Source organism: Cydia pomonella, chromosome 4 (assembly GCF_033807575.1).
Source record: "Cydia pomonella isolate Wapato2018A chromosome 4, ilCydPomo1, whole genome shotgun sequence".
Lineage (NCBI taxonomy): Eukaryota > Metazoa > Arthropoda > Insecta > Lepidoptera > Tortricidae > Cydia > Cydia pomonella.
Window position 1 is genome coordinate 28661210 of NC_084706.1, and position 108550 is coordinate 28769759.

The following is a 108550-nucleotide window of genomic DNA, read 5'->3' on the forward strand; positions in this document are numbered from 1 at the left end:
TAAGTTGCTTAACTTGCTGATTACTTATGTTGCGTAGAGCTATCCCCTAATTTAAAGGTTGGAGGGAAGTTTAAAGAATCCTGAATCATGTATTTTATTCTTTATGACAAGGAGTCCCTTTGTCAATTTTCAAACCTCTAGCATCAAAATTTGCGGATATCTCATATGAACTTCTATTTCCTAGTTTAATCAGACAAGGGCCTGACCGGGCAAGCTATGCTGGCGCCATCTCTAAAATACTACGCCCCGCCAACCCCGCTAGGATTTTACTGTAAGTTCAGTCACCCGTGTTGCTGGCGCTTGTACGTTTTAATTAGGTACTTACTATATGCATCTTCCTTTCATGAAACTAGTAGTAGAATTTGTAAACAAACAGCCTGCATACGAGGATGATAATATTTTAATAAGATACATATGTGTAAACGAGCTAGGCAGCAGGTACGCTTAGTGTTTAGGAATTCGAGTCCGAATTGGAGGAATTCGACTCGTTTTTTACGAGACCCGGCGCTTAAAAAACTGCTGAGTCTTTTCAGTCCCGAGTCATTTATTGAGTCTTTTTTTAAGAGTAATTTAAAAGGACTCGAGCCTCCAAATAAAGACTCCGTCAATAATTTTATAGGTTTTACCTAAATTGCAGTTATTAAATCAAGCGTTATTATGGATACCTAATCCACGAATATACCTTTCGAAATTGTTTGCAAAAAATTGAGAGTTCTCTGAAAAGGGCTCAAGTCTCTACAAAAGACTCGGGTCTTAACTAGATGAAAAGAACTCGAGTTTAAACTTAATTATATTCAAAATCCATAGATGTATTTTCCAAGTAGGCCTCAAGGGCTTTTTTACAAGTAAATAAATTATTTTTGTGTGCCTTTCCGTATTCCAATCCAGTATCTCGTGAACATAATATTAGGGTGTCCGAATTAAACCCCACGCTGTATAAAATAAACTTTTTTAATGTCACATTGTATGATCAATTCGGCAGAGTGAACTGAATCGAATTTCAAAGCCGAGGACTCAAAGGACTCTTTATACTCTTAACCAACACTAGGTATTATGGTGAGTTTGCTATTCTGTACTTCACCATACAGAATACCATCCTTACCGCACCTGAAACAACCAGTCTCCTACATGACAATACTAGCTATAGCAATACTAGCTTTTACCCGCGACTTCATCTTATTTGAGAGATAACTATATAACGCCTTAATAAAGTGTAAAGGCAATCATTCAATTTGAGCGTAATGCTTACAACTATTATCAGGCGATGCATCAATTATCTCACTTTCGGAGTAGAGTGAGATAATTTTCAACCTCTTAAGGAATTATTTCCGGGATAAAAACTATTCTATATCCGTCCGGGGGACTCACGCTATCTTTACACCAAATTTCAACTAAATCCGTTCAGCGATTTAAGCGTGAAGAGGTAACAGATAAACAGACACATTTATAATATGAGATGGATTTATTTCTAAATAATACGAATACGTGTAAATTATCTATGCAGCGGGTATGGTACTCATGTAGCAGGTGCGGTAGGCATGGTATTCTGTACTACTGAGAGGGAGGAGGGTTCTGTCCACAGAGCACTAATGCTAAAGGCATAAGCATAGTCGGGTGACCCCGGATCCCTTTGTTTGACATAATTATTGTAAGTCTTATGACTTACATTATTGTAATGATAGTCAGAATATCATTAGTCATAACTCTGAAACCGTTAACTTTTCAGCAATTTCCTTGGGTTATCTTATAGATATAGGTTAGGTTAGGTTTGTTTTATGGCAATCCTGAAAAGTTGCGCGTTTCTGAGAAAAACCAAATTATGACTAACGAAAACAACAATACATTATGACTTAAAACTTTATGGGAAACAATAGAGACCCCGGGTGACCCCTCTGCCACGCATACGGTACTTTTCCTCGCTCAACGCGTCTCCCGCACCTCTGTATTTTTGGCAGCATCGGTTTCATGAAATAATTGCTCAATGCTATGCTTTAGGATATACAGGGTGGAATTTCTTAATGGGTTAGTGGTGGCAGTTGGCGTTTACAGATTTTGGAAAAAACATACAGGGTGCGAGAAAAACTTTTTTTCTGTCCATAGTAAATGTATGGAAAAAGTTTTATTTAATGTGTGGCTTTTTATTGGATATTACCTTAAGTTGACCCCTAGGAAGCTATTGATACTGGATAGGAATAGAATCGATTGGCATAAAAATAGAATGTTGAAATAAGTTTTCATTTTCATACAAATTGTATAGGACAGTTTTCCTAGATTTGTGGCTTTTCTAACCGTTTATTTTTTTGGTCTCATGCAAGCTTTTGATCCTGGATAGGAATGGGATCGATTGGCATAAAACAAGTTTGTCAAAAATAACCCTTTTCTCGCACCCTGTATGTTTTCTCCAAAATCTGTAAACGCCAATCTTCATTGATTTGAAATCGAGGGAAGGTCTTCTAAGATCGTTTTCGCGTAGCAGCACGGGATCTGATAGCTGCCCTCACTGACCCATTAAGAAATTCCACCCTGTATCGTCCGCGGTTCTGTCCTACAGTATTAAGTAAAACAACCAGTCGACTATACGATAATATTTAATTCAGAATAATACGAGTACATGTAATAATCTACGCGGCGGGTATGGAGGGCGCGGCGGGGGCGGCCTTCTGCGGCGGCGTCTTGTGCATCTGGTTGATCTTGTCGCCGAGGCTGAGCGCCATGCCCTGCCACAAGAGGTTGTTGTGTGTACTGATGGGGACTGACCACGGGTAGGCCTTGTGTCTTTGTGATAAGGTATACGGATGGTCAGTACAAATAGCAACACAAGTTGTTTAAGTTAAGATTGCAAAAACGAAAAAAGGCATATAACAGGCGGTTTTGTCGAAAATCCAAAGGATCAGTGGAGATATACAAGGTGAGCATTGCGAGACATTTTAACTAAGCATTCCTGGTAATATTTAGAAACTAAAATGTCATATAAAATTTTCTGGATTAGGCCTAGTTTCAGAGATAATTAAATGTTTTTCGAAGTCATTCTTTCGCCATAAGTCGGTACAAAACACATTTTTGACTGCGGTATTGCCACGTTGAGGTCTAGTCTGGACATACCTATTGATTGACATCGAAAATTTTAAAAAATGTATTAGAGAGGCTACCCTCAAATAAAAAAAAACTTTTTAGTTAATTTTAGGTTATGTGTTTATCAATAAAAATTACGTTTTATATACAGGAGTGTTCAAAAAAAGGGATTTTTTTTTCTTGTCGGAAAGTCACAAAAAGTCATATAACATTTTTTGCTTCTGTTGCCATCAGGAATGCACCGTTAAAATCTCACGCAATGCTCACGGGCACCTTGTATAGCACTATATGTTGTAAGACGGTGCACGGTGGGCTCACAAGAGGTCACAAGAGCTGACATGAACGGATAAATGAGTTAATGAAACTATCAATGTGTGTATCACATTAACCAAAAAATGATACAATGAAAGTTTCGTTCATTCCATTCGTACCAGCTGTCTTGAATCGACCTGTAAAATCGTAAATTACTAAAGAAGTATTTAACTACGCAGAATCTAAACAACATTATAATTTTATGTGTATCATACTTGCCGTCAGTCAAACGTTTTTTCAATGTTTAAATATTGCAAACGTAACAATAATCTTACTTAATTAGGCTTTTCGTAATTTATTTTTGAGTTTAAGTATTTTATTTTCACATCCATAGTTATTATCAGTATTCCAAATACAAGAATAAAATAGATCTGTTGCCATAGATTTGTCGAAATAATTGACTTGCTTTATGTACGCGTTTCATTACATCGGCACTAAATTTAGTACTTTTTAATTTAATAGTACATTTGTGATACAAGTGTGCTACGTTGGTACACATGAGGCGAAATTGTGCGTAATAAGTAAGCCGATATGTGTAATGAGCAATGCACACGCGTTTCATACGACGTTTTTCAACATACTTGCGAGGAAAATGGATGCGCACGTGGCCCGCCACGGGTCCTTGTCGGTTGAGTGGTTGCTCGACACTCAGGTTGTATGTCACTACACTACACTACACTGACCTGGCTCTTGGCTCGGATGCGCACGTGGCCCGCCACGGGTCCTTGTCGGTTGAGTGGTTGCTCGACACTCAGGTTGTATGTCACTACACTACACTACACTGACCTGGCTCTTGGCTCGGATGCGCACGTGGCCCGCCACGGGTCCTTGTCGGTTGAGTGGTTGCTCGACACTCAGGTTGTATGTCACTACACTACACTACACTACACTGACCTGGCTCTTGGCTCGGATGCGCACGTGGCCCGCCACGGGTCCTTGTCGGTTGAGTGGTTGCTCGACACTCAGGTTGTATGTCACTACACTACACTACACTACACTGACCTGGCTCTTGGCTCGGATGCGCACGTGGCCCGCCACGGGTCCTTGTCGGTTGAGTGGTTGCTCGACACTCAGGTTGTATGTCACTACACTACACTACACTGACCTGGCTCTTGGCTCGGATGCGCACGTGGCCCGCCACGGGTCCTTGTCGGTTGAGTGGTTGCTCGACACTCAGGTTGTATGTCACTACACTACACTACACTGACCTGGCTCTTGGCTCGGATGCACACGTGGCCCGCCACGGGTCCTTGTCGGTTGAGTGGTTGCTCGACACTCAGGTTGTATGTCACTACACTACACTACACTGACCTGGCTCTTGGCTCGGATGCGCACGTGGCCCGCCACGGGTCCTTGTCGGTTGAGTGGTTGCTCGACACTCAGGTTGTATGTCACTACACTACACTACACTACACTGACCTGGCTCTTGGCTCGGATGCGCACGTGGCCCGCCACGGGTCCTTGTCGGTTGAGTGGTTGCTCGACACTCCGGTTGTATGTCACTACACTACACTACACTACACTGACCTGGCTCTTGGCTCGGATGCGCACGTGGCCCGCCACGGGTCCTTGTCGGTTGAGTGGTTGCTCGACACTCAGGTTGTATGTCACTACACTACACTACACTACACTGACCTGGCTCTTGGCTCAGATGCGCACGTGGCCCGCCACGGGTCCTTGTCGGTTGAGTGGTTGCTCGACACTCAGGTTGTATGTCACTACACTACACTACACTGACCTGGCTCTTGGCTCGGATGCGCACGTGGCCCGCCACGGGTCCTTGTCGGTTGAGTGGTTGCTCGACACTCAGGTTGTATGTCACTACACTACACTACACTACACTGACCTGGCTCTTGGCTCGGATGCGCACGTGGCCCGCCACGGGTCCTTGTCGGTTGAGTGGTTGCTCGACACTCAGGTTGTATATCACTACACTACACTACACTGACCTGGCTCTTGGCTCGGATGCGCACGTGGCCCGCCACGGGTCCTTGTCGGTTGAGTGGTTGCTCGACACTCAGGTTGTATGTCACTACACTACACTACACTACACTGACCTGGCTCTTGGCTCGGATGCGCACGTGGCCCGCCACGGGTCCTTGTCGGTTGAGTGGTTGCTCGACACTCAGGTTGTATGTCACTACACTACACTACACTACACTGACCTGGCTCATGGCTCGGATGCGCACGTGGCCCGCCACGGGTCCTTGTCGGTTGAGTGGTTGCTCGACACTCAGGTTGTATGTCACTACACTACACTACACTACACTGACCTGGCTCTTGGCTCAGATGCGCACGTGGCCCGCCACGGGTCCTTGTCGGTTGAGTGGTTGCTCGACACTCAGGTTGTATGTCACTACACTACACTACACTGACCTGGCTCTTGGCTCGGATGCGCACGTGGCCCGCCACGGGTCCTTGTCGGTTGAGTGGTTGCTCGACACTCAGGTTGTATGTCACTACACTACACTACACTACACTGACCTGGCTCTTGGCTCGGATGCGCACGTGGCCCGCCACGGGTCCTTGTCGGTTGAGTGGTTGCTCGACACTCAGGTTGTATATCACTACACTACACTACACTGACCTGGCTCTTGGCTCGGATGCGCACGTGGCCCGCCACGGGTCCTTGTCGGTTGAGTGGTTGCTCGACACTCAGGTTGTATGTCACTACACTACACTACACTACACTGACCTGGCTCTTGGCTCGGATGCGCACGTGGCCCGCCACGGGTCCTTGTCGGTTGAGTGGTTGCTCGACACTCAGGTTGTATGTCACTACACTACACTACACTACACTGACCTGGCTCTTGGCTCGGATGCGCACGTGGCCCGCCACGGGTCCTTGTCGGTTGAGTGGTTGCTCGACACTCAGGTTGGCGAGCGCGTCTTCACCGAAGATGGAGCGCGCGTACATGTTGGCCGCCATGAAGCCGCACTGCCCTGATAGTGCCTGTGACAAAAAAAAATACATAAATAAATAAATAAAACTACTATACGTTTAATAATGTCCTAGTGCTCGACACGCTAATGGCCAATAGATGCCACCTCTATACACATAAGAACGCAAATTTAAACATGACTCTGTACTGGAATAAGAAACGTAAACACCAAAGTAACTAAATTGCTACAGTTGATTAATATATTGTTAGTGCAAAGTCCGTCGTAAAGGTTACTCGGCAAATAGACCGAAAATTGGTTACATAAATTACTTTTCTGTTCTCCGTGCGGAAAGCATCAACATTCAGCCCGCTGCAGTAAACGAAATTGCCGCTTTCCGGCTCCGTCGAACAGAAATAGTACATTACTATAGAGGACGGGAAAGTCGGAAAACGAAGGGTTGCAGGCCAAGTAGATATAGACGGCCGAGCGTAGCGAGGTCGGATAGGGATACGCGGCCGGAAACCCCATTTCTCGCCGAGATTTGTACAGTGCTTTTCTCAAACTTGCAATGAAATAATAATAATAATAAATAGGATGATCATGATGATTGTTTCATGTTCTAATGTGTCAGGTTATTCAGTGCGTGGGGTATTGTAAGGGAAAAAATGTGATTATTTTAGCGCTACGACGCACGCCATTACGCTTTTTCCCTTTTTTTTCCTATTTGTTTTTTTATTAATAGTTTGGGGTTGTTAAAGGGGGAACGAAAATTTTATTATTTTTGCGCTACGATGCACGGTTTAGGAGATACTGCCCTATAAATATTTCTGCATGACTGAAAAAAAAAAACTTAAAATAGTTTTCTGCTCTGCGGGCGGAAAGCGTCAACTTTGCTCCCGCTGCGCTAAACGAAGTGGCCGCTTTCCGCCTCCGTCGAGCAGAAAAATAGTATGCGCACCACGGGAGGAATCGTAGCACATCCCATCCCGCGTGTTTGCCACCCTCCAAATAATAACAACCAAATTATGACCAACGAAAATGCGATTGTCCGCAATCCTCAATATCATTTTTGAAGACCTATCCATGGGTAACGTATGGGTTTGATGAAAAAAAATTTTTTATTTATTTTATGACGTATTAAAAAAAACTACTTACTAGATCTCGTTCAAACCAATTTTCGGTGCAAGTTTGCATGGTATTGTATACCATATATTTTTTTAGTTTTATCATTCTGTTATTTTAGAAGGTACAGGGGGGGGGGGACACATTTAACCACTTTGGAAGTGTCTGTCGCGCAAACTATTCAGTTTAGGAAAAAATGATATTAGAAACCTCAATATCATTTTTGAAGACCTATCCATAGATACCCCACACGTATGGATTTGATAAAAAAAAATTTTTTGAGTTTCAGTTCTAAGTATGGGGAACCCCCAAAATTTATTGTTTTTTTTTTAATTTTGGGTAAAAGTCTTAATGCGGTTCATAGAATACATCTACTTACCAAGTTTGAACAGTATAGTTCTTATAGTTTCGGAAAAAAGTGGCTGTGACATAAACGGACAGACAGACGGACATGACGAATCTATAAGGGTTCCGTTTTTTGCTACGGACGGTTTTTTTGCAATTTGGCTACGGAACCCTAAAAACATAAAATAGTTTAATTTCCCACCCCATTTCAACCCTATATCAATGAAATTGTATGAAGATATTCAGTACCCCTAGTCTAAATAAATTCGATTTTGAAACGTGACGTACGCGTTTGCGTTAAGTCTCATTTTGTATGGGTTTTTGAACAGCGCGCCAAGCGGGACGTTTTGGAAAGTCAAAAATCTCATACAAAATGACACTTAACGCAAACGCGTACGTCACGTTTCGCTGTCGAAAATATTTACACTAGAGGCACAGGATTTACAGTGCAGCGTTGACAGAGTGTTACGTGCGTGTGGCTGCGTCGCGCATACTGACGCGTGCTGCTCGTACAGTCGTCATCATATATATCGGAGAGGCCGAGATGCTCAAAAATATCTGAACAACCCCTTGACAATAGAGCCGTGTTCAGATATTTGTGAGGGCCTCGGCCGCTCCGATATATATGATGGCGCCCGTACATGGTCGTTAGTGTGACGCTGGTCGGAGCGACTATCGAGTACTGTTTCCCTCGTTTCATTATGACCTGGTCAGCGCGTATGGTACGCGCCGCCCTTCGGTCGAGCAAATAAATATACAATACAATACAATACAAATCCTCTTTATTGCAAAACCTCTGAAAAAAAAAAGTACATGGAAACACATAAAAAACATGAAGATAGAGGTAAACAACAGGCGGCCTTATCGCTACAGAGCGATCTCTTCCAGACAACCTTTAGGTAGTGGAGAAATGAAACTTAAATTAACTAATTAGGAGGTGCAAAAAAACTAAATAGCAAACTAAATTAAAACTAAAATACCCTTAAAATTTAAGTCTACAACAGTAAGACAATACATACATACATACATACTACTTACATAATTATACTACTACGTATAATACTAAATATAATATATTAAGCAAAGTGGGTTTTTAACATGAAAGTGTAAATGTAGATAATGTAGTAGATGTGGCGCACCTTGTCGGGCGTGAGGCACTTCATGTTGGTGGAGGCCAGCAGGTGCTGCAGGTACTCGCGCAGGTCCGTGATGTTGGTGTTCACCGACACCTGCAACAGGCGGGCTCTCAGCTGGTACACGTCCACAACTCGCTGCAGCGGTCAACAGTCGGCGCTCGGTATACTCAGGTCAAGACAATTATGCGAAGATCAGTACGCGGCGCCGCCCGGCGTGAGGCGTCGCTCTGCCGGGCGCGTTGCAGGCGCCGCGCACCCCGAGCGGCGCGGGAGGCGCCCCCGCGCCGCTCGCCGCCCGCGCCCCCCGCGCCCCGCCCCCCGGCCCCCGCCCCCCGGCCCCCGGCCACCGCGCCCCGCGCGCCGCCTGCTCCCCCGCGCAGCGTCGGAGACGGCGCTCCCTCACGCCCGCACACATATACATTAACTCCCCTATTCATAAACGTGTACTAAACTTACGATGCCGCTAATAATCCTTTGTCCCTTTCCGACGTATCGGTATGATGGATAGGGACAAACGATTATCAGCGGCATCGTAAGTTTAGTACACGTTTATCAATAAGGGAGTAAGAATATGACTCGTAAGCGAAATGTTTTATTTCACCCTACCTCCTACATACGGCCTGGCCGATACCCTCCGGCGGACCGTTAATCGGTGGGCTCCTTTAGATCGTCCTCGTGTATTTATTTATTGTTATACTGATTTAATTTGTGACCTTCCGTATCCATGATAAGCCCTCGTTATTGTTTATTTCATTAGGGCCTAAATACCTTGTTCTCCCACTCGAACTCGGCCCACATCTGCCTGAAGTCGGCGTCGCAGCAGGCGGCGGGCTGGATGTAGTCCACGATGTCGATGTGGATGTCGTTGAGCACCACCACGCCGCGGTCCATGGACGCGCCCGTCACCTCGTACACTGCGGGAATAATATACTACATCGATGCTGACTCCTTCGCGTGTAATATTTAGTCAATTACCATCGTTGCTGAATATTCATATATTCGCGATCGAAACTACTTGGAATCTAGCACAAGTAGTCGGTAACCCTGTGACGTGATGGCTACGTCGCAACACGACGGCAGCCGCCCCGCAGCGAGCGGCGCCCGCCAGCAACGTCCGTTGCTGCAAGTAATCGCGCCGCACCACGCGAGACCCCCGGGTAGACGATCACGGGCGTTGTCCCGCGAACCGGCCCCCCGCTCCCCACCGGCCCCCAATCCGGACCCACAGAGCCACAGATAGGCCACCGCACCCATCTGTGGATATGAAGAGAGGAGAAAATACGCCCGGAAGGCACTATGCATCCCCGTCCTTAACAGGGACGTTAAATAAATAATAGCCCGGCAAGTTGTAGCTCGCCGCGACGAACGATCAGCCTAAAAAGTCATAGACTTGACGAGGCCACTCCTCACTCGCCGGGCTATTATTTATTTAGAGAGAGAGAGAAAAGACAACGAGAGCGACAGCCAGTCGATGTGTCGAGCCCGCGCTGGAAACATCGGCTGCTCAGCCCGATCGTCCGCCCCGGGCTTCCCGTAGGGAACGGTGTTCTCGCGTAGATAGCCGCAGGACTTCCTTTCCCCCCGTAGTATAGCTTTCCCTGGCCGCGCGTGTCCTCGCGTGGCTATTCCCAGTGCCCCGGGCCCGCTAAACCTATCCCGGCCGCGCGTGTTCCCGTGGACAGCCGGAGGTTTATTCCGGACCCCGTTCCCCGGGGAACGCTCCGCTCTCCCGCCGTAACCGGGGCCCGTTGGCCGACCCCGTGATACCGGGTTCTATTGAATGATCGTTGTGTATATATAGCTTCCTAGTTAAGTGTGAACTTCTTGGTAATAATAAAGGGCACGAAAGACTCCGTTTAGATAAGTTAACTTGTGTTTTCTGTCAGCTCATCCTCCATAGCCTCAGGTAGCCTGGAAACGTTCCCCGAGCCCCTCGGGCTGAAGGATATGTATGGTTCGCCCTCAGCGACAACCATCACAACCCTTTAACGAACGTGAAGCTATAAAAAATTACGCAAAATGAAACCCTATCACTTTGAAATAAAGCCCAAATTTATTTTGCGAAATATGTTCCCCCTGCCTTATAAAGTTGGTTACCTATATTGCCGAATATGATGCCGTTTTCCGTCGAAGCCACTTTGACGTGTGCCTTGATGGTGGCGAAGTCGCGCGGCGCTAGCACGACTGCCGCGGGTCGCTCCACGAGGCGCAGGTCGCCGAGGGTTGCCAGCTCTACGGTGCAGTTCTGGAGGGTGTCGTCTGGGGAAGGAGTTTGTAGTCGTGTAGCAATTGAAAAAAAAAGCGGCCAAGTGCGAGTCGGACTCGCCCATGAAGGGTTCTATACCATTTATGACGTATTAACAAAAACTACGTACTAGATCTCATTCAAACCAATTTTCGGTGGAAGTTTACATGGTAATGTATATTATTTATTTTTTTAGATTTTTCATTCTGTTATTTTAGAAGTTACGGGGGGGGGGGGGGGGACACATTTTACCACTTTGGAAGTGTCTCTCGCGCAAACTAGTACAAGCGCAAAGTAGTAAACAGTATAGCTCTTATAGTTTCGGAAAAAAATGGCTGTGACATAAACGGACAGACAGACGGACATGAGGAATCTATAAGGGTTCCGTTTTTTGCCATTTGGCTACGGAACCCTAATAACCCAAAATTTGGAATTTCAATGCACGTGTGTGTAATAACTAATAAGTAGTGTAGTATAATTTGGCATACCCACCGGTCTGGTTGACCACGAGCACGTCGAGCACGATGTCGTACTGGTTGACGGCCACGAGGCACTCGGCGTACACCGGGTCCGAGAACCCGGTCAGCTGCGTCACCTTCGACAGCCTGCCCTTCTCCTCGTGCGCTGTCGTGCGACCTTCAACAAAAATACTCTACATTACTAAAAAGGACTTACAAATAATTTACTATCAAAACATTTTTTTGCTATGCAATTACTCCAAATTTCAACTGAATTAGATACCAGGAAGTAGCACACATTTAAGTTGCAAATATAGGTATTGATGCTAAATAAAAGTGTGTAAAAACAAAAGTTAGAAAACCAGTAGTGCCGGTCAGTCTTAACAGAGCGCAGTAAGATTTTTCACGCACGGTACAAAGACCTCTAGCGGGAATTCGGTAATGTGACGTGCCTACTGCCAGTGGACCTGTGTGGAGTGTGGACCTCACTGCGGAGACACGAGGAGCACATACCGTCCACGGCCCTGGACAGCGACAGCTCGAACATGTCGTGGCGCGCCCAGCGGGGGCGACGAGTGTGGACCTCACTGCGGAGACACGAGGAGCACATACCGTCCACGGCCCTGGACAGCGACAGCTCGAACATGTCGTGGCGCGCCCAGCGGGGGCGACGAGTGTGGACCTCACTGCGGAGACACGAGGAGCACATACCGTCCACGGCCCTGGACAGCGACAGCTCGAACATGTCGTGGCGCGCCCAGCGGGGGCGACGAGTGTGGACCTCACTGCGGAGACACGAGGAGCACATACCGTCCACGGCCCTGGACAGCGACAGCTCGAACATGTCGTGGCGCGCCCAGCGGGGGCGACGAGTGTGGACCTCACTGCGGAGACACGAGGAGCACATACCGTCCACGGCCCTGGACAGCGACAGCTCGAACATGTCGTGGCGCGCCCAGCGGGGGCGACGAGTGTGGACCTCACTGCGGAGACACGAGGAGCACATACCGTCCACGGCCCTGGACAGCGACAGCTCGAACATGTCGTGGCGCGCCCAGCGGGGGCGACGAGTGTGGACCTCACTGCGGAGACACGAGGAGCACATACCGTCCACGGCCCTGGACAGCGACAGCTCGAACATGTCGTGGCGCGCCCAGCGGGGGCGACGAGTGTGGACCTCACTGCGGAGACACGAGGAGCACATACCGTCCACGGCCCTGGACAGCGACAGCTCGAACATGTCGTGGCGCGCCCAGCGGGGGCGACGAGTGTGGACCTCACTGCGGAGACACGAGGAGCACATACCGTCCACGGCCCTGGACAGCGACAGCTCGAACATGTCGTGGCGCGCCCAGCGGGGGCGACGAGTGTGGACCTCACTGCGGAGACACGAGGAGCACATACCGTCCACGGCCCTGGACAGCGACAGCTCGAACATGTCGTGGCGCGCCCAGCGGGGGCGACGAGTGTGGACCTCACTGCGGAGACACGAGGAGCACATACCGTCCACGGCCCTGGACAGCGACAGCTCGAACATGTCGTGGCGCGCCCAGCGGGGGCGACGAGTGTGGACCTCACTGCGGAGACACGAGGAGCACATACCGTCCACGGCCCTGGACAGCGACAGCTCGAACATGTCGTGGCGCGCCCAGCGGGGGCGACGAGTGTGGACCTCACTGCGGAGACACGAGGAGCACATACCGTCCACGGCCCTGGACAGCGACAGCTCGAACATGTCGTGGCGCGCCCAGCGGGGGCGACGAGTGTGGACCTCACTGCGGAGACACGAGGAGCACATACCGTCCACGGCCCTGGACAGCGACAGCTCGAACATGTCGTGGCGCGCCCAGCGGGGGCGACGAGTGTGGACCTCACTGCGGAGACACGAGGAGCACATACCGTCCACGGCCCTGGACAGCGACAGCTCGAACATGTCGTGGCGCGCCCAGCGGGGGCGACGAGTGTGGACCTCACTGCGGAGACACGAGGAGCACATACCGTCCACGGCCCTGGACAGCGACAGCTCGAACATGTCGTGGCGCGCCCAGCGGGGGCGACGAGTGTGGACCTCACTGCGGAGACACGAGGAGCACATACCGTCCACGGCCCTGGACAGCGACAGCTCGAACATGTCGTGGCGCGCCCAGCGGGGGCGACGAGTGTGGACCTCACTGCGGAGACACGAGGAGCACATACCGTCCACGGCCCTGGACAGCGACAGCTCGAACATGTCGTGGCGCGCCCAGCGGGGGCGACGAGTGTGGACCTCACTGCGGAGACACGAGGAGCACATACCGTCCACGGCCCTGGACAGCGACAGCTCGAACATGTCGTGGCGCGCCCAGCGGGGGCGACGAGTGTGGACCTCACTGCGGAGACACGAGGAGCACATACCGTCCACGGCCCTGGACAGCGACAGCTCGAACATGTCGTGGCGCGCCCAGCGGGGGCGACGAGTGTGGACCTCACTGCGGAGACACGAGGAGCACATACCGTCCACGGCCCTGGACAGCGACAGCTCGAACATGTCGTGGCGCGCCCAGCGGGGGCGACGAGTGTGGACCTCACTGCGGAGACACGAGGAGCACATACCGTCCACGGCCCTGGACAGCGACAGCTCGAACATGTCGTGGCGCGCCCAGCGGGGGCGACGAGTGTGGACCTCACTGCGGAGACACGAGGAGCACATACCGTCCACGGCCCTGGACAGCGACAGCTCGAACATGTCGTGGCGCGCCCAGCGGGGGCGACGAGTGTGGACCTCACTGCGGAGACACGAGGAGCACATACCGTCCACGGCCCTGGACAGCGACAGCTCGAACATGTCGTGGCGCGCCCAGCGGGGGCGACGAGTGTGGACCTCACTGCGGAGACACGAGGAGCACATACCGTCCACGGCCCTGGACAGCGACAGCTCGAACATGTCGTGGCGCGCCCAGCGGGGGCGACGAGTGTGGACCTCACTGCGGAGACACGAGGAGCACATACCGTCCACGGCCCTGGACAGCGACAGCTCGAACATGTCGTGGCGCGCCCAGCGGGGGCGACGAGTGTGGACCTCACTGCGGAGACACGAGGAGCACATACCGTCCACGGCCCTGGACAGCGACAGCTCGAACATGTCGTGGCGCGCCCAGCGGGGGCGACGAGTGTGGACCTCACTGCGGAGACACGAGGAGCACATACCGTCCACGGCCCTGGACAGCGACAGCTCGAACATGTCGTGGCGCGCCCAGCGGGGGCGACGAGTGTGGACCTCACTGCGGAGACACGAGGAGCACATACCGTCCACGGCCCTGGACAGCGACAGCTCGAACATGTCGTGGCGCGCCCAGCGGGGGCGACGAGTGTGGACCTCACTGCGGAGACACGAGGAGCACATACCGTCCACGGCCCTGGACAGCGACAGCTCGAACATGTCGTGGCGCGCCCAGCGGGGGCGACGAGTGTGGACCTCACTGCGGAGACACGAGGAGCACATACCGTCCACGGCCCTGGACAGCGACAGCTCGAACATGTCGTGGCGCGCCCAGCGGGGGCGACGAGTGTGGACCTCACTGCGGAGACACGAGGAGCACATACCGTCCACGGCCCTGGACAGCGACAGCTCGAACATGTCGTGGCGCGCCCAGCGGGGGCGACGAGTGTGGACCTCACTGCGGAGACACGAGGAGCACATACCGTCCACGGCCCTGGACAGCGACAGCTCGAACATGTCGTGGCGCGCCCAGCGGGGGCGACGAGTGTGGACCTCACTGCGGAGACACGAGGAGCACATACCGTCCACGGCCCTGGACAGCGACAGCTCGAACATGTCGTGGCGCGCCCAGCGGGGGCGACGAGTGTGGACCTCACTGCGGAGACACGAGGAGCACATACCGTCCACGGCCCTGGACAGCGACAGCTCGAACATGTCGTGGCGCGCCCAGCGGGGGCGACGAGTGTGGACCTCACTGCGGAGACACGAGGAGCACATACCGTCCACGGCCCTGGACAGCGACAGCTCGAACATGTCGTGGCGCGCCCAGCGGGGGCGACGAGTGTGGACCTCACTGCGGAGACACGAGGAGCACATACCGTCCACGGCCCTGGACAGCGACAGCTCGAACATGTCGTGGCGCGCCCAGCGGGGGCGACGAGTGTGGACCTCACTGCGGAGACACGAGGAGCACATACCGTCCACGGCCCTGGACAGCGACAGCTCGAACATGTCGTGGCGCGCCCAGCGGGGGCGACGAGTGTGGACCTCACTGCGGAGACACGAGGAGCACATACCGTCCACGGCCCTGGACAGCGACAGCTCGAACATGTCGTGGCGCGCCCAGCGGGGGCGACGAGTGTGGACCTCACTGCGGAGACACGAGGAGCACATACCGTCCACGGCCCTGGACAGCGACAGCTCGAACATGTCGTGGCGCGCCCAGCGGGGGCGACGAGTGTGGACCTCACTGCGGAGACACGAGGAGCACATACCGTCCACGGCCCTGGACAGCGACAGCTCGAACATGTCGTGGCGCGCCCAGCGGGGGCGACGAGTGTGGACCTCACTGCGGAGACACGAGGAGCACATACCGTCCACGGCCCTGGACAGCGACAGCTCGAACATGTCGTGGCGCGCCCAGCGGGGGCGACGAGTGTGGACCTCACTGCGGAGACACGAGGAGCACATACCGTCCACGGCCCTGGACAGCGACAGCTCGAACATGTCGTGGCGCGCCCAGCGGGGGCGACGAGTGTGGACCTCACTGCGGAGACACGAGGAGCACATACCGTCCACGGCCCTGGACAGCGACAGCTCGAACATGTCGTGGCGCGCCCAGCGGGGGCGACGAGTGTGGACCTCACTGCGGAGACACGAGGAGCACATACCGTCCACGGCCCTGGACAGCGACAGCTCGAACATGTCGTGGCGCGCCCAGCGGGGGCGACGAGTGTGGACCTCACTGCGGAGACACGAGGAGCACATACCGTCCACGGCCCTGGACAGCGACAGCTCGAACATGTCGTGGCGCGCCCAGCGGGGGCGACGAGTGTGGACCTCACTGCGGAGACACGAGGAGCACATACCGTCCACGGCCCTGGACAGCGACAGCTCGAACATGTCGTGGCGCGCCCAGCGGGGGCGACGAGTGTGGACCTCACTGCGGAGACACGAGGAGCACATACCGTCCACGGCCCTGGACAGCGACAGCTCGAACATGTCGTGGCGCGCCCAGCGGGGGCGACGAGTGTGGACCTCACTGCGGAGACACGAGGAGCACATACCGTCCACGGCCCTGGACAGCGACAGCTCGAACATGTCGTGGCGCGCCCAGCGGGGGCGACGAGTGTGGACCTCACTGCGGAGACACGAGGAGCACATACCGTCCACGGCCCTGGACAGCGACAGCTCGAACATGTCGTGGCGCGCCCAGCGGGGGCGACGAGTGTGGACCTCACTGCGGAGACACGAGGAGCACATACCGTCCACGGCCCTGGACAGCGACAGCTCGAACATGTCGTGGCGCGCCCAGCGGGGGCGACGAGTGTGGACCTCACTGCGGAGACACGAGGAGCACATACCGTCCACGGCCCTGGACAGCGACAGCTCGCACATGTCGTGGCGCGCCCAGCGGGGGCGACGAGTGTGGACCTCACTGCGGAGACACGAGGAGCACATACCGTCCACGGCCCTGGACAGCGACAGCTCGAACATGTCGTGGCGCGCCCAGCGGGGGCGACGAGTGTGGACCTCACTGCGGAGACACGAGGAGCACATACCGTCCACGGCCCTGGACAGCGACAGCTCGAACATGTCGTGGCGCGCCCAGCGGGGGCGACGAGTGTGGACCTCACTGCGGAGACACGAGGAGCACATACCGTCCACGGCCCTGGACAGCGACAGCTCGAACATGTCGTGGCGCGCCCAGCGGGGGCGACGAGTGTGGACCTCACTGCGGAGACACGAGGAGCACATACCGTCCACGGCCCTGGACAGCGACAGCTCGAACATGTCGTGGCGCGCCCAGCGGGGGCGACGAGTGTGGACCTCACTGCGGAGACACGAGGAGCACATACCGTCCACGGCCCTGGACAGCGACAGCTCGAACATGTCGTGGCGCGCCCAGCGGGGGCGACGAGTGTGGACCTCACTGCGGAGACACGAGGAGCACATACCGTCCACGGCCCTGGACAGCGACAGCTCGAACATGTCGTGGCGCGCCCAGCGGGGGCGACGAGTGTGGACCTCACTGCGGAGACACGAGGAGCACATACCGTCCACGGCCCTGGACAGCGACAGCTCGAACATGTCGTGGCGCGCCCAGCGGGGGCGACGAGTGTGGACCTCACTGCGGAGACACGAGGAGCACATACCGTCCACGGCCCTGGACAGCGACAGCTCGAACATGTCGTGGCGCGCCGCGGCGGCGCCGGCGCCGGCCAGCGCCGCGAACGTGATGCCGGCCTCCACCGGCACCGTCTGCGGCTCCGTGCTCTCCTCCTCCTGGAAATTAACAAATATTCATTTTAAATGGAATATACTAGGCAGAATAGATTAAGATACAGGTACCCATTGCAAAAATTCCAATTTATATGAATAAATAGGAATTTTTGCAATGGGTTTGTGGGCTACTTTCCCACTTAAACTTACATTATACATACACTTACACTTACTTACACTAAGCTTAATTAATTACATATTTACACTTATATAAAACCTAATATTAATATATACACTTATATTTATTTATATACATATCTTTACATTTACTTATATCACTATATAAACGAATACAATATTATATTACATTTACACAATAACAATATGCAAGTTATGTTTACATATCATCCGTCAATTCTTGACGGTGCCAACAAGTCGGGTGCAATGCAAACGCGCACAGCGATAGCAGTCCTTTGTTCAGAGCACCCGGTTTTGAGATGCGCTCCGTGTCGGCCGGCTATCGCCGCGCCCCACCTCAGTCGATGCACGATACTGACGCGAAACGCATGTCGCTCATGACCGCTAGACGCATAACGTTCGCTGTTGCTTTCGCTTTAATTTATAGTTTATTTTCTGTTTCTATCGTTCTTCCGTACTGTTACCTTCTGTGTTTCTATCTTCCGAACTTTGGATATTCCTTCTGTGTTGTATATAATTGACATTATAATATTTATTGGAGAAATTGGTGTGTTTGGATTTCTGTGGCTGAGATACGCCACGTACCTATCCGCATTCCCCATAGGTTCCTCGAGGTTTCAAGGTAAACATTTCAAGAATTCTATGAAAAAAATTAATATATGGTCTGGTTGTAGCTAGGGACAGCCTAATCGCCGTGTACTTTCCTGCAGTAACGCGTTGAGAGCGTGTTCCTGGCCTGGTTGGAGAGCGCCTCCTGCACGACGGTGAGTCTAGCCTATGGCATCGACGGTTAGGCCACTGATTACGTACCTCCTTGTGGTCTCTCAAGCTAGCTCGCTCCTGCAGTAGCGCGTTGAGAGCGTTCCTGGCCTGGTTGCAGAGGGCCTCCTGCACGACGGTGGGTCTGGCCGCGGCCGCTCGCAGGCAGACTGCGGCGTGTTCCAAGTCGTCGGCGGTGAGGCCGGTGGTTGATGACGCTGAAAATGTAACTCCATGTAAATACACTAGCGAGAGATTTACGATTGAGTTTGTCGTACGAGAACAACGGGACAAATTATTATTTTACATACAATACATATTCAATTACTATCGGGGTTTATTCCTCGTATTATGTAACTTTCGCTTACAACATTAAATCACTAGGCGCTTAAGAGGCTGTCAATACCTAAAGCGCGCACACTGTCTATTTGTATCGGAGTAAATGAGATAGCACTGTCGCATGTTACTGGGCCTGGGCAAGGGAATAATAAGAAAAATATTTAAATAAAAAAAAGTGGATTATTAATGTAATATTTTACTCAACCACGGTTTAGATATAAATGTTTTGAAATTGTGATTTTAATTGCAGACCCATAAGTCAAAACAATAAAAATATAAAACCGTTTAATTCTGATTTTAAGACCAATCTTTGCAATTATTTTCTATCGAGCCGATTTCGTTCAATCGTGTATCGAGTACAACCACGGTCTTTGAAATATAATTAATATGAACATATATTTTTCTTACTTGACTAAAACAAATAGTCTTTCTTAAAAAACTGTTTAAGTAATATCAATTTCAAGGACATTGGGTGTTGACAGCCTCTTAAATAGTAGTTCCGGTTAAGATAAATAAACACAAATAAAAAATATTTCAATAAACTGTACTGTAGCACGATATTTTTTAAACAAGAAACATATTGTTTCCTCCTCCAATGTGTTCCCCAGAACAGGACGCGTTAGACACTTCGCCTAAAGAACTAGTCGTAATATTATAAGCATTTACTATCGTTAGATATGTCTTTAGAAAGAAACCGTTTTCTTTTGGTAGGTTAATAGAATCGAAGTGAGACACTACTAGCATCTAACTTAAGAGCGATTTCGCTCTCCCCAGAGTATAAAGCGTTAGACAATTCGCCTATAGAAGTAGTCATAATACGTACCGGTCTTCTTATGCTGAGCCAACAGGGCAGCAGTGAGATGCAGGGCCCTCGTGGCGCTGGCGGCGTCGAGCTTGAGCGCGACCTTGGCGAGCGCGGAGCAGGCGCAGGCCGCCGTGAAGCCGTCGGCGCCCGCCAGCAGCGCGTGCGCCAGCCCGCCGCCGCCGGCCGCCGGCGAGGGCTCCGCGCTACAATCAATCATTCTAACACTGAGTTTCGATGGCGTTGGATTTGGACTAAAATCCAAGAGGAACTACTGGACGTGTAAAGTTTGGAATCTCCTCGAATACTTAACAAGGAATTATTGAAGACTGTAATTTATGACATTTTGTCTGACTTTTTTTAAGTTCTTTAGCAACATATTTTTCTTCTGTAGTAGTAGTAGTGCTCTCCTCCTGCGGGTATAATATAACGTGGACTCACTGGGGCAGGCTGAAGGCGAACTGCGAGGCGTAGGTGCCGTCGCTCTCCTCCTGCGGGTATAAAATAACGTGGACTCACTGGGGCAGGCTGAAGGCGGACTGCGAGGCGTAGGTGCCGTCGCTCTCCTCCTGCGGGTATAATATAACGTGGACTCACTGGGGCAGGCTGAAGGCGAACTGCGAGGCGTAGGTGCCGTCGCTCTCCTCCTGCGGGTATAAAATAACGTGGACTCACTGGGGCAGGCTGAAGGCGGACTGCGAGGCGTAGGTGCCGTCGCTCTCCTCCTGCGGGTATAAAATAACGTGGACTCACTGGGGCAGGCTGAAGGCGGACTGCGAGGCGTAGGTGCCGTCGCTCTCCTCCTGCGGGTATAATATAACGTGGACTCACTGGGGCAGGCTGAAGGCGGACTGCGAGGCGTAGGTGCCGTCGCTCTCCTCCTGCGGGTATAATATAACGTGGACTCACTGGGGCAGGCTGAAGGCGGACTGCGAGGCGTAGGTGCCGTCGCTCTCCTCCTGCGGGAATAATATAACGTGGACTCACTGGGGCAGGCTGAAGGCGGACTGCGAGGCGTAGGTGCCGTCGCTCTCCTCCTGCGGGTATAATATAACGTGGACTCACTGGGGCAGGCTGAAGGCGGACTGCGAGGCGTAGGTGCCGTCGCTCTCCTCCTGCGGGTATAATATAACGTGGACTCACTGGGGCAGGCTGAAGGCGGACTGCGAGGCGTAGGTGCCGTCGCTGGTGACGAGCTGCCGCGGCGCCGACGCGTCCGCTCGGGGCGCCGCGCGCTCGCTCTCCTCCTGCGGGTATAATATCATATGTCTTGTCTCTTTCACGCAACTTTCCAAATATTGTACAACAACACCCTTTATAATCTGATTGTATTTAAAATCAACTGTTTTATAATAAATATTTTCAAATAATAAACGTAACATTTAAAAAACCTTTTTTAAAATCACTTCTCTGATCAAGATTCGAACTTGGGACCTTTTGGAACTGATCCAATCGCTATTCACCAACTGAGCTGCCGAAGTTTACCAGAAGAGTGCGCATTGTGCCGTTCCTTACTTTTTTAACCGACTTCAAGATTTCAAAAGAGGTTAGGTATCAATTCGGTTGTATGTTTTTTTTTTTAATGTTTGTTACTCCATAACTCCGTCATTTCTGAACCGATTTTGAAAATTATTATTTTGTTTGAATTTATATATATACAGATTGGTCCCGTTTTTGTCAAAACTCAGTTCTGACGATGGGATCCATGAGTACTCGCGAGGGAACTCTTCAAATGTTGGAGTTGCAGGCGTCCATAGGCTACGGTGACTGCTTACCATCAGGCGAGCCGTATGCTTGTTTGCCACCAATGTAAAAGGCATAAGATATAGTGATTTTTGTATTTTCTGTAACAAATCAAGCATTTACATTTAAAAAAGTGACATTTGATGAAGTGGAACTGCTGATGATGATGATCAGAATGGAACTTCTGTTCATTTTTAAGTAAATTAAATTTTCAAAACAAATTTTTGTCAAGTTCGAGTTCTGACCATGGGGTCCATGAGGAATCGAGGGAACTCTTCAAATATGAAAGGAATACATAAAGTGATTTTTGTATTTACTTTGACAAATCAAGCATTTACATACATAAAAGTGACATTTGATGAATTTGAACTGCTGATGATGATCAGAATGGAACTCTTCAACGACGCATAGTACACGTTTGGCGATTTCTCCTCTTCGCTGTATTTGCTAGTAAATTAGATTTTCAAGACAAATTTTTGTCAGGTTCGAGTTCTGACGATGGGGTCCATGAGGAATCGAGGGAACTCTTCAAATATGAAAGGCATACATAAAGTGATTTTTGTATTTTCTTTGACATATAAAGCATTTACATTTAAAAAAGTAACATTTGATGAAGTGGAACTGCTGATGATGATCAGAATGGAACTCCTTAACGACGCATAGTACACGTTTGGCGATTTCTCCTCTTCGCTGCGATTCTTAAGTAAATTAAATTTTCAAAACAAATGTTTGTCAAGTTCGAGTTCTGACGATGGGATCCATGAGGAATCGAGGGAACTCTTCAAATATGAAAGGAATACATAAAGTGATTTTTGTATTTTCTTTGACAAATCAAGCATTTACATTTAAAAAAGTGACATTTGATGAATTTGAACTGCTGATGATCAGAATGGAACTCTTCAACGACGCATACTACACGTTTGGCGATTTCTCCTCTTCGCTGTATTTGTTAAGTAAATTAGATTTTCAAGACAAATTTTTGTCAGGTTCGAGTTCTGACGATGGGGTCCATGAAGAATCGAGGGAACTCTTCAAATATGAAAGGCATACATAAAGTGATTTTTGTATTTTCTTTGACATATCAAGCATTTACATTTAAAAAAGTAACATTTGATGAAGTGGAACTGCTGATGATGATCAGAATGGAACTCTTCAACGACGCATACTACACGTTTGGCGATTTCTCCTCTTCGCTGTATTTGTTAAGTAAATTAGATTTTCAAGACAAATTTTTGTCAGGTTCGAGTTCTGACGATGGGATCCATGAAGAATCGAATGAACTCTTCAAATATGAAAGGCATACATATAGTGATTTTTGTATTTTATTTAACAAATCAAGCATTTACATTTTAAAAAGTGTCATTTGATGAAGTGGAACTGCTGATGATGATCATAATGGTACTCTTCAACGACACATAGTAAACGTTTGGCGATTTGTCCTCTTCGCTGTGTTTGTTAAGCAAATTAGATTTTCAAGAATTTTTTTTGTCAAGTTCGTGTTCTGACGATGGTTTCCATGAGGAATCGAGGGAACTCCTCAAATGTTAAAGGCATATATATAGTGATCTTAGTAATTTCATAAACAAATCAAGTATTTACATTTGTAGAAGTGACATTTGATGAAGTGGAACTGCTGATGATGAACAGAACGGAACTCTTCAATGATGCATAGTTCACGTTTGGCAATTTGTTCTCTTTGCCAAGCAGTTAGTTTTTTAAGGCACATTTTTATATTTCTATCCTATTTCGTTTGAAATGTGTCAAGGTGGGTGCAGTGACAAAAAAAAAACATGTTACCTCCTTTTCTACATAATTTAGGCTCGTTTCTTGGTGTCAGCGAACTCGGCGAGCAGCCATAGTGCGGAGCGCATCTTGCCCACTTTGATTTGTTATGGTTCATTACCTTGTCCTCTTCACCGGTGGTAGGTAGTGGTATGGCGGCAGCCAACACGTCTAAGGTCGCCTCGGCTCGTTCCTTGGTGTCAGCGAACTCGGCGAGCAGCCATAGTGCGGAGCGCATCTTGCCCACTTTGATTTGTTATGGTTCATTACCTTGTCCTCTTCACCGGTGGTAGGTAGTGGTATGGCGGCAGCCAACACGTCTAATGTCGCCTCGGCTCGTTCCTTGGTGTCAGCGAACTCGGCGAGCAGCCATAGTGCGGAGCGCATCTTGCCCACTTTGATTTGTTATGGTTCATTACCTTGTCCTCTTCACCGGTGGTAGGTAGTGGTATGGCGGCAGCCAACACGTCTAATGTCGCCTCGGCTCGTTTCTTGGTGTCAGCGAACTCGGCGAGCAGCCATAGTGCGGAGCGCATCTTGCCCACTTTGATTTGTTATGGTTCATTACCTTGTCCTCTTCACCGGTGGTAGGTAGTGGTATGGCGGCAGCCAACACGTCTAATGTCGCCTCGGCTCGTTCCTTGGTGTCAGCGAACTCGGCGAGCAGCCATAGTGCGGAGCGCATCTTGCCCACTTTGATTTGTTATGGTTCATTACCTTGTCCTCTTCACCGGTGGTAGGTAGTGGTATGGCGGCAGCCAACACGTCTAATGTCGCCTCGGCTCGTTCCTTGGTGTCAGCGAACTCGGCGAGCAGCCATAGTGCGGAGCGCATCTTGCCCACTTTGATTTGTTATGGTTCATTACCTTGTCCTCTTCACCGGTGGTAGGTAGTGGTATGGCGGCAGCCAACACGTCTAATGTCGCCTCGGCTCGTTCCTTGGTGTCAGCGAACTCGGCGAGCAGCCATAGTGCGGAGCGCGCGATCTTGCCCACTTTAATCTGCGGCACCGCTTCAAGAAGTTTCTAAAATCAAAATAACGGTGTTGATGTAAAATCACTATCTTTAAAAAAAAAATATTTAAGAAATATAAATGATTTATTTAATGTGAACACAATTTAAATACAAACCGGTATGGTTGTCACTCCGCATTTAGGAATATTTACGACGCGTCATCGCGAACCTGGCCGCAATACGTCGGTTGGCGTCGTGATCAAAAATTAAATATATTTAGTTGTTAACTATTGGAAACCAAAATGATTGGTACCTGATACAGAGTGGGTCTCAAGTCGGGGAAGGCCGCGAGCGCTTCCCGTACAAACGCCATGACGTCAGCTGCGGCCGCCTCGGCGCCTTCTCCGACCATCTCCAGTAACGCCGGTGCCACGCTGCCCGCCACTTCCGGAAACTATTATAATGAGTATTATAGTTCAGTTAGCCGTTGCATAATGAATATTATAGTTGTGTAAATCGTTGTATAATAAATTTAAATTAATTATAAGGCTCATTGAGTATGCAACATTTATAAGTATATATCTTAATTACGATTTATTAAAGTAGACCAGTAGAAAAAAGTTTCAATTTGAACCTAAATTTACATCGAGAAGGTTATATAAATATGAAAGTAATAAATAAAACAAGTTAAATTTTGGTGGTTCGTTTCAAGACAGGTCACTTTTTGTGGACTTCATTTACTTGCATCTTAAATTTGAGTGTTAAAGCTGCAAATCCTTTTCATGTGTGATGGATAAGTTGGTGTATTCCCATTGGTCCCCACCGGGCACAGGAGGGAATAGATGCATTCATATGAATGGGGATACATCGATGGTGCTGTGTAAACACAGGTATAACATCAGCGGACCTTGAGAGCCGCCTGGTGCATGGCGCGCACCAGCAGCTGCCGGTACTTGGCCGCGTCGTCGTGGTCCGCGCTGCCGGCGCGCGCGGCCTCCTTGCGGAGCACCTGCACGAGCTCCTCGGCGTGCCTGGAGCTCACGAGGTCCAACGCTGTGAGTATAAAATACGGTTACAAATTCGTACACGCCGTGTACACTACAACGATGTTAACAGAAAAGTTCAAAAATACAGAAAGTTGTCGTTTTCTAGGTTTTCGGGAACAGCCTAGCTAGAGGGCATTGTCAAATCGTGCTTCCTAAAATCCAAGTAACGGAAAACAATTATGAATATGTTGTTATCGTGAATAAGATTTACCCAAAGTCAGCGTGTGTCTCCGAACGTCCAAGTCGGAGGAGGCGAGCACGCGCAGCACGTCCATGGCCAGGCCGGGCAGCGCGCGCGCGGCCGCCTCGCCGCCCTCGCGCCGCAAGGCCGCCAGCCGCGCCAGCACGATCAGCTTCACGTTGTTGTCGCTCTCCTTCACGATCAGCTCGATGTAGCACGCCGCCGCGGCCTATACGATAAAAGGGCTCGTCTAATGGACAATTCACTTCGACTATTTAACGAAGTTTTGTGTCATTAAGTACTCGTAAGTGTAAATGGCTACCTACTTTTCTTCCCACGGGCACCCGATACTCATCAACGCAATTCAAAATTCAAAAATTTTGTAGGCCCGAACGGCTCTTTTTCTTCTTTTACTATTAACACCAAACACAATTAGGTTGCGTTGTTTTATCGCATAGTTCCTATGGCCACCTGCTGTCTCTATCATCAGGTCAGCTCGATGGTAACATAATATTGCATTGTCACCCGACTTACATATGTATGGAAATTTTCAACTTCATTAGAAACCGGCATGTGGGTCACATTTAACTTGCAAGATTTGATTACAGACAGACAGGCAAAGATTTGATTACAGACAGACAGAGACAGGTGAAACTACATAAAAGTTTATAAAAAGAGATGAACACCGATTTAAACTTGTTATTCGCAACTAACAGAACGATCACGTCTTAAATGAAATGACATTTGAATGTGAATGTACAGGCGCGTACCGTCGATCCATTTACATTTGCAAGGAAAAGTCGTGCATCAAGTTAGACAGCCGAAAGGAAAAGTTGAAGATCTTCTAAGAGCAATTTCGCGGGACAAGTAGGCATTCTGTACTTACAGTGACAGCAGCAGGGGCGGCGGACAGGGTGACGAGTGTTCCCGCGGCCTCGTAGCGCACGGCGGCGCTCGGCGCGTTGAGCAGGCCGTAGACGGTGCGGGTGGAGCCTGTCTGCAGGGACACCACTTACAGTGACAGCAGCAGGGGCGGCGGACAGGGTGACGAGTGTTCCCGCGGCCTCGTAGCGCACGGCGGCGCTCGGCGCGTTGAGCAGGCCGTAGACGGTGCGGGTGGAGCCTGTCTGCAGGGACACCACTTACAGTGACAGCAGCAGGGGCGGCGGACAGGGTGACGAGTGTTCCCGCGGCCTCGTAGCGCACGGCGGCGCTCGGCGCGTTGAGCAGGCCGTAGACGGTGCGGGTGGAGCCTGTCTGCAGGGACACCACTTACAGTGACAGCAGCAGGGGCGGCGGACAGGGTGACGAGTGTTCCCGCGGCCTCGTAGCGCACGGCGGCGCTCGGCGCGTTGAGCAGGCCGTAGACGGTGCGGATGAAGCGCGCGCGCTCCGATGGGTTCGCGTGGCACACCTGAGCACACATGGAAAAATTCACTGTCGTGGGTGGTTCTTGAGCCCATGACTACTGGATCGCTAGCCCAGTGCTCCGCCATCTGAACTACCAAGACCTTACCTAAAACGCGAAAAAAGCGACATCTACCGTAAAAGTAATACTTCTTAACACATTCACTGCCAGACAAAAACGGCGCACTACCCCAGAAACCGGTGGTCTACAGCTGCGTACAAAACAACCCGTCCGGCATCTGAACAAAGTTCACGAGCGCCCACCAGGTGGGTTCCCGGCAGTGAATGTGTTAAGCGACTTGTCTTCTTGTTTCTAAGCTTAATAGCATCGTTCGCAGACGTTTCTGCTTGATACAAAATTAATTTGGTAATATGGCATAGATCGGACCTGGGGAACCCTCCCCCCCCTCTTTTTTTTTCGGGGGTAGGCACGGTACGATCTCGTGGCTTCCGGGCCACATCAGCTTTGTTTGACCTTAGGAACACTCGTGCCAAGCGACATCGCCTGAGACAAAAGTGCATACTCATTGCAGTGAGCTTTTAAGTTCAAAAATTATAAACTTTGAACTTTGAAACTTTATCTCGGAAACTATTAACTCTACAGAGACAATTCTAGTTTCGTATTGTAGCAAAATTAGTCTACTTTAAAAACGCCCTGAGAAGGTACTATCAAAAACTAGTCCTTTAGGGTTATAATCGCCCAAATCTAAAAAAAAAAAAGCGGCCAAGTGCGAGTCGGACTCGCGCATGAAGGGTTCCGTACCATTTGAGACGTATTAAAAAAAATCTACTTGCTAGATCTTGTTCAACATTTTACCACTTTGGACACACATTTTATTTATTTATTTTATTTTATTCGTAAACCAACAGCTTAAGTAAACTAAAACTAGGTTAACATAAATATGTATCAGGGAAGCCAATTACAGGTTTCCACAGACAGGATACAAAGGTAGTCATATTACAGGTTAGCACAAAATTAAAGACTTTACAAACGCCAAAACATGCTATGAGAAAAGAAAGAAGTAATTTGTTTCTTATTTAAATCCATAAATTAAAATTAAACCTATGCTAATCTTCTGCAGGCAGGGGAGCAAAGAAACTAGATGCCATGAGGTTTTTAATTATAGCAGGTTTCATTAGATGTAAATCCAGTTGATCGTTGCTATGACACAGTTCATTCATTGACCTCGGAGCTCGGACAAAGTATGAATTTTGACGATAGTTGGTTTTGGTCGGTGGAAGTGACAAAGGTCGGTAGTGTCTAGAAGAAGCTCTAGGGATACGAAAACTAATATTCATAACCAGTTCCGGGCTATCAACAGATCCGTTTAAGATTTTAGTTAAGTAGACTAAGTCAGTGATTTTTCTTCTCAAATCTAGGGGAAGAAAATGGTGTCTTACGCACCTATCACGATAACACAAGTCTGTAGTTTTAGTTTTGGATTGGAGGAATTTTAAAAACTTTCTTTGAATGGACTCAATTCGTTTAATGTAGATGTCGTAACAAGGATTCCACACAACGGATACATATTCGAGGATAGATCGCACAAACGAGCAGTATAATACTTTTATAGGCTTTACTTTTTTAAATTTTGATGTTGATCTCATGATAAAGCCTAGAGACCTGGAGGCTTTCTGTACTATTTTGTTTATATGGTTATCAAATAGAAGCTTGGGGTCTTGATAAAGACCTAAATCTCTGGTTGAATGTGAATTGGCGATACTAGTCGAGTAGTGTGTAGTTGAACAAGATTGGGTTGGGTTTGCGAGTAAACGACATGGTATGACACTTTGCAACATTAAGGTCTAATCTGTTTTCGATACAGTATTTAGAAAATCTATTTAGGTCATCCTGTAATAACAAGCAGTCGTTAACATTCTTAGCAGCTCTATATATTTTAGTGTCATCAGCATAAAGAAGAAAATGAGAGTGTTTAAAAATACAGTGGATATCGTTGATGAAAATGACAAATAGTAAAGGACCTAACAAAGATCCTTGCGGCACACCGGAAGGAATGCCAACCCAGGATGAAGTAAAACCGTTTATTGCAACCGATTGAGATCTATTTTGCACATAAGAAGTGAACCATCTAAAAAGATTTCCGTGGATGCCGCAATTTAATAGCTTCTGAATTAGTATATGATGGTCTATTCTGTCGAACGCTTTACTGAAATCAGTATATATGGTGTCTACTTGGCCACCAGACTCCATGTTACGTGAAGTATAATCACAAAATATTAACAAATTGGACTCTGTAGACTTATTTTTAACAAACCCATGTTGTTCGGTGATAAAAGATATTTTAAGAGATGAATAAACTTGGCTATGGACTATTTTTTCTAGTATTTTAGCACTTTGGAAGTGACTCTCGCGCAAACTATTCAGTTTAGAAAAAAATGATATTAGGAACCTAAATATCATTTTTGAAGACCTATCCATAGATACCCCACACGTATGGGTTTGATGAAATATTTTTTTTTTTAATTTTATGACGTATTAAAAAAAAAACTACTCATTAGATCTCGTTCAAACCAATCATCGTGGTGGAAGTTTGCATGGTAATGTATATCATATATTTTTTTTAGATTTTTCATTCTGTTATTTTAGAAGTTACAGGGGGGGGGGACACATTTTTTCACTTTAGAAGTGTCTCTCGCGCAAACTATTCAGTTAAGAAAAAAATGATATTAGGAACCTAAATATCATTTTTGAAGACCTATCTATAGAGACCCCACACGTATAAGTTTGATGAAAATTTTTTTTTTTTAATTTTATGACGTATTAAAAAAAAACTACTTACTAGATCTCGTTCAAACCAATTTTCGGTGGAAGTTTGCATGACAATGTATATCATATATTTTTTTTAGTTTTTCATTCTGTTATTTTAGAAGTTACGGGGGGGGGGGGGGACAGACATTTTACCACTTTGGAAGTGTCTCTCGCGCAAACTATTCACTTTAGAAAAAATTGATATTAGAAACCTCAATATCATTTTTGAAGACCTATCCATAGATACCCCACACGTATGGGTTTGATGAAAAAAGATTTTTTGAGTTTCAGTTCTAAGTATTGGGAACCCCCGAAATTTATTGTTTTTTTTTCTATTTTTGTGTAAACATCTTAATGCGGTTCATAGAATACATCCACTTACTAAGTTTGAACAGTATAGCTCGTATAGTTTCGGAAAAAAGTGGCTGTGACAGAATCGGACAGACAGGCGGACTTGACGAATCTATAAGGGTTCCGTTTTTTGCCATTTGGCTACGGAACCCTAACAACCGAAACTTTCGTGGTTTTTTCGTTTTTTGACAAAGTTGCGTTCAGCGCTCGAGGTTACACACTTGGATTATTCTTTAAGCCAACATCATAAACAGGTCAGCAAAAGATCAGAACTACCGGATTTGACGCAAACGAACCCCGTTACAAAAGGCGACCAAGTTACTGGATGGTCAACAGTGGTTTTGTTGCCTTTGATATAAGATTGAGATCCAATGTATTCATGCTCACAATTTATGAATCTAACAATGATTTTGGAAGATTTGCTCTACTTTTTCAAGTCTTTATTTCCATTTTACATAAAAAAAAAAACAAAATATATGATATAAAATACGCTAAAATCATAAAAAAACTAGAGCACATTCAATACTATTATAAATATATTCGTAAACTGTGCACTTGAAAATATAGAAATTCGCAGAGATACCCAGTGCAACAAAAAAAAAAGATTTTTGTAGAGCTGTTATTAGTCCCACAGTCGGAATCATTCTCGAAATTATCTTCTCCTCTTATACAAAAATCTTGTTGATTTATTGATTTCCAGGATGATTCTTCTTTATTAACAATTTTTGTCATAAAATACGTTGTCTTTACGCAACAATTCGAAAAAGATGTGCCTGCCTGGTGCGCAGGATGAGCCAGCACCAACAGTATCCTGAAGATGATCTCGAGCAGACTGGCCTGTCCGTACATGAAGCGGTGCTGTGCAGTCTCAAGTGGAAGTGCTCAGCGGTGATCCATGAACGGGCCAATTTAATATACAATTTAATTTGATTTATAATTACAAAATACTAACAGGACACTACAATGTACTCACATTCTACATACTGAGAGGACATTCTCTGAAGCTGACACGGACGCACAGTAGTAGCAACCCTAGACGACACTTCCTGTCTAACCGCGTAGTGAAAGTGTGGAACAGTTTGCCCGAATCCGTAATCAGTACACCCTCAGTGAACTCTTTTAAAAACAGACTCGATGAACATCTTATAAATGGACAAAACACAAGTGCATTGTTACATTGATGTGCAACAAAACTTAACAATATGTGGCTCCTAGATATCTAAATAAAGAACTTTTATTATAATAACTTACCTTATAAATCAGTTCCACGAGTACCAAATGCAGGATTTCGCCGAACCCATGCACTGAATCGAGCCTCGCAGCCAGCTAGGCTGCTCAGCATGGAGCAGCATCAAGAACGCGTTACTCTTACAGAACACGGCCTGCTCGCATCAGGATGTTGCTGGACATACCTTATAGATCAGTTCCACGATGACCAGTTGCAGGATATCTCCGAACCCATGGACGGAGTCAAGTCTAGCAGCTAAGTAAGCCAGGGCCCGTTCCTGCTCAGCATGCAGCAGCATCAGGAAGGCATTCCTCTTGCAGGACATGTCCTGCTCGCTGTCCAGGAAGTTGGCGATCAGCTCGGGCGCGTCGGGGATAAGGAAGTCGAAGTTTCTGCAGGAAGGACGGGATATTATAAAGTGCTCGCCCTTTACAGTTGGACAGAGACGTCTAGCCTTTCAATCAATGCATATATACTTTGAGAATTTGGGACGGGTGCCGCCGTGGCTGGGGCTCTACTGTTCAGGACATTAGCCGCATAAACTGAAGACGTCCATTCGATTCTGGCCTCAGCTACCGGAGGGCTTGCTCACTTTTTCTCTAGTATAAGATATCCAATCCTATTTATTATCAGTTAGTCTAATTAATCACATCTTTCGCAAAAAAACTACAAGTTTTGGTGAATTTCGTCATGGTTCACATTTTCGAGGTTTTCTGTAGTGCAGAATTCAAACATCTCCCGCAGATAAGCTGACCGGAGCGGCAGCTGACCTGTATATAGTGAAGATGGCCAGCACGGCGTTGCGGCGCACGTAGGAGTGGCGATGTTCCAGGCAGGCCCGGATGGCTGGCAGCAGGGGCTCCAAAAGTTCGGGCTCCTTCAGCTTGCAGAGGAAACGGAGGGTGGAGCCGCGGATGAACTCGTTCGGGTGCTGCAGATCCTGAGGGTTCAAAGTATGGACGATATCAGTCCACGAGTTAGCCTATAAATATTTTAAATTAACCTGCATTCTTTCTGACGAACGGTACAATCACTCTACGTCATTCGCCGCATGTTAACAACAAATTAAAGTTAGCCAGTTACAATTTATTGACTAAGTCTAACATCAGCAACCTGCTGATCTTTCCGAAGAGTACCAACCTTCCTGTAGGCGTCGCACACCAGTATCATCTCCTGCAGCAGCTTGCCGTCAGGGCTGGTCTTGGGCACGATCTCCCAGAAGATAAGCAGCAGCTTCTTAATCATGTGGTCTTGTAACGGCAGCACGAAGCGGATGATCACCATCAGCAGGCCCGGGATCTTCTCCCCGGAGAGGATGATGCCGATCACTTTCTTTAGTGCTTCTATTTTCTTCTTTGTGTCACCTTTCTCTGTAGAAATAATTACTTGGTCAAATAGTGATATTTTATTTAATTTTATATCAAGTTTTTATAGTTATTATTACTGAAATACTAAGGTATTCCTTATGAATTTTTGTGGCTTTTAAGCAAATAAACATTGCTTCAAATATTTATGATATAGCAAACAAAAAACATTTTTGGGATAGTAATAAATACAAAATCTGTAACATAAGTATCATCATCTCTCGCTGCCAGTGGCAGGAGGGCTACAAAACTTGATTCTCTCAAGCTATATACAGGCCTTAACCTTTTCGCCGCTATTGACTTGATATATAGTCAGTACAACTCGTGCCTCACACGGCACGACTTGATATCAAGTCGTGGTTTTGTTCAGGTATGTATATGTGCAATTTAAGACGTGCCGTTGATGACACTTTATTACTTCATTGATGTGGCAGCGAAAATCTTAAATAAATTTAAATCATAATCTATAACCAATCTACTGCATAACTATTTTGTTCTCTTTCTGTCTCTTGGCTATGTTCCCATATCACTTGGGGTCAGCCCTCCTCGTACGTTTTCGCCACAACAATCTATTTTGTATTCTCACTGCATCTACATTATTAGTAGGTATTTTATTTACTTTTATTTCCATATACCCCGGGATTTTCAACTTCAACATTTATTCAGCAAATAGGCCACAAGGGCACTTTTACACGTCAACATGGAATTTACATACAAACAAACAAAGCACATCAACAATTATAAATACAAACTAGAGTATTATTATTTCTTAGAGAGGTATAAAGTTTCATAATGTACAGTCAGCGTCAAATACTTTGTAGCAACCAAAGTAGCCAAATAGTTCGGTACACCATATATTTAGTATGGTGTACCGAACTATTTGGCCACTTTGACTGCTACAAAGTATTTGCCGCTGACTGTACAATTAGAAAAAAAAAATTATATAAAAAAACACAAACAGATAAAACAAAAATATATTATTAAATATTTAGAGGTGTAAATGTCTCTATGTGTAAGAAATAAAAGATTATATAGTCTATCACTCTAAATCCTTTCAAACTCTCTTTCCTGTTTGTAGACTCAAACTGTCCCCATTTAAACAAAAAAAAAATGGGCAGCTGGCTCATTTCTGTCTATTGGGTTATGTAGGCCCCCACCCTTTTTTGTATTTATTAATAACGTATTTAATTTTTCCTTTCTTGATCCCAATATAAAAGTTTAGATTCTCTCAACTTCTGCATCCTGCAACCTTGACCTTGATGCTGACGAGTTGTCCGATGGACAGATGCCATAACATCTAAAAATTGATTGATTGAACTCTTATCATAACAGTAACTATTTCAACATTCCTTTCCTAAGCACATTTGGACCTTACTACTACTTATTTTTGATTCATAGTTTTGTATTTTACAATAAAGTTATAACAAAATCATTCCCATAGACCCATACCCAAAACACCAGGGTATGTTTTTTACAATGTTTTACATGTTACACACAGCCCACACAGGTCATGTTACAAATATTCAACCACTCCAAGCTGTTCTCTCTACACTCAGACAATATCTACTTTCTTCATCAAGGACTCATGAAATAGAACAGAAGTTACCAAGGTCCAGTTTGAGCTGCATCTCATTGTAGGGCTCCGAGTCCGTGGGGAAGTTGATGAGGGTGTAGCAGGGCTGTTCCACTCCCGCCATGCTGCTGCAACCAACACATATTGGTACTTACTATTAATAGACTTTTTTATATACCTGATACTAAAATAACAGTTTAATAGCTTAAATTAGTGAATGACAGATCATTTCAAAATGGTTCAGAAAATGTATCCCGGGTTATTATAATTGCCTGGAAAATGAGTAATTGCTTGAATTATTTGACCATGTCACACTGCAATCCAGCACCGAACATAATAATATCTTGACTGCGAATCTTTTGTAATAGTTTTCTTCCCAATTGATTTATATATTTCAAATAAAAAATTACAATGATACACTCTTGGCCATCCGTGGCCGTTGTCAAACTCAATAATGGTATTCTGCCTCTTTCGCATTCATAGGTTGTTTATATACGTGCTGGCTTTCGCACACTTCAGCTGTCTTTAAACGTTAGCGTTTGATAGGTCTGTGGTTTCATCAAAATCGACAAATTTTACTCATAGTTTGTAAGGTTAGAGATTCAGTTAGATTTGAAACGCAGGGCAGCTTGTAACAAGCTGTTGAGGAGTAGCGACCCCACGTACCAGAGTGCTCCCGGTGTTGTGTATAACTGTGTGGTATATAACTCACAATTACTATGGCATTTCCTTATAATATTCATTACTTTTACAACATTAATACGGTTAAACACATATGGGTGTATCCGTAAATGCAATAAAAAATACCAAACACACAAGACAGCGGGCAATTTGCAGCACCGAAACATGGGGGGGCCACATTTACCTGTAAAAATCCTGTATTTACTTAAAAGTTCAAATATAGCCTTATTGTCGCACTTCAAACACACACACAGCCTAATACACTACTTTAGGAACACAATTTATACAAAAAACAGAGAGAACTTGAATATTACAAATTGTTTGGTGACATGGACCCGATACGTGTCCATCAATGAGTTTTTGACGTTTCAACTTTCATGCATGACACAATAAGTGTTGCCATCAGAAGTTGAAATGGAGCCCAGAATCCTTATTAGGTTTTGGCAAACTATATGCGCTCATCACACAAATAAATGCCCTTACCGGGATTCGAACCGAGTACCATCGGCTTTATACTCATAGGCAGGATTACTACTCACTAGGCCAGGGGGCCTACCGCGAAAATCGAAATTAGCAAATTGCGGGGATCTTTCTCTTTTACTCTCACTAAGACGTAATTAGAATGACAGAGAAAAATGCCCGCAATTGACAAACTTCGATTTTCGCGGTTATAGCCTTTTTTCTTGTGGGTGCCGAGTGCTAGTATTACAGTATGTAGCGTGTGACAGAGACGGCACGCCTACGCGTTCGTTGGAAGTTGTTGGCACTCCAACTTTGCGCCTTCCCAATAGAACTAATCGAGGTCGACCTCCGGCTCGGTTCCTGACAGATTAAGCCGCAGGTCAATTTGTGCTGGTCGCTTGCGCGAAGACATGTTTTAGTATTGCGCTGACGCCAACAGCGCTGCACGCAGTTAGTCTGGTAGCAAGTGCCGATGGGGATAAACGTGTGCGCGTACTCGACCCCACGACCGATCGATTTGTAATAACTTTTTGTGTTTTTATAGTACGGTGTTCATTAATTAAAATAAACTGTTTTTTTTTCTAACTTCAGTGCCGTTCTTTGTTATTCCTACACCCACTATAAGTATGATTCTCTTCATTCTCTCTATGTTTGAAATGACACTGTCCTGGACCAAACTTTATTTTAAAAGCCCACCTTACTTAGTTAAGTCATAAGTTCTTTCACAAAGATTTTCACTAATAAAAAAGTTATACGTAATTAAGTCAGAGGGCCTACCGTGAACCACGTTCGACGTGTTGCCTCCCTGTCACACTTACGTACGAATTTACAAGTGCGACAGAGAGGCAACACGTCGAACGTGGTTCGCGGTAGGCCCTCAGGTGCTCCAATTATGTACGTGCTAGTTATTTACTTGTAATTTCCTTGCAACTGTTTCAGCATACCATAGGTAATAATGTATTTAAATCTAAAGCATGCTTTATACTTTTTTCTGTTGATAAATAAAGCTTATCCTTACCATCATTTTGGGAAATGTTATAAATATAAACTGGCAACATGAAGAACAACGAACTATTTCAGTTATTGATTAAACTGCTGAAGTAATACGAACATTCGATTGCCCATTAGAAGCATCAGCTGCTTCTGTCACTGTCATTATTTTGACATTGACATTCAGAGTACTCCAAAATACTTTAGAAATGCGTTGTATTCCTCGTTTTTACAAAGCAAAGTTACTTTTTAAAATTAAATAAGTTGATATTATTTAATATTTACCAATGATTTAATATTTTAATTATAACAATGGACGTGCTTATGACTTTAGTCTACCTTCTCTTCTCAATATGCGTAGTATACCCTCCTACCGAGTTCGTCACAGCTGGCTTCACGATAGCCCAGCTCTACCAGAGCTATCTCGGCTCCGAGAATGTAAACTTCGTAGGCTACCACATGAAGAGGATAACTATAACTGCTCTGATACACTCGGCGTTACCTATGGGGTATATTTTGTGTTTGTATTTCGGTGGTGAGCGGAGTGCGTGGTTATTGGCGGGGTTCGCGAGCACAGCGATACTGCCGCTGCTGATGGTGTACAAGATAGTGTGTTGGTGGGAGTGCAAGACAAAGCACCCGGCTGTGGCGCCGTTGCTCCCGTATGTGGTGGAAGGCAGCGATTGGAGGGTAGTTGCTGCCCAGGTGAATACAGAGTTCAGAGGGTAAATAAACACTGTGATATTTAAACAATAAATACAGACACTGTATAATGAAGTTGTAGCTCCCTTTTCCTATTAATACAGTGAAGTAAGATCAACTGAAGTTTAACATGTATGTAGGGCATTTATTTGTGTGATGAGATGAGATATTTGTTCCTGAGACATGAGTGTTTTCTATGTATTTAAGTTTTATATATTATATATATTGTTGTCTGAGTACCCACAACACAAGCCTTCTTGAGCTTACCGTGGGACTTAGTCAATTTGTGTAAGAATGTGTAATTTTAATATTTTTTATTGGCTAATTAACAACATCTATTTTCATTTAGATAGTAAGAGAGTTGAAATGATCAAATACATATATGTATTAATTTTTAATGAATAACAAAAGCTCTCTGATAAATCAAAGACATAAAATATTAACTGGGCATAGTCTCATTAGGATGTCTGCTCATATAATAACAGACACTGATGTTCTGTTATTCTGATGCATCTCCTTTGGTTAAAGATCAACTTTAAACTGCACTCTATAAAGATAGTATGAATTTCTAAAATGATAATAGATAAAAGTGGTACACAAAAATATGTTTTATGTGAACAATTTGTATTACAGCGTGGATAAGGTGTCTCTCCCACTGACAGCGACCAGTAAGCTGGTGGCGACAGAGACATGGCTTATTAAAGTGACCTCCTACAACTTGTTCATCATCAAACAGAGTGACTGCGGTCTTGTCGCTACTGATGTAAGTTACTGTTACATTGTTTCAGATATACTTTTTTTTAAGTATACATGGTAGATATAAAAATAATAAATTTATTCTATTGTATTCTAATTTTAAGTAGATAACCTATACTCTCTTCTGCATGGGATATCTTTACCTTGACTTAAGATCTCATTGAAAATTCATATAATCTCAGGACTTGGAAAGTATTAAATTCTGTGATGAATGGTATAAAGTTAAACTAGCAACTGCAAGGTTTTGTAATTTATAGCTATAAAGGTATTTAAATCATATTGATATGTTCAAATTGGTTTCTAAATAAAAAATTAAATAAAGCGGCCAAGTGCGAGTCGGACTCGCGCATGAAGGGTTCCGTACAATTTAAGACGTATTAAAAAAAATCTTCTTATTAGATCTTGTTCAACATTTTCCCACTTTGGACACACATTTTACCACTTTGGAAGTGTCTCTCGCGCAAACTATTCAAGTATTCAGTTTAGAAAAAAATGATATTATGAACCTAAATATCATTTTTGAAGACCTATACATAGATACCCCACACGTATATGTTTAATGAAAAAAATTTTTTTTTAAATTTTATGACGTATTAAAAAAAAACTACTTACTAGATCTCGTTCAAACCAATTTTCGGTGGAAGTTTGCATGGTAATGTATATTATATATTTTTTTTTTAGATTTTTCATTCTGTTATTTTAGAAGTTACAGGGGGGGGACACACTTTTTTTCACTTTGGAAGGTTCTCTCGCGCAAACTATTCAGTTTAGAAAAAAATGATATTAGAAACCTTAATATCATTTTTGAAGACCTATCCATAGATACACCACACGTATTGGTGTGATGAAATAATTTTTTTTTTTAAATTTCATGACGTATTAAACAAACTACTTACTAGATCTCGTTCAAACCAATTTTCGGTGGAAGTTTACATGGCAATGTATATCATATATTTTTTTTAGATTTTTCATTCTGTTATTTTAGAAGTTACAGGGGGGGGGGACACACTTTTTTTCACTTTGGAAGGTTCTCTCGCGCAAACTATTTAGTTTAGAAAAAAATGATATTAGGAACCTTAATATCATTTTTGAAGACCTATCCATAGATACCCCACACGTATGGGTATGATGAAAAAAAATTTTTTATTTTTATTTCATGACGTATTAAAAAAAAACTACTTACTAGATCTCGTTCAAACCAATTTTCGGTGGAAGTTTACATGGCAATGTATATCATATATTTTTTTTAGATTTTTCATTCTGTTATTTTAGAAGTTACGGGGGGGGGGACACACATTTTACCACTTTGGAAGTGTCTCTCGCGCAAACTATTCATTTTAGAAAAAAATGATATTAGAAACCTCAATATCATTTTTGAAGACCTATCCATAGATACCCCACACGTATGGGTTTGATGAAAAAAGATTTTTTGAGTTTCAGTTCTAAGTATGGGGAACCCCCAAAATTTATTGTTTTTTTTTCTATTTTTGTGTGAAAATCTTAATGCGGTTCGTAGAATACATCCAATTACTAAGTTTAAACAGTACAGCTCTTATAGTTTCGGAAAAAAGTGGCTGTGACAGAATCGGACAGACAGACGGACATGACGAATCTATAAGGGTTCCGTTTTTTGCCATTTGGCTACGGAACCCTAAAAATCACTGGTCTAATTTTTTTTTATCTAATGTGTTATATGTCTCAGACTAATGGCATTTTTATCTAAAACCATATAAAAACAGACAAATATAATTTTAAAAAGAAATCACCACTCAATTAATTGTTAAAAGTTAATGCAATATGACACACACACACACACACACACGCACACACACACGCACGCACGCACGCATTCACGCACGCACGCACGCACGCACGAATGCACGCACGCACGCACGCACAGTCCTATCCTAAACATTAAAAATATATATGTAATAAATATATATTAAATACCTAAAAAAAAAGATTTTTTGTAATTATTTTGTTTTGTAATTTTGTAATATAATGTACCTATAAGTAATTACGGTTGTGGAAGAGCGGGACGTCTCAACCTCAACACAGGCCTTGTACGCCTAAAGAGAGGCCCCAGCAAATGTTTACCATGTCTGTAAAATAGATAATAAAGAAATTTTTTTTTTTTTTTTTTTAATTTAGGGACAATTCGTGAATTTTATTATTTCATTAATTACAATGTTTGACACACAGACAGACATCCCGGACCTCACAGCTTCAATTGAAGAAGAGACACAGTATGTGAACATACAAGTAGTGCCATCTCGAGATGACGTAGCTGCTTTCAAGTTCAGGATCACCACTCAAGCCCTGCGGGATTTGCAGCCCAGGTTGGTTGTATTGTATTGTATTGTATTGTATTGTATTGTAGTTCAGGCGATTTTCCGCAACTCGACGACTGGCGCCTATTTTGCGTGACAAGGGGGGGTGGAGGGTTGGCTACTCTTGCCAGCCCAACTCCTCGAGGAATCCTATCAAACCTTTGATGTTGAGTAGGACCTCAGGGAGGTCTCTCGGGGATCCGAGATGTTTTGCCCTGTATGGGGCCACTCCGCTGCATTCCAGCACCACGTGAGAGGCTGTTTCTTCTGTCTCCATGCATCCTCGGCATAAGGGACTGTCTGTGACACCTGTTATGAAAAGATGTTTGTTAAATAGTCCATGACCTGTTATGACACTGGTTACCATACTCAGTCGGACCTTCCCTAGTTGAAGGAGCGCCCTTGTGAGCTTTCCGTTGATGTCAGGCATGGCTTCTTTTGCCTGTCTGCATCCAGTCTGATTCAGCCAGTGTTCTGTGTGTAGTTTCCCTGTACGTGCCAGCAGCATTGAGCGTACCTTGCTAAACGGTATCGGAAGAATCGGTTCCGGACCAATCGCCCTCGCACCCGATCCTTGCCTGGCAAGCTCGTCCGCAGCATCGTTACCCCGGGATCCACTGTGTCCCTTGATCCATTGTAAAGTGATCTTATTATTATTATGACATACCTCCATTAGTCGTTCGTGGCATTCGTGTATAAGTTTGGATGTAATTATATGGCTATTTAGAGCCATTAAGACTGCTCTACTGTCGGAGAGTATGCGGATGGAGGATCCTACTACCTTCCTTGCAATGATGGCAGCCGCCGCGTTTAAGATGCCCATGCACTCAGCTTGGAATACCGAGTTATGGGCTCCTAGCGGTGTGGTGATTGACATGTTCAGGTCTTCTGAGATGGTTCCGGAGCCCGACCCGCTGTCTGTTTTGGACCCATCAGTGAAGATTCTCAGCTCCCGGAGATTGAGTCCTTCGTGGTTGTCGTCCTCATATAACTGTATTTTGTACCTTTTGTCAAAGATAGCTTGTTTGTGAATCCGATCCGTGCCCGACCTAAGCACTGGAAATTCGTCATATACCTTTTCCAGGCATGTTGTGTGGAGAGCTCCTATGCTGTTAGACCATATATTAAGGGTTCGCAACCTTACCGCTGAGAGACTGGCCTCTTGCTGTATGTGTAGGTGCAGCGGTGGAAGGTTTAACATGACCTCCATGGCTGCAGTTGGAGTGGACCTCGTGCAGCCAGTGGTGGCCGCGCATGCGAGCCTTTGGAGTCTTTGTAGCTTGTCTCGTACGTTGCCTATGTTTGTTCTTGGCCACCAAACCAGGGCACTGTAACAGAGTAGGGGGCGGATTATCGTCTTATAGAGCCAAAGGGTGATTTTCGGGTTCAGTCCCCACCTCTTACCAATCATCCTTCTGCACTGCCAAAAGACAACTCCCGCCTTGTCTATACGTTTGTTGATGTGATTGTTCCAATTGAGTTTACTGTCGATAGTTAGTCCTAAGTACTTAACTTCATCGGTCAGCTGCAGCTCGGTTTGGAAAAGTGTTGGTCTGGTAAAGTTGCCAAGCGCCCTTTTATTGGTGAACATTACCATTTCTGTTTTGGTGGGGTTAACTGATAGGTCAAATTCTCTGCACCAGCGTTCTACGATCCGGAGAGCTGACTGGGTGAGGTCGCATACTGTACTGCCCAGGTTGGTTATTACTTCATTCAGAAAACGGTGCTCACATGATGCCCTTAAAGACTTATCCTTGTGTCTATGGTAACAAAGGAGTGTTCGGATATATTATTTGGCCACTCTGGCTGTCCATTTGATGCAGATTTTGCAGCTGACTAATTTGTTTGTGCAGATTATCGCAGACGGTGCGCGTGCCGTCTCACATCTCCCTCCTGCCTTCACTGGTGGAGCGTTTCGTGGCCGTCTTCAACCAACACGTCGACCAGAACCCCGTCTACTATGTCGACGAGGTAACTAATAAAAAAATCGTGCCTGGTTTAATAGACCTTCTTCGCATTTCAACAGGGCGTAACGTTAGTATGAAACATTCAAAAGTTATATGTGTAAAAATAAGTGTAAATACGGCAATTATGGTAATAAAAAAAAATAATAAAATAAAAAGCATTTTATTCAAGTAAATATTGTGTTAGTAACACAACAATCCTCAACTTCAAATACGTGAGTGGCCCATTAGTATAGTTAACATTTAGCGTTTTTGGTGTATGACAGGAGCTGGAAGTGTGCATCGGCTGCATGCAGGCCCCGGCGGACGTGAAGCTGCGCCGGCGCTGCCGCTCGCCGCCCGCGCACCTCGTGGGCGGCCCGCCCGAGTGCCAACAATGCAACTGCAGGTGGGGCTGATACTTTACTTTTACCAACTACGCGATTAACCCCTGGAGTCCTAGGAGCTAGTACTCTAAATCTTTCCGGTGCATGCGACACTAAACTCAAAATACACCAATCCTCAATTACTACCAATATTATAACAAACTATTCTCATAACGAATGAAACTCAAATGAACTTGTTACCAAAATGAGCCGTTCTCGATTTGCACTTTCCTCAATATGGACCAATTCCAAATGGACTGAAGCTCATAAAAACCGATACACAGAAGGCTCTTTTCCCAAAATACTCTAAATTTCAATCACAGAACACCCGTTTCCCATAATGATTGATTCACAAAACGGCCTTTTCCCAAAATACACTAAATTCTTGATTGTCATATTTTAGGAAAAGAATCGATGTCATTGATATATATGAATAAATGAAACACACACGTCCGGTCACTTACATATTTATTGCGAGACTAATTGGCCTGCAGAGGGCGCACGCGAATGCACCGCGATGTGACAACTACTATTAGGTAAGTAAGTACATACATTACATCACTCTCTTCTTAAAACATTATTTGAAGTTATAATTTTATACCCTTAAATACTGCTTCCTGAACACAATACCTTCTCCTTTCCTAGTACATGGTAAGTTTACTAACTAACAAGAAAAAAAAAAGTTCAACAACGCTATTGTTATTATTCCTCAGAACACAAAACAACAGTATCTTTAGGTGCCTCCTAATTGTAAGGTAAATACCTATAGGTATAAGCAATATAAGGAGCATGCGTATTACAGAAAAACTTGACTACTATTATATAAAGCAGAGTTTGAAAACATCATCATTCATAAATGTTCCTTTATATTATTATTTAGTTACAATGGCGTTATTATAACTGGTTTATCTTATCGACTACTTATAATATTGTTTATCTGAAATAAGTTCATTAGAAATAGATAATACGCCTTTAAACTAATAGAGGTAATTCTTTTTGTTTTACAGGGATCAGGGAGTTATTCGGATGGTCAAGCATACAGATGTATTAAGAAAATTAATAGTCTTATAGTTTAGACAATGTTTACACAATTAATAGATGTACATAACTACATATGTATGTCTGGCAATTAATTTGTGTTTTTATTTATTGTGGAAAACAATATATTACCTACTAATGCATAACATAACTTATACTGGTAAAAAAAAAAACAATAAAAAGAGGAACTGGCTTACACCAGATTTCTAAAATAATATCACAACGGCACACCTCTTATCACCTAGTCTTTCACGAGCAATGCTTATATATATGTACATTTATTTTTAACAGTTTAATTAGTTAGCACAATTGATACTCAACCCTATACTAACGTTACATGGCACAATTTCCATTGTCTAAGTTAGTTAAAATTTGTATTTTGGTGGGTTCGTAAGTCTACATTGTCTGACTTGACGAGGTAACTGGGGCGGTTTAGATGGTGGGGTTGAAATTGCTGTTGGCGACAAAAAGAGGTCTTCATTGCCATCTGACTTTGGTGAGGCCTGCGGTATTCCGGACCGCGCGTCTGCCGGTCGACTCAGCCCCGGACTCGCGCCGCTCGCAGTGGACGGCCGGCCTTGGTGACTGCGCTGCGGCGTGCTTATGGCCATCGGCGTCTCAGCACGGCCAAAGATGGCATCATCAGTATGTTCCACTGGTTCGGGCTGAGGTACCTGCAAAGCTGATGAGTCACCCGGGCAGGTTAATATACTTGATCGCCGCCTTAACTGATCAACGTGCCTATGTACCTCCCTATTTAAGTTATCGCGCACGGTATAGTCCGTAGTACCCGTTTTCTGAGTAATACGACCAGGAACCCATTTTGTATCTCCCTGATATTGCCTTATCCATACGTTATCTCCTGATTGGAGAACACGGTTAGGACCCAATCGAGTGTTCGCTTGTTTCCTCTGTGCTTTACGGACCTTATCTTCACAATCTGGACGCAGTACATCTAATTGAGTACGAACCTGTCTGCCAATCATAAGCATAGCTGGACTTTCGCCTGTCGTGCAGTGTGGCGTATTACGATAGTGTAATAAAAAATTACTGATAGCTAGATTAACATTATGCTTTTGTCGCACGGCTTTCTTTATAACCCGTTTAATTATTCTAACCGCATTTTCCGCAGCCCCATTCGAAGCAGGATGATATGGAGCTGAGTGTACATGTTCAATACGGTTTTTTGTCAAAAAGGTCGCGAATTGTGTACTCGTAAACGGAGGGCCGTTATCCGAAACTATTTGTCTAGGGAAACCCCATCGAGCGTTAACTTCACACAGTTTTTCGATGGTGTTACTAGCCGAGGTGCTATTTACCGGGAATACCTCCAGCCACTTTGTTCGAGCGTCAATCATCACCAAATATGTTACTCCATAAAGTGGTCCTAAAAAGTCTAAATGAACCCGCGTCCACTGGCGCGCGGGCCAGCTCCACGGGCACGGCGCGTGGCGCGCGGGCGCCTCCGCTTCGGCGGCGCACACGCTGCACTCGCGACACGTGCGCTCCACCGCCTCGTCTATGCCCGGCCACCACACGTAGCTCCGGGCAAACGCTTTCGTCTTTACGATTCCCATATGACTCTCATGTAACACGCTTAAAACCCTATCTCGGCAACCATCCGGTATTACCACCCGATGACCCCACATGACGCATCCTAACTCTTCGTACAATTCTAGTCTACGGTTAAAGTACGGTTGTAAATTACGGATTTCTACGTCAGTCGGCCAACTGGATCGTATATACCCTAAAACTCTGCTCAAGATCGGGTCGCGCTGTGTTTCTTTTTTAACATCATGATAATCTAATAACAATTCGTTGTGTGCGAAATGTAAATACGTTTGCTCGGGCGGCGGGCCGTCTAGCGAGTCAGCATTTTTTATCGGCACGGGCAAGCGCGACAAGCCATCTGCGCCATTAGCATCGGTGCGTATGTATTCTATATTATAAGTATATGCGGATAGTTTAATCGCCCACCGTTGCAATCGGCTAGCCACCATCGCGGGAATACCCTGCTTGGATCCAAAAATACTAACTAGCGGCTTGTGATCCGTTCGTAATGTAAAATGTCTGCCATAAAGGAATTGATGTAATTTTTGTAGGCTAAACACGATTGCTAACGCCTCTTTGTCTATTTGAGAGTAATTACGTTCGGCATCATTTAAAGAACGCGAGACATAAGCCACTGGCCGTTCGCGCGCGCCGCCGGCGTCCGAGCGGTCCCCTGGTTGTGTCAGCACGCCGGAGATGCCGCGGCTGCTCGCGTCAGTGGTCAGCGTCAGCTGTTTGTTAGGATCGTAATGACTTAACACTTCCGCGCTCACTAACAGTTTCTTAATACTTTTAAATGATTTCTCGCAACGTTCATTCCAATTCCATATGGCACCTTTCCTAAGTAAATCATACAAAGGGGATAAAATCGTACTCAAATGCGGTACAAACCTAGCATAAAAATTTACTACCCCTAAAAATGACCTTAAATCTGTCACATTAAGAGGTCGAGGTATCTTAAGGATACCTTCTATCTTAGTGGGATCTACTTTAATTCCGTCTTTTGAAATTACATATCCCAAATACTGTACTTCTTCTAATAAGAAAGAACATTTACTTTTTTTTAATTTCATTCCATGACTGTGAAGTCGTTTCAAAACTTTTTCTAATGTCACTAAATGAGAATTTATGTCCGCGGAACCAATAATTATATCATCCAGAAATACTTCGACTTGAGGTAGATCTTTCAACAAGTTGGACATAATTCGCTGGAATATACCAGGGCTGGAAGACAATCCGTAAACTAGTCTATTATATCTGAATAATCCCTTATGTGTGTTGATGACAGTATACTTTTTCGATTCGTCTAACTCCACCTGATTATACGCCTGTGTCTGGTCAATTTTTGAAAATACGCGGGCACCATTTAATCTCACTAAAAGGTCATCTATCTTAGGGAGCGGGTACCTATCGATCAGTAAGGCGGGGTTCAAGGTTGCTTTGTAATCTGCACAGATTCGCAAGCCCCCATCAGCTTTACGTACCGGTACCAGCGGCGTGGCCCACTCCGACGTGTCGACCGGCTCGATGACGCCGCAGCGCAGCATCTCGTCCAGCTCCGCCTCGACGCGGTCGCGGAGCGCGTACGGCAGCGGCCGTGCGCGGCAGAACACCGGCGTAGCCCCTTCACGCACTCGGAGTGTCGCTTTTCCACCACTAAACCGCCCAAGTCCTCCACTAAATAACTCCTTATATCTGTCAAGCAAAGTACATAAATCATTGTTAAGGGACTCGTTAAAGTTAAATAAATACTCTTTATAAAACTTAGGAACCCGAATCTGTAACTCTGCTAACCATTGTCTGCCTAATAGTGGAGTAGTGCCATCCTCAATAACAAAAAGTTCTAACTTTTTCAACCGGTTTTGAAATCTAACAACTGGCCTTATGACCCCTAGGGGTCTAACACGGCGTCCATCATAAACCTTTAACACCAAAGGAAACTGTTCCAACGGTCTGTATTTAAAGTACTTATTATAAGTATCACTACCTATACACGACACAGCGCTCCCTGTGTCAATCTCCATAGAAATGACTTCATCATCTACACATAACGATAGGCTTACCGATTTATAATCGTTTAGGCAGAGATGATACAGGTCTTCTTCGACGTCAGACCCCGACGTACCCTCTTCGTCATAGTGAGTCTCGTCATCCTCTGCCTGGACATGGTGTATGGCGCGACTGGGGCGCCGCGCGCCCCTGCGGCCGCCGGAGCCCAGGCGCCGGGTGCCGCTGCCGCTGCTGCCGCTCGACCCACGAGGGCCGCCACCCGAACTACGGGCGCTGCTGCCAGTACCACCTGCCATCCTTGCCGGACACACGCGTTTTAAGTGACCTACGTTACCACATTTGTTACACTGAAAATCTTTGTAAGGACATTGGACGTCACGGTGACCTAACCTCCCGCATACTGCACAAATTACTTTGTTAACGCCATTACCGCCACGCGGCTGCCACGATGTGAGCGCATGTACCGTCTCGCCTCTCTCTGGCGCATCGCCTTTCTCGCTCACACTCGGGCGTTCTACCATTGCTGCGTCCTTCTCGGCGGCTTCCAACGAAAGTGCTAGCTGTACGGCCCTAGTATAGGTTAACTTAGTCTCAGCGAAAAGGCGTTGTCTAATTGTGTCATTCTTCAAACCACACACAAATTGATCCCGCAGATTTTCCTCTAATGTTGTGGAGAATTCGCAATGCTTGGCCAACTTTTTAAGATCTGTTAGATACTGAGCAACCGTCTCCTTATCTCCCTGTCGCCTTTGGCGCAACCGGTACCGTTCCGCCATGAAAGATGGTTTTGGTTCGATGTGTTCAGACATTATCTTAATTACGTCCTCATAACTCATGTCTCCTGGTTTCTTGGGACTTGTCAAGTTGCTGAGGAGTTCATATGCTTCTTCTCCCATAACGGCAATCAAGGTCGGCAACTGCAACTCCTCCTTGATGTTGTTGGCTTTGAAATACATATTCACGCGCTCCACGTATGTACTCCAATTGCCCGCCGAAACCTCGAACGCTTTTATTTTCCCCACGGACATGTTTATACCACACTATTCTCGATTCTGGGTACTTAAAAGCCAATCCTCGTACGCCACTGATATATATGAATAAATGAAACACACACGTCCGGTCACTTACATATTTATTGCGAGACTAATTGGCCTGCAGAGGGCGCACGCGAATGCACCGCGATGTGACAACTACTATTAGGTAAGTAAGTACATACATTACAGTCATCATTTATTGTTTCTTGAGATTCGCCATGGCCAAGAGGAGTTCCAGCACCGAAATTATTTTTATTGAGAACTAAAACGGGCGCCCGCTCTCCTTTATGACGGGCACAGGTATAATTTTAGTCACGAGAACAAAAATTCTAATAATTGGAAATGTGCGAATCGCACTACAGGTTTGGATTGAAGCGAGAAAAAATGTAATACCCACTTAACGTGTATGTGAACGAAGATATTAATTTGTATATCTATGTCAACTTTTAGCTTAATAGCACTAACCATCACGGAGCAAAGCTGCGGACGGACAGACAGAAAGACAGACAGACGGAAATGGCGAAATTATAAGGGCTCCTAGTTGACTACGGAACCCTAAAAATAGTAAGGATAGGGAGGTTACAAAGAAAGTTTTTTGATTCAGTGTATATGTTTGGAGGAAATCGCCTTCTTCTAAAAATGTTGAGCAGTAGTAGTCGTTCGCATTGCCCTATATAGTTCCATAAGGCAATACTGACATCTTAGAAAAATACTACTATACTTACTAAAAATATGAAAAATCAAGGGAATAGTGCATTACAAGTACTTTCAACAAAAATAGTTTTTGCTGAAAATCTCTCTTCCCTAAACATAAGTGCCGTGAATTTGATACGAATTAAAGAGCCCGGAAGCTTTTTTTTATATTTCACTCAATTTATCGATACTATTTTGCAGCAAATTGTAATAAATGTATTAGTATGTATACATATTTCATATGGAACCCTAAAAAGCAACGTACCCGTATAAAGTATGACAATTTGGTGTATTTTGGGAACATGACGTTTTGTGAATCAATCATTATGAAAATCGGGTGTTCTGATACTTTCCCGTATTTCAAATTTAGGGTATTTTGGGAAAAGAGCCTTTTGTGTACCGGTTTTTATGAGCTTCAGTCCATTTGGAATTGGCCCATATTGAAGAAAGTGCAAATCGAGAACGGTTCATTTCGGTAACAAGTTCATTTGAGTTTCATTCGTTATGAGAATGGTTTGTTATAATATTGGTAGTAATTGAGGAGTGGTGTATTTTGAGTTTAGTGTCGCATGCACCGGAAAGCGTGGCGTCTGTACTCAATAAGTAGTAAAACAGCTTTTGAAATCACGAATATTCATCACTTACAAACTTCATTTAACATTTGAAATATCGTCGCTTGAAAGAAATAGAAATACATTTATTGTAAAAACCTTCTACATACAGCGCCACACATATGGGTTTGATGAAAAAAATTTTTTTTTTTAATTTTTTATGACGTATTAAAAAAAACTACTTACTAGATCTCGTTCAAACCAATTTTCGGTGGAAGTTTGCATGGGAATGTATATCATATATTTTTTTTAGATTTTTCATTCTGTTATTTTAAGAGTTACAGGGGGGGGGGACACATTTTTTCACTTTGGAAGTGTCTCTCGCGCAAACTATTCAGTTTAGAAAAAAAATGATATTAGAAACCTAAATATCATTTTTGAAGACCTATCCAATACCCCACACGTATGGGTTTGATGAAAAAAGATTTTTTGTAAGTATGGGGAACCCCCAAAATTTATTGTTTTTTTTTTCTATTTTTGTGTAAACATCTTAATGCGGTTCATAGAATACATCTACTTACCAAGTTTGAACAGTATAGCTCTTATAGTTTCGGAAAAAAGTGGCAATGACATAATCGGACAGACAGACGGACATGACGAATCTATAAGGGTTCCGTTTTTTGCCATTTGGCTACGGAACCCTAAAAATGGTAATTTGTTAATTTCTTCGAAACCGCTACACCGGTTGTTATGATACTTTGTACACTGGTTCTAAATACCCTAAAGCATATGTATATTTCGGCTTTGTCCAATGGCTAGGGACACACTGTATACAAAGGTCGTGCATAAATATCGATAGGAGGTGTAAAATATTTATATTTATATAAGCAGGTAAGTATATGTCTTGTATGCATTTTTCTTATTTTTAGAAACTTGATGCTATTATAAAAGTTTACAGCTACACATACGATAGTTACAGTGCTAAAAATATTAAAATTAAAACTACACCTATTTATTAGCCGATGAAGAGGAGGAGGCCACGCCAAAAACATGTGTAATGTCCTTCTCCGATTTAATAAGAAAAAATAAAAAATAAGAACAGCTTTACTTTGGACGTTGTCCGATCTCCTGGCATAGATACGTCCATCCCTTGTCCAGACGTACTTCCAATGTGCAGCATTTGCAGCCTGGCGATTCTGCCAGAAGATGCTCTGGTTCATTTTTGTAAGTCGCTCGTTAATGTATAGTTTAGTAGGTCTATGATCAGGTGGACCGACGTTCCGGGAGTCCAGCCCGCGCCGCGTAGCCGGCATTTCTTAGTAGTTCGTCTCTGAGCACCCAACGAGTAAGTCGCACGACGAGCGGCCGCGGGCGCGGACTCGTGCTACTGTTGTTAATTAGGTCATGATTTGCACTGGCTGACGCGCCCTCACTATTTGACGCCCTGTTATCCTGGCGGGATCTTCCACCCTCAGTGTTGTTCGCTCGAGTCTGGCCAACGCGGTTGGCATTAACTATGTCTCACCCGTCAATGTTCAGTCCTAGTTTAAGTGCAATAGTTTGTACTATATGTATAGTGGACTCAGATTTATGTTCCTTGTTCCTATTTCTACATCATTGAGGAGTAATGCTTGGTCCCTCTCGTTGATCTCTAACTTCATTTGGACAACAATCTCGTGAAGTTCTGAGGTTGCTGGTATATTATTTTTGCAATTTTTTAGGGCAAGCAGTTCAGTGTTTAAGCGCGAAATTTCCGACGACAGTTCGTGCACCTTTTTATCCAATGATGAGAGGTTTGCCTTAAAGCACGATATTTGTTTATCCAAAAAATCCGTGGTGGCTGTAAATTCTTGTTTTATTTTGTCGATAGCTATGTTGAAAGTTGTGCCTCTTGGCTATATTTCCCTAGGAATTTGACATTTACGGTGACCCTACTGCACTCTGTAACTTAAAAGTGTGCAGAGAAGTTCTGGACGGATTGTTACGTGTTATTGTATCCCCAGAGTCCTGTGGTGCAGCTCGTGCATGGCGCGCTGGTGGGCGGCCCGCGCCTCCGCCGCCGGCGCGCCGCCCGACACCTGGCTCTCCTCTAGAGGGAGCTGCCCCGTCTGCCGGTCCACCTGCTGTCTCCTGGACGTGTGCCCTGCACGCAGGTACGCCAGTGCACGCGCCGCACTTATTTCCTCAATCTGCGTTACAATCTAAGTAAACTCTTGTACAAAAATACATATTAAAAGTAACAGACAATTAGGAAAAGCAAAGAAAAGAAGTACCAAGGTGAACTCATCCCTTTGAGGGATCTCTTCCAGTTAAACTTTCGAGTAGATGAGAATACATACATTTAAATCTCACGAGAAGTCACATCGATTGACGTCTTCTTAAAAATTTCGTAGCTAATAGCCGAGGCACGTCTACACTGGCCGTTTTGTGCGCGAAGAAATTGCCTCGCGTGTATGCTCGCTCTGTGTGGACAGGCCTAATTATTACGCAACCTGTGACGTTATAAATACAAATTTGTTGGATCTCGTATGTCAGTTTTGATACTTTTATTTAATTTCATAACTGCTATGAAACAATGCATTTTTCTATAGAAAATTTGCCTAAATCTTTCTTTAGAAAAATAAACTTTCATACGTTTTTTTTTACTTGAAGTTATTGTATTATAGTGTAAATATTCACTTACACATTGTTTGCAGCAGGGCGGAGAGCTAAGCCGAGTGAATTTGTGACGACATGAAACATGACAGTCAACTTAACTAAGTTATGCAATGTAAATTAAAAACACATTATTTTAATGCACAAATATAATCAACTTATATAACAATATTTTTACAATTATATATTTAATTAATTTTATAATTCCTCAGTCATATATTTTTTGGACATTCTTGTAAAACGGTAGTGTTAAAATCTACTGTACATTATTAAATGAAACGTTGACAACAAAATGACGACTGCTAAATCATTTGTCATTTGCATCGCTGTCGCTTTGCGGATTATAAAAGCTCCATATTGTATCTAAGCAAATTGTACACGTACAGTCACCAACTGAAACCTAAATTTTTTACAAACTTATTTAATTTGCAATGTTGTGCAGTCAAGTCAAGTGACAAAAATATGTGTACATGCCCTTATTGCCTATATATTAAGTAAGTGTATACATATTTCTGGCACTTAGTCCGCATCCATATTTTTAGACGTGACTGTACATTCAGGTCGGAACTTGCAAGCTAAATTAGACCCATTTCCCATTACTCAGTATTGGGGGTTACAGTATTATGGTACCATCGAGCTGATCTGATGATGGAGACAGGAGGTGGCCATAGGAACTCTGTGATAAAACAACGCAACCTAATGTGTTTGGGGTTTTTAGAATTGTCTTGATGAGCATTAGTTGGTTAGTTGCTTGTCAGCGATAGAAGCTTGTAATTGTGTAATCTTGAAATTTTTGACGAAAGATTATTTTTATTTCTAATGACTCGTAATTATTGTGCTCAATTGTACTTGTAAGATTTTTACGTATATATTTGTACGGGGCATAGGAGCAATTTATTTAAAAATGACCGTTTGTAATAGATTTGTTAGAATGGTAATCTCAATATGAACTGTCAATAAATTGAATGTATTAGTTTTTTTAAATTGTATATGCAGATGTGAATCACAATCACCGAGCCGGCTCAACACAGCCACGTGTTGTGTGGTCGGGAGGTCAGTCATGCGCTGACGCATGTCCATAAGGTTGGTTAACGTTGTAACGTGCAGATGTGCAATGATGCGGGTTCGAGTCCCACGTCGGCCAGAGTTAATCATCATTGATTTTTTCATTGCGATTGACATCTGCATATACAATTTATAGATTTATTAAAAATGGAAAAATATTAACATTTATTCGTTTTTTATATAATTTTATGCGTAATTTTATTACTCTAACAGAGATGTAGATTTCTTAAAAATAGTCCAAATTACTGAAGTAATTTGGGATAGATGAATTTATAAAAATATATAGTATAGTATTTTTTTACAGCTGACTAATGATAGTATTTGTATAATTGATATGATTACAGAGTGAAGTGTATGTAACTGTATGCCTTCTACATATGTATAGTTTGTCAATGTATACTAAGATTGTCGGTAAAGTAGTGAATGATCCTTTCCCATCGTATTTTCTCGGGGTCGGTCGTATTTGTCATGCTACTTCAGTCAACCTCGGTACATTTTGTACTGAGACTGACTGAAATAGCATAACACGTTCGTACGTTTCCGTAAAAAAGCGATAGGGAAAAAATATTCACTACATCTGTACTTTAACTGATGTTTAATAGCTAATAGTTAAAATATATGTAAATGCGTGGTGATAGGATGAAAGGAAACTGAACTGTGAACATTATTTAATTATATGTAATTGTAATAAAAGTCTCTTCCCTTTAGAAAATTGTGTACTGTCGTGTACCTACGTAACCCGCGTACCGGTGGTAATTATTTACTTGTTTACAATCAGTGTTGGCCGAACGTTAATTAGAATTGAAAGATAACCATTACAAATTGAACTATAAACCGTAACGGACGGTTACAGTATACGGTTCAATTTGTAATGGTTCATTTTCAATATTTTCAATTCTAATTAACGTTGGGCCAACACGTTTACGTATACGAGCAGACTAATCCAATTTCGGATTTTATTTATGACTTTATGAATAATTCTCTGTATTATTGTGTACTATTTTACAAATCATTATTTTAAAATATATTTTATGTAAGAAATCGTTTTACCTCGACGACTTTTTTTGCGTAATGAGTTTTCTATTGTAAGTATTTGAGTGATCGCACCGGAATAATATGATGATGATGAATGTTCTTAAAATGCCTGAAATTGTAAATACATTAATATGTTAATAAAATGCATTGTCTTTTTGGTCCACCCATACAGCAACCACATTTAATTGCCCGTTAGTACATTTTTCACTGCAATGAGGTGAAATAATGCGCTACTTGGCCAGTTTCCTCACCATATGACAGTCTTTCCATTCCATACGTGATCATTCAATATAAATTACATCAATATTGTAAAGGTTGTGTAAACCATATCATGCCCCCGTGTGGGTGCAGGCGGTGCAGCCCGCCCAGCACAGGAGTGGCGCGACAGTATCGCGCCCGCGTTTACACTAGCCAAAATATGTAAAAACTGTAGGTAATAACAGAAACGATTTTACCATTTGTAAACACGTTTGGAGCTTACTGCCTATTTTTAATGCATAAAGTTTGGTAACTACAGGTATTTTACCATATTAACATTTACAAATATACGAAATCATTCCCACATGCAATACCAAGGTAAAGCCTGACCAGTAATATATGATCACGCGCCATATTGCGGAATTTCGTTGAAACTAAATTATTCATACTAAACTGAACGGTCATGCACCCTATACCAAGATCTAAAGATTGATCTCTATGGACCAAGGTCTGAAATAAATGTTTTTTTTTTTTATATACATGAGAATAACAGCGCCCTCTTGACAATGATCATATATTTCTGGTCGGGCTTTACTTATACTATAATAACGTAAACTGGTCCCATAAACTTTTATTTTGCGCATAGGGCCCAATAAAATCATTGGTACAAGTCGGGTTTTCAACTCGCGACCCATACCGCTAGGCCAACAACGCTTCTATGTCTTCGACTGTACCACCATTAACCCGCCAGCATTGACCGTCCGTCAGGGTCAATCCAGCCCCCGGCAGACATCGATTAACAACCAGATCTCTATCACCACCATAGACGACCGCCGTTAGAGCCCGTTTTGTGAAGACGCTCTGTATAGCAGCTATTGCGAGTGCTGTCACTTGCATAGCGATGATTAGATTAGATTAGATTTATTTATTTTTTAAAGAAAAAGTCACAGTATTTTACACAAAAGGATAAAACAAAGGCTTTCATTAAAAGATCGTCAACTTAACATTAAAACAAAAAATTAAATTAATAAATAAAAATTAAAAAATGAATATTATGTACAGAAGAAATAGGACAGGCGGTAGTACAGATCTTTGGGGTACCGGTAGCGGTGGTGGTGGGTGGGCCGGCCTTTACGGACTTATAGTGCGAGCATATTTCGACAGTGATGGCTGAGATGCTTTGCTCAAATAGGAAGCTCGCGACCTATGTGCACAACCTCCCAGGAAACCCACTCGAGGGAAGTTTTGAAAGCAGTGCTTTGGGCTAAACTATCGAAAACCTATGCGACATCCAGGTTAAGTCTGTGTCTGTGCGGAAAGAGTAGTAGAATCATAGAATGTATTGGATCCCATACATTTCACGACTCTTTCCGCACAGGCTCTAAATTCCAGTTCTTCTCCCCGCGGTGACCCATCGGTGAGTGAGGTAATCAAGGCCTCCAGCGCTTCGACCACGGCGGAACCCGTATTCCTGGTCGCTAATGAGCGGGATGGTCTTCGAGGTATACTAATGGAGCAGGGAAATGATCGTAATCGGCCTGTGGTTTGAAGGGTCAATCAACTTTTTAGTGTCACTCGTTGCCATCGTTACGTTTCCCTGGACAACTCTTAAAACCTTGATTGTATTGTACCTATAAATTTAATATTTACCATGGTTAAAAATAAGTCATTTCTATAATGGGCTATCTAAGCATGTTAGTAGAAAGTGATACAACATTTGTTAATATAACAAAATAAAGTTGATCCACTGCTATGCGTCATCTAGTCACCGATCTGCGATGACGCCCACGGCCCGCTGCCCGACCGCCGACCGCGAGCTGCAGACAGGAGCGCGCCGCGTTTAAAATACAATTACTGCGATACTCGACACCTGCCCGTCAACCCTAACCTACAATTATACTTGACCTTGAGCAAATTGGCGGATTTGTTTGAACATGTAATCGAAATGTAACTACATTTCAATGGTTTGAGTGAGTTTGACGTGATTTTTTGAAGAGTACGGCGCTCTCTTATGAGGTAGACAAACTGTTTCAAAAATTGCACATATTAAAATAATTTATTAAGAAGATACTTACATGTACCTAATCTAGTTTACCATTCGCTTCAGTAAAAGTGCAGATAAACGTCATTTGACGTGAACTTGCCTTAGTTTTGTGTATATCAAGTATCAATCATGACAAAATCGGGACTGGGTCACGCTACGAGGCAGTTCTTCATGACGACGACCCTGCACGGCTTCAAGTATCTCTGTTCGGGATTCCATTCAGATCGGTGAGTTTCCAAGTGCTGTGCCCTACCACACAAAGCGAGATGTTGATTCACAGTGCCCATAGGTACCTCTCTTAGCAGTGATAGATGTATGTTTATACATTTTGAAATTTTTAAAAATATTTTTATATTTACGTTTTTACGGTTCCGTAGCCAAATGGCAAAAAACGGAACCCTTATAGATTCGTCATATCCGTCTGTCTGTCCGATTATGTCACAGCCACTTTTTTCCGAAACTATAAGAGCTATACTGTTCAAAATTGGTAAGTAGATGTATTCTATGCACCGCATTAAGATTTTAATACAAAAATAGAAAAAATAACAATAAATTTTGGGGGTTCCCCATACTTAGAACTGAATAAAAAACGGCCAAGTGCGAGTCGGCCTCGCCCATGAAGGGTTCCGTACCATTTATGACGTATTAAAAAAAACTACTTACTAGATCTCGTTCAAACCAATTTTCGGTGGAAGTTTGCATGGTAATGTACGAGTACCTATATCATATATTTTTTTTTATTTTTCACTCTGTTATTTTAGAAGTTACATCTAATGTCGATTCGGTGTAGGTGCATATCGAAATTGCCTCGATCTCAGGTATTAATAGCAACTAACTGACCGTCGCCGTTGGTGGACCTTCCGTCTTCTGCAATAAGGTTTATGTGTTGTCAGTTAAGGCTGCTGCGTTTCCATTAGATATGTGCGAGGTTCCTTAGCGAGGGTGTGTTTGTTAAGAACCAATAGAATCACTTCACTAACACACACTAAATCTATTCTTATCTATTTGCTACTGTACTACTTACACAATAAATTCTAGAATATTGAATTTTTGCAATACCAATTCTGATGACCGTTGCAGTGTATGCTGGGTGAGCTGGTGCGTGGCGAGCGCGTGCTGCGCGGGGACCCTCTGCGCCGTGCTGTGGGCGCGCTTCCTGGAGGTACCCGCGTTGCTGACGGTCCGCTCGGCCACGTCGGCCCCCGCCCCTCTTCCCGCTGTAGCGGTGTGTTTACCGCCGGCGAGCGCGGCCTTCCTCCTTGTCGGACACTTGTAAGTAACAACACACTGAGTGCAGCAGCAGCACCTCCAGCACCGGCGTGTCTGCGTCGCAGACTGCAAGTCTTCCTCCTTGTGGGAATCAGTTCACCACACTGGCTGAGTGGTGGCACCAAAGAAGCTTATAAGTAACTCCTTTATGTCTCTGAATTCCGAACCAAAAAGTTGATAGTCTGCCTCTTTTTGTCGTATCTATAGGGAGAGTAGGATAGTACATTTCCTTGCTAAAAATAAGTGATTAAAACTTGCCGAAAACCGTTTAATTGAGAACTGTGTAATACAAGGTTAACTTAGGTGTCAGAGAATTTAAATGACAATCTTCTTTTTCAGTCGGTGCTCTAATATAAGTATCCACTTTTCTATACAGGTGGCGCCATGGGTAGGTACTTCAGTTGGGGCACTTACTGTACAATGCTCAAGCAACCTTCCTTCCAGGTCGGCAGACGATGCAGTCATCCGCCGCCTAACCAGCACCTTCTCCAACATCCTCCAAAACAAAGAGACCAAGCCCGAGAACCTGATGCTCCTGGATACTCTCCTCAAGTCTCATAACGTGACGATCTTGGACGCTCTGTACCGCAACATGCCGCCCTGCAGGGAGTTCGCGAAGAAGTGCCGTTGGCAGAAGAAGGAAATACCGTGTGGGAAGCTGTTCCACAGGGAACTCACCATGTATGGAGTATGTTGCGTAATAAAGTCTAGCAAGTAAGTGGTTGTGACTATTTTGGACGCTCTGTACCGCAATATTACGCCCTGCAGGGAGTTTGCGACGAAGTGCCGGTGGCAGAAGAAGGAGATACCGTGTGGGAGGCTGTTCCGCAGGGAACTCACCATCTATGGAGTGTGTTGCGTCATGAAGTCTACCAAGTAAGTGGTTGTGACTACCTTGGACGCTCTGTACCGCAACATGCCACCCTGCAGGGAGTTCGCGAAGAAGTGCCGGTGGTAGAAGAAATACCGTGTGGGAGGCTGTGCCAAAGGGAACTTACCTTGTATGGAGTGTGTTGCGACATGAAGTCTAACAAGTAAGTGGTTGTGACTATCTCGGAGGCTATGTACCGCAATATGCCGCCCTGCAGGGAGTTCACGAAGAAGTGCCGGTAGCAGAAGAGCAAAGCGAGCGAATTTTTTTGTATGTTTTTTAAAAATGTTTGTTACATCAGAACTCATATCGTTTCTCATCCGATTTATACATTTTTTTTAAGTACATATTGGTCCTATTTTTGTCTATCTGATGATGGGATCCATGAGGAATCCAGGGAAGTTTTATAGGCACACGTATACTCGTAAAATGATTTCTATATTTTCTTCAACAAATGAAGCATTTACATTCCAAGAAGTAATATTTAATAAAAATAAAAACCGGCCAAGAGCATATCGGGCCATGCTCAGAGTAGGGTTCCGTAGTTACTCTTCTGTCACAATGAGCTAAACTATGGAGCTTAAAGTATGGTAGATTGTTAACCAAGGGATGAACTGTGGGTGTACGTCTTTTTACTATGAAGGGGAAACTTTTTGCGATAACTCAAAAACAGCTAAACTGATCATATCCGCTATAGTTTTCATTTAATATCTTTCTTAAGGCCCCTATTAGTTTTGAAAGACCTTTCCAACGATATCCCATACTGTAGGGTTGAAGCAAAAAAAATGTTCACCCCCACTTTACGTGTAGGGGAGGCACCCTAAAAAAAAAAAATTTTTAGTTTTTATTGTACGACTTTGTCGGCTTTATTGATTTATATATCCATGCCAAATTTCAGCTTTCTAGCACTAACGACCACGGAGCAAAGCCTCGGACAGACAGACAGACAGACAGACAGACGGACATGGCGAAACTATAAGGGTTCCTAGTTGACTACGGAACCCTAAAAAGTAACAGACTAGAATCGCACTCTCTAGGACAAATGATTTTTTTAAGTCGTGAAGCTTCAAGCAATTAGCCAACTGTAATTGTTATGAGATGCACTACAGTAACTTCTTGCCAATCACCTCAGTTAAACGATAGACCTATATATTGTTGAAGGTTGAAGCGGCCGAAGTCGCCGATGGCGACGCTGGACAGCAACAAGACGTTCCGCATGGTGCTGCGGTGCTCCAAGCCTAAAGTTTTTTTCGGCTGTGAGGTGAGCAATGTATATGAATAACCTACCTATATATTTGTCACTGTACGGCACTGTATTTTCAATATTATATGTAATATTTTCTAATGTAACTCTTCTGTAATGACGGTTTGTGCCAAAATAAAGTGAAAAAAAAATACGATTGTGACTGTACATCACAATAATAAGCTGGAAGCTGGGCTGTACACCCCCTCCGCACTTAGGGCGCGGATCACACGCGGAGCCGAAAATCACGAATTGAGAACCAATGAGGAACTGGAGATAATACATAGGCTCTGAATAACCGCTTACTTGCTCACGGTGACTCAAGTGGTGAACGAGATTTGTTACTTCCAGTTTTTCATCATGTACGAAGGCGAAGAGACAGTGAACACAGTGACCCTCGTCCCGGGCTCCGAGTACACCGCGCAGCTGACCTTCACGTCCGTCCAGGACTCAGACTCCGAGAAGCTGGTCACCGGCTCCTGCGTCTCCAGCGACTCCTACTCCCGCAAGATGTGCATGGTACTTACTTACCCACTAAGCGTGATGACGTAAATGAGTCTTGGCCTACAATACAAGAATACGCCATTTTTCCCGGTCCTGCTCAGACTCTGACCAAACTCTGACCAAACTCTGCTCAGACTCTGACCAAACTCTGACCAAACTCTGCTCAGACTCTGACCAAAACCTTAAGTACTTAGTTAGTTTAAAGTTGTCACAGTTGTGTGTAATTTTAGTATAAAATTGCTATCATATAGCAAAATTTTAAACAAGTATAATTTCAGTTATGCGCCGTTTTTTCTTGGCTTTACACGCCTTCTTGTCATGTTGTAGGACACGTGTATGGAGCGACATTGTGGCTGTTCCAACCCTCTACGGACTATATTTGACGATGAATACAACGTCCCTCCGCCCTGCAAGCTGTGGCAACTCGGCTGTCTGCAAAGAACAGGTACTTAAGGGGCGTCCACAAATTACGTAACGCAAAATTCCAAATTTTTTGACCCCCCCTCCCCTCATGTAACAGGACCGTCACGCTTATCTGGGACCCCCCCCCCTCCCCCTTCAATTCCGTTACGTAACAAGTGCTTTGTAAAAATCTTTCTTTAGGTTAATATTCAGAAAAGAAAGACAGGTGGTAGTATATATACTTTTTAATCAAAAATCTGTCTGTTTTAATAAATCATTAAACTGTGGTTTCAAGGAATCAAGAAATTTAATCATCTATGAACGGGTTTTGGTTCCATTTCTTAATACATTCTATTAAAGGTAAATCAGAATCGCTTTCACAATCGGTATCGGTTTCGGCGGCGATCCCATCTTCTGTGGCTAATATTTTATAATAATACATAAAAAAAACAAAAAAAATTTTTTTTATGTATTATTATAAAATCGTGCGTGACGTAACGCAAACCTTGACTCCCCCCCTCCCCAACGTAACAGGACCGTAACGCTTGGCCTGACCCCCTCCCTCCCTTCAATTTGCGTTACGTAATTTGTGGACGCCCCCTTAGTGCTCATTTAATATTTTTAAAATTATAATCGAATTTTCATCTCAGACAAAAATTCTACTCTTTCACATTTTTGGGGACGAATACCCTAACCTAACCTAACCTAACAAAAGGAATTGAACGCCATAGCTGCCGCCGCTTCAGTCAGTCAAAGAGTTGTGTGAAAATGTGCAGTTTTTGAAACAATATGTATAGAGCAGTAACTGTTATTGGTGTGGATATATAAAATTAAAAAGTAGGTATTTTCTTTTCAGAAAATTCATCTTGCAACTGTCTGCCCTCGTGCAGAAAAATCTCAACAGCCTTGTCGCTCGAAAACAACATCATGAAGTCGGCGGAGTTCACGTTTGATCCCATCTAGTAAGTTCATACTGTTACAACTGGTTACAAGCCATTCATTCTGATAGGTCCCAGCTTGCTCTCATCCGTTTGTGTCACTGTTCTAGCTTCATTTGAGTCATGGGTGTTTTCTATGTATATTTATCTATATACATATGTATGTCGTCGCGTAGTACTCATAGTCCAACATTTGCTTACTCCGGGGCTAAGATATGTGTGTGTCGCCAATATTTATTTATACAGAGCGACGGGTAATTCGACCTATTTCTTGAAAGGGATTATTCTAGATCTTATTTACAATTTTTGTAGCCCAGTCAATCAGGGGTCTAAATTCAATGGTTTTCGAGTTATTCAAGCATATCGTTTTTTTCGAAAAAACGCTATCTTCCGACCTAAGAATGGCGATTGCAAAAAAAAGTACATACTTTAGGATGCACTCAAACTTTGTAAGTAATGTCCAGATTACTGGCACCACCATAACGTGGGAACGTTTCAGCCAAGGCATCAACGTGTCGTCGGAGACGGTGATCAAGCTGCGCGTGCTGGAGGGCGGCTCCAAGATCTTCACGCGGCAGCCCACTGAGACCTGGTTCACGCTGCTATGTGAGTCAGAAATGTTACTTAACTAAAATATATTACCGCTCATCAATAATAAATTAAACGGGAGGTACTTGCATTTCATTAATTTTAGTGATTGTACACTTTTGTTTTTGTTTGTCATTCATTCATCGTTACTTCTGTTCTACTCAAGGTTAATTGGAAGAGATCCCATACAGGGATAAGTTCAATTTTGTTGTATTGAATTTACTCTGTAACTGTGTTTCTCGTGTTTTTATTTCTATGTACAATAAAGTATATACATATATACATATGGTAAACTTAATTAGTATTAATCAGTTTTAAAGTCATTCAAAACTCTTATTATAAATGATTATTGAAAAGATTTTATTATAAATCGGTTTCTATCCACGCGTGGACCTGTGGACTAAGCTCTAATCAAAAAGAACTTGAAATAGAGGAGGATTGTCAAAATAAATTTTGTAGCCACAGTAAATTTACTGTCATCTTTCGACACATGATTAAAACTTTTGCAACGCCGTTTGACTTTGATCCTTATTCTTTCACAGATATATGACTATCAAAAAAGTGGCGCCATCTTACCGGGCATAGGCCAAAGAAATGGGCATATTTCCGAACGATGGCGCCATACCTTTGGCCATGTCAGAGGGCATTTTTAGCATCTCTTTTCTCCAAAGGTCATCCCACGTATGAGATCGGACATACTTATGTGAAAACTCTCAAAAGGTTACTTATTATGGTGTTTCCGTTTCCAGCATCGCTGGGCGGCGTGTTCAACATGTTCCTCGGCGTGGGGCTGTTCAGCGCGCTGGAGCTGGTGTTCTTCGTCCTGGTGCGGGTGCCGGCGGCTGTGAGGACGGCGCCCGAGATGCACCTGCCCGTCGCTCACGTGCAGGCCCGGCACTGACGTGTGCCCGTCACTCCCGTCCGCCCGAGATGAGGCTGCCGGTCACTCACGACATGTCTGCCACGGAAAAAACTCCTCAAATATGATATTGATGCTTCTAGTGAAAATACTGTAAATAGTACATAACAATACAATTAAAGTATTCGGTACGGTATACCGAAGCGCTCTACATCCTCATTTTAATACCTTGAATATAGTCACTGTGGCCAAAATTGTATAGGACTTCATTTATTTATTCATATCATCTACAGTGTGTAAATCCAAACCGGCGATAAATTGAACCACGTATAGTTTATCCGTTTAGGTAATCATTTTTTAGTTACACTTAATTATGACCGCGAAATTAATTTACCGAGCAGGAATGTACTATATGTATTGCAGTAAAACAAGAACTTTTGCAGATTACGTATAATTTTTAAAACATTTTTTTCAAAAAAATCAAAGTTTGTTTTCACCCTGTATAAAAAATTAAAATTTACAAAATTTATAAAATCACTTTAAAATAGTAGAACTAAAAGTCTGCCTTCCGCATAAGGGGAAAGGAGGGGTAAAACTGCAAGGAAAATAAAAAAATACGGCTGAAAATTTAGAGAAAAAATTAATTAATGTGATGAATAATTATGGACTATGAGGGTTGATACGATGGCGCATGATACCTAAATTTTTAACCGGTTAATTAAACAGCCCAACAAAAGAGGCTTTTAGAATTTTTAGGAAAATTTAGTATGGCGGATCACAGAACTTTAGCAAATGGATAAATTAAAAATATAACACAAAAATACACAAGAAATAATTAGAACTAGATAATACTGTTAAAATTTAAAAACAAAAAAAAATTTCAGTGGAAACAGGGTAAAGGGGATGAATGTGGCACACGCCAAGGTACCGGCAGCTGGATTCAGGTTTACTCGTGTAGAATGGATGGCGCACAAGTTGGCGACTTTAAACAAGCCGACGAGGTAAGCCTTACTCGCTTTCTGGCGAGCACGTATGGCAGCAGACCGGGCGATAACGATGAGATTTCTTCACTTCACCACTGCTTAGCGCCGACCTGCGCACGGCTTTGGAGACCTGTCGCTTCCTGGCTAGCGCGTATGGCAACAGACCGGGCGATAACGATGAGGTTTCTTCACTTCACCACTGCTTAGCGCCGACCTGCGCACGGCTTTGGATACCAACTGTTTATGAGAGGCCTCTCCTCTTCGAACGCCGATTTACGCGCGCCTTTGGTAGTCAACTGTTACCAGGAGCTTCTCCACCCGTGGATTTATGCGCACTTAAAAAGACTTCGTGTTAACTATTAAACTGGCTATAAATTGCAAAACTGGTTTAAAACGACCCGGGAACACAAACGACTTCTCCACTCCAAATTCACCAAACCATCTGCCGAAAAACAACTTCAATCTTCTCTTTTTCTAATATTCCATAAAAATTTAAATTCAAAATAAGCGCAAATAAGCACTTAATTTATTAGAAACGGCCAGGAATTATACGAAAAAAAGGTCGGCGCTTTCTTTTTCTTTTTTTTTGCTAAAAGCGCCATCTAACCATCAACGCCTGAATTATGAAACCGCATAGAGAGACAACAGAAAGAGAACTGAGCCAGCTGACAACTAGAAGAAGAAGTTTAAAAATAAACCGACAGATGTTGATTATGTAGCAATTTTGCTACAGTATGTACTGCAAACATTACGAGACAACCTGACGTGGCATTACGAGATACGAGCACTAGCGAGCATGAGAACAATAATAATAATAATTAAAATTATAATTTCAGAATAACAATATACCAAATTCTTGTACAATTTTTTTTTATCTCAATAAACTTTTTAGATTCTGTGCTAACCTCCTCCTTTAAATATTCGGCTGTATTGAATTTACACACTGTATAACTAAGATACGATTTTTCCTTAATTTCTAATAAAAAAATACCGTATAGAAAAAGTAGTATACTCTATGCCATTGTGTTAAGAATGATATTATCGCGAACTTAGTCACTTGGCTTCGTGACCCCACGATAATAAACGCGATAAGTCCAGTTATCAATACGTGTGGCTCCTATAGGTATATGGTCCACGATGTATATGAGGCAGAGACATCGGCTGGTAAACCTTTACGTGTTATAAATTTTTAATAAATAACGCTTCCAAATCGATATGCATTGCCAGTTGCCACAGACAAACACATAGCGGTCAAAACTTACACCCCTCCTGTGTGTGTGGTAGGGGGGGAGGGGGGAGTGGGCTTAAAAGCACTAGACCATATATATATTCAAAAGACTTCAGTTAAGTAAAGAATTTGAAAATGAACTAGGTAAAGTCTATGTTCGTTTATTATATTCGCATAATTGATATGCAATCAATATTCGATACAATGCTACCTTCAATTCTTCAGGGTTCAATGCTACTACCGTGTCCACCGAAGTTCGCAAATTGCGGGCATCTTTCTCTTTTACTCCAATTAAAGCGTAATTAGTGACAAAGAAAGATGCCCGCAATTTTGCGATCTTCGGTATCCGCGGCAGGCCTCGATCTACCATGCAAATACCGTAATGCAACGAAAATCTCATGGAAGTTCTTAAACCGTCTAAACGGCTCTTAATACACATTTCGACAATATTTTACTGAATTGAAGTAATTAATCGTTATCAAACGTGACGTAGGTACCTATGTGCTCTAGTGGAACTTTAGGTACGAGAATAATGCGATTGTGTTGTTTACAAACATTACAATAGGGAGCGATAGATATGTTATTTGCAAATCTCATTTAATATTTATTCGCAATAGTGAAGACATCTTTTAAGTTATTCATTTTTGTTTGTTAATTACGTTTGGAAGAGAGAATAAGAATATGTTCGCGCTCAGATATTTTATTTATTTGTGTTTGTTCCCGGCTTCTAAGATTGATGGTAAGTTTTTTCTATTCTTAGCTTTATCAGAAGTATTTTTTTAAAATTGCGTCGCGTACCGACGCTTCTCTGTTTTATTAGACAAGGACTTCCGTTTTAAATATGGTTGCATCAGGTTACAGGACCATTGGCGCCAACATTATTGTGGCAGAAGCAGGAGAGAGCGTGGACATTGCGTGCGAGAGCGAAGTACCCCTCGTCGGGTGTGAGTTCATACATCCTGGAGAAGCGGACCTGTTGTAAGTAAAGTCTGATGGGGCTGACCTGACAGTATCGTGGCAGAAACAGGAGAGAGCGCGGACATTGCGTGCGAGAGCGAAGTACCCCTCGTCGGGTGTGAGTTCATACATCCTGGAAAAGCGGACCTGTTGTAAGTAAAGTCTGATGGGGCTGACCTGATATAATAGTATCGTAGCAGAAACAGGAGAGAGCGCGGACATTGCGTGCGAGAGCGAAGTACCCCTCGTCGGGTGTGAGTTCATACATCCTGAAGTAGCGGATCTCAGCGCCGCGGTATCTCAGACGTTCAGTAAAGAAGGTAGTTCACAGCCTTGAACTTCCTAGGATAGCTTATGTAGTATTTTGTAAAATTCCAAAGCATGAGCACGGCTAGCGAACCAAAAAACATTTTACCTATTCGAAATTCGGTATAACGAAAATTAAACTTTTTCAGAGTTTTTTACAATGCGGCCGTCGAATCATGCAAGGTCACTGTGAACGCCACCCCCGCCAACTCGGGGCTCTGGACGTGCGTCTTCTACACCTCGTCATCGTCTCAACCACAAGTACCACAGCCCCACAAAATGGTGGAACTGAGAGTGCTCGGGATAGACAAGGAAAACACGGGGAGGGAAGGAGACAGCGCGACGTTATCGTATGAAAGTTCGCATGAAGATATAGCTCCGATAAGTGCTGCGCCAGACAGAGAGGTCGCAGTGAGGAAAGGAGACAGCGCGACGTTGTTTTATGAAAGTTCCCGAGGGGATGAAATAGGTGACGCTTTTAATTTATAACGTCGTCGTCAAGGAGGACGAGTCACTCTAGTTATAATGATTTAGATACTTCACATAGATAACACTTGAGTCATTATTTAATTAATCACTACCTAGCCTAGCACTGGTGCCGTTTTAACCCGGGGTATGTTTACGAGTCATTTTTGTGACAGTCGCCATCAGATATATCGGAGCGGCCATAGGCGCTCACAAATATCTGAACACGCCTCTATTGTTAAGGCGCTAGAGTGCGTGTTCAGATATTTTTGATCACCTCGGCCGCTCCAATATATCTGATGGCGACTGTACAAAATTTAGATAAATTTTGCTAAATTGAGCTAAATTAAATTGTTTCGCAGCCCTGACATTTTTTTTTAAACTTAAGTACACATTAAGTACCAAGAGAATTCCAGATTTGAGAAAAAAAAACCCGAGCCTTGGAAAAAATTAAAACGCACACGTACATACATAGGTAAGATAAGTACCCACACAGCAATCCAAGGGCATTCAGCATTATAAACACTGGTCCATAAGGCAGCAGTTCTATTACTGTTGCTTCCATACATTTATCTCGCATTTTTTTTGTGATATGGCAGTGACAGACTCCGTACATGGCAACCCCAAGGAACACCACTCAAGGTTGCATACTCTTCAGCATAGTTCTACAATCAATAAGGAGTCAGACGTGGTTGTACATTTTAAAGTTAACACCATATATTTATGCATATTGTTGTATGTTTCAGACGACGAGCCCATAGTGATCAGCGTGCAGACGTACGTGTGCGCCAACCTGGCCTTCCTGGCCACCTTCGTGGCGCTACTCTACTGCAAGGAGCGCTACTACACGCGCTACTACGGCACGCGCTGGGATGACGATGACAGCATGCACGAGGCGAAGGCTGGAGACGTCAAATGCTCTGCCAACCCTTTGGTGCTAGTGGTATGATGGTACCTTTCGATGGACACAGTACTGACTCCAATATAGGATCAACTGAAGATCAGAGGCCATAGCTAAGATGATAAACAACAATCGAAAAGTAAATATGTATCGGGGTGATAGATCGAGCAAAAAGTGCTCATTTCCATACAAGATTTAAATTCTAGTTGTAGTTTTCTATAAATGATTGGCATTTGGATTTTGGACGTGACGGTCGTACTTATCTTGTCCACGTGAAAGCGTGTGTATGACAGTGTCTTGTTTTATTGAAACAGTGTTAAAAAGTGACGTGGATACGCCATCTGTCGGATACCGTGAGATATGGACTGCGAACGTGTGTTTTGGTGATATCTGGCGAGGGCCTATGCCCACTGTCTAAGAGTGCCTATCTGACTGACAGAGCTGGGCTCAGTTAACCAAAAAGTTAACTTTGTTAATTGTTAAATAAAAAGTTAACTTCGTTAATCGTTAAATAAAAAGTTAACTTCGTTAAACGTTAAAACGTTACTTTTCAAGATTTTAACGGAAGTTAAAGTTAATCGTTAACTCGAAATCGTAAATATACGCAATAAGAAATAAAACTCGTAGAAACAATAATAAATTTAGATTTTTATTAAAAACTCATCTACTAATTAACAAGCAAGCGTCCCGACCACGCTAGTTACGTTAGTGCCGTGGAAACTAGGAAGGGCCCTGGTGTGGGACGCAACGTGTGTCGACACCTTTGCACAGTCCCACATTCTGGGGACCCGCATTCGAGCCGGCGCTGCCGCTGACCAGGCCCAAGTACTCAAGCGCCGCGAATACTCGACGTTGCTCGACGACTATGAGTTTGCGGCGCTCGCGGTTGAGACTTTGGGTCCCTGGTCAGCCGACATGAAAATATTCATGGGAGCATTGTCGGCGCGGCTGGTCGACACCGGGGACCCCGGGGCTGGCGCGTACCTCTCTCAACGTATTTCCCTTGCGATACCGAGAGGTAATGCAGCTAGTGTCATGGGGTCCATGCCGCAGACCGTCCTGTTAGAAGGGGTATTCTCTTTGTAATTGGTTCTTTTTTTTGTAGGTAAGTATATTTTGTAGTAGGTGATTTTATTTTATTTCTAGGTTTAATTTTAGTTTTATTTTTGTAATTTATAATATTTTAGTTTAGTCAATATAGATTTTTTAAGAGCTTAGTATTCCTATTTATAAATAAATAGATCACATGACTAATGGCATGGTAATCAATGATTACTAATTAATAATAGCATATCCAATAAAAATATCATTCACTAGTGTTGGGTATAGGGGCTCGCCGTGACGAAATGGTGAACACAGTAGAACTTTTAAACAGCTTATATTTCGAAACACACACAATACGTACAAAAAAATAGAACTTTAAACTGACAGTTGTGCGTACGGGCGCTCGCGCGGATAGCATGGACCGACTGACTGTCATACAGCGCACATAAAAAAACCAGATTAGCGGCTCGCGGCCACCGTTAAAACTACCCTTAAGTTTAGATTTCTTAATCTACCTATTTATTTATTCACACAACATTTAGCAATGCAAAATATATATAACACAATATGAGCGTCGCTAACATTTCCCCACCCTGAGTGCTGACTCAGCACTCAATGCCTATTGGTACACGAGCGACGCGCGAAGCAGATCGTTTTAAGGTTCCAGACTTAGTTTTTACCTCTACCACCCTTATGCGGCCGTCTCGGCCGGGGTAGACTTGCTGGATAACGCCTTTCACCCACACGTTCCTCTGCGCAGCGGGATCTACAATGAGAACAAAATCACCTACCTGTAGTGGCTTTTGTTCTTGGGTCCATTTGGTTCTCGGTATGAGGTCTGGCAAAATCTCCTTGACCCACCGTGTCCAGTACATGTCGGCGAGCCTCTGAGACTTACGCCACTGCTTTCGAGAATAGAGATCGGAGTCATCGAAGTTCCCTACGACAGGTAAGTTTGACGTTTGCCCCATAATCAGAAAATGATTAGGAGTAAGCGTCTCTTCGCTGCCAGGCTCAACGGACACATGGGTTAGTGGACGCCCATTCACCATGTTCTCCACCTCCGTCATCAATGTGGAAAGTACCTCATCTCTAGGGGCGCGTTCTTTCAGGATTACCTTTAACGACGTCTTCACACTCCTAATTAGTCGTTCCCACGCCCCACCCCAGTGTGGGCTGGCGGGGGGAATAAAAGTCCACTGTACTCCGCAATTAACACCTTTGTTTTTCAGGTCCTCTGGATCCAGTTCCTGCAGTGATCTTTTTAACTCCGTGTCAGCGCCGCGTAAGTTTGTCCCATTGTCAGAGAATAGGTACTTAGGCCAGCCACGTCTCGCCGCCATACGCCGAAGAGCCATGATCAGCGAGTCCGAGGTAAGTGAATGAACAAGTTCCAGATGTATCGCCCTCAGCGTAAGACAAGTGAAAAGTACGCCGTATCTCAATTCGTGGCGTCTCCCGACTGTCACCTCCATCGGCCCGAACAGGTCAAGGCCACAGTACGTGAAGGGGCGCTGGTGATGCGCAAGGCGTGCCTCCGGTAAGTTTCCCATTCTAGGTACTTCAGGTTTTGCTTTTTGAATACGACAAAACATGCATCCAGCTACTACAGATTTCACCGTCGGACGTAGTTTAAATAACCAGTACTTTTGTTTCAGGTCATTCACTACTCCCTCGTGGTTTCCATGGGCAGCCTTCTCGTGATAACTTCTGACCAGCAATCTAGACACCGCATGCTTGCCGTCCAGTATAATAGGCCTCTTTGTTTCTAGCGCAACATCTGCTGCGGCATCTATACGGCCACTGCATCGGAGAAGCCCATTTTCATCTAAAAACGGCGATAAATGACGGAGTTTACTGCTGCGGTCCAAAATGTTGCCATTCCTTATGGCGGCTATGTCTTCACCGAATGACTCTTGCTGCGCTCTTTTCAGCAGCAGCTGCTCAGCCCGCGCCATCAGCTCGCAATCGATGTCTGCAGAGCGGTGTTTACACCTCTCAATAAATTTTAAAACAGCTGCCGTCGCCCTCTGCAAGCGCAGCCATGAAGAAAATCGTGTCGCGTCCGGCACAGGTAAGTCATCACTTACATTATGAACTATATTAATATACTCTAAAGTAAGTTCATTTATTTCAGGGCTTACTGTATCACTCGGCCATTGCGATTCGTCGGCGTGAAGAAACTCCGGACCATAAAGCCACTCGTTCTTAAATATGGAGTCATCGTAAACCTCTCTTGTAGCTACATCAGCGATGTTTAACTTTGTAGGTATAAAACGCCATTCACTAACGCGCGATAACTCGTCTATTTCGCCCAACCGGTTTGCAATGAATATATTGTAGTTGCGAGTATCATTCCGGAGCCAATACAAAACACACGCCGAGTCGCACCAGAAGTGCCGTTGCGCTGTAGTTACCTTATGTTCGCGCAGCACACTGTCGGCCAATCTCGCGGCCAGTAAAGCACCTTGAAGTTCACATCTGTTTATGGTCAGAGGCTTAACAGGTGTGACCTTGCATTTACTGGCAACAAAGGCTACATAAACCTGCCCATCTTCTTCCCATCTCCAATATGCTACAGCGCACATAGCCTTTGAAGATGAATCCGAAAATAAATGCAGTTGTAAGTTATTATAGTTATTTATATTGCTTACACTTGCAGCGATTGCGTTCGTAGTCAATCCCGGCCCGGAGTGCGGCGTAGCGGCAGGCGTAGCGGCCGGCGTAGCGCTCGTCGTAGCACTGGTATTGTTCGCAGCGGGTGAGTCTCGCTCCATCACGCTCGCACCTATGGATGCCTTTTGATACCATCTCGGTATGCGAATGCGACCTATTAATTTTAATAAATCGAGCCACTTTACCCACTTACTATAGATATCATCGGGAATTTCTTCATCCCAGCCAGTGGCCGATCGCCACGTATCCTGGAGCATGATTTTACCCTGTATGGTAAAAGGCGCTAAAAATCCAAATACATCAAAAATAGACATAACAACTTTTAACATAATCCTTTTAGTAGGCCTTTGATGGCCTAAAACAATCTGCTCAGGAATACGTTTTAGAGATACGTCGAACCCCAACTCGTCCGTGGCCGGGAACCAGATGAGTCCGAGCGTCCGCTCGCCCTCGAACTGCTGATCCATTTTAAACTTTACAGCAGCGGTACCGAGAGTTTCATTTGGCACGCTGTCGAGCACGGATGTACTGTTACTCGTCCAATTGCGAATCTCGAACCCACCTTCCGCGTGTATATTTGATATTGTATTTACCATTTTAATTGCTGTCTCCTCGTCTGGCAAACTCTGAATATAGTCGTCTGCGTAGTGAGAGTTGCAGATCGCGTCGACTGCAGCCGGCTCGGTGTGCTCGTGGCGCAGAGCATTTTTATTTTTAATAAACTGCGCGACAAACGGCGAGCATTTTGCACCGAATATTAGGGATGTCATTACGTACGTTTTGACGGGTTCCGCAGGGTTGTCCCGCCAAAGAAATCTCAGGGCGTCTTGATCTTGTGGGTGGATCTGGATGCGTAGAAAACATATCTTTTATGTCTCCGGATACTGCGATACGATTTTCCCTAAAGCGCAGCATGATTCCCCATAGTGACGTCAGTAGATCCGGGCCCTTGAGCAGATAGTCGTTTAAACACGCACCCGCCGCACTATCTGCTGCGTCAAAGACCAGCCTTAGCTTTTTCTTATTAGGGTTGTCCACGCCAAAGTGAGCCAAATGAAATGTCTTTGGCGTGCGCTGACTGTCCATTAGTTCCCTGGCAAAGTTATTAGTAAATAAATGTTGTACTCGTTCGGCATACCTGTCCGCATATTCAGAGTCCCTGGCCATCTTGCGCTCGACTCCTTTTAGCCTTTTAAGCGCATGCGGCAGAGTGTCAGGCATCACGCAGTCTGGATCTTTCCATGGTAAACCCACGCGCCACCTTCCATTTATGAGTTGAGCGGTACGCTCAAGGTGTTCAACGGCCCTAACGTCGTCCTTATTAAGGCGAGGCTTACCTGCCACTCCCACGGAGTCTAGCTCGAACGCGCGACGTACCTCTTCATGCAAGTCCTGCAGTGCGCGCTGTTCGCCCGCGTCGCGCCCCGTCAGCGGCGGCGCGCCCACCAGCAGCGTGGAGTGCACCGGCCTAGCGCTCGCGCCGCGCGTCGCCCCCGACACACGAATTTTACCATGAATACACCACCCTAAAGGAGAAAGTGTTGCGAACGGCTCATATAATTTACCCGACAATATTTTCAATGGTACAATTAAATTGTAATAATCTTGACCAATTAATATTTCTGGCTTAGTAACAACATTTCTAAGTTCGCTCTGTATTGCATTTAAATATTGATATTTACTACAATCAATAACAGATAAGTCTTGCGCAGGTAAACATAACTCATTAACACTGCGTGCTCTAATAGAATGAACCTTATTGTCCTTATCATAAAGCTCCAACTTCACCACCGTACTATCACATGTTATGCCACTTTGTTTCCACGGACCGCACACGTGCATAGATTCGCGATGCCCGGTAAGTCCTGCGCGCTGTGCTAATTTAGCACTTATTACCGTCACTGAAGAACAATCGTCAAGCATAGCACTACTTTCAATAACACTGCCGTTTTTTGCACGAATACGTACGGGAACAGTTTTAAGTAGAACTCTGTTGCTACTCGCGGTGACACAGTTCACTACTTCCGGCGTAGGTGTATCAGCTGATCGCGGGACCTCGGGGCTCGCCTCCTGATCCTGACGGTTTTTGTTATCGAAGTGCAGAAGTTTGTGATGCATCCCGCCGCAGCCGTCCTTATCGCACACCGGCGCAGGGCATGTTTCTCTCTCGTGGCGTGAATCTAAACATTTAAAGCATATTCCGTTGCGTTTAACATACTGCCACCGCACCTTACGTAATGCCCGCTTAAATTGTTTACACTCGGACAAGTTATGATTTGGCTGAGCGCGGCAAAAATGACACTTATCAGTCTTATCGTTTTTCTTGCCACTTTGTCGTTCGGTTTGTAATAAAATAGCTTGCGGTCGAACGTTATCGTGTTGTTTTGACTTCTGTTGCTCGAATCGATGACCTTGCAGATGTATATTAGCAGTAGTAGCTATCTTCACAGCTTCCGTATTTAAAAAATCGGACATAATGCTTAAGCGCGATATAGTTCCGGCTTTAATTAACGGGTAACTATAATCTGACCACTTAGACACGAGCACTGTGGGAAGTTTAGATATAAGTAGTGGAACAATACTTAGTCCTTGGACGTACTCTTCGCGTCCCACCACTTTCACGGCTTCGACGAAGTTTTGTACCTTGACGGAGAAGTTTATAATGTCTTTTTGGTACTCTGAAGACATAGGTGGCAGCTTTCTAATATCCTGCACGAGTCTGCTAATTATGCATTCTGGATCACCGTGACGTAGCTCTAGCGTAGCCATTATGCGCTCAGGTGAAGCAGCACTCATGAGCAGAGCTGATGCGGTTTCCTTGGCAGCTCCGCGCAGACACTTTCGCAGCCTCCAGAGGTTTTCTTTTGGACTAAAGTTGCACACGTCTGTTGACTCTTCGTACGCCTTCTTAAAATGCAGCCACTCGAGTGGATCTCCAGAATATTCAGGTAAATCCCGTGGCGTACAAATACGACTCAGTAAGTTGGCGTTTGGTTTATTGTGAATGGAGGCAACCGTCAGGTTCTTCACGGCAGCGGCCAATAGCTGGATTGTCCCATCAGAGGAGCCGGCGACGGGTGCCGCCGACTGGTGCAGGTCGCCCGTATCTGGACCATCTAAGGGGGCGGTCTGCGACTTTTCCAGCTCTTTTGCGCTGTGTTCCATCCACTGTTCCACATTAGGACGTGTACCATCCTCGCTAGCTTGTGAACTGTATATACTACCATCTTCTAAATCGGCTAGGTCGGCCTCTAGCTCTTTATCTATTAGTTGCATCCTAATTTCAGCCTTTTTTCTTTCAGCCTCCAATTCTAGCCTCTTCCTTTGTGCTAGCACAGACGACGACACTGACCGTTTTGAGGCAGATTTGCACGAAACGGGTAATGGCGGCGGCGCGGATAACGGTTTCGACGCACTGCATAATGGCGGCTGCCCGTTTACCGGCGCGGCAAATAACTTAGATTCCGATTTCGCGCTACTCATTTTAGGCGTTTGAAATTGGCTGGGTCCTGGTTGTTGTTCCAACTTGGATGCGCTATCATCCATCTGTAGCTGCTCGCGTTCTTTTTGTGCGGTACGACGAGTTTTCACCATAGCGGTACGCGGCGGCGTGCGATACATGCGAAGATCCGGTTCGAAGACCACTTGTTGGGTATAGGGGCTTGCCGTGACGAAATGGTGAACACAGTAGAACTTTTAAACAGCTTATATTTCGAAACACACACAATACGTACAAAAAAACCAAGATATACTACCAACAGCTGAGGGTGGTTAGCAGGAGTGTCACGTCCTGTACTAATCGATACCCGGTGAGCCGCCGCGTGAAATGGGACATCTTTATTACTGGCGTACCCATTGATGATTATTTTATAGCTAAAATATTGCCATGGTATTACGTCAAGTTCCAAGGATTACGTTTTAAAGATAAGAGTACTTCGAGAGCGTTTTACGACTTCGATGTACTTAAATATTTTTGTGCCAGTGTAACTTACTACTCGAAAACAAAGTAGCCAAGATATATAGAAGATTGACGACCGGTCTGACCTATTAGGTAGTGAGAAGCCGATGGTCCCGGGTTGAAATCCTAGTAAGGGCATTTATTTGCGTGATGAACACAAATATTTGTTTGTGAGTCATGGGTGTTTTCTATGTATTTAGGTATTTATAAATATTTATATATTATATATATCGTTGTCTAAGTACCCACAACACAAGCCTTAATGAGCTTACTGTGGGACTTAGTTAATTTGTGTAATAGTGTCCTATAATATTTATTTATGTATATCGTCCCGTTACACCGTGTACAGTTAAAGTTGATTAGCACTAGCAGGAGTGTTACGTCAGCGCCGCGTGGATCGGACATCTATCACTGAGTATCCATTGATTATCATTATTGGTCTCTCGGTCTTATGGTAACACAATATTACCATTATATGCTGCGACAAATTCCAAAGACTTCATGTTTTAAAAACAAGAGAATTAGAATTTACGACATCAAAGTACTTAACACATTTTTGTGGCAGTGTTACTTAATAATACTACTCAGTATCACAAAGTATCCAAGATACATGTCCCGACAGTTAACGTTGGTTGGCAGGAGTGTCACGTCCTGTGCCAATCGATACCCGGTGTGCCGCGTGGAACGGGACATCTTTATCACTGAGATGCCCTTTGATGAAGATCTTATAAAACCTGATGGGGATTAAATACTATCACTGATCTTTTTTGAAAGAGAAGATACTCTCTGAATTTGGGCGCACAGTAACAAGACAAACCAAAGGACATGAACGTTTCTTCTCATTATTTTTTTTCATTAGCACAATATTTCTGTGGGTGTCTGAAACATTTAAAAATATGACATAATGAATATATGAATTTGATCAAGATACAAAGTAGTTTTGAGCAAAACGGCGAAGGTATAGAAATTATTGATAGCGACATCATAAGTTTCTAATTTAAAAGTTCCAAAGTCTGCTCTTCAGTATCTGGATGATACTTTTACACCTAAGCCCCTACACAATCGAAGCCATAAATCTTATATTAGGTATTCATTATTGCGTAGTTTTGCGACCAATATATTAGCAGTAGGCGTGAAGCCCTGGAGCATCGGTATGTGCCTCACGTTGTCAAGTGAAGCGATATACGACCGGCACGCACAAAACGACGGGTTATATTTTAAACCTCGTGTCAGTTACGACTTTCTGTGTAAGCAGTGTACAACAGACGCCGCCAAGTCTGTCACGCGCGTGAGATGTATTACCTGTAAGATTAGTATACTGTACTGTTTAATAAAGTTCTCACTCAGATTTTCAGGAGACATTTGAATATTGGAAGTATTTTAGGGGAATAATACAAAGTAGCATTGAATTACTAAGGAAATCGGCGAAGTCATAGAACGTTCAAATGGGAGCTGACGAGAAGGCCGGTGGACCGACGATCTGGTATAAATAATCACATTTGGGGGTCAGTGGGTTTTTTCAGCTAAAGTATAATGTGCCTGATAATATTGTATGATACCATCGAACAGAGCAAAAAACGACTTTGACTTCTAATAATTTTATGTCAAAAATTTCATTTTTGGTACAAGCTTTTATCGCTAACTGTACTTTTATTTCCACAGGCAGCGAATACTCACAGAGACAAGACGTGAAATAATTTGTCTCGGTGAGTATTCGCTGCATGTTGTGCATGATAGTCCTATTTTGATATTTTGTGTGTATATGCCTACAGATTCTATGAACAATCGTTTAGAGTTTAGTGACTGTTTGAGCGAAATTGCGGCTATTGCTGAGCAGAGTTATGTGGGACCAGTGTTTATTCTGGGGGATCTAAACGCTCATCCTGGCGAGTTATTTGGTAATGATATGTTGAACTTTTGTACTGATCAAAAGTGGTCGTGAATTGATATGCAGTTTTTTGGAGAAACCGCTGATACTTATACTTTTATAAGTGAGGCCCATGGTTCCGTTGTAGTCGGTGGCTCGACCATTGCCTAGTTACCGAATCCGCTAGCAAATTGGTAGAAAACGTAAAAATTCACCACGACATCTTTTGGTCAGATAATTTTTCAATGGAGCTACAATGTAACCTAGATATAATTAGACCTAGGAAATTAATGTCATATCTTGTACAAAATAACGTTATATGGGGAAATAGAAATGCTATTGAGATAGATAAATATAGGGAATTATGTCAAAGGTCACTTAAACAAATAGATTTTCCTCAGGAGCTTAGTAGCTGTTGTGATAAAATGTGTGACAATTCTGACCATAGGCAAGTGATAGATTCCCTGTGTAGAAGAATAACTATGTCCCTGTCCGAGGCTGCGAGTGATGGCCGTGACGCTGTGAGACGTGTTCGCGGTAGGAGCAAAGCTGGCTGGAATAAACACATCGGGGGCGCGCACTCGGAGGCTCGTCGAAGCTTTCTCAATTGGGTAAGTCATGGTAGGCCAAGCTCTGGTCCGCTATACGACGAAATGGTTAGAACCAAAAAATGTTTCAAGAGTAAACTGAAGTTCCATCAGAATAACGAGGAACAAACAAGAATGAACAAACTCGTTAATTCTCATAAGGAAAAGGATTTCAAAACTTTTTGGAAAGAAACAAATAGTTTGAAGCCTAAGGCAAGTCTCCCGGTGGGCGTGGGCGGCTGTGATGACCATAAAGACATAGCCAACATGTTTCAAAATCATTTTAGGATAAAGCCGAGGCTGGCCAGCGATGTGCAGGGTCTTGATGCTGCTGCTGACGTTGCGAGTCGCCCTGTTCTTATTACAGCTAAAGATGTTGCCTCTGTAATTAATAAAATGACTCGGGGAAAATCTCCAGGGCACGACGGGCTAAGCATAGGAGCACCTGCAGCATGCCGGCCATCACATCCATAGGCTGTTGGCTATGCTCTTTACCCTTGGTTTAAGACACTCCTACTTACCAGACGAGTTTTGAAAACGGTTGTTGTACCGATAGTAAAAAATAGAACCGCCGATGTATCTGACGTTAATAATTATAGGCCAATCTCTTCGGCCACAATTGTAGCGAAGGTTCTTGACGGTGTGCTTGAGCGTTACCTCAGTAGATACGCAATGTTAGATGATAGACAATTTGGTTTTCGTGCTGGTCTGTCTACTGAGAGTGCTATTTTGGTTCTTAAGCACACCGTCAGGTACTACACTGACAGGAAGACCCCCCGTGCGCGGCTTTTCTCGATCTTCGACCTAGCGTCGTATGAAAAACTATGGGAGAAGTTGCAGAAGGCGGGTCTTCCTCAAGAACTGATAAGGCTGTTAGAATATTGGTACAACAATCAATATAATTTTGTGAGGTGGGGGATGTCGTTCTCAGACGGTTATAATAATAAAAATAATTGTACCTTAGCGTTTTTTCTTAAAAATTTAATCGATAACTTGAAAAATTATAACGCCTGCAAAATGTAATAGCAAGCAAAATATAAAACAAGTAAAACTTGGAAACCACAAATAAAATGACTCATATATCATATTATAATTTAATATGAAGGTACAAAAATTTGGCTTTTATAGAATTTATCAATAATCACGGGAACATAGCGTAATAAAGTACACCCGCCATTCTGACTGTCAGGATAGCGGGTGTACTGTTTTTTGATGATAACTTTATGTACCGTGAGGTACAATTTTTTTAACGGAGATACTAAATAGTACAAATTAGGTACAAAAATATGGTATGCTTTTCAATTATTTTTATTTAGGTACACCCGCCATTTTGACTCTCACTTGAATGTCATGTATATTGTATTGGTTGTGTAATGGATAAGAAAGAGGAAGAATAGCCATTAAAACATTTTCAAAAACGCACTTACGAGTAGGTAGGGGGAGTCCGGGAGACTTGAACCTCTTTTTACTCAGAAGGCACTAGAGGTTTATCCGTAAGTGTTAGCAACTCGATTTTTCGTGTATAGATGACATATCTAAATAGGTATCTTTAGAGCATAGCAAAGTGCTGATAAAGTACAAAATTTAAGTTCTGTAAAAATATTTTTCTTAAACGGGGTATTGGCTCAAGTCTCCCCAACCTATGGGAGAGTTGACCAGGGGGTGTGGGAGTAATGACCATACATATGTTAGGTAGGAAAACAGTGAAAAAAGTGCTGTTTAATCCAATATATTTATTAAAAAAGGAAAGTAGTTGTAACAAAGTATTTTTACCCATAAAACAAAATGTTAAAATTTAATAAACTTTATAAAATTTAAAATGGGCAACATTAACATGAAATTCAAGAGATCAATTATCTTTAAGTTATTATTATTATTAATTTTTCTATGAGATCAATTCAGTCAACAAATTATCAAAGGTACATGCAAGGTCCTTTTCATTTTACATAACATAAATTCTTCATGTCAAATAAAGTTGTCCACATCTTTGTCAGTTAACCCATCGCAACCTTCGTGAATATGCCTACCTTTGCAGGAACCACACAGTCGAACATTTTTTATGCAACTTACGTCGGTGGCAAACAAGCATACGGTCCGTCTGATAGTAAGCAGTGACCGTAGCCTATGGACGCCTGCAACTCTAGAGGTGTTTTATCCGCGTTGCCGACCCTAACACTCCGCACTCCGTACCCTCGTTGAGCTCTGGCAACCTTACTCACCGGTAGGAACACAACACTTGTTTTTTTTATTTTTCGATTTTTTCTCTTGTCGCTATCTTGCAACACCTTCCTCTTACCTCCTTTGACGTTTGGCCTGCATAAAAATAAAGCAAACCCTTATTTAAGCACAGTGTGGGAGAATTGAACCACTGATCATGTCTCCCTACCACCATGCGGCTCAACTCTCCCGCACCCCCCTTTACTTTTTATAGATTATGTTTTCTTTATACTCTTACAATAAACGTTCCAAATGATCACTGTTAGTAAAACTACATTAACCAACAAGTACAATAAGATAAAATAATACTACTCACCTGTTTAATTTTCAAAATAGTGTAAAAATATAAAATTGTAATTTTTTTCACTTCGCGACAGCGAAACCACGTTACTCCAGTCATTTCCAAACCAGACTAATAGCGGCCAATATGGCGTCGCCAAAAGTTGCGCCTTCTGTTAAAGTACGACATGAGCTGTCAACGGCGTCGGTGGCGCGAAATTTGAATTGAAATATTTGTCGTGGTTCAACTCTCCCACCTGGTCATATCTCCCGGACTCCCCCTACATTAACTTTATAAGTATATATACCGTTACTTCTGTTTTACTCATTTCCTCAAAGGTTAACTGGGATAAGTTCGCCTTTGTTGTATTTAATTTACTCTGTAACTGTGTTTTTCGTGTTTTTATTTCTATGTACAATAAAGTATATGCATACATACATACATACATATATACTTGTTCCGAGTAGTTATTTTACAATCCGATTACTTCCTTTTCATCTTATTCCGATTTTTTTTTACATGTACTTTAATAATTAAATTTGTTAATAATACCAATGATAAACCCGATACAATTCACAATTGATTTCATTCGGTTTCAAATTACTTTCCCGCCTGCACTCCTTAATATCTTCTCATATTGTTTTTAGTACATATTTCGTTAAAAAGGAAGAAATTCGCTGGCACTCGCCCGGTCGTTAGTACGGCAGTCACGTTTCTACCAATCGATACGGCCCGGAGCCGCGCGTGGCTGCAGCCTCCGGAGGCTTCGCTAGCATCTGTGCGTATTTACACGAAAAATGTGGCTCAACGTACCTACTGTAACGTGTGCTTGAACAATTACTTCAGTCAATTGTGAAAGTCTAACTTCTATGCTAAATATGCTTCTTGCATTAAAATTGCTATTGACAAGACTTACTTATTGTCATACTTATAATTTGGCTTAAGTCGATATTGATAATTATTGATGATACTGATTCTTTCGGGATACCGCTCGGCTATTGGAGCTTGAAATTCACTACTAGAGGGAAGAGGGCCCGAGAGGGATAAAGTATATTTAAAGCTATAAAATATATTTTACTGCCCGTTCCTTGCTTTTGTGTCCATCATGATCATCTTACCAGCGTTTCGCGTGTGGATTTCCGCATCCGCACCCAGCGTGAAGGCTTCAGCGGTTAGTACGTGCCGGACCGGCAATCGATAGTATTCGGTGCCCGCAGGCCAGAGAGCTTGGACAGATAAATTGATAAGGTAAAGGTAAAATATCATTTATTAGGTAGGGATTATGGGATAAAACCGGATTATATCATGACATTATCAATTATTGTGGATCGATATATTTCATATTTTTTAGGGGACCATGGCAACCAGGGGACACGGAAAGTGGGGATGAAATTGTTTTTTCGCTTCAACCATATGGTGTGGGGTGCTGTTGTACATAGGTATTTCAAAATGAACTTGCAAAATATTTACAAAAAATGTGTATATATGTAAGGCCTATTGGGGGGTCCATTCTGAAAATGTTAACATCTGGCACTATCATATGGCACTGAGCTATGGGGCCGAGCATCGGATTGTGACCGTGCCTTTCGAATGCAGAAGCGCGCAGTGCGAAGCATCATAGGTATCCGCAGTGATGAATCAGTCCGCGACCACTTCAAAAACCTACGCATTCTAACACTACCAATCATGGTAATCTTTCAAATTGCTAACTTTACCTACACAAATATAAGTAAGTTTAAACGTAAAGGCATAGTGATCTCACATAACTTACGAAGCAATGCACATCGAGACCGCCTAGTTGCACCGCTTCACAAACTCACAAGGTCAGAACAGTCGGTGTACGTCACAGGCCCCGCGATATACAACCGCCTTCCAGAAAATATAAGAGATGCAACATCTCACCAATCTTTTAAAACAAATTTGGAATCGTGGCTACTCACAAAAAACTTTTATACTTTTAACGAAATGATGGAATTGCCACTGACTATATAATATTTTTATTTATTTTATTAAGGATAACAGACATTACTAATATTTCGTACGCAATAAGTATTCTGTAATGTGGAATTTGTACTTATGTTTGTTGTACAAAATTGTTTTTTGACTTGTACCAGCACGCTACCAATAAAGATTATCTTATCTTATCTTATCTTATATGTCACTCACCTTCCAACTCACTCAAATACTTCCCGGCCACGGATATCACAAAGCCTATCTAGCACGCTTCCACATCACCAACACTGATACCTGCCCATGCGATGACACGACACCACAAACTATCAACCATCTACTCAAACACTGTCCCAAATATTCATACTTCCGCTGTGACCACGAGTTTCTCTGTGAACTACATAAAATTGACCCGTATGATGTATATAAAATAATAGAAAAATAAGTAACAAAAACATCGTTCGAATAATATCTTAATAAAAATAATAAACACATTAATAATACATAAACCAGAACATACTTATACATATATTCAACAAATATTTTATATACTAATACTACACGATAACGGTAATAAAGATTCATTAAGATGCTAAATATAAAAAAGGAATAAGAGTTGTAGGCCGCCCGTACTATAAGCGAGGACCTATAACTTTAACACAGACGAATAAAAAAATACGAACTTAGAGGTATTCAACGATCATTTTTTCAAAAAGTAAATATTTTCGGAAATAATTAATCGCTCCGAAAGAAAACAATACCCCCCCCTCTAACTTTTTAACCACGGGTCCATAAAATATGAAAAAAAACATGAAAGTAAAGTTTAATGAACAATTAAATACAATTAGTAAAACGACGTAAAAATTAAATACATAATTAGAATTGAACTGAATTGAATTGAAATACATATAAAACACCCTTAACTCAGGAACAAATATCTGCGCTCATCACACAAATAAATACTCTTACCGGGATTCAAACCCAGGACCATCGGCTTCATACTCTTCATGGCAGAGTCACTAGGCCAGATCAGTCGTCACTAAGGACAAAGCGTTTCGTTGTCGTAGAGATAGCGAGTGCCACCTTGGCTAGGCCGGCAGATCACCATATAAATATATCACGCGAGAAAATACCTAGCGGGCGACTCTAATTTAACATTTTTTATGGTTTTGATACGACCTTGATGATCGCGTCTTGATTGGCGCGCGTTTCACGCGCGACTTACACTTCATTTCGCATGCAACAATCAGCATGAGTGATCATCAAGGTCATATCAAAACCGTAACAAATTGTTAAATATGAATTGCGCTCCTAGTCGCACGCGCATGATGTTAAAATATTCTAACTTGATAAGCTGAGAATCACTCCACCCTGTTTGTCATATCAGAAACCTTCTCAATGCAAAGGCGATTTGATGACCATAGGTATAATTTTTGTTTAGATATATGAGTATGTCAGCAAGCGGGTGATAACTCAAAGTATCTAATTAATTGTTTCACAGAGCCTCTGCAGTCTGTAAGCCAACTCGCATCGCTGTTTCCATCATCGGAGCCGTTCCTGTGATATTTTGTCTAAAAGCCAGTTCAAAGGCCCTCGCCTCGTTAGTAGGTTCGTCACGTGCCGCGAATCGATACCGAGTACTCGCGGCCAGCCTCTGCCACCGGCATCTGTGCGTAGCGCGTAGCCGAGCAAAGCTTATCTGAGTTGCTGTTGTCGGTCGCTTAATGTCATTTCATCCAAGAATGTGTTTATTTTTAGATGAATTTAATATAGACTCTTTATCTCAATAACCTCGTTATCTCAATAAGGTTGTTTTATAGGTTTTATTCGAAATATTTGCCAGTCAAACAGTCAGTAACTTACAATTCCAATGTATTGCATGTAAAATCTCAAGCGCAACCTTAAATTTAACCCGTAGTTAAATTATTAGTAATATGACAGTATTATCTCTAAGTAACAGACCTACTTATTTGAACGTACACTAACATCATAATGTCCATGTATTTGCGTGAGTCGGGCGGATTCGAACTTTAAGATAAATCAAACATTTCTAAATATACGATATAGATTATATATGCCAGTGTTCAAAGTGACGTTCCTTCAAACAAAAACGTCACTTTTGACAATGACATACCCAATCCATATCGTATCCTTAGAAAATTTCTGACGTATCTTAAGTTCCGATCGGGCCGATTGAGACGAACGATAACTAAATGACATCATTTAGATATCATTCTGATGTCGGTGTACGTTCAAACTGACCTGTAAAGTACCCAAGCAATCGGTCTAATTAAAATAAGATTGATTTACTTTAGGTTTTAACGAAACACAGTGTCGTGGTAAAAGAAGTCATAATTCACGTCAAAAAAAAAATATTTTGCCGAGTCAATTAAACCCACTGTATACCCTGATACCTACCTAGACTTAATAATGTGTAACAGCTCGAAGCGCTCAGTATGAACCACACGTACTACGAGTTGATCGCGCCCCCGGCGTTACGGAGTCTTATTAATCCTGCTTAACACCACATTGTAACTAATACTACCATTTCATTGCACGTAGTATACAATACGACTACTATGTTACACAATAAGGTAGTTTTAAGAGAAGGCGTCGTAAGTATAAATAGGCCTTTTGGAGTTCAAGTCACGTAATTACATTTTTAAACACTACAAGAATTATACACGTCTGATTTAAATCTCTTACAAGTGCTCATGCTCTAGAGCATGAATATTATTATTTCACATGAAATCGTATTTAAAATATGTATTTTTTTATACTAATCTAAATGAAAATGAAAATCTTTCTTTTCAGGCAAGTATTGGCTCATAGATAAATAATACCTTTGAACTAGCAACAAATTATAACAAAATTTATATTAAAACTAAAAACACAAAATTATGGCTGCGATGCAATTCACAACCCCGTAGTGTCAGGGAGTCGGCCGCGGAACCGCCGGAACTTGATACTTTTCGGCCAAAACTCCTCTTTGGTAAAGGTCGCTAGATGTTCAGTCTGAACGCTCACAACAAAAGGATTAAAATTCTCATTATGTCGAGATTCCAACTTCACGACCCTCAGGACCAATCCGGACTTGACATACTTTACGATTTGATACGAGTAAGCCTAAATTACGCTAAGATTGATTTTCTTGTGACCTCCTTCCGTCTCAGACTTTGCACGTATAGTCGTATACTTAAAACACAACTTGAAACAATTTATTTTTAATAATTACGTTTCGTTTAAGGTAACGTGTAAAAAATAATATCGAATGAGCACCAATACTTACTGCGATATATATCAGCATCGCAGTCAAAGAACCCTTTCAACCCTTCCATATTATGCACAGAATATATTTATAAAGTTTCCTAAGGCCAATAAAGTGGATCGGGAGCGAATCAAGATTCACAAATTTAAGAAAGGAAGGAAAAAGGTTATGAGCCCGAGCGCGAGACAGACGGACGGACGGCGCAAGAAATCATTATTGCAGCGGAATCCATACAAATAATTGGCCCGTAAACATGTCAGGGCGGCGTCTCTGCCATGTGTATTAACGGTAGGGTTGCTACTTTCCGGATTTACTTGTTATTATACCTATGAACTACCTTGTATTATGTAGATTATTATTTCAAATTATTGAAAATCGATACTATAACCACTTGATTTATTAGACACATTTTTACTAAGTTACACTTTAGTTTATAAATCTTCATTAGGCACAACTTCGTAGATTGGTTAGATAAAGGACAGGCCAAATCAAAAACTCGACAGTGCATTAAACTTAGAACAGCTTTAATGTACAATTTATTTAAGTTATAAAATAAATTAAATTAAATACATGTTCATGTGCCTGCTGAAATATCTTTAATGGCCTTTTTTCTAAAAACCAATCAACACTATAAATCAAATTCCAATTGATATCAGTAGATAAGTGCGCGTGGAATGCGCGTATACGCCGGTGCAAAAATCTCGCGCGAGATATTATCTGACCATCTAGTTGACTCACAAAAACTAACTTTAAGTCTCAAACTGGTAACAACATAGCTATGTTGTTGGTACAACTCACAATATTGTTCGTTGGGAGACGATAACGTGTAGTATTTACTTGCTCATACATGATTTACCTACCCGTAAATCATCTTTATCAGAACTCTACTTCAAAGGTAGGTAATAATTTTAACGATTATCTAGTTTTCTACCTAATTACCAATGTAATTTTTTTTTACCGTGTGCCAATTTTTATGGAATTTAAAGAATAAAAACTTAACATTCTTTACCTAATATGGAATACCAGAAATAGATGGAGTGATGCCCAATAAAGACATTCTGACATTTTTAATATCTAAATACCGTAGGGCTATTAAAATAAAAGTAACTAATTTTTTTATAAAACGCGATAATATATCATCAAAACCTGCCAAAATCTTAACGAATTCCGAATATGACTGTAATATCAAAATTTACAGTTAAGGTGCTATGTACCTATAAAGGTCTTTATAACGTTCATAGAAAGGTATTCGGGAATATTTTAGTGATGGACAGCCCTAGCGCGGTCCCGAATCCGTCAATGTCGTATCAATAGAGCGGCGCAAGTTTTTCGCCGCTGCTCGACGCGCGATGCCGGCATTGTGCCCACGCGCACTCAAAAACATTTAATCCTAAAAACTTCATAGACTAACACTCATTTATAAAAACTTCATACCAGGAACAATATATAAATCTCATAGCTATTCTCTTTGAATAACAAGAAAGTTTAATGCCCGTGTTAAGACCGTTGTTTTTTTCTTTCTTAGAATTATGTGCATTTTATTATTTATTAGCTAACACTAATGAATTCAATCGAAAAATAGATTTTTGCAGCGAGGAAAATTTTTGCACAAATTTTCATGAAAAGCAAATGGAAAGTCGAACACTTTATATAACAATACTTTTAAGACTAGCGAGCACTATTTAATTTTATAAAGATTAATACGAGTATAAATTTTGTAAATTCTTTATGAGATAATAAATGTCTTAAACCATAAACCATAACACTTTATATATCTGTATTAGGTTACCCCTAAGTATTGTCAAACTGAAGAAACACATTACGATACAAATATAAAAATGAATTTGATAATGCAAAAATAAAACGGAATTATAGATATTAAACAATCTTAAGTAACTTTCCACAAGGTGCAACTCAGGTTTTTACTCAATTTTACGCCTCATAATGATCACTTGTGATATATAAAAATTGCTATACCTAGGCGATCACTGACTGGAGTGATGTAAAACGGAACTGGATAATTTTTTGTGATAGTTGAAAAACGCACGATCTAAATCTACTGACAGGATTGCTAAGGTCTCATTGTGAATTATGCCCATTGCAAAACTGCTGCGCGTTGAGTAAAATGAGATACCGACGTACCTACATATTTCAGGAACATAATATTTTATCAACTTGACAATGACAATTTGCCAAATATTTCTAACCCATAAAATTATGATGGAATCTAAGTACGAGTATAATTGTATTACAGTCATCATCGTTATATTTATGTGATAATTATAAATGTCATGTTTGAAAATTAACTCATTTAGGATATTACCTAGTAGGTATGGTTAAGTTGAGTTAAAAGTAATTATCATATTTACTAAGTTTAACAATCCTTTTTAATTTTTGGTTCATTAGGTGAGGTCACAGTCACAATTACACATTAATATTCATCATGACATGTTGCAACGCAGCTCAAAATGGATATCGGATGATTATTCCGTTTATTTTCTTATCTGTTAAATGAATATATTCCTCGACATTTTTTTATGCCCCATAATTAACGAATAAAATAAAATTACATTTAGTTGACATAAAACTATCTGACGTCTGAAAAATCACGCTTTTATGCTTTTACTATCCTGATAAACTGTCGGGCAGCGCGCGCGCAGCGATCAATACATCGATCGTTAGTTCGGCATCCGAAAGACAGGTGGCGCCATTGTTCAATGTAATTATATCGTAATTAATGTACGCTTTAATTAAACGACTCAAAGCCATCAGATAACTCCCGGCTTATTGATGCACCAATTAAAATCATTAAAAGTACCGATCGCTCGATACAGACTTAATACGCGTAACAAAAACAAAAGCATTATCCTAAGAAAAATGTTTCAGGAGGTACATTACGTAAATTTATGACGAAGCTCTATTACGTACCAAACGATACTGGCTATAGGATTATATATAATTAAATTTCAATATATAATTTTAAAGGTATTAACTATACATTGAATAAGGAACTTAATACATATAAAACTTAAAATCTAAATCTAAAAATAAATAAAACTAATCTTAAAATAAATAATTAAAAACTATCCCCCTGCGGCATGGTGCCGTAGATGCTGGCAGCATTTCCTCGTTGTATCGCAATACTTATTCTCTGTGCGAGGAAGCTGCCAGCTCTACGATCACCGGTAGCGTCTTCTATTTTTTTGGCTAATTCCTTAAATAGTGTAGATGCATTCGGACCCCACGGGCCAAGGGTCTCGACGCCAAAAGGTACGAAATCGTATTCGGGGCCGAGACCCCTATATTTGATCTTTTTTAATTTTTCGGCCGCCTCTGCCGCCGCGCCGAGTTTTGCAGTTGTGCCGTGGAGATGAGACGGGGCTAGAGTGTCTACACATGTGGCGTCCCACACCAGCACCCGTCCCATCTTCCACGGAATTAGTGACATTCCGTCCGGTCTCTTACCATCGTCTCTTACAATACCAGCTGGCTCAAGAAGAGCTGGCACGTTCACGCTGGCAAGAGACCGGCGGAGAATATCGTTAAGCGCGGCGTGTCTAGAGAAGCGGCCGGCGCTCCTTTGGCAGGAGAGCCCGTGGTGTCCGAGGGCGTCGACATCAGTGCCGCAGGGGCACCTATGTGGAGCACAGACCCGGACGCCGAGTCGCAGGCAGGTTGCAACGCGCAGAGTGTGCGGTTCCAAAAATGTGCCTGTTCCAAAATTTCAATTGCATACAATTTTGACATATCTCGCATGTTAGTTTGTATCGAATGATACGGAAATAGGCCCCCGACTCTAGTTTGTCTCTGAATTTCAAAAAAAACTATATGCGTGAAAAAAGTTTTCATTTACCGCCATTTGATGTACAGTTTATCTTTTAATTAGTTTTAAGTATAAAATGAATAATTATGTTTTGTTGTTTTAAAGGTAACTATAGCAAAGGACAATGGGCACTTTTGTATGGGGAGTGTCCCATGGATGTATACTGTTGAGACATATGTCGTTTTAAAGCTCTTAATCGTAGTATTATTTTATTGTATGGCACCAACCTTAGACCACTTGCAGGGACCGTGCTATATAAAAAAAGAAGTTGCGCATTTAAGCAGTTATATTTCCTTAAACGCGGGATATAAAAAGTTTTAGCGTATTTTATTCGAAAGAATATAAAAAATGCTTTATGTTTTTTGTATCAACACCAATGATAAAGTATTTAAAGGGACACAATGTACAGTTTTAAAAAATCGTCATTCTAAAAATTACTTAATACACAGCGAAATAAGAGTGTATACAAATGCCATGTATATCATGTGAAAAGTATTTTTATAAGCTATTTTTCGTATAATATAACTGGGGTCAAATCGTTGCAGGGACCAAAATAAAACCATTTAATGAGTTAATTAATTGTAGTTAATTACGCCTTAACTTTTCTACTCAACGCCAGATGTCGCTCTAAAGCAAAATTCTACTTGACGTAAAACATTTATACATCGCGGTAATCTCGTCAGTCTTACTCCATCATTTTAAAAAGTATAGACTAGTTTATGGATTTCTAAAGTTATGTCAAGATGACTGAATGTAATATTGTCAACAATAATTGTCAAAACACGCAATTTAAAATATTCAACATTGTAATTACAAAATAGTATATTTCTAATACGCTATAATTTTCTCCAATCGAAAGGCACTCCATTCCATTGATCTCAGAGAGTATGCTCCTTGATGATCTTCACTATTCATGGGGTAGGTAAGATAAAAGTATTATTTTTTCTCGTATAGCTGCTATATAGCGTTCGACTCCATGGAAAATAAAGGCTCCAAATTATATAAAAAATGTAGCATATATACAAAGTGCAATTTAGATAGTATTCCAGAAAAAAAAACGCCAATGTAAATGCTGAAAAGTTTCCTATCGTATCGTCGAACAAATTCATATCTACTTCTGACCTACGCGACCTTAGAAGTTTGGATTGTCCTACCTAATCATTTAACATTTTATTGTTTTCAGAACAAGAATTATTTAACTTCCCACTGTCTATGTAAGGGGACTTAGAGCGGATTCATACTTTACTATACGTGTCGTGTCGAATGATAGTCCCTATGTCAGTTTCTCCAATTCTATTTTGCGTAGGATAAGTTAAAAAAATAATTAAAAATATGTGTTACCGTATTTTTATTCGTGAAATGTTACCTATATTTTTTTTTATTTTATGGTAGAGGAGGCAAACGAGCAGACGGATCACCTGATGGTAAGCGATTACCGCCGCCCATGGACACCTGCAACACCAGAGGGTTTGTAAGTGCGTTGCCGGCCTTTAAGATGGGATTACGCTCTTTTCTTGAAGGTTTGAAGGTCGTATCGGTCCGGAAATACCGCAGGCGACAGTTCATTCCACAGTTTAGCTGTGCGAGGCAGAAAGTTCCTGGAAAAACGCACAGTTGAGGACTGCCAACCATCTAAGTGGTGAGGATGGAAATGTTGTCGCGTAGGGCGATGGCGAAAAGAAGCGGCAGGGATTAATCCGAACAATGATTGTACTATACTTCCAAAAATATGTCTGACAAACATTTTACATGAAAGCCATTTTTCCACGTAAAAATGAACTGTTATAGGGACCATCTTTTGAATTTATGATAATTTATTCATATTTTAATGTACTCGGGTAATATTGCAGGCATTATATCAGCACCAAATAAATGCTGTGAACCAGATATATAATTTTAAGTGGCGAATAACGTTTCCAAATCGCATTTTCTTTTGACATATTTCTTTTTTTTTTTTTTGCTCTTTTTTTCACGACCGGTTTGGCCTAGTAAGTCGATGATCCTGGGTTTGAATCCCGGTAAGGGCATTTATTTGTGTGATGAGCACAGATATTTGTTCCTGAGTCATGGATGTTTTCTATGTATTTAAGTATTTGTATATATATATATTATTATGTCGTTGTATGAGTACCCACAAAACAAGCCTTCTCGGCTTGCCGTGGGACTCAGTCAATTTGTGTAAGAATGTCCCTATTATTTATTTATTGTTATTATTATTGTATGTCCGGTAACAGAACTCCCCAGGAGCACTCGGGTGTGTAAGGTCGCTACTCCCCAACTTATTATAATTGTTATTACTTTCAGCATTTTTAAGTTGTTCATCGGACACTGAGGCCATTGAAGTTTCAAGCTGGCGGCATCAAAATGGAGTACCTAGGTACTGTTTCAAATAAATGGGTGGTAAGTAAGTACATTTGGTGAAGTGGAACTGCTGATGTTGATCAGAAACGGAACTCTTCCACGCGCGTGATTTGTCTTCTTTGTTAAGTTTGTAGCGAGTAAGTTTCAAGTACCAAGGTTTTTAGGAACCTTTGTGTCAAGGTAAAGGTCTGACGATGGGTTCCATGAGGAAGCGAGGGAACACCTCAAATCTTATAGGCATATAGTCATTTTGGATTTTCATCAATACCTTAAGCTTTTTCATTCCCACTAGTGGCATTTAATGAAGTGGAACTACTGATGTTGACCAAAACGGAACTCTTGAACGCGCGAGATTTTTCTTCTTTGTTTTTTTTTATGATATAAGAGGCAAACGAGCAGACGTCACACCTGATGGTAAGCGATTACCGCCGCCCATGGACACCTGCTAAACCATAGGGGTTGTAAGTTCGGTGCTGGCCTTTAAGATTGGAATACGCTGTTTTCTTAAAGTTTTAAATGTCGTATTGGTCCGGAAATACCGCAGGCGACAGATCATTTCATAGTTTAGCTGTATGAGGCAGGAAGTTTCTAGAGAAATGCACAGTTGAGGACTGCCAACCATCTAAGTGGTGAAAATAAAAATGTTGTAGCGTAGAGCGCTGACGAAAAGAGGCGGCAAGGATTAATCCGAGCAATTCGATGGAACACTCGCCGTAATAGATTTGTCCTGATAAGTTTGTAGAAAGTAAGGTTGTTAAGAAACATCTGTGTCTAGATCCAGGTCTGATAGATACCTCAAACCTTATAGAAATACATATAGTTTTTTTTTGGATTTACATCAATACTTTGGGCGTTTTATTAAAAAAAAGCTACATTTAATCAAGTGGAACTGCTGATGTGTTCCAGAACGGAACTTTTCAACGCACACGTTTTGTATTCTTTATTAAGCTTGTAGTGAGTAAGGTTCTTAAGGTGTACTTAATACATCAATGTCCAGTTCTGATGATGGGTTTCATGAAGAATCGAGGGAATTCCTAAAATCTTTTAGGCATACATGTAATAATTTCTGGGATTTTATTTACATATCAAGCATTATTATTAAAAAAGTGTCATTTGACTAAAAGTAACAGCTGATGTTGACCAGAATGGAACTCGCCAACTCGCGCGCGATTTGTTTTATTAGTTAAGTTTGTAGCAAGTAAGTTTTAAGTATTAAGGTTTTTAGGAACATTTGTGTCAAGGTAAAGGTCTGATGATGGGTCCCATGAAGAATCGAGGGAATTTCTTAAATGCTATAGGCATATATGTAGTACTTATTGGATTTTCATCAACATATTATCAACTTTTATTCACAAAAGTGACATTTGATGATGTGGAACTACTGATGTTGACCAGAACGGAACTCCAACGCGTGCAATTTTTCTTCGTTAAGTTTGTAGCAAGTAAGGTTCTTAAGAAACATTTTTGTCAAAGTACAGTTCTGATGATGGGTTTCATGAAGAATCGAGGGAATTCCTAAAATCTTATAGGCATACATGTAATAATTTCTGGGATTTTATTTACATATCAAGCATTTTTATTAAAAAATTGTCATTTGACTAAGTGTAACAGCTGATGTTGACCAGAATGGAACTCGCCAACTCGCGCGCGATTTGTTTTATTAGTTAAGTTTGTAGCAAGTAAGTTTTAAGTACTAAGGTTTTTAGGAACATTCGTGTCAAGGTAAAGGTCTGATGATGGGTCCCATGAAGAATCGAGGGAATTTCTTAAATATATAGGTATATATATAGTACTTATTGGATTTTCATCAACATATTATCAAGTTTTATTCACAAAAGTGACATTTGATGATGTGGAACTACTGATGTTGACCAAAACGGAACTCCAACGCGCGCAATTTTTCTTCGTTGTTAAGTTTTGTAGCGAGTAAGGTTCTCAAGAAACATTTTTGTCGAAGTACAGTTCTGATGATGTGTTTCATGAGAAAGCGAGGGAACTCCTCATTCTCCTCAATTCTTATAGGCATATAGTCATTTTGGATTTTCATCAATATCTTTAGCTTTTTTTATTCACATTAGTGGCATTTGATGAAGTGGAACTAGTGATGTTGACTAAAACGGAACTCTTCAACGCGTGAGATTTTTTCTTTTTTTGTTTGTTGTGATATAAGAGGCAAACTAGCAGACGAATCAACTGATGGTAAGCAATTACCGCTGGCCATGGACATCTGTTACACCATAGGGATTGTAAGTGCGGTGCCGGCATTTAAGATAGGAATACGCTCTTTCCTTAAAGTTTTAAAGATCGTATTGGGCCGGAAATACCGCATGCGACAGATCATTTCATAGTTTAGCTGTATGAGGCAGGAAGTTTCTAGAGAAATGCACAGTTGAGGATTGCCAACCATCTAAGTGGTGAAGATATAAATGATGTAGCGTAAAGCGGTGACGGAAAGAGGCGGCAGAGATTAATCCGAACAATTCCTCGGAACTTTTAAGTTTGTAGAAAGTAAGGTTCTTAAGAAATATCTGTGCTAGACACCAGTGTCTAGTGTCTAGGTCTGATGATGGACACCTCAAACCTTATAGAAATACATATAGTTTTTTTTTTCATCAATATCTCTAGGTGTTTTATTTAAAAAAAGTTATATTTGATCAAGTGGAACTGCTGATGTTGTCCAGAACGGAACTTTTCAACGCACGCGTTTTGTATTCTTTATTAAGCTTGTAGCGAGTAACGTTCTTAAGGTGTATTTATATCAATGTTCAGTTCTGATGATGGGTTTCATAAATAATCGAGGGAATTCCTGACATCTTATAATTTCTGGATTTTTATTTACATATCAAGCATTTTTATTAAAAAGTGACATTTGACGAAATGCAACAGCTGATGCTGGCCAAAATGGAACTCGCCAATTCGCGCGCGATATGTTTTATTTGTTTATTTTGTAGCAAGTAAAGTTCTTGAAGACATTTGTGTCATAAGGTCTAGTTCTGAGGATGGGTTCCATGAGAAATCGAAGAAATTCCTCAAATCTTATAGGCATACAATACATACAGTAATGTTTGGATTCTCGTCAACATATCAAGCATTTTTATTTAAACAAGTTAGTGATATTGACCAGAACGGAACTCTTCAACGCGCGCGATTCTTATTCTTTGTTAAGTTTGTAGCAAGCTAGGTTCTTAGGAAACATTTGTGTCAAGGTCCAGTTATGATGATGGATTCAATGAGGAATTGAGGATTTTAAATCGATTTGAATTCACAATTGGGAGGAATTGAGGATTTTCGTCAACATATCAAGTTTTTTTTATTTGAACAAGTGACATTTGATGAAGTGAAATTGAGCAAAATGGAACTCTTCAACGACAAGTATTTTACCTTAGGCGTTTTTATTTTATTTCGTTTATAGCATGTAAGGCTTTTAAGGAACATTTGTGTCAAGGTCCAGTTCTGATGATAGGTTCTACGAGAAACCGAAGGAGCTTCTCATATTGTATAGGATAGGCATACATATAGTCATTTTAGGATTTTCATCAATATTACAAGCATTTTTACTCAATAAAGTGACATTGTTGAAGTAGAATTGCTGATGAAGAACGGAACACCTCAACGACTTCCAGATTCTTTATTTTTATTACTCTTCTTTCTTTTTCATTATTCTTAGAACAGGTATTTCTACTAAGTGAACCGAACTGCTACTATTAAAAGTAGGTAGGTAGGTAGGTTAAATAGGTTAAAACTGTAAGGATTATTATGTATAAGTAGTCTTTCTTTTAATTAAAATGCTAGTAAAAAAGTGGCTTGTGTCGTTAACATATCACGAAACGGAGGCTCTTCTTGTACCAAGTTAACGCACGCGCACACGCACACAAACACACACACACACACACACATATTTGTATAGTAGTATCCACCGTTTTGTAATGTATTTTAGTGTTGTTATATTTAGTTTTTTAATCTTCTCTTTCTGATTTGTAAAGTCTGTACCTATTTGTAACGTCTTTATACTTATTGCCAATGTATTGCACTCAAGGGTCCCGAGATACAGGCTCAGCCTAGTTTGGGGTCCGCCAGTATACCAATTATGTTTTTCTGTGTTCTGTATAGAAATAAATAATTTTAATTTTTAATTTTAATTTTTTTTTTAATTTTAATTTAAAAAATTTTTTTTTAATTAAACAGGTAAGTAATTCTATTTAAGTATAAGTGTCTTTATAAAAAAACATCAATCGACTCTTATCTGTCACTAGTTCCAGTTTCAGAGTATAAAATCCGGGTACACAGCCACGGCTAGCCGGGTAGCCAGACAGTTCGAATACGGACAAGTTATTGTGAATAAAAAATCTTATCGTCTTGCAAAAGTTATTGTCATAAATGTATAGGTTTCGAATACATGAATATAAAGTTAAAATGCTGGTAAAAGTATTAGTTTTTATCATTAACCATTTTATATCCCAACAAAACTGTTACCCTTACAAAATAAATAATTTGTATTTTGTAAAAAAAAAAAAAAAAAAAAAAAAAAAAAAAAAAAAAAAAAAAAAAAAAAAAAAAAAAAAAAAAAAAAAAAAAAAAAAAAAAAAAAAATGCTTTAATTACCTAAAGTAGGTTACGTTAGGTAATAAAAAAATAAATAGGTAGGGACAAACTTACACAGATTGGCCCCAAACTAATCAAAGCTTGTACTATGGGTACTAGGCGACGAAACATACTTATTTAGATAAATATATATTTACGTATATACATAGAAAACACGCATGCCTTAGGAACATATATCTGTATTCATCACACAAAGAAATGCCCTTACGCGATTCAAACTCGGGACCATCGGCTTCATAGGCAGGGTCACTACCCAAACCGGTCGGCAAAAGGTAAAGATAATTAGGTAAAGACAATGAATAATTAAACGTATTATAAATTGACACCAATATCCATCAAATAGTATAACTAGGTATGCTAAGAGCGGGCTTCAGGCCATTACGTCGCACCTTTAGAATTAAACTAATTTGACTCAAAAAGTAAGACTACTTTATATAATTATGTAGTTTGGTAGAACAGTAAGAACTCACTATATGTGTCTCTTTTTCATGCGGTGAAATCCCCCCCACCCGGAAAGGGTAGCGACGCCCATTTTATCGACTCTCGAGTCGACTCCAATCTGATACTAATAGTAAGTAAGTACTTACCTAGTAAGCAAATTGTAGTAGTCATCCCTTCTTAGTAAAAGGACGGAAGTATTGTATAGATACTACTTTTTAACCGACTTCAAAAACTTTTTTTTTGTATATATGTTAAGTAAGATCTTCGTCATTTCTGAACCAATGTTGAAAATTAGTTATCGTTTGAAAGTGGGTATATAGTTCCAAGATGGTCCTATTTTTGACAAAACCACGAGGAATTAAGGGAACTCCCCAAATCTTATAGGCGTTTTTTAGTTTCATCAACAGACCATTTCATTGCCATTCAAAAAAGTGCTATTTGAAGAAGTGGAACTTCTGATCAGGACCAGAAAATAACTCTTTAACGATGCGTATTTCACGCTAGACGATTTGTCTTCTTTGTTATGTTTGTAAAGAAGCTTAACGAGGTTTAAGGAATATTTGTGTAAAGGTCTAGCTTACATCATGGGTTCCATGAGGAATTGAGGCAACCTCTCAATTCTTGATGGAACGTAAAACTGTTTATTGACATAATTGTCAATAGGTATCCCATCTGCTCTAATTTACCCCACTTGACGGTACTTACATGAAAAAAAAACTTCTCTTAAAAATAGGAAACCGACTTCAAACATAGGTATTAGAAAACAATACAAAAGTGTTATTGTATTTTCAGAAACCATACGGCAATAATGAGGATGCATCGACATAAGAAGAATCGAACATGGGCAAGATAAAGTTCAAGAAAAAAGCAAATATAATGTGTACTTGTGTGTAGTCAAAGAAAGTTGAAAAATAAAGCATAATTAATGGCCATAGAATACAGAACCGATACACGAACATTAAGACTATTAAATATAGACATATAGGTTGATCGTACTACTCGTACTAATGTATTTCTTTTGTTCAATTATATTATTGCATTAAAGTTAGATTCTCTAGATATATATTATTCATAGGTTCTGTATTCTATATGAATTGTTTTAGTGTAATTATTGTACTAAATACCGTTGACCGCCTGTCAACAGTATTTATCTCTACAAGTCTACATTACTATCACAGAAGATTTTAGGCCCTACAGTATTTTTGAATTAGTATTTACTATGGACAAAATAGCGAAATCTGAGTTTTTACCTAAAATATCAATCTTTTGTGAACGTGGTGTAGAGTATATACCGCCTTAGACTGAAGTAGCTACGCGGGCAACGTTTTCAAAATAGAATCGTGTTCATGGTCGGCCCATGGTAAAAATAATTAGGTACCCGTAGACCCACTGGTGAACACTGTTTATGATAACACTTAAAAAAACCCCGTGGACCCACCAGGAGAACATATTGGAGACACTAGAGATAATACACCGCTTTAAGGGCGGTCGTACACGGCATTGACATCTGGCGTCTAGATGGCGGGTGGACCTCAGCGAATTTCAAAGAAATATTTATAAACATCCAATGACGTTCGGCTCGGACACCAGATCTTCAATCTCCTGATTCCTGTGGAGTCTCCAGGTTCCATCCTCTCCACGTGAGGGTCCTAGGATTTTTCGCGCTGCCAGACTCCGATGACTCGGGCACGTAGTCCAGATGGGTGAGGATCGTGCAACCTGAAGGGCGTACTCTGAAGTTTCAAATGGCCGAAGACCGTCTAGACGTCCTAGGTAGGTCCCGCTGGAGAGATGAAATGCAAAAAGACCTTAGCGAACTCGGCGCCGTCGACTAGATGGAAACTGTTTTGGACAGAGAAGCATGGCGGTCTTTGGTGTCGGAGGCCAAGATCCACTTCGGGTCGCTGCGCCACAGCAGTAAGTAAGTATTTATAAACATATTGTACCTTCTGTGTACCTAACCCAAAACGAGATATTTAAGAAAAAGTCCACCCGCTATTCTGACGTCAGGATTGCGGTTGGACCTATGAAATCTTGCATTATACCGCACTAAAAGTATGCAGTTATATGGTACAGTCGCCATCAGATATATCGGAGTGGCCGAGGTGCTCAAAGATATCTAAACACGCATTGTACCTTCAGTGTACCTCTGTAAATAGAAATAGAAACCGGTGTACCTCTCCCCAAAACAAGCTAGGCTAAGCTCATGCAAGATTTCATAGGTCCACCCGCCATCCTGACGTCAGGTTGGCGGGTGGACCGTTTTGTAAAATATCTCGTCTCGGTCTATTAAAGGTACACTGAGGTACACAGAAGGTACAATATGTTTATTAATATTTCTTTGAAATTCGCTGAGGTCCACCGCCATCCTAACGCTTACCATATATCTAAGGACCGACCTTAGGGGCAATAACGATAGTGCTAGTTCAGATGTGTCATTCACAAATTCGAGCCAATCGTGCTGTCTAACGCAACTAGATGCGATCAATCACGTGCGTAATGCGAACTCATCAACCAATCACGTTGTGGTACTTGTGGCGTTAGACTGCACGATTGGCTCAAACTCGTGTGCGTAACACCGCTGTACTGGCCTCATTCTTATTGCCCGTAAGGCCCGTCCTCAGATATATTATGTCAATGACACAGTCGCGATTTAAAAAACACATTTTCTGCTACCAAATTGTTGAGCATAACGTTTTCCTATCCATAGGTTCCATCTGTCCAGTAGGATCCACCATCTCGATCCACCAGATTGAAGAGATTGTTACTTAACTGATGGATCGAGATAATTAAACCTACTGAATAGAGCGGGTCGATTGGATATAACAAAGTACGCTTATATGAAACGCTGCTCCGGTGTGCGAGTGAGACAGTCAGGCCAATTTGAACTTGCATTTGACAGAAAACTGATTGTCTCCATCAAACGCTACCAGTTCCATTGCCGGCCTCTTTGCTGCCTTCTATAGTGGTTCAATCTTACCTTGTTATGAATAAAAAGGGGCGTGCACACCGATGTTAAAGTAATATTGGAATCATATCAGTTAGTTGCGGGCGTCTCGCTCGCACAAATACATGCGTATAAGTGCGAATGAACGCACGAATGACAGCTAACGGTATCATTCCAATATTATCCTAAAATTGATTTATTGTCAGTTGCACTTTCGAATTGGTCTACATAACGATTTCCTTAGCCTGCACACCGGATCGGCGTGTGGGCCGGCATCTAGCTAATGTAAAGCCACCTCATTAGGTGATTTTAGCCTTTTGAACGGCAAGAACACCTAAAGATGTGGTGAGAGAAAGCCGCGCGTCCCTCATGCACTGCACTAGCTTTACAGCTTGCATTGCGACCAATGTATGCGCTCACCGCCCCGCCGGTCGCGTGGGTCCAATCCGCGGCCCTAGAAGACGTACTTTACATATAAACAAGAGCACGCGAGCATTTTGCGAGTTGTGTATGTGTACTTGTGTTATCTAGGCGCACAAACGGTTACAATAACAAGAAGTGTACACCGCGTGTGCAGTCCAACACGGATCACGGGTGCGATTCGAAAATAACGTGCTAGCGACGCATTACGACATTGATACTTTACCCTTTGAACGCCATAACAAAAACGTTACTCACATGCCAAGGTCACGGGCGCAAGTGAGCTTGAAAGTGCATGAGTATTACATTAGGGACTTTGACAGCGATTATAACAGCTACAATCAATAATGTGTTCATGGCCCTTAAATCATGTCTAGTGACGGCGCCTTTAGGGGTTCTTGACGTTCACAAGGTTAAGGGCGTTTGCGAGCTGGCGCTAGTGCACGGAGCGGGCAAACACGCGCAGGTGCCTTTGTAAGTAAAATCAGTCGCACGCGTCCGCGCCAGTTAGCGTTGCTCATACTGTAAGCCGCACGCCCGCTCCGTGCACACGCGCGACGTTGCGGACGCCCTATGCCCTAAACCTTACTTGAAAGTGTGAAGGTTACTCTGACAGCGGCTATATCAGCTATAATGTATTTATGACGCTTTGAGCATAGCTAGTTACGACGCCTTAAGGTATTCTTGGCGTTCAAAAGGTTAAGGGCGTTTGCTAGCTGGCGCGAGTGCACGGAGCGGATGCACGCGCGCGGGTGCCTTTGTAGGTAAAATTCGTCGCACGCGTCCGCGCCAGTTAGCGTCGCCAGTTACTGTTTTTCGTTAACCCGCTCCAGCTAGCAAACTAATCGCAAATGGTCCGAGATTGGCGCAATAACCATGCATTCCCTTATCTGGATGCACCTATTCACCAATGCTTGCTTTAAAGTAACTTGTCGACTCGTCCTGATAATATTTGTGCGACCGTGAAGAAAATCTATGCCGTCACTTATTTTTCAATTTATATGAAATAAAGATGTTAAATGTATTCAAAAGTTTTATTTATTAAGGTATGTATAAGTGCTCTGTGCATCCGCACCAGCTAGCGGTGCCCTTAGCAAACCGCAATAACCATGCATTCTCTTATCTGGATCTGGATGCACCTATTCACCAATGCTTGCTTTAAATTAACTTGTCGACTCATCCTGCTAATATTTGTGCGACCGTGAAGAAAATGTATGCCGTCAGTTATTTTTCAATTTATATGAAATAAAGGTGTTAAATGTATTCAAAAGTTTTTATTTCATATGTATATATAATGGAACGAAATACAGCTACTATCTTAGCTTGGCAAGCAGTTAAGAGTCGCTGATACTTGTAATGTATTCACTGCGTTAATTTTAGGTTTAAGATTCTTTATTTTCACTAAGAATTTGACAATTCACTTACATGAGAACTTAAAACTACACAATTTAATCCTGCTTCATATGGCAAACGAAGGGAACGTTGCTTTGAACCGCGACGCAATCTCAAATGTTTCACTTTTACACAATTTTCCTGCAGAGAGACAAAACAAGTATGTACATAGTACCTTTTTACGATTTATTTTATCGTAACATATAAACTTAGATTTATTTTCTTGCTGCTAATTATGGTACTCCAACTACTCCATAAATACATTTACTTACCTACTTATTGCTTAGGAATCTTATTTCATGTTTAATAATAAGTTTATATAACGTTTCTAGCGGGACATAACGCGAACTTTAAAAAATATAATGCGTTTTCTACCTTTATCACTCGAATATGTAAGAGCAAGAGAGATAAATAGACGAAACTTACTAGTTCAAGGTAACCACTCGTTTTATTGTCAAAGTTCCGAATTAAACAAACTTATTCTTCGGTGACATTTTTTAGCGTTTATAAGCGACTATACGGATCCAGCATTTGCCGCTCATTCGGTTCTCCTATTGCACGCAAGATGTCAGTACTAGAGAGGATTTGAAAAATCATAATTAAGTAGTTTAGTGCCATTTATTGAGCGGTAATAATTTAAAAAAATATATAAATTACTTTTTCATTATATTTCAGGCATGCAAAGTGATGTAAATGGTTACAAAAGTAACTCTATATGAATGACATTTTTTAGTTCCAGTTTACGCCGCAGCGCATGATCAAAATTATTAATATCATCTTCCCTGGACACTTTCGGTCTTTGGTGTCATATAAGTAATTAATGCTTAATTGAAGACCTTCCAAATAGGATATGACTCAAATGTATATACCAATAGTAAAAATTACCCAAACGGCTACCAAGGCTCCATCTAGTGCCAGGTAGAACAAACAAAGCGGCATTTACCACAATTAATTAACGAAAAAACTCGTTTTATTACCGCCCCTGCAAGCATTTGAGTGCAAGTATATATATATATAAAATACCTTATAAAAATGTCTTTTAAATGATATATATGGCTTAAGTATACAAGCAAGTTTCAGTGTTTAATAGCAGTATTTTTAATTCAAGCATATGTTATATCAACTAATTCCAGCCCTGTACGTACTTAAACGTAAGTAGTGGTAAACAGAAATCTAGAATTTCTCATATTCTTTCATACAAAACACCTAACAACCGGCTACATAACAAGTACTTTGTAAAAACAACAGTTTATATTGGCCACTCTTTTTTTTAAATTGCTCAGTCCCTGCACGTTATCCAAAGTTGGTGTCATACAATAAAATAATGCTAAGAGTAAACCCTTTCAAACGAGATATGTCTCAACAGTATACATCCATGGGACAAATTGCCCATTCTCCTTTCATGTAAAATAAGCGGTAAAAAATTTCGGTGACGCCACCACATATCCGCGAGTTCCGTCAAGAGAGGAAAGATTTGGCAAAATCTGCGCCCGTTTGGGCAACTATGCCCTAACGTAGGCTGTAATTTGGGTTAGTGAATATTTCATAGAAAGTTTATAATATGTGTGTAGATAAAATAGTGTATGTAACTGTACATAATTAGGCATTAAAACACTCGTGTATTTTAATGCCTTTTATTATGCAGCAGTCACATAAACTACTATTACCACTTCACTAATTTAATTATCAACGCCAAATCGTATCACCGGCATGCCGCGGCAACGGCATCACCGCTCCGCTCCCTGCAACGAAACCAACTGTTATTGTTATTATGAAGGAACTGAAATACTCACAATAGCCCGAAATTCAAAATCTGTATGGTACTAAAACCCTTTGCCCCCACATTTTCCGCCTTTTTCTACTTAAAACTAAAACAAAAATGTTACGTTGCTAATCCGCGAAAAGATAACGTGCTAGCCAATCAGTGCTAACCCGTTATATTTACGAGGCATCCTCAGGAGATGTTGACGGTCCAAAGTCCGACGATTGAATCATCTCTCCAAATAATATGCTCTTTTTCTACTGACAAAATTGGCTTGCTAGTTAATAATAATAACTGATAAATAATGTTTTCTTTCTCAGTCATTCATTCCATCAAAGGCATATCTATGAAATAAATCCTCAATGAAACTAATTCAAACAATAACTCGAAGTTAAAGAAAAACAAGCAACAAGCCGCCAAACACCGGCCAATAAATAACAAAATGAAATCTAAAATCACCACCTTTTAAGTCTACACAGCAGCAGTACCTTTTATCTTTTGAATCTCGAGATAAGGGAGTACTAAATCAAAGACCGACGCTTTTTCCAGCGCTATTCTTATTCATTAATGCTTTAAATAAGCTGGAAAAAGAGCTTGCGAGGGGGGTTGACATAAACCGTTTGGACGCAAAAAGTAAGATTCCTACGTTTACCATAAGCCTGTAAAAAGTGGATGGACGCTGATTTTCTGTAATATTGGATACAGCGGCCTTGGGGGCAAGGAACCCGAGCTCATTTCGAGACTCAATAATTCGGGGCGGAAATAGAAGAATTTTCCCTAGAAATAACAAAGTACACAATTTTATCCTTTATGAATGTAGAATTTGTACTTGCTCTCAAAGTTGCCAACATTCAACCACACCCTTTGTAATAAAAAGCTACAGTACTTAAACATCACAAATACACCTACCTTGGGGCGTGTATATGAGCAAATACATATTACATCGGGTCCAAACCTCAATGGCAACAACAGCAATTACCAACGAAATCGAATGAACAATCGCCCGGCACTCACAAAGCGATCGCAAATGCAAAAAACATCGCAATTATTTCAGTCAAACAGTAATTTCGTGTCATTGTTCTTGAGAAATCCCAATTATATACAATTACTTGTATATGACATTGTCTTTCAATGGCTCTCGATCGATAGCGGATCGATGCCTGGCATTGCTCGGATGCCGCTCGGGTTTCAAGTTAGAGGAAAAAGTACTACAATGACTTGAAATGCCCTCCAAATAATATGCTCGGTTTTATGCATTCTGATGATCGATACTCATAGGTGTGAAAAATGTTGTAGCATAAAGTACTATGGTACTTTTTAGACGATCTGAGCAGGCAATGTAAGAATGTTGTTCTGATTTTATGGCTTTGATTGATAAGAGATCAATATTCAACGAGTTGCTTAGCTGCACCAAGGTGAAGAAACGCAGCGCGCTCGCAGCAATATTAGACTCACAATTACTAGCGAACATTGTATAAGTACAATAATAGATTCACACTTCTATAAACTGCGGCCATTTTAAAGAAATATCGGTAGATTAATTCAGTCAGTTCTGTGTCAAAGAAACAACGCTTATCTTCCTTATTTATCAAACTACCTCACTAAATAAGCCAAATGCAACTATAAAGTTTAATGTAGCATTCGAGGTGCAACAATAAAAGCCTTATTTAGTCTCCCCTTACCAGACTACACCTAGTCCACACTTTGCAACATAGTATTAAGTGGTATCATCCTGACATATCTCCAACTTGAGACAAATTTATTTAACTTAAAAGTTATCGCAATTCTGGAATGTGTGTGGTCAGCAAAATAATCGCCAGAATTAAACTGGAATTAAACAAAACAAATTGAAACTGTAACATAGATGTAGGTACAACAATATTGCAAGTTTTTGACATTACTTTTCTCTTGGATAACATGCATATCACCGTGACAAAAGTGTTCAGCTAAATTTACATAAATGTACCGCAAGGTGCTTCAAAATTAATGCAAAGCTATACGAGGAATAGAAAAATAGCCGGTAGATATTATGGTATAAATAACAAAACCAATTTTTTATCTGAAATAGGAGAATTTTAGAAAATAAACGTCCGTGTCGAACTAAATGTATGCTTCCTAATAACCTAAAATCTACTATATCCTCATCGCCGCAAGTTTGCAATGCGCGTGTAGATTTGGTGCTGACTTTACTGTACGTGCTGCCACCGCCTTATAAGTCTCAATGATCTACAAAAACCTCAACGACCGCTGGATTTATTATAATCACCAAAGAATACCGATAACGACGTTTTATGATTGTCATTCGCTAATTAGGTTTGGTTATATGTATATACCTGCATGTGTAAGGAACGTTTAAGTTGTTTCATTGTTTGGCTTCTTGGGTTCTTTCTTGAGGCACCTGGCATAACAAAGTTGACCATGTTTGTGCTCGAAAGTAACCAAATACATATAGAGATTTATTTCAGCGTCTCAACATTTCAGCGAGTGACCCTATTAGTTAAATACAAATATGTATTTAAGGTAGGTAGTTAAGCTGAGAAACGATGAAATAGATTATTTCATTATTTTTACAAATATGAATTTAAAAATAAGTCTCATTCGCACTTTTTTTATAGTGTTTATTTAATCTGTATGAATGGTTTTGTATGCGTATCGTATAGAGACATTATGCCAGAAAGAATTTTAATTGGGCGTGGCAAAAGTATTTATTTCATAACATATTAAAATATTTAACGGTGGCATAATATAAATCGCATTTCCAGAACCCAAATAACAACTTTAAGTACTTTTTGTCCAAAAATTGAGACAATCTCCTCGCTTTTCCATACGGGAAAGATAATTTCATTTCGCCTTTTTGCTTCCGGCAATGCCCTTAGAGGGCGCTAACCGTGAAAACGGGCAAAAAGTTATTTCAATTAAAATATTTATCATTTTCTCACTTACGCTGCTTTGGCGTTTGGCGTTGAGTTATTTACGAGGGCCCATGCAGGATTGAACCCGGAATATCTCTGTCTGAGTTATAAGTACCTGCCCATGTGTGAGAGTAACGAGTTCGAGTTATTCCTTTTTTTTAAATATTGATTGTAGAACCTTATAAATATTTCATGCTATTTTTATTTATTCATTATTTTTATATTTCAACACAATTTTATTCAGAATGACTGAGTCCTAAATACTATTCAAGGCTTGTGCAATTACTAGGCTACGATTCCGGTATCGGATACCGGAATTTCCTTCATACAATTAACCGGTTAATAATTTCGGTTAATCGTAAACCGTGTCATTTTTTGTACTTTAAATAATTAAGTTAATAGATTGAGGCTAATAAACACCATTATTATTAAAAAATAGAAAAATGTAAAGTAGGTATTTAAGAAACATATTCCAAAAATTGAAACATGTAGCTGCCCTCAGTGCTACATTTTAAAAATCCACCCTGTGTACTTTCGCACCAAAAAATCATAACCACTTTATTGGCCTGTGCAAAGTCAAGTCATAGACAAATATTTGTTTTTACAATCGAAGGTTTTTCCTTAACAATAATAAAATGATGATTGCACAAACATGCTGTCTAAAACAATAAAAGAATACCTATATAAATCTGGCGCATATCACATTTTCGCAATTAACATATTTTTAATTAGATATTATTCATACATTTTTCACAGCACCCATCAAAATGTATCTTTTCCGGCGATCGTAACGGCCAGTTGATCCTTATACCGCCGACAATAGAGGTGCTAGGCTTGCGGCGTCAGAGACGGATGGAATGGTAGAAACGTGATTTATGAAGCGTCAAGAAGACAACACAATAGTATAAACGCTGTAAAGTACAACGCACACTACTGCAGAGCTGTCTTGGAAATTATTCGACATAGGGTTGGTACTGGAAGTTGTTCTTAACATTAACTATCTTGATAAAGAGATAATTTGAAACCTGCTAAACGATGGTGGTGTACGAAAGTATATGTATAGGCTGAGATAATTTAATTAAGGCACTAACTTCACTGTTGTTTGTCAAATTCACGTTTTTATTATGCTATCGAAGCTTTTGCTTTTATGAACTATAATATTTTATTTGTCGACTATCTGCCACCGCACGTCTTATTGCACGTCTGAGTGAGTTTATGAATTTAGTGCTTTTGCAAATCATTAATAATTAGAACAATAAGCATCAGACAGAATCTATGTAGCAATCTGTCAATAATTTGCTCTGAATTATAGCTCCATAACTTCATAAAACAAATCCATTCCATATGAACATATACCAGTATTTATACCAATATACTTCTTATAGGTACCAAGCTCCAGCTTGCCAGCGACCACTACGAGTATACCAAGGTATAGTAGTCGCTGGCAGCCCTGTCCCCTCGCAAGATTGTTTTTACACCGAACTGCGAATTCATCGCATACATTGTCTTAGTATGGACAAAATAAGTGAGTCGGAACTACACGTAAGAAGCCGTCGCTCCACTTGTCCTGGGCCCTTTGAAGTTGCCTTTCACAGCTCAAAAACAACCTTAAACCTATTTCCATAGATTCCAAATTCAATCTAAACCAAAGTTAGTGTTTCGTGTCACAGTGTTAACATGAATTCTATTTATAACAGTAAGGATAAGATAGGTTTTTGGTTGATAGCTGTGGACTTTTGATAACAACGCATTGAAGACAGGAAAAAAACTATGTGATGATCCAGGAGTAAGCAGAAACTTATTAAGCCCTGACGAAGATGCCAATTGGCGATCGATTTCTTATTGCGACGGATTTATTTATAGATTTCAATCGAGGATTTGGAGGATTTAAGAAATAACAAAAAATAGAATAGG

At 42.2% G+C, this 108550-nt stretch overlaps 6 protein-coding genes across 9 annotated transcripts; 3 read left to right on the top strand and 3 right to left on the bottom strand.

Moving 5' to 3' along the window:
• Nucleotides 1-2570: 2570 nt before the first annotated feature.
• On the bottom strand, nucleotides 2571-35558 carry LOC133517408 (coatomer subunit beta). Its single transcript, XM_061850722.1, has 20 exons — nucleotides 35357-35558; nucleotides 34525-34619; nucleotides 32695-32924; nucleotides 32325-32494; nucleotides 31739-31946; nucleotides 27075-27212; nucleotides 25829-26027; nucleotides 25479-25624; nucleotides 24885-25025; nucleotides 24484-24642; nucleotides 21236-21339; nucleotides 20114-20298; nucleotides 19003-19169; nucleotides 17928-18057; nucleotides 11608-11751; nucleotides 10968-11129; nucleotides 9639-9784; nucleotides 8874-8963; nucleotides 6188-6337; nucleotides 2571-2717 (listed from the first exon to the last, which is right to left on the bottom strand). Exons 2-20 carry the CDS (start codon nucleotides 34613-34615, stop codon nucleotides 2622-2624), a joined length of 2856 nt encoding a protein of 951 aa, XP_061706706.1. The 5' UTR covers nucleotides 34616-34619; nucleotides 35357-35558; the 3' UTR covers nucleotides 2571-2621.
• Nucleotides 35559-36791: 1233 nt separating this feature from the next.
• Nucleotides 36792-54516, top strand: LOC133517406 (E3 ubiquitin-protein ligase TM129). 2 transcript variants are annotated; one of them, XM_061850719.1, is made up of 7 exons: nucleotides 36792-37349; nucleotides 37960-38089; nucleotides 40285-40421; nucleotides 42266-42383; nucleotides 42643-42764; nucleotides 51622-51771; nucleotides 52315-54516. In XM_061850719.1, the coding sequence occupies exons 1-7, from the start codon at nucleotides 36937-36939 to the stop codon at nucleotides 52328-52330; spliced, it is 1086 nt and encodes a 361-aa protein (XP_061706703.1). In that variant the 5' UTR covers nucleotides 36792-36936; the 3' UTR covers nucleotides 52331-54516. The 2 variants fall into 2 exon arrangements, with proteins under 2 accessions (XP_061706703.1, XP_061706704.1); XM_061850720.1 differs by having other exon boundaries at nucleotides 52318-54516.
• LOC133517403 (uncharacterized protein K02A2.6-like) lies at nucleotides 43193-48556 on the bottom strand. 3 transcript variants are annotated; one of them, XM_061850716.1, is made up of 2 exons: nucleotides 46815-48556; nucleotides 43193-44453 (listed from the first exon to the last, which is right to left on the bottom strand). In XM_061850716.1, exons 1-2 carry the CDS (start codon nucleotides 48366-48368, stop codon nucleotides 44145-44147), a joined length of 1863 nt encoding a protein of 620 aa, XP_061706700.1. In that variant the 5' UTR covers nucleotides 48369-48556; the 3' UTR covers nucleotides 43193-44144. The 3 variants fall into 3 exon arrangements, with proteins under 3 accessions (XP_061706700.1, XP_061706699.1, XP_061706701.1); XM_061850715.1 differs by having other exon boundaries at nucleotides 43193-47025; nucleotides 47394-47531; XM_061850717.1 differs by having other exon boundaries at nucleotides 44326-44461.
• Nucleotides 54517-55917: 1401 nt separating the features above from the next.
• On the top strand, nucleotides 55918-63543 carry LOC133517404 (uncharacterized). The gene is made up of 9 exons (XM_061850718.1): nucleotides 55918-56842; nucleotides 57696-57887; nucleotides 58329-58598; nucleotides 59917-60016; nucleotides 60350-60517; nucleotides 60830-60947; nucleotides 61761-61866; nucleotides 62342-62448; nucleotides 63180-63543. The coding sequence occupies exons 1-9, from the start codon at nucleotides 56745-56747 to the stop codon at nucleotides 63329-63331; spliced, it is 1311 nt and encodes a 436-aa protein (XP_061706702.1). The 5' UTR covers nucleotides 55918-56744; the 3' UTR covers nucleotides 63332-63543.
• A 649-nt stretch (nucleotides 63544-64192) lies between these two features.
• On the top strand, nucleotides 64193-69440 carry LOC133517407 (uncharacterized). Its single transcript, XM_061850721.1, has 4 exons — nucleotides 64193-66239; nucleotides 66355-66478; nucleotides 66913-67232; nucleotides 67975-69440. The coding sequence occupies exons 1-4, from the start codon at nucleotides 66182-66184 to the stop codon at nucleotides 68175-68177; spliced, it is 705 nt and encodes a 234-aa protein (XP_061706705.1). The 5' UTR covers nucleotides 64193-66181; the 3' UTR covers nucleotides 68178-69440.
• A 51-nt stretch (nucleotides 69441-69491) lies between these two features.
• On the bottom strand, nucleotides 69492-72723 carry LOC133517402 (uncharacterized). Its single transcript, XM_061850714.1, has one exon. The coding sequence runs from the start codon at nucleotides 72617-72619 to the stop codon at nucleotides 69779-69781; it is 2841 nt and encodes a 946-aa protein (XP_061706698.1). The 5' UTR covers nucleotides 72620-72723; the 3' UTR covers nucleotides 69492-69778.
• Between the last annotated feature and the right edge of the window lie 35827 nt (nucleotides 72724-108550).

What these genes read in the sequence shown, in the direction of transcription:
- LOC133517402 (XM_061850714.1), bottom strand. Translation starts at nt 72,619, where the DNA reads ATGACATCCCTAATATTCGGTGCAAAATGCTCGCCGTTTGTCGCGCAG.
- LOC133517407 (XM_061850721.1), top strand. Translation starts at nt 66,182, where the DNA reads ATGTTCGCGCTCAGATATTTTATTTATTTGTGTTTGTTCCCGGCTTCT. An exon ending in CCCGGCTTCTAAGATTGATG is followed by an intron (nt 66,240 to 66,354) that starts GTAAGTTTTTTC and finishes TGGTTGCATCAG; the next exon opens with GTTACAGGACCATTGGCGCC. An exon ending in CCTGGAGAAGCGGACCTGTT is followed by an intron (nt 66,479 to 66,912) that starts GTAAGTAAAGTC and finishes AAACTTTTTCAG; the next exon opens with AGTTTTTTACAATGCGGCCG.
- LOC133517403 (XM_061850715.1), bottom strand. Translation starts at nt 46,877, where the DNA reads ATGCTGCGCTGCGGCGTCATCGAGCCGGTCGACACGTCGGAGTGGGCC.
- LOC133517406 (XM_061850719.1), top strand. Translation starts at nt 36,937, where the DNA reads ATGGACGTGCTTATGACTTTAGTCTACCTTCTCTTCTCAATATGCGTA. An exon ending in GCGGTCTTGTCGCTACTGAT is followed by an intron (nt 38,090 to 40,284) that starts GTAAGTTACTGT and finishes TTTGACACACAG; the next exon opens with ACAGACATCCCGGACCTCAC. An exon ending in CCGTCTACTATGTCGACGAG is followed by an intron (nt 42,384 to 42,642) that starts GTAACTAATAAA and finishes GGTGTATGACAG; the next exon opens with GAGCTGGAAGTGTGCATCGG.
- LOC133517404 (XM_061850718.1), top strand. Translation starts at nt 56,745, where the DNA reads ATGACAAAATCGGGACTGGGTCACGCTACGAGGCAGTTCTTCATGACG. An exon ending in TTCCTCCTTGTCGGACACTT is followed by an intron (nt 57,888 to 58,328) that starts GTAAGTAACAAC and finishes CCTTCCTTCCAG; the next exon opens with GTCGGCAGACGATGCAGTCA. An exon ending in GACCTGGTTCACGCTGCTAT is followed by an intron (nt 62,449 to 63,179) that starts GTGAGTCAGAAA and finishes TTCCGTTTCCAG; the next exon opens with CATCGCTGGGCGGCGTGTTC.
- LOC133517408 (XM_061850722.1), bottom strand. Translation starts at nt 34,615, where the DNA reads ATGGCGGGAGTGGAACAGCCCTGCTACACCCTCATCAACTTCCCCACG. An exon ending in GAGACACACGCTGACTTTGG is followed by an intron (nt 25,625 to 25,828) that starts GTAAATCTTATT and finishes TTATACTCACAG; the next exon opens with CGTTGGACCTCGTGAGCTCC. An exon ending in TGAGACCCACTCTGTATCAG is followed by an intron (nt 24,643 to 24,884) that starts GTACCAATCATT and finishes TTTTGATTTTAG; the next exon opens with AAACTTCTTGAAGCGGTGCC.